Source organism: Phoenix dactylifera, chromosome 4 (assembly GCF_009389715.1).
Source record: "Phoenix dactylifera cultivar Barhee BC4 chromosome 4, palm_55x_up_171113_PBpolish2nd_filt_p, whole genome shotgun sequence".
Classification (NCBI taxonomy): Eukaryota; Viridiplantae; Streptophyta; class Magnoliopsida; order Arecales; family Arecaceae; genus Phoenix; species Phoenix dactylifera.
In genome coordinates this window covers 31,131,482-31,251,139 of record NC_052395.1, presented here as the reverse complement: position 1 = coordinate 31,251,139, position 119,658 = coordinate 31,131,482, and the positions used below count along the sequence as shown (strand labels likewise).

The window sequence follows — 119,658 nt, the reverse complement described above, 5'->3', positions numbered from 1 at the left end:
AAAGAAGATTGGTGCGATGGAACCATCGGCCCACCTAACTGCTTGAAAAAGAAGATTTCATCCTATTTGTCATCAGCAGCTCTAGCAGAAAAATCTGTTAAAAAGATGCCAACGATTTGGTCCAATATGAGGTCAGAATTACTCCCCTGTTAGCAGAGCAGGTAGATTTTTGACCCTTGTCCAGATTCCACCAAAAACCCGCAATGAATTGGAGTTTTGTACTATGCTGCCCTACCTAACAACTACTAGTCCAGGTAGGCTACTAAGCACAAGCTTGGCTGTAGTAACTGCAACAATGATTGGGAAATGGTTATGGATGTCCATCATGTGAATGTTCTCTAGTCTTTAATTTTTACTGTCGATGTCTCATTTACATTTGAGTTCTGATCTTATCTAATTGCAAGTCTGCATGGCCCTTGGGTTAGTTAAGAATTCTCTACCATTGCGTTCGGAACGTTTCATCTTTTTTTTTCCCCCACCTATCTGAGAGGATTGCACCGCTATTGGATTAACCACAAAGAAATGTACATGAGCAAATCAAAATCAAAAAGCATGCATTCAAAACATCCGACGAGCTTGTACAAAGTATCCTCATGAGTGTGCATACAAAACCAAGGTTAGGAGAAAGAACAGAAGAGCACACAGAAGGGTGTGACAGAATCGGATAAGCAGCAAAACACCATCTACACCATGCAGCAGACCTAGAAGCTGGCGAGTGAGACGCACGCAGCGAGAAAGAGGATGGAGATCATCACAGAACGGCCTGACTTCTTGGAACTTCCGCCTGAGGATGCACCCGCAGTCGAGGGGATGGTCTTGGAACCACTTTCTACATCAATCAAGAAGACAAGCTTGTGATGTGTTGGGAGGTTTGCCTTCTTTTTTTTTTTTTTTTTAAAGGAGATCAAAAGAACCTGTTATGTGTTGTAGATGAAAAAGATCAAGTTTTGAGATGTCAGAAATTTTATATGTCAATATCTTGTGAGCGGGTTTTCTGAGAGAGAGATTGTTTAGGAGCTCGAGGATGATACGATGGTTCCATACTTCAAAGTTTGAGGCTAGTGCATTAATTTCGAGGATGAAATTATTTTAAGAGGGGAGAATGTAAAACCCGACCCTTAAAGTGAATTGGGCCTGGTCCATTCGATCGGCCTAGTCAAATTTGGCCGAAGACACAAAAAAACAAAAATAAAAAAAGATTTTCTTTTGGGCTCGTTGGCCGACCCAAACCTGACCCATGCTCCGCACGTGGGGGAAACGGGGAAGACCTCGGCTGCAAATCTTTTTCCTTTCTGATTCCGGCGGAGAAGAAAGTTTTTCGAGGGCAGTCCAAGTTTGAATCGAACTCGGAAATCTTGTATATATAATTCTCCTTCCCCTTCTTTGATTTTCTCTACCCAAACTGTCGAGAATCGTCGTGATTCAAGCTATTCTTCTTCGAGCTTCCTTGAATCTTTGTAAGAAACCTCGCCGGAAGCTTCACCAGAACAAGGTGAGAGCTCTTCGCCTCCTCCTTATTTTTGTAGATTTATAACTGTTCTTGCTTAGGTTTGAGCCGATTACCGAGATTCAATCTGAAATAGGGGTGCCCTATTTCGACATCTCTTCCTCCCGCATTCACCACCATCGGCTGCCAGTTCGGGCCAAACTTTAATACTTCCTAGGATAGTTAAGGCTGTGTGGCCGTCGGTCTAGAAAATCGGCCTTGAACCATGCCCAGCTGATCACCCCTTGCTTTTTTTTATTTTTCTTCCTTCTCTCTTGTGCTGACCGGCTACCATCGCCGGCGAGGTAGAGGCCAACAGGTCGCCCGTGACTACCGTCGTGGGGCTAGCCACCATGGCTGTCGTCCCTCTGATTTGATGAGGAAAGGGAGAGACAACTCTCTCCCTATTTTGGAGAAGAAGAGAGCCCTCTCTCTTCTTTTTCTCTTCTCGTTCTCTCTCCTCTCTCTTGTTTCTTAGTTTCTCTCTGTACTGGACTTTGTCTCCCTATGAAATTTTTTCTCTCCATTGGACTTTCTCTCTCTATAGGACTTTATTTTCTATCTAAATTGTTTCTCTCTCTAGCTTGATCCGAAAAAAATTTGGTTAATGGGGCTCAAAGGGCAGTCCTATATTTTTATATAATGGTGGACCCTTGAGTAGTCAATAGAGGGTTGGATAATTTTTTATGTTGATTTGGTTATGTAAGAGAACGATCTTTTAGGGAAGAGGACATTGAGCAGGGTTCTCTGCACATCGGTTCGTAGATCGTGGTACTCTATCTGGGTTGTCAGCAAAAAGATAAGAATCTATTTTCACCGACTTGTATGATATAGATATTTTTGTACCTATATGTATGATATGTTAATGATCCATCCATATAAGTAAGAAGCATGAATGGTTTTATGATGGTTTTGGTATTAATTCATATTTTGATTATGTTTGCTTCTGATGGATATTATGATGGGTGCATGTATGAGTATAACTTGCACTTATATAATCAGACTAATGGATGTAGTGTTCTAGACTAACCATGTTATATTGATTGCCCCATCATAGTTGAGAAATGTGAAACTACTGGTTGCTTCGTCACATGTCAAAAATGTGAAAACTACTGGTTGCCCCGTCACAGGCTAGAAACATGACTGGAATTTAGCCCAAAGTTGAAAAGATAATTGATCTGGATCAAGTTTAAAAAAAATGGAATGAAAAGAATTAAAAACACTAATAAAGATTTATGAGATATCATATGCTATATCACCCTCAAATGGTTGGATTTCTACTAATATATGGCGTATATATTTATACTGATTATTTGAGCATTATTGATAGTTGATTTGTGATTTCATGATGTGTGCAACGATTTCCTATAATTTTTAAATTTATATTATTATTGCGTTGGTATAGAGGTGTAGGGATTCTTACTAGGCTGTAAAGCTTACAACCCTTTTCTCTTTCTCTTTTCATAGTGCAGGTTGCATAATACATGGCTATGGTTGAGATTACAAGTGGAGGGGATGATTAGATAGAGCATCACTGGTACTGGTTGGATGATCAAATTTGGTAATTGGATCAACTTTGTTGTCGGGTATAAATTAAGATTATTATTGATTACAAATATTGGGGTTGTGATATATTTTTAGGCCTTGCATATTCTCTAGGGCTCTGCTTTAGGGAGTATGCGGCTGTGTCACATGCCGGACCCGGACGTTTGGCTCGGGGCGTGACAAACTTGATCAGTTTCCTAACAATAGGAAGCCCGAACGCAGGGACATGGAACATCTGAAAGAAGATTGGTGCGATGGAACCATCGGCCCACCTAACTGCTTGAAAAAGAAGATTTCATCCTATTTGTCATCAGCAGCTCTAGCAGAAAAATCTGTTAAAAAGATGCCAACGATTTGGTCCAATATGAGGTCAGAATTACTCCCCTGTTAGCAGAGCAGGTAGATTTTTGACCCTTGTCCAGATTCCACCAAAAACCCGCAATGAATTGGAGTTTTGTACTATGCTGCCTAACAACTACTAGTCCAGGTAGGCTACTAGGCACAAGCTTGGCTGTAGTAACTGCAACAATGATTGGGAAATGGTTATGGATGTCCATCATGTGAATGTTCTCTAGTCTTTAATTTTTACTGTCGATGTCTCATTTACATTTGAGTTCTGATCTTATCTAATTGCAAGTCTGCATGGCCCTTGGGTTAGTTAAGAATTCTCTACCATTGCGTTCGGAACGTTTCATCTTTTTTTTTCCCCCACCTATCTGAGAGGATTGCACCGCTATTGGATTAACCACAAAGAAATGTACATGAGCAAATCAAAATCAAAAAGCATGCATTCAAAACATCCGACGAGCTTGTACAAAGTATCCTCATGAGTGTGCATACAAAACCAAGGTTAGGAGAAAGAACAGAAGAGCACACAGAAGGGTGTGACAGAATCGGATAAGCAGCAAAACACCATCTACACCATGCAGCAGACCTAGAAGCTGGCAAGTGAGACGCACGCAGCGAGAAAGAGGATGGAGATCATCACAGAACGGCCTGACTTCTTGGAACTTCCGCCTGAGGATGCACCCGCAGTCGAGGGGATGGTCTTGGAACCACTTTCTACATCAATCAAGAAGACAAGCTTGTGATGTGTTGGGAGGTTTGCCTTTTTTTTTTTTTTTTTTTTTTTTTTTTTTTTTTTTTTTTTTTTTTTTTTTTAAAGGAGATCAAAAGAACCTGTTATGTGTTGTAGATGAAAAAGATCAAGTTTTGAGATGTCAGAAATTTTATATGTCAATATCTTGTGAGCGGGTTTTCTGAGAGAGAGATTGTTTAGGAGCTCGAGGATGATACGATGGTTCCATACTTCAAAGTTTGAGGCTAGTGCATTAATTTCGAGGATGAAATTATTTTAAGAGGGGAGAATGTAAAACCCGACCCTTAAAGTGAATTGGGCCTGGTCCATTCGATCGGCCTAGTCAAATTTGGCCGAAGACACAAAAAAACAAAAATAAAAAAAGATTTTCTTTTGGGCTCGTTGGCCGACCCAAACCTGACCCATGCTCCGCACGTGGGGGAAACGGGGAAGACCTCGGCTGCAAATCTTTTTCCTTTCTGATTCCGGCGGAGAAGAAAGTTTTTCGAGGGCAGTCCAAGTTTGAATCGAACTCGGAAATCTTGTATATATAATTCTCCTTCCCCTTCTTTGATTTTCTCTACCCAAACTGTCGAGAATCATCGTGATTCAAGCTATTCTTCTTCGAGCTTCCTTGAATCTTTGTAAGAAACCTCGCCGGAAGCTTCACCAGAACAAGGTGAGAGCTCTTCGCCTCCTCCTTATTTTTGTAGATTTATAACTGTTCTTGCTTAGGTTTGAGCCGATTACCGAGATTCAATCTGAAATAGGGGTGCCCTATTTCGACATCTCTTCCTCCCGCATTCACCACCATCGGCTGCCAGTTCGGGCCAAACTTTAATACTTCCTAGGATAGTTAAGGCTGTGTGGCCGTCGGTCTAGAAAATCGGCCTTGAACCATGCCGAGCTGATCACCCCTTGCTTTTTTTATTTTTCTTCCTTCTCTCTTGTGCTGACCGGCCACCATCGCCGGCGAGGTAGAGGCCAACAGGTCGCCCGTGACTACCGTCGTGGGGCTAGCCACCATGGCTGTCGTCCCTCTGATTTGATGAGGAAAGGGAGAGACAACTCTCTCCCTATTTTGGAGAAGAAGAGAGCCCTCTCTCTTCTTTTTCTCTTCTCGTTCTCTCTCCTCTCTCTTGTTTCTTAGTTTCTCTCTGTACTGGACTTTGTCTCCCTATGAAATTTTTTCTCTCCATTGGACTTTCTCTCTCTATAGGACTTTATTTTCTATCTAAATTGTTTCTCTCTCTAGCTTGATCCGAAAAAAATTTGGTTAATGGGGCTCAAAGGGCAGTCCTATATTTTTATATAATGGTGGACCCTTGAGTAGTCAATAGAGGGTTGGATAATTTTTTATGTTGATTTGGTTATGTAAGAGAACGATCTTTTAGGGAAGAGGACATTGAGCAGGGTTCTCTGCACATCGGTTCGTAGATCGTGGTACTCTATCTGGGTTGTCAGCAAAAAGATAAGAATCTATTTTCACCGACTTGTATGATATAGATATTTTTGTACCTATATGTATGATATGTTAATGATCCATCCATATAAGTAAGAAGCATGAATGGTTTTATGATGGTTTTGGTATTAATTCATATTTTGATTATGTTTGCTTCTGATGGATATTATGATGGGTGCATGTATGAGTATAACTTGCACTTATATAATCAGACTAATGGATGTAGTGTTCTAGACTAACCATGTTATATTGATTGCCCCATCATAGTTGAGAAATGTGAAACTACTGGTTGCTTCGTCACATGTCAAAAATGTGAAAACTACTGGTTGCCCCGTCACAGGCTAGAAACATGACTGGAATTTAGCCCAAAGTTGAAAAGATAATTGATCTGGATCAAGTTTAAAAAAAATGGAATAAAAAGCATTAAAAACACTAATAAAGATTTATGAGATATCATATGCTATATCACCCTCAAATGGTTGGATTTCTACTAATATATGGCGTATATATTTATACTGATTATTTGAGCATTATTGATAGTTGATTTGTGATTTCATGATGTGTGCAACGATTTCTTATAATTTTTAAATTTATATTATTATTGCGTTGGTATAGAGGTGTAGGGATTCTTACTAGGCTGTAAAGCTTACAACCCTTTTCTCTTTCTCTTTTCATAGTGCAGGTTGCATAATACATGGCTATGGTTGAGATTACAAGTGGAGGGGATGATTAGATAGAGCATCACTGGTACTGGTTGGATGATCAAATTTGGTAATTGGATCAACTTTGTTGTCGGGTATAAATTAAGATTATTATTGATTACAAATATTGGGGTTGTGATATATTTTTAGGCCTTGCATATTCTCTAGGGCTCTGCTTTAGGGAGTATGCGGCTGTGTCACATGCCGGACCCGGACGTTTGGCTCGGGGCGTGACAAACTTGATCAGTTTCCTAACAATAGGAAGCCCGAACGCAGGGACATGGAACATCTGAAAGAAGATTGGTGCGATGGAACCATCGGCCCACCTAACTGCTTGAAAAAGAAGATTTCATCCTATTTGTCATCAGCAGCTCTAGCAGAAAAATCTGTTAAAAAGATGCCAACGATTTGGTCCAATATGAGGTCAGAATTACTCCCCTGTTAGCAGAGCAGGTAGATTTTTGACCCTTGTCCAGATTCCACCAAAAACCCGCAATGAATTGGAGTTTTGTACTATGCTGCCCTACCTAACAACTACTAGTCCAGGTAGGCTACTAAGCACAAGCTTGGCTGTAGTAACTGCAACAATGATTGGGAAATGGTTATGGATGTCCATCATGTGAATGTTCTCTAGTCTTTAATTTTTACTGTCGATGTCTCATTTACATTTGAGTTCTGATCTTATCTAATTGCAAGTCTGCATGGCCCTTGGGTTAGTTAAGAATTCTCTACCATTGCGTTCGGAACGTTTCATCCTTTTTTTTCCCCCACCTATCTGAGAGGATTGCACCGCTATTGGATTAACCACAAAGAAATGTACATGAGCAAATCAAAATCAAAAAGCATGCGTTCAAAACATCCGACGAGCTTGTACAAAGTATCCCGAGTGTGCATACAGAACCAAGGTCAGGAGAAAGAACAGAAGAGCACACAGAAGGCTGCGACAGAATCGGATAAGCAGCAAAACACCATCTACACCATGCCGCAGACCTAGAAGCTGGCGAGTGAGACGCATGCAGCAAGAAAGAGGATGGAGATCATCACAGAACGGCCTGACTTCTTGGAACTTCTGCCCGAGGATGCACCAGCAGTCGCGGGGACGGTCTTGGAACCACTTTCTGCATCAATCAAGAAGACAAGCTTGTTAGCAAGCAGAAAGCCTTCATAACTAAATGATATTCATCAATCCTGTCGATATCTGATCCTAGTTTTAGCCTTTTTTTGTTTAAACTCGTAGAAACCATACTACGTTTGCTTATTTCTTTTCGGTCGCTCGAATAACTGGGATCGATATATTTAAGGGCTACCTGAAGGACCGCTTGGAACCGACGGCGTCGATGGGGTCTCCGGAGAAGGGTTTGCTGGGGTCGATGGTGTGGATGGAGTCGCCGGAGTGCTTGGAGCTTTAGGAGATTCCGCTGGTCCACTGCCCACAGCTGCCAAAGCCCACAACCATCAGTGCTGCAGCCAATGTCTCTAAAGAACATAAGCTGGAGAGTCCAGAATGATGAAGTGTAAAGGAAGTTTTAGGGATAAGCCTACCATTGCACTGGCTGACGGGTGGTGTTTGGACCTTGCAGGCTCCAGGGAGGGCCAAGGCCCGGGTCTGGTTTATGGTGATCCCGAGCGATGCGCCGCCATTGAGTACCGTGCAGAGGCACCGAGGCTGCGACTTTACAACGTTTGCTAGCTGAGAGCAGCATGAGGAGGATGGGGTCGAAGAATTGCCGGTAATGTAGCTCAGGCAAGGCGCGAGGCTCACGATCGCCGTCGTGCAGCCGGATTGGGCAGAGGCATGGGCCAAGAGCATCGACATGAAAGCCAGGGCTAGGGCAGTGTCCATTACTCTTGGAGCCATTTAAGCTGTCGAGAGGTGGTGGTGATGGGTGATCGCCGGCGATATTTGAAAGCTGAGAGAGAGGTGGTGGGAGTGTGTTCGGCCTGTTGGTGTGGCGGTGGAGGGGAGGAAAACGCTGGCATTTTATAGGGAGGTCTCATAAGGAGGGAGATGGTGCGATTGGGTCTTAAATTTGGTGGCCTAACTCGCGCTGCTAAGGGTTCCTTGTGGGACCATCGAATAGTCAGCAAGAATGCCTAGGAGTTATTCAAAGAAAGAAATGGCGGCTGACAGATTGAAATCTAAACATTCAGCCACTTAGATGGAGGTGGCTGATGAAAATGAGGGTTGGCCACCACCTCACTCCTGTTTCTGCCACCACATGAACGCATGGGCCAGGGTAAACCCTTTTTCAGAACCAAAAAAAAGAAGACTTCGAAGTTAATTGCTAGGTCAGGGCAAGTCCTTCCTAATTTTGGGTCTCACACTAAATGCTGTCGAGAAGTCTCCAAACACCTAATTTTGCAAGATCACATACATACACCTGGAAGTTACTCGAAAGGAGGAAATGATGAGTGTCATGTTTAAAAATGAAGCATCCATCTACTTAGGTATCTAATGTCAAGATTAAGGTTGGCCATCGTCTCACTCTTGATTCTGCCACCAAAGTCATGGATGGGCCTGGATTGTTTGAGGACCTAAGGTAGACTTCGAAGTTGATTTCTAAATTGGAGTTGAAAAGGTCTAGAATCTATCTTGATCTTTTCTATTGATCATGCAATCGTGGTTATGATCAATGGAACATGTTATATTAGCACTAACACCCTCGGATCTTTGGAAAATGGTACTTTCCATCATGTGATTTTATTGATGGATGATGGTGTTTTTAGATTATTTTCTTGCCCACAAAAATATGTGATCTCTTACTTGGTTAATAAGGGGCTCACTCAATTACTGAGAACATGCTGATGTGGTAGCCTATTGTATCCATCACTTAAATCGAAAGATTTTACAATCACATAAACATGGGAAGTCCAAATTTTAATGTTGCATAATATCAATCAATCAACCTAGATGGGAGCCAGCTTCAGTCTATTGCTAGTTAATGAAGAAGGATAGGGTTGATTGAGCGGTAAATGCCAGTAGAGAGAGAAAATCCTAAAGAGAGAAAATTCTATAGAGAGAGAAAGTCTTAAAGAGAGAGAAAGCTCTGTAGAGAGAGAAAAGAGAGCAGAAGATAAGAGAAACAATCTAGATAGAGAGAGAAACTAAGAAACAAGAGAGTTAATATAGAGAGAGGAGAGAGAAATAGAGAGGGAGAGGAGTGAGAAAGATAGAGAGGAGAGAGCTCTCTTTTTCTCCAAAATAGGGGAGAGTCTGTCTCTCCCTTCCCTCTTCTTATTCTAGGGGTGGTGCAGCCAAAGGTGGTCAAGCTCCGATGGCGGCGGCCAAGGCAGCCATTTGCTATTGCACCACCAACGATGCTGGTCGGCCGACAGTAGAGAAAAGAAGAGAAGGCAGACACTAGGTCAACGCAAAATAGGAAGAGCTGGGTATTGCGGCTCACCAGCCGACAATCAAAGCTCGGCTTGACCAAAGCTTCGGCAAGAACCTTGGCTTATTCCAGCAGCCGACAACAGCACACACGGGAGAAAGAGTCACCGAAACAGGTTACCCCTATTTCAGATGGATGCCAGTGACTTGCCAGTTTAATTCAAAGGAAAACATGGCTAAAGGACTAGAAGAAGAAGAGAGAAGGAGTGAATTGGGTCTTACCTCAGTCTGGCGAAGATCCGACGTGGTTTCTGGCGAGGAATCAAGGAGGAGACACGGAGAGGAAGAGCTTGGGAATCGGCAGCGATACCTCGGATTTTGTTGATGAAACACAAAGGGGAGGGAAGGAGGATTAAATAGGAAAGTATCAGAGTTCTAGACGAACTCGATTTGCTCCCATGGAGCCTCCGACTCTACCAAGATCGAAGGAGAAAGAAGACTTCCATCGGAGTCTTCTTCTTTGCCTATGCGTCGGGTTGGGCTCGGGGGTCGGGCTGGGCTTGGCCACTTCGGGCCGGCCCACGAGCCCCAAGAATTTCTTTTTGTTTTGTGTGTACCTTGGGCCAAATTTAATTGGGCCGGTCAAATGAACCAGTCGGGTCTTACATTCTTCCTTCCTTAAAATAATATCATCTTCAAAATTAACTTACTTGAGGCTCAAACTTTGATAGTATGCAACCATCGAATCATCTTCGAGCTCCTAAATAATCTCCCTCTCAAAATGCAAGCTCATAAGATTTTGACAAAATCATGGCATCTCAAAAACTTAATCCTTCCATCTATGATACATATATAGCAGGTTCTTTTGATCTCTTTTAAAAGAAGATTAACATCCCAACCTTGGATAAAAATGCTATAATTCTTTTCTCAAGAAATTAATTGCTCTTGATTAATTTCACATAGAAATCATAATCGGCTAAACATAAATAGGAGAAAGTATTAGCATCCACTGCTCTTCATAATCTATAATCCACTTTCTTCTCTTAACTTTGCCCATCATTTAATGATCAACCTTTGTCTTAGAAAAAACTCAAGCCCTTTCAAATAGATAGATTAACAATGCCAGAGCTAGAAATAGAAGATTCATGCTAAAACATTCCAGGTCTAAGCTCAACCAAGGAACCATCAATCCATTAATGCTAAATTTAAGATGCCTAAGATTCTCCCAAGAATTGTCAATAATAGAAGAACCCACTGGTGAAAATTATATAGCTACCTTCAGATTATCCATAGAATCAACAACATTCTCCTCTACTAGGAAACTAACTCAAGTCTTCTAATAATTCTACTTATCAATTCAACTTCATCATTAGATCTTATTAGAAAAATAAGGTCCAATACATCCAGATTTGATTCTTTTGGTAGATGATCTAAATCAAAGAAATTTCTTATAAATGAAAATGAATGTCTTAATTCTAAATAAGAACATCAAGTTTTTTTGTCAAAATATCAACTACTCTTAATTAACCGATCTATCATAAGATTAGATCATAAACAACTCTAATCCACCCCTAGTAGAATATTCATCAAAGTCGATTGATAACCTCAATTTCTTTCAATCAGATAGAGAGTTGATAGTAATTAAGAAGTTCAAGCTTCAGATTTAGGAGAAAAGTGGTCTGTACCAAAATATTTTAGATCAAGATCAAATTCGATGATCCATTAATTTTAGTCTTAAGATGTTAAAAACACTACCAGAAAACACGCGTATAGTGACGGAGATTCCCGTCACTATACCGTGTTTCCGGTTACTAATATGGAATTTGTGACCGGAGCTCCCGTCACTGACTTGGTTACAAAAACACGCGTCACTAAATTAGCAGTGACGGCGGCGATTCCCGTCACTAACCTCCGTGATAGAACCGCCGTCACTAAGCCGTTACAAATTCAAGAATTAAATATTTAAGAAATTATGTATTTCCCGTCACTATCCAGTTGCGGAGTTAGTGACGAAGGTAGTTTGGTCACTAATCTGTCACGACCTTTAGTGACAGATTTAGTCGTCACAGACATGGTCACACATTTTGTCACTACATTTGTCATTAATCCCGTCACTGACCTAGTGATAAGTTTACGGTCACTAATTGGTTACAAACGCGCTGAGCAAAATCAATTTTTATTGACCAAAATCCTGTCACTAAGTTTATGACTGCTCGTCACAATACTTGGTAAACAATTTAGTAACTAAAATTTGGTCACCGGATCACAATCTAATAACCTGGTACATTTGGTACATTGATTGGCACATAATAATAATAATAGTAATATCATTAATAGCAAAGGCATTCAACATTACGCAAAAGTCATTTTAAATGTCATTCAAAATTGGCATCAACATGTCCTGAATCCATCAAAATCAAAGTCTAAAAATATATCATAAAGATCAACAGAGATTTCATTCCTCCTAGGAATGCAAAGACCTATCATCTAAGGCAAAAACAATTATAATGAAGCATGATTAGCAGAACTAGAATCACCATTACTCCCCCGATCTGCATGCCTTGGTCCAAAGCCAATCTCTTCTCTCATCTTTTGAAGAACCTCCTCTTGCCATTTTTTCTTTTCCTGCTCAAGAATACGTAGAAGGTCTTCATGAGTGTACAGCTCTGGAGCTTGACCTGTAGAGGTGGAAGCAGATGATGATTGCCCAATAATTCCAGTGAGATCCTCTAGGGGACTAAAGCCATAGACATGGCCATGAGTTGGGACACCAGTTGCCTCAAACCACAAGTCATAATCACGTGGAGGAGCATCTGAGGTGGAGGCATCACCATATTTTTTGGAGTATTCAGCTGAATACTTTGCCTGCAAGTTGATTTAAAGAAGAGAAAAAACATTATGGTGGATCAAACAAGAGATAAACATGAGCAAGCTCAATAATATTTATGAATCATAAAAAAATTATACTTACCATGACAACTTCACTTCTCTTATCTATATATCCTCCCATGCCTTGCTTTGTTTTATGCGTCCGATTAAAAGATTCAACTATTGTTGGCTCCCTACCTAACTTTAATTTCTACAAAAGAGAAAAGAAAAAATTCATTAACATATAATGGGCTAATTTAAGATGATTGAACAATAATATAAAAATTATTATAGAAATCTAATTGAATAAATATATGTACCCAATCGTTCGTCATGATTGACAAATGTGATTGATCCTCCACAGTTTATAGAAAATGGGTTTAAGATTTTTTAAACAGAGCTTATTTTAGACAAGTCTCTCCACTCAAGCAAGTTGGACTGCAAATGGACAACAAGGAGAACATAAATCAAAGTAGCAATTAAAATTTTGAAATTCTAATTCTATCAGCAGAGTAACAAATAGATGCATTTACTAACCAGAAGAACACCTACATACATACATACCAAAACCAAAAAGAGAAGGGAAAATCCCTCCTCTCGGGAAACATATGTTTAATCAACATACAAATGGCAGTGGTATCATTATTGCAGAAAGTGCGCTAAGGAAATCAGTGAATAAAAATTGCAAAATTACAACATCTAGTCAGAACGTTATAGTTGCAGACTGCACTCATCCAAATATATTTAAAAGTCTTTTGAGGCTGGTGGTGGTGGCTTTCTGGTAACTGCTACTATACATGAGCTGCAAAAATGACTATTGAACCAAATTTTTAGGACCACCGATGAAAGGCTGGTAAAAGGACTAGTATAAATCATCAAAATAAGAGTTGAAAAGCTGTAAAAATCCATCCAAGTGGCGGTTTCAACTTTTAATAGATCATAGCAAAACAATAATCAGTGAAGCATTCTAAATATATGCAAACCATTGGTAGGACTAACAAATGTGTCAGAATAAAAATGCATAATATTAAGGAGCTCCTCAAGTACAACATTATTTTTGTCTATTTTAGCAACAATAAATTCGACACAGTGCCGGTATCATGATTTACCCAACCAAGTGATGTGTCCAAGTATCATAATAAAAGCAGCTACTCAGATATATCAAGTTTCTTTCGTCTATTTTAGCAAAAAAAAAAAAAAAAAAATCCCTCCTCTCTTTCTCTGTCTCCCGTCTCCACACCAAAACAAACCACTGTCCCCACTCCCCACTCTCCCACTGTTCCGAGCTCTCTCGCTGCCCCACCACCTCTCTCTCTCTCTCTCTCTTTCTCTCTCCGGGCTTGGGCAAAATCTACCGGGGATCGAGCTTGAAGAGGAGGAGGAGGAGGAGAAAACTCTTACCGGTGACTGTGAGTCGGTGACCGGAGCCGCGGAGGTTTGCCGTCCGGGGGAGAAGGACGCGAAGAGCCGCCGGCCGGTCGTTGAAGAGGCGACGACACCGAGAGGAGGCGGCTATCAGGCTCTCAGCGAGGGAAAAGGGGGGGCGGGGGCGGCGGCGGCGGCGGCTCTCAGCGAGGGAGGGGGGCCGGCGGCGGCGGCTCTCAGCGAGGGAGGGGAGGCAGCGGCGGCTCTCAGCGAGGGAGGGGGGGTGCCGGCGGCGGCTCTCAGCGAGGGAGGGCGGCGGCGGCTCTCAGCGAGGGAGGGCGGCGACGGCTCTCAGCGAGGGAGGGGGGGGGCGGCGGCGGCTCTCAGCGAGGGAGGGGAAGGGAAGGGAAGGGAAGGACCCAAAGGTTAGGGTTTTTGTTAAGTCGGTTTGCAAGCCAAATTGTATATCTAAGGCTGATTTGGGCTAAATCGGTTTGCAAGCCAAATTTCATATCAAATTATTTTTTATTTATAAGGCTGATTGGACGGGACTTGCAAGGCAAAAATATTTTTGAACTATAAAGCATGGTAAAAAATTCTATAAAGCAGAAAAACTTGCAATAGGGGTGCAAATGGGTCATGGCCGACACCATGAGATTTTAAAATGAGAAGAAGAAATTTGAGTTTTATAGAGAGCGATTGGAATTTGGATTATCGAAGAAAATTTGGGCGGAACGGCGGGCACACTTAGTTTCATTTTGGATATTCCTCCTTTTATCTTTTCTTTTAATTTAGGTTTACTCAAAAATAATATTTTTAATATTTTTGGAATTAAAAAATTAAATTTGGTGACAGAAATTTTTGTCAATAATCTGTTACTGTCAAAAATAATCTTTTAAAAATTTATAAATACTAGGGTTACTATATTTGTGACGGCTGCATTTGTCACTGTCTGGTTGCAATTTTGGTTATCATATTGCTGACAGATACCCCGTCACTATGATGGTCACTAAGGTTTGGCGCCCATCCTACCCGCGCATTCTGTGACCGGTCTGTCGCTAAACGGTCACTAAGTTTACACCACGGTGACCAAATTTCTGTCGGTCACTAATCCGTCACAAATAGTAACTGATAACGGTCCGTCACTAATTTTCCGTCACTATACGCGTGTTTTCTGGTAGTGAAATTTTCCTAGCATGACATAAATTTAGAGAACCTAAAATAGTGCAGCCGGCATCCAAAAATTAAAATATTTTTCTTTCATTTATCAAGAAAATCTTACTACACAAGAAATCAAATCAAGTCTTTTGTTATTAAAACTTGCCGAATCAAAGAGATAATATTTCTGACAAGCTAGAAAAATAATTTAGAGTCCTACGTTTTTGCTATGTACTCTGATTCAAACCATCAAAATCATTTAGATTCACTAATAACTTTTGATCAAAGTGCTACTTTATATTATGAACTAAAGAGATCTAAATTTTAATTTTTAGGCAAAGCCCAAAAAAGAATCTTTGATTCTCATCACTTAATTTACCTCGAGCACATCCATCTAGATTAACACTCAAGTCAATTGATGCATTCCAAACCATCATATAGGCTAACTATTATAATTTTCAAATGAATTAAATATTAATTATCTTATCAATTTAACTAGATGATTCATGTCATACTCCTACAAGTAAAAATAGCTACAAGAATTTTCTTAATGCTTCACCAAATTAAGAGGCTTTAAATCAACATAAATGAGTAAAATTGACTCAATCATCTCTCCTAGAGTTTTCTTCATCGAGATCTTTAACATTTATCAAAAATTTTCCATCATAACTATGTAAGCCTTTAAAATTCAAAATTCTTCATGCAAATCTAGATTTCATCAACAACCTCAACAATATTGACAAAAGACCATACATCAACTTATAAATCTAAATTTTGAATTTAAGTTTCATATACATTACATAGTCTTCGATAGATATAAATGAGATCTATTATTTGGATCCAAAGATGATAATTAAAATTATTAAGGATTCCACCAAGATGAATACTTTACAGTCTCTAATAAAATCAATTATTCAATAAGAAAATAGACCTATTTGTAATATCTCCAAGCATATTTTTTTCTACATAAGAGTTTCATCCATAATCGATATACATGTTCAAACCTCAAAGCATATTCTAGTTAGGTATCATAAAATTCTTTCATAGCTCAAATTTTAAACAACGTTTTATAAATGGACTTTAACTTGCCACTACAATAATTAACTTCAATTTAGAAGTAGTATCACAGTACCCAATATCAAGTTGAACTTCCAAATTAATTAATAAACAAATAATTATATTGCACGATAATATAATATATATATATATCTCTTTTTGAAATATACTATTATTTTTATAAACTAATACCAGAAATCCAATAATACGCTATGCCCACGTAATTCGGTGGCATGGGTCATAATGCACAATGTGCCAAAAACTACTATCATTAACTACCGGTGGCATAGTGTCTAAATTTCACTGCTCTAATCACCGGTGGTGCGGTATCGAAACCAATTTCTCATAGATTACAAGTTAACAGGGATAACGAATAATCTCCATTGGCAGGCCAGATTAAATCATAGCTGTGCTGAGAATGCATACTTATAAAATAGATTTTTTTTTCTCAGTCGCATTTTTCAAATTTCATAACATAGCACATAACATATTTCAAAATAATCATAACATTAACATACCTAACCCATTTAACAAAGTATAAAAATAGATATCAATATTAATTTAATCAAGTAATTATCATTTTACATTTGAAGCATTAGGTTACTTACTTCTTATCACTTCAAAATTCCACTTCAATTAGACAGATCAGGTGCACCTGCTTTAATATCATTAAAACATCATAAATTTTATTATCATTTTAAAAATCAAGCAAAGTCAAAAATTAAACATTACTAGAAAATGACCTCATATCCTCAAATCAAGTTGGTCAAATGACAATGCTCGACTGTCCCAGTCGGTCCTGAGCAAGAAGAATTTAATTGGTCAATTGAAGATCAAAAGTGCCTAAATTTTAAAAGATTTAGCTGGAGCTAAAGTAATGGGCCGATCTACCGCACAGATAACTACAATGGAATCAATTAGGACCCAAACAAAGATATACAAAGCTTCATGCTCGATATGAATGAAGAAGGATAGGGTTGATTGAGTGGTAAGTGCCCATAGAGAGAGAAATTCCCGATGAGAGAAAGTCCCAAAGAAACAAAATTTTGAAGAGAGAGAAAGTCCCAAAGAGAGAGAAAGTCCCAAAGAGAGAGAAAGTCTCAAAGAGAAAGAAAGTCCCATAGAGAGAGAAAAGAGAGCATAAGATAAGAGAGAGATAATCCAAGTACAGAGAGAAACTATGAAACAAGAGAGAGAATATAGAGAGAGGAGAGAGTATGAGAGAGAGAGGAGAGAGAAAGAAGAGAGAGAGAGCTTTCTCTTCTTGTCCAAAATGGGGGAGAGTCCGTTTCTCCCTTCCCTCTTCTCAGATTAGGGGTGGCGCAGCTAAGGGTGGTCGGCTCCAGTGGCGGCGACCAAGGCAGCTATTAGCCGTAGTACCATCTACGATAGTAGTTGGTCGACGGTAGAGAAAAAGAAGAGAAGGTAGATGCTAAGGTGGCCCAAAATAGGAAGAGCCAGGTATTGCAGTTCACCGGCCAATGATCAAGGCTCGACTAAGGTAGTAGAGCTTGACTGAAGCTCCGACAAAAAACTTGCCGACTTAATTCAAAGAAAAAACATGGCTAGAGGACCGGAAGAAGAAAAGAGGAGGAGTGGCTTGGGTCTTATCTTGGTCCGTCGAAAATCTGGCGAGGAAACAAGGAGGAGACATAGATAGGAAGAGCTTGGGAATCGGTGGTGATACCTCAGGTTTCCGTCGATAAAACACAAAGGGAAGGGAAGGAGGATTAAATAGGAAAGTATCAGAGTTCCAAACGAACTCGATTAGCTCTTGAAGGGTCTCCGACTCCGCTGAGATCGGAGGAGAAAGAAGACACCCATCAGAGTCTTCTTCTCTGCCTGTCCATCGGGTTGGGCCTGGCCACTCCGAGCCAGCCCACAAGCCCCAAGATTTTTTTGTGCCTTGGGCCAAATTCAATTGGGCTGGTCAAATGGACCAGACCCAATTTGCTTAAAGGGTCGGGTCTTATATTCCTAGTCTACATAGGTCGTGGCCGAATCCACATAGAAATCCATGACATCTTATGGGCAGGTTTTGCTTCAGATTGGTTTCAAAAGCCATGTCCCACAGACCACGGTGCCGTTTCTGGAGCCCAATGTGTAGGACAATCAGATGGGCAAATGAACATCCGTCCCCCTCTTGAAGGGTGGCCAAGGCAGCAATTCCTCGTCCATCCAAGTTGTAGAAATTTTTAACAGTGTGACAAGCTAATAAAAGTTGAATGCAGGACTTAGTTTCACCAAGCTAATAGAAGTTTGCCTCCAATCCTCATCCATTAAAGTTCACCTGCAAGAAAACAGGAAGAGTGTCAAACATCACTACAAGCCGCAAGTCGCACGCCAACCGCACCTAATCCAACGATCTATAAACATTCTACGTCATCAATTCGTCATCGTAATAGCAAAGCTAGTATGACCCAGTCAGCAAGTGCCGCGTCATGAATCCAATTCGAGAATCTGCATAGCTGAGACACATGTAAGCCTGTGATTTGATGTGCATGTATATAGGCTGTTCTGCAGTTATATATATAACTTTAAAGCGTTAATTCCCTCAAACAAGGACATTCCTGGTAACTATAGTTAGCTGAGGTTGGTAACCTCCATGACCAACTTCGAATCTACCCTCGGTCCCCTAACGAGCTCTCTCTCTCCATATATATACGTATCTCTCACTACACTTTCTAACCATACCAATTTCCACAGTTCTCCACACATCCAAACTCCAATATTCCACACTTATAAAGGAGAGAGGGAGAAAATGAAGTGCATTAGCGTCGTAATCTCCCTATTAGCTGCCATTTTGAGTGCAGGCATGACTCCGGTCTCCACCCAGACCCCAACGGCATGCACAAGTTCCCTGATTAGCAGCTTCACTCCTTGCCTAAATTACCTCTTGGGAAGCACCAATGGTGGCGGCACCCCGACCGCCGAGTGCTGCAAGTCTCTCGCCTCGCTCGTCAACAGCAGCACCGACTGCGCGTGCCTCATACTGACAGGGAATGTTCCCTTCAGCCTCCCCATCAGCCGGACGCTCGCCATCTCGCTTCCTCGCATGTGTAGATCGACGACGTCCTCCGTGCCCCTGGAATGCAGAGGTCTGATCATTTCCTCCACTCATGTTTTATTCCGTGGGAATTAGATTTTATCCATAAAAAGGAATTAATACAAATCCATCGTTGTTTCTTAAGGCACTTCTTTAAAAAATATCATGACTTATTAAGATCCACTCTCGTAACCGGATCTCTTCTTTGTAAACAAAAGAGTTATAAAAACACAGCTCTTTGAGTTCATGCATGATATCTATCCTGATACAGTGGATTTTGCTTTATTTCGCAGGCACAGCGATGCCACTTCCTGGTCCAGGTACAACGCAACCATCTCCATTCTTAATTTACGCTAATAATAATTTTTGTGAAGAAAAATGAAGCTAGAAACGCTGATGTAGTCTTAAATAACCTGTTGCTGAATGTTAATTTGCAGGCCCTGTCGCATTTGCGCCTTCTCTTCCCCCTCTTCGTAAGAATATCCAACCCCCCTCTCTCCCCATGCTCTTTGCGTTGCTTAACTTGGAGATGGTTCCAGTTTTTATGGCTTTGATTGCACTAACAGCTCTCCTTTCTTCTATTTTTCTTTATGTAATCTTGGCAGCTCCGATGCAATCTGAGCCACCAACATCACCATTGGAGCCGACATCTCTGTCGCCATCATCACCATTGGAGCCGACATCTCTATCACCATCATCGCCATTGCAGCCAGCATCTCCTCCGGCGGAGATCGGGGATGCTAACCAGGGGCAACGTCCATTAGTGCTACCTAGCTCTGCCATGAAGCCTTCTCATATCTTCTCAACAACCATCTTACCACTGCTTGTAATTGGAATCATGTTGTTCGATAAGTTCTAAGGGGCGTATGCGTGTGATCATCTGATTCTTTTTTATTTATTATGTTAGAGAAGATTTAAAAGGTGAAGGATTGAAAGGTCATAAACTTATTTGTTTAATTGGGTTTTGCTCTTCCAATTTATTGAAATAATGTTATTTGTTTATCTGGTGAGAGATTATATCTTCTTGTGGTTAAGATTTTCTTCCCTTCTTAATATCATTGTAATATTAGCACTAGTAGCGGAAGAAGAACAATATTTATCAGGTCGTTGAAATGCATGCCCTCCACGCTTTGGAAAGAAAAGAACCAGCAAACGAAGTACGTTTCCAAGAAAGGGAAGAAAAACCATGCTTCTACGTCGGCCTAGGTTGTCTATTTGGGCTTTTGCAACTGCAACGGCTCCAGTGTACTATTCGGCCTTTTAAACAATGGTCTGGCTCGCTCTGGCAGCCCTAACTGTTGGCCAGAAAAAGAAGAGACTTGCGCCTTTTCGTGGGTTGGGTTTGTTGGAGATAACCCTGACGAGTGTGTTTGCACGAATCACGCGGAGGTGAGGCAGCGCCCACCGGCTTCACGGTGAGCTGACGTGTTGTCAATTTAAATCTGCATGGTTTTGTTACGAGCGTTGGGACGACACGTTCGTTTGAATGTTTTGTTACGTGCGTTGGGCACGAGGTATATTTTAAATGTTAGTTGCATGGATTAAGGGACGACGTTGTTTTCGTCGTTTTGTTTTTATTTGTTAAACAGTTTTCGAAGTAGTAGGACAGGGAGTTGTAATCATCGCTGGTTTGTTATATATATAAAACGAGCGGACGCTGTGAGCGACTAAGTCTCGTTTTTTCTTCCCGTCTTTTCTTCCCATCATTTCACTTCCTGCGTCGGAGCGTGAAATTATGTGCCAGCCATTAAACGCTTCGAGAGTACGAAGCGAGTTTATCCTCTACACCAGACTGGGAGGCGAGCTTTGTTCTCTTCACCTGGTATCAGAGCCTCGGTTGCAGGCTGAAAGCATCCTCGTCTGAAGTAATGGCCATTGTCCCTCAAGCTGCGACGACGAAGGGCGGAGGCGGAGTATCGTTCAGTTATCCGCAACTGACGGCGACGAACTACACCACCTGGGCGATCAAGGTGGAGGCGCTGATGCAGGCCCAAATGCCTGGGAGGCAGTAGAGGAAGCGGACGGTGCGGACGTGGACGCGAGGAAGGACAAGACGGCGAGGGCGCTTCTTCTCCAAACGCTCCCGGAAGACATCCTGTTGCAGGTGGCGAAGAAGAAGACTGCAAAGGAGGTCTGGGACAGCCTCAAAACGAGGTTCGTCGGGGCAGACCGTGTCAAAACTGCTCGGTTGCAGACGTTGAAGAATGACTTCGACGTCATGCAAATGAAGGAGGGGGAGACGCTGGATGACTATGCTGGCAGACTCAGCGGGATGTCCGTGAGGTATGCAAGTCTGGGAGAGACGCTCGACGATGCGACGCTAGTAAGGAAGCTCCTCAACACAGTACCTGATAGGTACTACCAGGTGATTGCCGGGATCGAACAGTTCTACGACCTCGACACCATGCCATTCGAGGAAGCAGTCGGGAGGTTGACGGCCTACGGGGAGCGCGCACGCCTGCGCAACCCCAGCGGGAGCAATGACGGCCAGCTTATGCTCACCCAAGCCGAGTGGCAGGCGCGGCAGGATAGAGTCGGGAGGGACTCATTCTCGAGCAACAGGGGCAAGAGCTGTGTCCTTGCAGAAGGCGGCAACCGTAGCCGGGGTGGTCGCGGTCGCGGCAGGGGCCGAGGCAGAGGCTTGCGCAGCGGATCGCCGCGCAAGGATGGCTCAGGCGGCCCTGGTGGCAGTAGACGCGACAAAAGTCACATTAAATGCTTTAACTGTCAAAAAATGAGCCATTATGCATCTGAATGCAGGAGCAAACCATGCAGATTTAAATTGACAACACGTCAGCTCACCGTAAAGCCGGTGGGCGCTGCCTCACCTCCGCGTGATTCGTGCAAACACACTTGTCAGGGTTATCTCCAACATACTCCCCCTTAATCCTGACGTGGCTCAAGATCTCGGACGCCCAGCAAATGCTTCATCGTTGCGAGCTTCACTCCTGACAACGCTTTCGTGAGAGCATCGGCTCGTTGCTCCTCCGTGCGAACAAACCTTACCATGATCTGTCCTCCTTCAACACAGCCACGGATGAAATGAAACCTCGTGTCGATATGTTTGCTTCGGCCATGAAATACAGGATTCTTTATCAGGGCAATAGCAGACTTGTTATCAATGAACAGCTTCACCTGTTTAGGTTCTTGCTTTGTCAGCTCCCCCAACAAGCTTCTCAGCCATAATGCCTGGCTTGCCGCTACCGTTGCTGCCATGTACTCGGCCTCACACGATGACAACGCCACCGTCTTCTGTTTCTGTGAATTCCATGACACAAGACTATCGTTAACATAGAATGCCATGCCCCCGGTGCTTTTTCGATCATCAACATCACCAGCCAAATCACTGTCGCTGTAGCCGATGATCTCCTCTTCTCCCTTCTTCTTCTCATATATGAGTCCACAGTGAACTGTACCTTTTAGGTACCTTAGGATTTGTTTTACTGCCTTGTGATGCATCACCGTGGGCTTCTCCATAAATCGGCTAGCTACTCCAACAGCATAAGAAAGATCAGGTCTTGTGTGGAGTAAATACCTCAGGCAACCGATCATGCGCCGGTACTCCATCGCGTCTATCGGTTCTCCCTCTGGATCCTTGTGTAGTCTCGTCTTCTGCTCCATGGGTGACTTAGTTGCATTGCATTCAGACATACCAAACTGAGCTAGCACTTTCTTGGCGTAAGCTGACTGTTTTAGTGTCACCCTATCTTCAGTTTGCACAACTTCGATGCCGAGGTAGAAGGTGAGTAGCCCAAGATCACTCATCTCGAACTCGGTCATCATCTGTTGTTTGAAAGCTGCAATCTCCTCCAGTTTTTCTCCAGTAATGATTAAATCATCGACATAAACACCAACGATGACACCTGCTTGTCCTTCTCCTTGTGTGTACACTGCTTGCTCTTGTGTACACTTGGTGAACCCGAGATGCTTCAAACTCTTGTCAAGTCGGGTGTTCCACGCTCGGGGAGCTTGTCGGAGCCCATACAACGCCTTGCTTAGCTTGTATACACAGTGCTCCTTGTTCTTCACAACAAAACCCTCCGGCTGAGTTACATACACCTCCTCCTCGAGTTCGCCATTCAAGAATGCCGACTTCACATCAAGGTGATGGATCTCCCAGCTGCGGTTGGCTGCAATTGCAAGGATGACACGCACCGTGTCAAGTCTAGCCACCGGAGCAAATGCTTCTTCGTAGTCGACACCTTGCCGCTGAACATATCCCTTTGCAACCAGCCTCGCCTTGTGCTTGATCACATCTCCAGTTGCATTCTTCTTCAGTTTGTATACCCATTTCAGACCTACGGGTTTTTGTCCTGGAGGAAGCTCAGTGAGTCTCCAAGTTGCATTCTTCTCAATGCACTCGATCTCCTGCTGCATTGCTTCTTCCCAAGCGTTCTCTCCAGCAGCTTCTCGGTAGCAAGATGGCTCCTCCATCTCAACCAGCAGCGCTTTATCTTCGAGCTCTTCCCGTTGAAGATCCACTCTCACGGCATCCCGCATGATGTCATCGATATGCCTGTAACGAACCAATCCATCGTTGGTGCTGTCGCTGCTGTTGCTTGAAGTCGGAGTGGCCATGACAGGTGTAGCCGGTGCACCCGTCAATGAATTTGCTGTGGGAGACGGTGGGGCCGAAGCAATATCCTCCATGGGTGGTGATGTAGTTTCTGTGGCAGACAAATCTCCAGTGGGTTGGGCCAAAGCAACTTTGGGATCATTCGGAGTTGTCTCGGGAGAGTAGGTCTCCATCACAACCACGTCTGAAGCACCACTGATGTCTCCACCTGCATCCCAACTCCATTCCAAGTGCTCTTCAAACCTCACGTCCCTACTTACATGGAGTTTTCCGCGCCGAGGGTCGTAGAGACGGTGTGCCTTGCTGCCGTGCTCGACGCCAAGATATACCATTGCCTGACTTCGATCGACGAGCTTCTTCTGGTGCGGCAACACTATCTTCGCATGGGCAGTGCAGCCGAACACCCTCAAATGGCCGAGGTGTGGCTTCCTCCCAGTCCAAGCTTCGAATGGTGTGCGCTTTCCTAGCGCTTTCGTTGGCAAACGATTCAGCAAATGCACCGCATGCCTTACGGCCTCCCCCCAGAACATGCTGGGAACGTGCATGCTCTTGAGGAGTGATCTCGCCATCGACATCACCGTCCGGTTTCTTCGTTCCACCACGCCGTTCTGTTGCGAAGTGAAGGGTGCAGTTAGATGCCTCACAATGCCCGCTTCTTCACACAGCTTGTTGAAATCAGTGGAAAGGAACTCGCCACCCCGGTCCGTCCTCAAGGTCTTCACTCGGTGTCCGGTGGCATTCTCCACCTGTTGCTTAAAATTTTTGAACACCGAGTAGGCTTCACCCTTCGTCTTGATCACATACACCCACATCCATCGAGTGTAGTCATCGACGATCAACATGAAGTAGCTGTTGCCGGCGAGAGTTGAGGGGGTGATCGGTCCGCAGAGATCGGCGTGCAACAACTCGAGTGGCTCCTCCGCTCGATAGGTGGCTGCCTCTGGGAAAGGATGTCTTGCATGCTTTGCAACTACACACCCTTGGCACAGCTTATCGGGGTGTTTGATAAGCGGCACACCTGCCGCCATCTTCTTCTCTGCCAGCATCTTCAACGATTGGAAATTGACATACCCAAGCTGGGCGTGCCAAAGCCAAGCTTTGTCAGATGTGTTGATGAGCAAGCACACCGGATCATTAGTTTCCATTTTGGCCTTGTATAGGTGATTTGAGGAACTTCGGATTCTAATGAGCAACCTGCCACTTGGATCATACATCCATAGAAGATCTCCCATCATGACGATCTTGTTTCCCTTCTTGGCCAACTGCCCACAGCTGATGATGTTGGTTCGCAAGGTCGGGATGTAATAAACCTCGGTGAGGAGTCGCTGTTCCCCGCCTTTGAATTGGAAGAGCACCGAGCCCTTTCCCTTGATCTGCACAGTGGAGCCATCACCGAACCTTACGTGCCCCTGGACTGACTCGTCCAGCTTGTGGAACTTTTTCTTTTCACCCGACATATGATTGCTTGCACCATTGTCAAAATACCAGGTGCTGGAGACATCCTCACTTCCGGCTCGAAGCTGTGGTTCCACCGTCTCCTCATTCAACAGAACAAGGTCGCGTGTCTCAACGCTCGCAGACAGCAGTAACGCCGGTTTCTTCGTTCCACCACGCCGTTCCGTTGTCAGGAGTGAAGCTCGCAGCGATGAAGCATTTGTTGGGCGTCCGAGATCTTGAGCCACGTTAGGATTAAGGGGAGGTATGTTGGAGATAACCCTGACGAGTGTGTTTGCACGAATCACGCGGAGGTGAGGCAGCGCCCAATCGATCCATGACCTGGCCTTAAAAAACCGGGCTTGAGCTCAGATTCTAGGGCTACAGGCCAGGTTCGGGCGTGAAAATTGAAGCTCGAGCATGCTGCAAGGGGGATGCAATTGCTTTAAGATATTCACCATCTTTTAGATGAATGCGCCGTCTTTCGGACTACTCATGTATATAGAGAGGTCAACAATGCTGCGGATTAGATGGCATCCTATGCAACTTATCATTCTGGAGATGTTATTTGGGAGAACTATGACCCTGTTCCGTCTCCCTTGCAATTTTTGCTAATTTCTAATTCTATAGGCTATACTCACACCCATTGTGTGTGAGTCGTCGATGTACCAATGAAAAAAAAAAAATGAAGCCTAAGCCCATTCCGAGCCCGAATTAGTGCAAAAGTAGACTTGAGTCGAGTTGGTTTCGGACCTAATATTCTGGGTCGGGGCCAAGGCCGAGGCCTGGACAGATTCAGTCCTGCCTTTTGGTGGTGTCGGGCTCAGGGCCAACATCTTGACTCGGGCTATCGACACCCATACGAAGAAAGTGTGACAGCTGGAGCTACTAATTTAATCATTCAGCTGAAGTACGTGAAGATCAAAATCCTTCTTCGCAGGCTCTAAGCTGGGCTCTAAATTTTCAAGATACAATGCCATTTTGCCTGGCTGGTAGTCCAATGGCTACATTAGTTAATTATGGTGACTTTTGTTAATTATCTGTAGTGATGTCTTCCGTGAGTTTTTAAGTCCGCAAGTTTGCATTCATTAAATGCACTCAAGTTCATGGTTCAACCAAGGGTCATAAAACAAAGGGTTATCTTTATTTTATACTTTTGGGTTAGCATTTTACAGTATATTTTCAAGATCCTCTAAAGCACAAACTACATCTAGTTTGTGGTGGGTTTTGATCTTCTGTCATGTGAATAAATAAACGCAGATGCAAAGAGAACTCTTGGGAAATTTCATATTTAATTAAATGTAGTCATAATACTTGTGCAAACGTAGGTGACTAGTGAATATTTTAGATAGAGAATAAAATATTTTGATTAGATACACATATATAACAACTCACGGCCTTACCCAAAATGGTTAGCTAGAAGGTTTCTTTTTTGGATTCTTAGTCTTGTATAAATACCCAAAATCTCTTTGGCGAATAACTGATCTGGGACTAAACACACGCCCGCACGGGTCCTTACCTGCTCCTCTCATTCAAGCCTTAACATCCTCGTTAGATTAAGAGTTCAAATCTATTCAAATTTAATCACAAGCACCGCGATAGGCCCGTGGTTAGCCTCTATCAATCCGTGTTGCAGTGTCCCCTAGTCACATAGGCTATAGGCCGAGTTCGCTCCGATACTATTTGTGACAAACTAGGACCTTACCCAAAATGCCTAGTCAGAAGGTATTTTTTGAGTTTCTTAATTCTGTATAAGTATCCAAGATCTCTTCGGCAAATAATTGATGTAGAACTAAACATACGCTCGCACGGATCCTCACATAAGAGTTACATTACTTATCTTACGAATGCAATCCAATTAATAGATCCAATTAATACCGAAACTTCTTCTCAGAGCCTAATATTCCAAAATTATACCTTTCATTAGAATTTCATCATAATTATTCTAAAAATAAAAATTCTAAATTCCAATACCCTCGCAGGGCTGATCAAGCGAGAGTGTCCGATACTTCAGTTGGTCTGGTCAAAGTGAAATTCGTCAAATCATGTTCGGATTAGGGCACAGATGGTTCAATAAAGATTGGAGAGATCAAATCTAACAGTATTTGGCAGGGACTAGGTTGGGGGCTGACATGTCGTCTGACAATCCTAGATCAGAATCCTTCACTAAGGTTGACCTAGAATCATAAAGAGAAGTATCTTACTGGTCTATCATCTCTAGAGAGAGAATAGAAAGAGAAAATCTAGATAGAGAGAAAAACTTTATAGAGAGAGAAAGGAATGAGAAGAGAGAGAATCTCAGTCCGGGTTCAATCAGGGATGGGTTTGGTTGTCAATGGTATGGGTCAACCTAAATCAATCAACATGTCTGGCCATGAATCAAGAGAGAGAAACTTTGTAGAAAGAAATAAGATAGAGAAAGGGAGGAAAGAGAAAGAGAGAGGAGAGAGAAAGAAAAGAAAGACTTTCTTCTTCTTTTCCAAAATAGGGGAGAGTCTTCTCTCCTCTTCGGTCAGATCTAGGGGGTAGCCGATGGTAGCTCAGCCCCAAGCAAAGGTGGCCATGACAGCTTTCAGTTACAGACATCGCCAGCAACGGTGGCCGGCACCGGTGGAACTCGAAAGGAAAGGGGCAGAAATAGTGCACCCTGTTTCGGATGCCCAAATCATGGTGGTTCACGCCCGAAAGACTAGGAGAGAGAGAGAGAGAGAAAAAAAAAATAAAAAGAAGCCTACCTTAGTCCAACGAGGTGGTCCGACGACTCATTTCGATAACAAATCAAAGAAGACGATAGGAGAAAAAGCTCAGAATTAGTGGCTCAAACTCGGGTGAACTCGAAGGAGAAGGAAGGGGAACTTTAAATACATAATTCCGACCTTATCCGGCCAGTCTTTGGGTGGCGATGGGGCTCCGATCACCATCACGATCAGAAGGAAGAAGATTTCTAGGCAGAGTCTTTCTCTTGATCCTCACGTGCGTTGCATATGAGGATGGCCCAAATGTGGCTGGGATAGTCAAGTGGACCGAGCTCAATCCATAGGTTTCACAAAATATATCTTTTTTCATGAAATTGATTGAGGTTGTTTAGTTATATTATATTTTGATCTAAATAAAACTTAAGTCTTAATATGATTAATAAAGCACTATGAATTCAATATTTTGAAAGAGACTCTATTGTGCACCGAATCATGGATATCCTAATTGAAGGATAATTTCCACCTTGAACTCCTTAAAAACCAACAAAATATCTTTTCCATAGCAATTCAGCATAGTTTATTTATTTATTTATTTATGAAATTTCATACATATCAAACACATTTATATTAAATTTAAGCATATATCATTTTTATGTCCCTCATTAAGGTCATGGGACTTCTCTAGAGATTCATGAATTGCGTCAATAACTGTGCGTGGACTAGGGACCTTCTCTTTAACTTGAGGAAAAATATTCTCCGAAGAAGAAATTTTTCTCCGTTGGTGGGAAAATACCACAAGCGAGAAAACTTGTGAAACTGCTACACTGCCCCCGGCAGTTTACAGTCTCCCACAAGAAAACAATGAGTGTCAAGCGTTACAGAAGAAATCGCATGTGACACAGCAGCAAAGCTAATGCAATCCACTCTGCAGCTGACACTTCTACAATCTAATTTTTGTTTATAAAGCTAAGACATGCGCCAGCCCGTAATCCGATTTGTATGTATATCTGCTGTTACGCGCTTTTAGCTAAAATTTAAATCATTAATTCGATCCCACAAGTAAACACAATCCTAATAACTAAGCCAAGCTTGCCAACCACCATAACCAACCTCAAATCCCCTAATCAATCTCTTACTATAAATACATCCTCTCCTCCCTCCAACTCCACGCCAAGCTCTGATATCACCCATTTCTCTATTTGTCCGCACCTACAAACTCCATTCTCCACGCTTAGAAAGCGGACATGGAGAAAATCAAGTGCTTTAGCATCGCAATGTCGATACTAGCTGCCATTTTGACGGCACCGGCGACTCCGGTCGCCGGCCAGATCTCGAAGGCGTGCACAGGCTCGATCAGTAGCTTCACCCCATGCCTAAAATACCTTATGGCCACCGCCATCGCCGGCGGTTCTCCGACCAAGGAGTGTTGCTCAGCTCTCACGGGGCTCATCGGTCTCCGCATGGACTGCACTTGCCTCATACTCACAGGCAATGTCCCATTCAACGTCCCCTTCAATCAAACACTTGCTATGTCACTTCCCAGCATGTGCGGATTGATGTCGATCCCCCTCCAATGCAAAGGTTTGGTCATTTCCTAAACTCATAGTGCATGGTTTTGTTTAGTTTCGACGCATGCAAAGTAATTAGGATAAATCCATCGTAACTTCTTTAAGTCGTTTTATCTCTTCTTTTTCCACATATATTAAACTCGTTATAACTCATAGGAGTTCTAAATTCATGCATCACATATATTTGTCATAATTCAGTGCATTTTTTTTTCCCTCACAGGTACAGCGATGACACTTCCGGGTCCAGGTACATACTTCCACTCCTCCTATCTCTAACCTGTGCTAATAAGTTTGATGAAGTCTAACTCCTGTTGCTAATTGGTCGTTGGCAGGCCCTGTCGCGTCTACGCCGGCCCTTCTTCCGCTACGTAAGATGCTCTTCATGATCACCTTTGTTTTGATTTTCTCAGTAGTCTTGTGGTTCCTCCTAAAATGATTGCAATTCGATCGTAGTTGCTCGAACTTATAGATTGACCCAAAGACAATGCTCTGATTTCACTAACGGCTCTGTTTTCTTTCGTTCTTTTTATGTGCACTCTTTGCAGCTCCACTTCGATCGGAGCCATCGCCACCTTTGCCATCTCCATCATCACCTTTGGTGCCAGCATCTCCACCGAAGCGATCAGGGGTACTGCCTCCGAGAGGTTTTCTCAGGGGAGACATCCCCTTGTGCTGCTAAGTTCCATCGTATCTTCTCAAAATTAATCCATCTTCCCACTGCTTGCGCTTGTAATTGTGGTGTTTATTAAGGTCTAGAAGGCAATGTATGGGTGTCATCTGATGCATTCATTCTTTTAGTTTTTCTATAAAGAGTTAATATTTTAAAAAAAAAACAGAGAGATGGTCAAGGGTTGAAAGGTCATAATTTGTATCTCCCTACAACAATAGTAATATCTTTATCTGCAGATACTCCCTGCGACATGATAATTTTCTTTATTTTCTCAATCTCATTCTCCTTGTGGTTGTCATCATATACATTATCAACTTTAGCAGCAGCAGTATGGAGAAATTTTAGCTTTCTTGGCACTAAAATTGAGGTTTTAATGTACAGCCGGTGCATGAGCTATCAACTCAATTAGAAGTTTAATAAATGGTTATGAGGGAAAGCAGAAAGACGTTCCCAGGAAAAGGAATCCTGGTATTGGTCCAGTAACAATTCTTTCCTGGCTTGCGTATGGATATTTTATTTACTTTTACCCTTATTAGATTATTTATGGGTTTGATAGAATGCAAGATTTCTTCGTATAGCTATTAAAGTTTATTAAATTGGTAAGAGGATGAGTCTTGGTACAGCACTAGAACTATTTTTTTGTGACTTAAAAGTCATAAGTTTAAAACACAAAAGCAACCTCAACATAACTATTATATTTAACCCTTTTGAGATCTCGCAATGATTAGAGCCTCGTGAACAAAACTGCTTTTGTTCTCTGCTACAAGATAACTCTACTCCATTGCTAATTTAGTTTGTTGCTTGATCACCATGGTTATTTGTCTATATTTTGGTAATATGAGCTATTTGTTTATAATTGGTAATATGCTTTGAGTAGTTTTTAGCTTGATTCTTCATGTTTTCTAAATGGATCGGACTCCATAGCCGAATATATTTGATGGATGGAAGGGCAGTATAGGAACTTATGGTGTCCCACACGAATGCACCAGATTTTGTACAACCCAAAATACTACTGATACGTGGCAACTTTCAGTAGGCTAAAGATATCTCAAAATCAAAATCTCTATTTGCTTAAAAAGGGAAAATCAAAATTTCTCTTTTTTTTATTTTATATCACCCATTTTTGCCACCGTATGTTAAGGATAATTAATCTTTAATTCATCAATAATTTGGAGACTCAAAAAGAGTTTTTTTTCTAAAAAAATCCCACCATAAAGAAGGATAATTAATCTTTCATTTTATACCATCTATGAATACCAGAAAGAGCTCATAGAACTCTTTCATTTATTCGTCTGCACATATCTTAAAGCAGTTATTGCACTATCCAATGATAGATTCGCATGGATGAAGACTAATCCTTCATTCATCTTAGGTTATATTCAGTCCCTCGAGGCTACCTGGTAGTTGGGATCCACTAAAATAAACTATGGGCGAAAAATCCCACTTGGAATGAAAACCAAGTAAGGGTTACCTGTTGCTTTGAGTTTCGTGCAAGCGAACTTGATTAGGGCAATGCGGTTATGCAAGCGAGGGTGTTGGTTAGAAATTCAACCATAGAAGGTGCATGGGCCGTGGCCGATAGCGACAACAATAGAGGTCCAAACCTTAGACTTTGGGAAGGTGCTGGGAAAATGTTGACCGATTCGTGAGCCGGTACCTTGAGCGACTCGTTGCTAACTCGGACTATCGACCGGCCAACCGAGTTGATGGACCAGGCAATTGATGGAGTCAACATGAACCGGCGCGACAATGTTGAGCCCAATCAAAAGCTGGGTTAAAATCCACTTAGGGCCATTAGTTGTTGTTGATAAGCCAGTGGTACAGATAGACACGGGTGGTAATCAAATCGTGGTGGGGAGGCTTTTGTTGTGGGCTCTAAGCTGGGCCGTGGAAAAGAGACTGTGGATAAAACTAAGATAGCCCAGGTACGGCCAGCTTCAAATATCGTCCGCTTCTTTTTTCAGCCGCATGCACAAAATCTGTTGGGGCGTCCACTTCTCTTAATCATGGGAAGGACAAACGGTTGTCCCAACGGCCTATGGTGGGGGAAGGGACCTCCAATAATATGCAGAAAATTGTCGAGTTTTCCCTCGTGAGGAACATAAAAAGGTTCTTTCTTTGATGAAGGGTGCATTATTGACGATTCCCATGTCAGACGCGACAGATGGAGGACAGAATTGTCCCCAAACTAAAGGATCTGGTAAAGATAATGAATTAGAAAATTTTGCTCCAAATCATACCAAATGAGAATTCTATTTTGGAATTGTGGAGGGGCTGGTAAACCCACTTTCATAACTGCTGGTAGTAGATTGATCTATTTACATAACCCGTATGTTTGTGTTTTCTTTGAGACCGGATTGTTATCGAGGGCGCGACAACACCTTCCATCTAGTTCTTGAGACCGGTATCATTGCAATTTGGCAATAGGCTAATATGAAGATTGATACTTTTAATAATAGTCCACAGCAAATTATTTTTCTTATTATAGAGCCAAGGAAACACCCGTGGATTTTATTAGCTGTATATGCCAACCTGCATTGTCAACATAGGCGTTTTCTAAGGATAGAAGCTACTGCTATTGTTAATCTATGATAGAAGATATTAATTCTAGAAAATTTTAATTGTATTGATAGGCCTTTCCATAAGATAGGTGGGAACGCGTTCCACTTAGAGACTTTTGCCTTTTCTTCCCCTCAAATAGTCATTCTGATTTGAGTTATTTGGGTATCCATTTTACCTGGTATAATAATCGGAACGGACAGACAAGGATATAGAAGAGAATTGATAGAGCCTAATCTATTAGAGGCTGGATTCAGAGATTTTTTGATTATCAAGTGCACCATCCACCCCGTATAGCTTCTGATCGTTGCCTTTTTTTTATTGTGACTAGAAATTACGTGTAAACCTCCTTTTAGATTTGAAAAGTTTTGGTTGTATTTACCCTCAGTCATCAGACATCGTGCGTAATGTCCAGAATATTCCTGTTAGATGAGATGCTATGTATCATGCGACTAGAAGGTTGGAGCTTAAGAAAAGAAGGTAGCGATCATGAAATAAAACTTTTGTGGCAAATATTTTTAGAAGGTTAGAGAAAGTTAAAAAGGACGATAATGAAGCTGGAGGAGATAGAGTGTATTGGGGGAGGTCTTTTAGATGGAGATCTGTATAATCTTCAATCAAGCCTTGCTCAACATCACTCTCTTTTGTGTCAACAAGAACTATGTGGAGACTAAAATCAAGAATTAAATGGTTTTTGGAGGGTGAAGGAAAAAAATGGTATTTATTTTTTAAAGGATAGTATGGAAATAATTTAGAGGATGCATATACAATTTGGAATAAACTGTTCAGCTTCTTGAGCACCAGATGGAGAACTGGGAAGAAGAAATAGACCCAGTTATGGTTCCACCCCCGGATATTATTTTATCTGAGTCCAAGAGGGAGATACTACTTAGATTGGTTTCAGATGCCGAGATTGAAGCCATATCATGATCTATGTTAGGTGACAAAATCTATGGTCCTTATCATTTTCCACCATACTTTTTCAAGCACTATTAGCTGATCATCCATATAGATGTTGTTTGGCAGTGAAATAATTTTTTAATTCATGTTCTATGCCTACATCATGGAAGCACACTTTTATCACTCCAATTCCCAGGAGGTTAGATGTATCACTTCCGTCTCATTATCGCCCTATAAATTTATGCACTATTTTATATAAAATCATTGCTAAATTGATGGCTAATAGAATGCAAAATACGTAACATCCACTTATAAATCCAGAGCAAGGTGCATTATTTAAAGGTAGAAATATTTTTGATAATGTTCTAATGGCTCAAGAGATTATGTATAATTTATAGCAAGCCCCGATTAGATGTAGCTACATGGAAATTAAATTAGATACGGACCAAGATTGTGATAAAGTTTAGTGGATTTTTTTGTTATTTTCTCTTCATCAGCTGGGTTTTTTGGATCCCTAGATTAATCAGATTTGGGGTTGTATTATGCCGCCATCCTAAGAAATTACACGACTTCTGCTTTTTTTTTATTTCACTATTAGTGTTTGACAATGTTGTCCTTAATTACCCTATTTGTTTATTATTTATGCAAATGCACTATCAAGGATGTTAAAGGTTGCAATGGAGACAATTCTTTATCTATATATAGGCCAGATAGATCGAAGGTCATAGTCTCTCATCCTCTATTTGCGGATGATTGCATTTTGTTTCCTAGGGCTACTTTATCTAATGCAAGGGCTTTATCTACTATTCTAAATAATTATTGTACATTTTCTTAACAAAAGAATTTTGAAAAATTTATGATGAAATTTAACCCAAAATGTTAATACCCTTACTAGGCAGTGCATAAAGAATCACTTAAATATTGGGGAATATGATGGCATATGGCAGTATTTTGGAAATCCTATCTCTGGAAAGCGACTCTCCTCGTCTAATTACAGGCGCATGATACAACATTGTTTTCAGCCGATTAAAGGGATGGAAGTAGAGAGCTCTCTCTATGATGGGTAGAGTTACTCTTATAAAGTTGGTACTTTCTACTTCTCTCATTAATTTAATGTCAAATACTATTATTCCTAAAGGAGTTATTCTGAAGTTGGAGAATATTATTAGGAAATTTCTATGGGACTAAGATGATAGTTCAAAAAGGGCATATTTAATTTCTTGGGATTATGTATGTCAACTTGTTTGGAATGGTAGATTGGGTATTCTCTCTTTGATTACAAAAAGTGAACCTCTTATGGCCAAACATGTGGCGAGATATCTTTTGATGTAGGATGGTTTTTGAAGCTAATTTTATGAGGGTGAAATATGGCTCATGGTCGTTGGTATCTTACCGATGTGTACACAAAGTGCCTCTCCAATTTGGAAGAACATTTATTGCTATACTCCATTTATTTATTTTAATATTAAATAGTGTGTAGGAGATGATGCATCTATTAATATGCTCCAAGATCCATGGTTGTCATCTCTACCTTTGGTACGATGGCCGACTTTTATTGATACTTACGCACTGCAGGACATTATGGTTAAAGTTATCATAATCTTTGATGAAAGAAAGTAGAATTAGCTGTTTATTTCTCAACACTTCTTAGAAGAGTTAGTGAATCCACTACAAAACAAAAGTTTTTTCTGATGCTTTCTAAAGCGTCGCAAAAGTGTCGGGTCGGTAGGAGTGCAAACTTTTTTTGCCGACGCTTTTGTAAAGCGTTAGTAAAAATCGAAGTTTTACCGACGCTTTTAAGCATTGGGCTACCTCGGGCCTTTGCCGATGCTTATAAGTCTCGAGCCTTTACCGACACTTATAAGCATCATTATAAATATTTTTTTTAAAAAAATATTTAAAAATTCTAACTCTTGGATTGAAAGTGTCTTTATGCTTCATTCGATAAATTTCTTCTCATTAAAATACGGACTAGAGATCTATACAAGAGCTCGAGGATTGGAAGGGCCACACCGCTCCTCCATCCGCTTGAAAGAACAACCAAAAAGATTACAGAAATCAAAAAAAAAGGGAAGCCAAAGATTTAAGAAAGAAAAATAAGCCAGAAATACTAAGATGCTCCACCGCCCAATCTTCGCTTTCTCTTTTTTCTCTTATTTTCTCTCTTCAACCCTAGCTTCAGATTCTTAGTTTTCTTCACCTCCATCACTATTCCTAATCACTGTCCATGCTCTCCATTCCCTTCAACCCTCTCCGCTTCTGCAACCAAAACCAGCAAAAAATTAGAGTTGCGGGAGAAGGGGTTGGGGGACTCACCGTAGATGGCCTTGGGGGAGAAGGGGTTGGAGGGGCTCATCAACCATCAAACACTTGGTGTGCATTCAGAGGAGGAGGTTAAGAGGCCTCGCTTTGATAGCATAGGATGCAGCATAGCCGTTGATGAGGAGGTCGACAAGGCCGCAGAGGAGGCAGAGGTGGAAGGTGCAGTAGGCGACAAAGAAGGCGGCGGGCATGAGGCAGTCCCTGATCGTCCGGAGGCGAGGAAAAGGAAGAGGAAGAGGCGAGGAAGAGGGCCTCGCCACGGGAGCATCTAATTTAACCACCCAAAGATAGATTCTAAAACTTAGGAGGGAAAAGAAAAAAAAAAATAGAAACAAAGAAAAGAAAGAAGATAGAAGAAAAACCAGAGAGAAACCTGGGTCCTCTCAGAAACAGCGATGGTGGAACCTCTCGAAGAGCCGCCGGAGGGTTGCCTCGCTGCTGACGACTTACTCCTCCTCGACTTCCCCTCCGATCTCGACCTCAATCCTCCACCCCACCGTTGGAATTGGTACCCCCCGCTCCCCGCGCCGCCGGAGGGCTCCTGGACCAATCCCTCCTTGATATCCTCGACTCCACAGTCATCCCTGCCATGAGGTGGGGCAGGGGGAGGGGGGAGGGGGGGGGGGGGTTGCGCGGGTTGAGGGGCGGTTGCAGGGTTTAGGGATCGAGAGAGGGGGATTAGAATTTATCTTTTCTTGTTTTGGTGTTGGAACCGGGCTGGGGGGGAGGGAATGACCACCGACGATGCTTCGTTTTTTGAAGCGTCATCTACTCGTTGTATCTACGACGCTTCTTTGAAGCATCAGCAAATTTTTACCCCTGAGCCAAAATTGCCGACATTTATACCTAGCGTCGCAACAAAAAGTCGGAAAAACCTTCTTTTCCTGTAGTGATCGAATTATGTCGATTCCAGTTCTAGTGGGTGACTATGGTGATAGATTGGGTTGGGGTCCATCTTTTGGTCTGACTATCAAAGTAATAGGATTTTATCAACTTTTTCTATTTAAACTCCAACCAATTGGGAACATTGGTTGGGTTTGGAAGCTAGAAGTTCTATCCTAGGATAGCTTTGTTTATGTGGAAGTTAGTGTGGCTTCGACTACCATATAGACCTATATTATATCAGCATGGTTATCATATCCCAAGACAACGTGATATATGCCCAGATATTGATGAGTCGTTATCTCATGTAATCCTTAATGCAGAGATGCAGCTCAGCTCAGGTATGGAGGCAAGCTCCACTACAAAATTCAATTACTTTTTCATCTTTGTATAAGGAGGAGTTTCTTCTGGAGAGATTTTTCAATAATGCTCGTAAGGACGAAGCAATTTGGCTTGTTATATTACTTTGGCAAAGAATAATTGCATCTTCCAAGGTATACAGCAGAGTGCTTGGGTAATTCTTTAGAAAGCATCCACCTAGGCTCATGAATATCTTCAGGCAGCTTCGTAGAAAGATCTTTGACAACAAAAGCAAAATATGTGGCTATTCTTTTGCAATCTGTATGCCTCTCTAAATAATATATTCTTCTTGGAAGCCCCCTGCTTCCTCAAGATCAATTTTGATGGCAATATATTGGAGAGAGGAGACCTTAGGTGAAGTTGATTTTATCATTCGGAAAGATAGTACTGTTTTTATAACAGCGGGTGGTGTTAGAATATTTGATACCATGGTTTCAATAGTTGAGTTGCAGGCAGCATGGAAGGGTCTGAAGTATGTTGTTTACGCACTATGGGCTTCAGATTTATTTAGAGGTTGACTCTATGTTGGTTATCAGAAGACTTACTGATTTCTCTTCAATTGAGGATAGGATTCATCACTACTATCTATTGAAGTTTTGCATATTTATAGAAAAATTAATATTGATGCTGATTAGATGACATTATGTGGCAAATCATGGAGAATCTACTCTATAATATTACTTGATGGATCTTTCTTTTCTATTTTCTAATATTTTATTTTTAGACTCCCACGGATATATATTTTTTGTTTAATTTAATTCATCAAATTTAACAAAAAAAGGAATAAATTGACCTTTTGCATTCTAAAACGACCAGTTAATAGGTAAACAGCAAAATAGAGATGAATCGTATGACATACATGACAAACAAAATAAAAATAAAACTAAATACACAAGAATACATATTTATATTTACGTGTATGCAGTAGGCTACTTTGCCCTGGAAATAAATGAATCTTTATCTAGGCCGAAGAACAATAGTAGAACCTAATAAAAACTGATAACTAGTTTGTCTTGATGGAGATGACCGGGTACAATATAAAAATATGAGTGACAGCATAACGCTCTAGAGGAAAAGACAAACCACTAAACTAGACAACCATATCCTCGAAATGGTATCGTACTTTCCTTCGAGCGGAGGCAGTAGGGATAGCTAGTGGGAGGGCATGCGCACTGCCGCCTTGTATGCAAGGTAGAACTATTCATGAGGTGCTTGGAAGGAGATCAGTATGGAATATATAGTGGATCTTATGAATAAGGTCGGGACAAATTGATGCGCAACCCTACTACGTGCATGACATCCAGAACTATCTCAAGCATTTGAGCGAACCAAAATATCAAGGGGAAGGTAGATATCCTGCGCTTTCACTTTGGATATCCTCCACACTTTTGATGAGGATTGTTGGATAATAAACTTGATTCCTAAGGTGATGTAGCATCCAACTAGCATCCTAGTTGGAGAGCCAAATCAAGTCAAGGTCAAGAAGGTAAAAAGCCAAGAGTCACAAGAGTCATCATAAGTTATAGAAGGTTAAGAGTCATAAGTTGTTAGAATGTGAAGAGTCATGACTTATATGAGATTTAAGAGTCATGGGTCATGCGTATATCAAGAGTCATGAGTTAGGAATATTAAGAGTTAAGAGTTATGAGTTACATGTAGAAATTTCTAGAGTCACATGAAGTCTATATAAGGACAAGAAGGCTCTTTTCTTGATTTATCAAGGGTTGGATGAAGCCACCTTTGAGATTCTTGCAGCTGCTACAACATCAAGATAAGCTTGGAAATTTCTGCAAAAAGCATACAAGGGTATTGATAAGGTAAAGAAGATTCGTCTTCAAAGTCTTAGAAGTGATTTTGAGTCTTTACAAATGAAAGATTCAGAATCTATTGCTGATTATTTTACAAGAGTTATAGTGATTGTTAATCAATTGAGGAAGAATGGTGAAACTCTAACCAATATTCGAGTGGTGGAAAAGGTGTTGCAGTCTTTGGACCCAAAATTTGATTTTTTTTCATTGCATCCATAGACGAATCCAAGAATTTGGAGAAAGTGACAATTGAAGAAATCATAGGCTCTTTGCAAGTTCATGAAAAAAAGCTTAACTAAAGAAAGAAAGAAAAGGCGTTGGAGCAAGTTCCACAAATGAAGCTTGCTATAAAAGAAGATCATGGGAGAACTCAAAAAAGAGCCCGAGGACGAGGTTGAGGCCATGGCCGAGGATGAGGAAGAGGAAGAATTGAATGTGGCTCATCAAGCAATGAAGAGAAGGAGCAATGTTCAAATTCTATAACATCTCGTTTGGTTCGCGGGAAGTATTTTTCCTCCTAGGAATATGATTCCTGGAAATCAGATTCCTAGGAAGAGGATACCTAGGAAAGTACTTTTGGCATGTTTGGTTAACCATGGGAAAGTGACAAATTTTCAAAGTGCTTATGTTTGGTTGACTATTCACTTTCCTAGGAAAGTTAAGTATAATTCCTATTATGCCCTTAATAAAAATTAGGTCTTTAATGCCTCTTTAATGCTTCTTTAATGCTGAAGGGTCTTTTTGGGAAAAAATAAAAAAGGAGTGATTCTCACCTCATGGGAAAGTAACTTTCCCATGTTTCTCATGGGAAAGACTTTTTCATGAAATGTGGGAATCATATTCCCATGGAAATACAACTTTTCCATCTCTCTCCTTTGAAAACTCCAACCAAACAAGAGGCATTTCATTACTTTTCCATTGACCACATTTTCCCCCCTCCTTTTCCTGCGAACCAAACGAGCCCTAAGAGGAATAGGATGTAGTAGAGGAAAGCCATATGAAAGGAGGTATGATAGATCTAATATTCCATATTATAATTGCAAACAGTTTGGGCACTACTTTTGAATTGTCGGAGCAGCTAATCAAGTTGATGAGAAGATTAATTATGGTGAAAAGAGAAATGAAAAAGAAGAACCATTTCTATTATTAGCATATAAAGAAGAACAAGGCAATAAAAAGGAAACATAGTATCTTGATACTGGAGCAAGCAATCACATGTGTGTCAAAAGGAGTATATTTGCAGAGCTTGATGAATCGGTCAGTGGTCAAGTTACTTTTAAAAATTCTTCTAAAATTTCGATAAAGGGAAAAGGCACTATTTTGATTCGTTTGAAAATTGACACTTATACATTTATTTCCAATGTTTACTATATGCCAAATATGTAGAATAACATATTGAGCTTAGGGCAAGTTTTGGAGAAAGTTTATAATATTCAAATGCAAAATCATACTTTTGCTATAAGAGATTCAAGAAATAAATTGATTGCAAATGTTGAAATGACAAAGAATAGAATGTTTCTTCTAAACATTCAAAGTGAAGTTACTATGAGTTTGGAGGCTTGTTTTAAAGATTCATCTTGGCTTTGGCTTTTGAAATATGGTCATCTTAACTTTGGTGCTTTAAAGTTATTATCCAAGCATGATTTGATAAAGTGATTGTCATTCATGAAAAATCGAGAGCAGCTTTGTGAAGGTTGTCTTCTCGGCAAACATCAAAGAAGGAGCTTTCTAAATAAAGCAATATATCGAGCACGGAAGCCACTAGAACTTGTGCACACAGATGTTTGTAGGCCAATTGTTTCTACCTCTTTCAGTAAGCACAGATATTTTCTTATTTTTACTGATGATTTCAGTAGAAAGATATAGATTTATTTCTTAAAAAATAAATCCGAAGTTTTTAGTGCTCTCAAAAGATTCAAGATATATGTTGAGAAAGAAAGTGGTTATACTATTAAATCTTTGAGATCTGATAGAGGTGGAGAATTTACTTCTAAAGAATTTGAAGTTTATTGCAAAGAATGAAATTCGTAGGCCTTTGATGGTTCCATACTCTCCACAACAAAAAGGATTCTTAATATGGTAAGATGCATGTTGAAAAGCAAAGGTATGCCAAAGTAATTTTGGGCCGAAACAGTAGATTGTCTCGTCTACATCTTGAATAGATACCCCACAAAAAGCTTGTGGAATGTAACACTACAAGAAGCATGATCCCGTAAGAAGTCTATTGTTTCTCATTTAAGAGTTTTTTGAAGTATTGCTTATGCTCATTTACCGGAAGAAAAGAGAACTAAACTTGATGATAAAAGTACTAAATATATTTTCATTGGTTATAATGCTCGCTCAAAGGGGTATAAATTATGTATTGGAAAAGTTGTTGTTAGTAGAGACATTGAATTTGATGAAGAAGGCACATAGAATTGGAGTTCTCAAGAAGAGAAAAGGCAATCCAACACATTTATTGAAGAAGAGCAACCAAGGATCATCTTCATCTTCATTCTCAGCAGAACCAAGTTCAAGGCCAAAAAAAAAAAGAAGACTAAGTGAAATATATGTGGTAATAGAGAATCAAAATAATCTAACTCTTGTTTGTCTTCTTGCTAATTGTGAGCCTATAGATTTTGAAGAAGCCATTAAAGATCACAAATGGAAGAAGGCAATGGATAAAGAAATCAAGGCTATTGAGAAAAATGACACATAGAAGTTAGCTAATTTACCGGACGGGCACAAGGCAATTGGAGTAAAATGACAAATGGGTATACAAGATGAAAAAAAATGCACAAGGTGATGTAAAAAAGTACAAAGCAAGGTTAGTGGCCAAAGGATATAGTCAAAGGTATGGTATTGATTTTGAAAAGGTATTTGCTCACATTGCTTGTATGAAAATAATTAGATTGATAATTTCTTTGGCGACTCAGTTTAAATGGCAAATATTCTAAATGGATGTAAAATCGTCATTTTTGAATGGCTTTCTTGATGAAGAAATATATGTTGAACAACCACCAAGTTATATCAAAAAAGGAGAAGAGGAGAAAGTTCTCAAGCTCCAAGGGCATGGAACCAAAGAATTGATTCTTGCTTTCTTGAAAATAATTTTATGAAGTGTCCTTATGAGAATGCTCTCTATAGTAAGGTGAATGAAAGTGAATATATATTTCTTGTTTGCTTGTTTGTCGATGACTTGATCTTCACAGGAAGCAACCAAGTATGTTTATGCAATTTAAGAAATCTATAATTCGGAAGTTTGAAATAACAGACATTGGCCTTATGTACTATTTTTGGGCATAGAAGTGAAGCCAACTGAAAAGGGCAGTTTCAGTTCACAAGAAGGATATGCAAAGGCAATATTAAAGAAATTTAAGATGGAAGATTGTAATCCAACAAACACCTCCATATACTGAAAAGATTGATCCTATTATGTTTAAGAGCATAGTTGGAAGTCTTCGATACTTGGCATGCACAAGGCCAGATATATTGTATGGAGTTAGACTTGTGAGTCGTTATATAGAGAAACCAAAATCATATCACTTGAAGGCCACTAAAAGAATTCTTCGCTACATCAAAGGTACTATTAGACAAGGCTAATTTTATTTTTCTTTCAAAGATTTTTGTCTTGTAGGTTACTCACATAGAAAAAGCACTTCCTACAATGTCTTTTACTTGGGAGACATCACATGGTATTCGAAGAAGCAACCAATTGTTACTCTTTCTACATGTGAAGCTGAATATGTAGCTGCCTCCTTTGGTATTTGTCATGCAATTTGGCTAAGGAAGCTACTAAAGGAGATACACTTTCTACAAAAGCAACCTACAAGATTGTTTATTGATATCAAATCCATCATATCATTAGCCAAGAACCACATCTATCATAAAAGAAGCAAACACATTGATACTCGATATCATTTTATAAGAGAGCATGTAAAGGACAAGAAGATCGAGCTCATACATGTCAAATCTCAAGATCAAGTGGCGGAGATATTCACCAAGCCTCTCAAAGTTGACACCTTTCAGAGATTAAAATTCAAGCTTGGAATAATTGATGGAGGAGAAGAATCAAGTTAAAGGGGGGTGTTGGATAATAAACTTGATTCTTAAAGTAATGTGGCATCCAACTAGCATCCTAGTTGGAGAATCAAAGTCAAGTCAAGGTCAAGAAGGTGAAAGGCTAAGGGTCATAAGAGTCATCATGAGTTATAGAAGGTTAGGAATCATAAGTTGTAGAATATGAAGTGTCATGAGTTATATTAGATTTAGGAGTCATGGGTCATGCATATATCAAGAGTCATGAGTTAGGAATATTAAGGGTCAAGAGTTATGAGTTATATGTAGGAGTTTCTAGAGTCACATGACGTCTATATAAAGAGTGATGAGAGCACAAAAGTGCGATCTAAGTACCAATTAACTTAGCCTAATGTTAGCAAAATAATGATGAATAATAAGTGTTAACATTTGCATGTAGCACTTATTATAATTTTTATCATTATTTTTATATAAATTCATCTCTTTCCAGCTGCAGAACAGAGCCCATATTCAACCGTCCGCGATGCATCCCGTGAGCATCTCCGCGTGTGATCAGCTCCCAGCGTCTGAGCTTCCCGCATCCCAGCGTCCAATGCCCTGCGGTCGTTCCTTGCGTAGCATCCAAGAGTCCCAGCCTCCTCAGATCCCGTCTCATCCCATGCATCCATTTGAAGCAGCCCGCGTGCAGCCCATCCGCACATCTTCCGAATTCGGGACCCCAGGAACCGCGTCCGTCTTCTCCGCGTGCGAATCTTCCACGCATCCCAGTTCACAACGCATCCCAGCTCCAATGCTTAAGCTCAGCCATCCACCTCTTCTCAGCGGTTTGCCCATGAAGCTTCTCCCAGCATGCCACGTCCGATCCCCCTCGCATCCATCTGCTTCTCCCGAGTTCCAGCCACATCAGCTCCCAGCGTCCGCGTGCAGCTCATCATCCCGCGATTTCCGCATCTATGATCAGCTAGCATCCGGGCATCTTCCAGATCCGCGTCTCAGCTACCAGCAAAGGTCACACACGTCATCCGAATCCCAAACGCCAGCAGTCCGTCTTCTCCGCGTGCAGTCATCATCCCGCGAAGATCCCGCATCCACAGCCTCATCCAGCCGTCTGAGTCCAATTCTCCCACAAGCTCATGCATCCCAGCATCCCACAATCTTCAGCCTTCCTCAGATTTGTGCATCCAAATCTCATCCTGCGGCCAGCAGCCCATTCCGCGTCCAAGCTCCAATCTCGTCCGCGATCGGCCTTCTCGCATCCGGGATACTCAGCATCTCCACGTATCCCGTGGGATCAGGAATCCATCTCAGCCGACGGGTATCCACCGCGTGCGAAATCGGGGGATCAAAGGAAAAGAGGATATTACCTTTCGGCTGGGAGAGGGGGGAGTTCATTCGAAGAAATAGAGAGCCTCAGCCGGCTATTCAAAGAAGAAAAAAAAAAGGGAAACAGAGCATGCTCTGTTTCCAAAAAGAATAGAAAAAAGAAAAGAAAAGAGGGGAGTTTTCTTTTATGTTAATGGAGGGCTGATTTCTTAGGTGAAGGGTGATGGAGGAACCTTTGATGTATTGCTCTTTGAAGTAAACTCTAAACTTTTGCCTTGAATGAATTATATTTACTGGTATGTTTTTGATCCATGCATAGTTATTTCGTAGATAGCTCTTTAATGGATTATGATTATTGATATATGGATTGCTTTAGTATTTGATTCGTCGTAGACGTAGAAAGCACGACGAATGCTTAGAAATTGAGTTCATATGTTCATGAAATATATACCATGATTAGATCTATCCTACCATTCATTTTTAATCAAGAACCATAGAGTTTATTTCTTGGATGCAATATCATCAAGGGGGATTCCAGATCCCTACCATCTTTATTTCGTTGAACTTTGTTTATTGCTATATTGTTCTCTGATTTTAATTTCTGAAAATCAATCCAAAATTACATCTAAAAATTACGCTAATAATCCATAGAACGTTCCCTGAGGATTCGACCTCGGACTCCCGAGATTTTACTACTTATACGATTCTCCTATACTTGGGAGATTAGTTTCGCGAAAACATTTTTGCGAGCGCGTCAAGTTTTTGGCGCCGTTGCCGGGGAGCGGCTGATTTATTAGTATAATTTTATATTTAATTAGTACTTTAGTAGTTAGTCTTTTTCTTTCGAAAAACAAAAAAAAAATTCTTTAATGCAGTTTTTTTTATTCCCTGCACAGTCTACATCAAACTCTGATATCAAAGTAATTAACCGTTTGATTGAACTCAAATTTGGTCGTCAGGTGCAGGACCTTGTTTCTTTCATCTGAACGGTCTGATTGACATTCTGAAACTTTTAAGACCATTAGATTAATACGAAACCTTGCTGCTTTCTGTTTTTAATTTTCTGCATTTAATTGTTTTAGAATCAGAATTTTATTATTATCATATCTCATTAACCCTTGTTGCTAATTGAAAATTTAAGAAAAAAACTTTAAGAAAAGATCAAGGGTGATTATTCAAAAATTAAAAAAAGAAAAAAAACCTAAAATTTCAAATTTCAAATTTCAGAATTCAAATTTCAAACTTCAACTCATAAAATTTAAAAAAAAATAAATAATTTGCTTGATCACTTATTCAATAAAATTTAATGTCATGTCATAAAACATTAGAAAAAAAAAACTTTTGATTGTTGCATATAGTATAAGGCATCAGCATAAAATATTCTAAGGGCTGAACCCATTTAAAAAGATAAGGTCGGGATTTCATCACTCGTCCTTAGCCCAAAAATCACCCTATTGCACAAATATCCTAAGCTTAACTAAAATCAACTAGACGTTGGCCCCTAAGGACATTCGAGCTCAATAGGACCAAGACCACCGAAAGTTGTACCAATTTCGCTTTGTGGCTTAGTTGATGTCTAGGCAAGCTTTGTCCCTATAAGGAAGACAGTTCATCTGTTCGAGGCAAGTGGGTTTTAAGTGGGACCTTTGCGAACGCATCGTGACCCCTCGACTTACCTGGGAGTTTTACTGGTCAACTCGGTTCATTAGACCGGATTGGAGGCTTAGGTGCCCTCTTCAAACCAGTTAGGAGCTGTCTAGAAATTTAAGAAAAACATTAGAAATTGAGATGTAATGTTTAGTTGCATGTTTGATTGTGAATAGATTTTTGTTTTAGGGTGTCGTTTTAGGATATCTTTAGTTGGTACTTATATTTATATTTATTTTAAAAAAAAACATAAAAAAAATTTAAATTTTTTATGCTAGGTTGGAATAGGGACGACACTGGTCGATTAAGTCGTACAACTTTAGATCATCCCTTAGGACACATCCTTGAAATTCCTTCGCAGTATCTCACACCTTGTGAGATGGCAAATTTTCCTGATGATGTAGGAAGTCACCATGGTGATGAAGGTAGACCCCCAGTTATGACACTTCGACAATACTTACATCCCACTAGAACTAGTCAACCTTCATGCATGATTATTCCTGAAAATGTAGGACACTTTGAAATCAAACCAGGAGTAATTCAATTGCTGCCCAAGTATCATGGAATGGAATCCGAGAACCCTTATCTTCACCTTAAAGATTTTGAGGAAATTAGCATCACATTTAGAGTGCCAAATGTATCGGAAGATGTCCTTAAATTGACCTTGTTTCCTTTTTCCTTAAAGGATAAAGCCAAAACATGGCTGAACTCCTTGAGACCTAAATCGCTAGGAACATGGCATGATATGCAAAGAGAATTCATGAAAAAATTCTTTCCCGCACAAAGGACTAACTTTTTGAAAAGGCACATTAGCAATTTCCAACAAAAAGATCATGAAACATTTTATGAATGCTGGGAGAGATTTAAAGATTTGCTTCTCTCTTGTCCTCATCATGGGTTTGAAACATGGAGAACCATTAGTTTCTTTTACGAAGGGTTGTCTCCACAGTTAAAACAATTTATAGAGACTATGTGCAATGGTCTATTTTTGGAAAAGCAACCCGATGAGGCATGGGACTATTTAGATTCTTTCGCAGAGACTGCACAATTATGGGATACAGGGGATAGAGTGAATAAACCTTTACCTAAGCCTACTAGCGTTGGACACAGGGGCCTTTACAATCTTAGTACTCAGGATGATATTCAGGCTAAAATGGCAGCCCTTACTAGGAAGGTTGAGGAAATTGAACTTAGAAGGATTGAACCCGTCAAGACCGTAGAACATAACAGCGAGTGTTGTAGGATTTGCGAGATGCCTGGCCATCTCACCACTGATTGCCCCACAATACCCGCATTCAAGGAAGTCTTGCACGATCAGGCCAATGTTATGAATACCTATCAAAAATCTTTCAATAATCCTTTTTCGGGTACTTACAATCCTGGATGGAAGAACCATCCAAATTTCAGGTGGAGGAATGACCAACCTCAACAAGTATATAACCCAACTCCTCCACCTCCGCAACCTCATTATGCACACGCACCCCCTCAAAAATCCAGTCTCGAAGAAACTTTGCAATCTTTCATGCAAGGTCAAGCTAACATCAATAATGAATTAAGAAATCAACTGACAATGCTGACCACTGCTTTAAATGCTCAAGAGAAGGGTAAGCTACCAGCTCAACCACAACCTAACCCTCAAGTCTACGGCGGTAGCAATGCATCATCTTCAACTTCGCATAAAGAACAAGCAAAGAGTATAATAACTTTGCGAAGTGGAAAGATTATTGACCGACCAGTTCTAGAACAAACACAAGTCATACCTGATTCTGACCCTCCCAAGACAAAAGAAAAGGATAATGAAGAAACTGAAGCACCAACATCTACTGAAAAAATCAAATGTTCTTTTTCTGCACCGTTTCCACAAAAATTAAAGCCCTTACAAAAGCCTGAACCAAACTCTGAAATTCTTGAGCTTTTTAAGCAAGTAAAAATTAATGTACCTCTTCTTGATGCAATCAAACAAGTGCCTTCCTATGCAAAATTTTTAAAAGATTTGTGCACTGTCAAGCGTCGTTTAAATGTCAAGAAGAAGGCATTTCTGGCTGAAATTGTGAGTGCAATTTTACAGCATGACATTCTTCCTAAATATAAGGATCCAGGTTGCCCAACTATCTCGTGCATCATTGGCAATTTTAGGATTGAGCGAGCATTGCTAGATTTAGGAGCGAGTGTGAACTTGTTGCCATATACGGTATATGAGCAACTCGGTTTGGGTGAGTTGAAGCCAACAACTGTGACCTTACAATTAGCTGACAGGTCAGTAAAGGTTCCTAGAGGGATTATCGAAGATGTGTTGGTCCAAGTAGACAAGTTCTATTTTCCTGTTGACTTTATCGTACTGGACACACATCCGGCTTCCAATTCACCATCTCAGATTCCGGTCATCTTAGGACGTCCGTTCCTTGCAACTTCTAATGCATTGATCAATTGTAGGAATGGTGTCATGAAGCTTTCTTTTGACAATATGACCTTGAAACTGAATGTCTTTAGTATAGGCAAACAACCCAGTGATCATGAAGAAAGTAAGGAAGTTGAATGGGTTGAAACCATTGCGGAAGAATATCTGTTAAAAGAAACATTTACTGAATTGGCCGACAATGGTTTGATAGATTGGTGTTCTGAAGGTACTGCTGATGATGTGGTCCCACCTAGTTTAGATAATTCGGATGTTATGATGGTCAATGGGTGGAGACCGAGAATAGAGGAATTTGAACGGTTGCCACCTCGAGAAATAAAGATAGTACCATCCCATGAACAAACACCTAAGCTCGAGTTGAAATCTTTACCGAAGGAACTCAAGTATGCCTTTCTTGGATCCGAGGACACTTTTCCTATAATCATCTCATCTGACCTTGATCATGCCCAAGAAAGAAAATTACTCGGTGTTCTAAAGAATCATAAGGGAGCTTTAGGGTGGTCTATTGCCGACTTGAAGGGGATTAGCCCTTCAATTTGCATGCACCGGATATATTTGGAGGACAATGCCACAACCACAAGGCAAATGCAACGCAGGTTGAATCCTACGATGAGAGATGTGGTTAAGGCAGAAGTCCTCAAGTTGCTTGACGTGGGTATTATTTACCCAATTTCCGACAGCAAGTGGGTAAGTCCTACTCAAGTCGTTCCTAAGAAGTCAGGTCTGACGGTAGTCAAAAATGAGCAGGGTGAGTTAGTTCTGACTCGCGTTCCGACGAGTTGGCGCATGTGTGTTGACTACCGAAAATTGAATTTGGTCACTAGGAAAGATCACTTTCCCCTACCCTTCCTAGACCAAGTTTTGGAAAGAGTTGCAGGACACAAATTCTATTGTTTTCTCGATGGCTATTCCGCGTACTACCAAATCGAAATTTCACCAGGATCAAGAGAAGACTACCTTCACTTGTCCTTTTGGCACATTCGCTTTCCGTCGGATGCCATTCGGGTTGTGTAATGCACCTGCAACATTCCAAAGGTGTATGCTCAGCATTTTTGAAGAAATGACCGAGAAATTTTTAGAAGTGTTTATGGATGATTTCTCTATTTTTGGCAATTCTTTTGATGATTGCCTGTCACACTTACAAGCAGTCTTAGCTCGATTCATGGAAAAGAATCTGATACTGAATTGGGAGAAATGCCACTTTATGGTGCCAAAGGGAATTATCCTAGGACATATTGTTTCATCGAAGGGCATGAAAGTTGATAGAGCTAAGATTGACTTAATCGCCAAGCTACCTGCACCCAAGACGGTTAGAGATGTTAGATCATTTTTGGGTCACGCAGGATTTTATAGGAGGTTCATCAAGGACTTTAGTGTCATAGCTCGACCATTATGTAACCTCCTATCCCTTGATACACCGTTCAATTGGACTGAAACATGTCAAGAGGCATTCGAAAAATTGAAGGCTATGCTTAGCACTGCACCCATCGTGTGACCACCTGATTGGTCATTACCTTTTGAGATCATGTGTGATGCTAGCGACTATACGATAGGAGCTGTCCTAGAACAACGCAAGGATAATAAGCCATATGTCATCTACTATGCAAGCAAAACCTTAAATGATGCTCAAATGAATTACACCACCACCGAGAAGGAATTGCTTATAGTAGTATTTGCATTAGACAAATTTCGCTCTTATATCCTTGGTGCTCCTATTGTTATCTTTACGGATCATGCAGCACTAAAATATTTACTGGATAAGAAAGAGGCCAAACCACGCTTAATACGATGGATACTTCTACTCCAAGAATTTGACATCACTATCAAAGATAAAAAGGGAGTAGAGAATGTGGTTGCTGACCATTTATCACGGCTAGTTTTTAATAATTCGGTGCCACAGTTTTCCATCAAGGACTCATTTCCCGAAGAGCAGCTGTTTGCACTTTCTACTATGCCATGGTATGCTGATATTGTAAACTTTCTTGTCACGAACCGGATGCCGGAGCATTGGGGATCGAATGATAAGAATAATTTCTTGCGTGAAGTAAGAAATTATTATTATGATACTCCTTATTTGTTCAAGTATTGCAATGATCAAATCTTTAGAAGATGCATTCCGAAGCATGAGATGCAAAGTGTACTCTCTTTTTGTCATGCCAGTGCTTGTGGAGGACACTTTGCATCTAAGAAAACGGCAGCTAAGGTGTTGCAATGTGGTTTTTATTGGCCTACACTATTTAAAGATGCCCACGAGTTCTGTAGGACATGTGACCAATGTCAACGTGTAGGAAGTCTAACTCGTAGGCAAATGATGCCTCTTCAGCCCATTACTGCTATTGAAATTTTTGACATGTGGGGCATCGATTTTATGGGCCCATTTCTACCGTCTTTTGGATATGAGTATATTTTAGTTGGTGTTGAGTATGTGTCAAAATGGGTAGAAGCTGTTGCCTGTAGAACTAATGATCACAAACCTGTTTTGAAATTTCTTAAAGAAAATATTTTTTCACGATTTGGGATGCCCAACATTATCATTAGTGATGGTGGAAAACATTTTTGTAATAAGCCTTTTGAGATCCTATTACGAAAGTACGGTATCACCCATAGAATTGCAACTCCTTATCACCCGCAGACTAGTGGCCAAGTAGAGTTAGCCAATCGGGAGATTAAACGAATTTTAGAGAAAACGGTGAATCCATCACGCAAAGACTGATCTTTAAAACTTTCTGACGCATTGTGGGCTTACCGTACTGCTTATAAAACTATTCTTGGTATGTCCCCGTATCGGCTAGTTTATGGAAAAGCATGTCATCTACCTATTGAAATAGAGCATAAATCGTATTGGGCCATTAGAAAATTAAACTTTGAATTGTCAGATGCTGGTTTAGCTAGAAAATTACAATTAAGTGAGTTGAATGAAATTCGTCGGGATGCGTATGACAATGCTAGACTTTGTAAAGAATGAATGAAAATTAAGCATGATAAATCAATTCTAAGAAAATCTTTTGAACCTGCACAAAAAGTTCTTTGTTATGATTCTCGCTTACATCTGTTTCCTGAAAAGTTACGATCAAGATGGACAAGTCCTTTCATTGTAAAAACTGTTTTTCCACATGGGGCAGTTGAAATTGAGAATCCACAGGATAGCACAATTTTTAAGGTAAATGGACACAGATTAAAACCTTTTCTTGAGAATTTGGCAGATGAAGAGGACTTCTTTTCCTTGGGGGAGCCTTCTTATGACTGAGCTTGACGACAAAGGTATGTGTATATTAGTTAGAATTATATTTTTCTTTTATTTTTAGTCTTCTTCTTATTTTGTAGGTCTTCTTTTTTGGTTATCAACAGCTCAAGGTATTACTCTTCTCTCCAATATTATTTTCTCTATTGTCTTTCATATATCGTTTCTTGTATCTTTTACATTGAGGACAATGCAATGTTTAAGTTGGGGGGCGGAAAATATTTTGACCAAAAAAAAAAACTTGTTTTTGCATTTAATTTATTCTATTACTTTCTTTTCTGAGCAAATGCACATGTATTTTCATAGTGAGTTTGTGCAACTATTAAGGCAAGGAACACATGCATACTATGATTGATCAGAGACCTAATATTAGATCCCCACACATGTACTTAATGACAATAGGAAGGCCTCAGGAGTTCATATTTGTTAACTGTATTTTTGTGAGCCTTATCCGTAAAAGAAGTACAAGTATCCTTGTTCGTACCATAAGGTTCATGATTTGGTTTTCACATAAAGATAGAGGTTGAATATCCCAGTTAGATTACTTAGGTGCCTTATGATCCGACCTTGGTTGACCTATAGTCACGATGCAGTCACATATATAATAAAATATATATATATGGTTCAATCTATCTTCTCTTTTCTTGCATAATTATGAAAAAAAATTCTTATGATGACAAGTCTGGCCTCGTGGCGTAGTCTGGTTCGAGTAATTAAGTCCGAGGGGTGTTTCACCTAATGTCTTGAGCCAACTGGATCGGGGGTCATTGGCTGAAAGCTCGCTACATGGACCTTACTAGAGCCTAATGGGGTTGGATAGCTGTAGTCGTCATGGGTATTGAAAAAAAAAAATGAATGAAATAACAATAAGCATGAATGAGTTGGTCAGGCTGAACCTAGTGAAATGTGGTAATGGCTGGTTTGACTCCATTATATTGGACTTCTGTGTACCCGGGTTGTTTAGTTGGGATTGATAGCTCTTTCTTTACATGCGAACCATTCTTGACAAATTTAAACAACATGTGATATTCTGAAAATTTGATGGATTAGGTTCTAATAAATTGTAGAAAACATTTGTGGACTTGAGTAGTGCACCTAAAACTCAGGCGGTGCCTATTGTGGTGGAGGTATTAGTACTCTGAGAAAGTCATGCAATTTAATGCACATTACACTTTTATATTTCCTTGTTTTGATAGTTGCCATGCTTAAAAATATATATCAATTAATTACATTTGTATTAGCTTAAAATTTATTTCATATTTTTATTAGAATCTCATGTCATATAATTCATGATGTTTGTGGGTAACATCCCTGAAAATTCTCACGAGACAACACTCGTCCACTAGGGTAACCTAGGGTTTTAATGGCTTGTTGCACGTGCTAAGTGCAATCGTGATTCCTACGAAAGTGAGTGCTTATCTTAATTTTATGCAATTAGTTCTAATAAAACATCAAAGGATCAACCAATACTTTTTGTACTCTCATGTTATTGTTTACTCTGAATTGCTAGAGACTAGCAATAAGCTAGTTGGGGGGTATGATGAGAGCACAAAAGTGCGATCTAAGTACCAATTAACTTAGCCTAATGTTAGCAAAATAATGATAAATAATAGGTGTTAACATTTGCGTGATTAAATATTTTATCCTTAGCACTTATTATAATTTTTATCATTATTTTTATATAAATTCATCTCTTTCCAGCTGCAGAATAGAGCCCATATTCAACCGTCCGCGATGCATCCCGTGAGCATCTCCGCGTGTGATTAGCTCCCAGCGTCCGAGCTTTCCGCATCCCAGCGTCCAATGCCCTGTGGTCGTTTCTTGCGTAGCATCCAAGAGTCCCAGCCTCCTCAGATCCCATCTCATCCCATGCATCCATTTGAAGCAGCCCGCGTGCAGCCCATCCGCACATCTTCCGGATTCGAGACCCCAGGAACCGCGTCCGTCTTCTCCGCGTGTGAATCTCCCACGCGTCTCAGTTCACAACGCGTCCCAGCTCCAATGCTTAAGCTCAGCCGTCCACCTCTTCTCAGCGGTTTGCCCATGAAGCTTCTCCCAGAATGCCACGTCCGATCCTCCTTGCATCCATCTGCTTCTCCCGAGTTCCAGCCACATCAGCTCCCAGCATCCGCGTGCAGCTCATCATCCCGCGATTTCCGCATCTGCGATCAGCTAGCATCCGGGTGTCTTCCAGATCCGCGTCTCAGCTACCAGCAAAGGTCACACACGTCATCCGAATCCCAAATGCCAGCAGTCCATCTTCTCCTCGTGTAGTCATCATCCCGCGAAGATCCCGCATCCACAGCCTCATCCAGCCGTCCGAGTCCAATTCTCCCGCAAGCTCATGCATCCCAGCATCCCACGATCTTCAGCCTTCCTCAGATTTGTGCATCCAAATCTCATCCTGCGGCCAGCAGCCCATTCCGCGTCCAAGCTCCAATCTCGTCCGTGATCGGCCTTCTCGCATCCGGGATACTCAGCATCTCCACGTATCTCGTGGGATCAGGAATCCATCTCAGCCGACAGGTATCCACCGCGTGCGAAATCGGGGGATCAAAGGAAAAGAGGATATTACCTCTCAGCTGGGAGAGGGGGGAGTTCATTCGAAGAAACAGAGAGCCTCAGCCGGCTATTCAATGAAGAAAAAAAAAAGGGAAACAGAGCAAGCTCTATTTCCAAAAAGAATAGAAAAAAGAAAAGAAAAGAGGGGAGTTTTCTTTTATGTTAATGGAGGGTTGATTTCTTAGGTGAAGGGTGATGGAGGAACCTTTGATGTATTGCTCTTTGAAGTAAACTCTAAACTTTTGCCTTGAATGAATTATATTTACTGATATGTTTTTGATCCATGCATAGTTATTTCGTAGATAGCTATTTAATGGATTATGATTATTGATATATGGATTGCTTTAGTATTTGATTCGTCGTAGATGTAGAAAGCACGATGAATGCTTAGAAATTGAGTTCATATGTTTATGAAACATATACCATGATTAGATCTATCCTACCATTCATTTTTAATCAAGAACCATAGAGTTTATTTCTTGGATGCAATATCATCAAGGGGGATTCCAGATCCCTACCATCTTTATTTCATTGAACTTTGTTTATTGCTATATTGTTCTCTGATTTTAATTTCTGAAAATCAATCCAAAATTACATCTAAAAATTACGCTAATAATCCATAGAACGTTCCCTGAGGATTCGACCTCGGACTTCCGAGATTTTACTACTTATACGATTCTCCTATACTTGGGAGATTAGTTTCACGAAAATATTTTTGCGAGCGCGTCAAAGAGTTGTAAGCATCCATTTGTAAGTTGTGAGTTGAATGAAAATTATCATTCTCTAAATTTTGTTCTTGATAGTTTCTACCACCTTCTTCTTGAGTGTTCTTCCTCATTTTCTAACAAGGACGTGTATATTTCGAATTTGAATTGCTTGACCGATGGGTATACGTCATGATTTCAAAGGTGTTTACGATAGTGAAAGTGAAGCCACTGGTTTGGGTAGGACTGATGGTGAATATACCTATGTGTTGTCAGCTTTCTTGTAGACCTGAGGATGACATAAAAAGGGTGTCGTTGTCAAGATCTTAACCAACAAACAAATATTTTTATATTTACTCTTACCATCCTCTATTCGATGAATAGTGGTTGTAGGAGGTAGGAAAGAAAGAAAACTTTTGAAATTAAAACAAGAATTCTAGAATGCATAAAATAAATTGCAGAATATTAAATTAAAACTTAGATGCGGATTGCATAAAAGAAAAATTAATAGATTGCATAAATTAAACTGAACCTAGAACATGGATTGCATGAAAGAAAATTGATTACAAAAGTAGAAATGAAGATTGGTAGCCTGATGCTGCCTTTCTTCTGCAAATAAAATAAAATAAAATAAAGGGAAAAAAATCAAACACGGAACTTCTCCCTCTCGGTGGAACCCATGCCCTTTTTCTTTCTTTTTTTTCTTTCTTTCAAAAACAGAGCATGGCTTTGTTCTTTTTTCCCGATGTGAGCTCTCCTTTGGCCCAACTGAGAACCTCCTTCCCTGCACAGCTGAGCGTCTCCCCTTTTTATAGATCGCCCAAGACCTTGAAGCCAGCGATGGATCCCGAAAGAGGAGGAGGACGCGGATTGCGGTCATTGATCGCGTTGGAGCGTTCACGGAGGCTGGATTCTAGGCCGTGAATCATGGACGGCTGAAATAGCATGATGACGAGGATGGCCGCGTGATGCAGGAAGATTTGCTTGCAGAGGAGACATGGTGCTTCGTGGAAGGATCGGAGAGTGGAGGATGGGGTCGTCCGGGATGCTGGCGCTTATCCGGAAAGGAGGATGTCGCGGGATCGGCTGGGCGGATCGTGGAGGCTTCATCAACTTCCTTCTTTGGACCACGCTGGGATCACGGCTTTGGAACGAACGCGGGATCGCTGGGAGGAGGCGATCGTCCGGGTTGCTGGAATCACGGCAAATATTGGCTGCGGCTGGAACGGCTCGTTGAACGCAGACGGAAGAAGAGGCGGAAGAAGCTGGGAGGAGGAATCTTAGGATGCATCACAGGCTGTTGGGTGCTTCCTTCATGGATGGATGGCTGATCCAGGATGCGGAGGAATGCGAGGATCGCTGGGGTGCAACGTGGGAGGCTGGATTGTGTGCGGAAGAAGAGGAGTTCTGGAATGGACGCGGGATCAATGGGATGCTGTGACTTGATACTTGGGCTCACGTGTGATCTCACGGGATGAAATATGCGGAGACTGATTTGGAAGGATGTGGACGGTTGGTGGGACTCCACTGTTAGCTCCCCTACTCTATGTCTTCAAACTAGGCTCGATTCTGTGATCCTTGGATGGTTGGTGGGAATCCATCATATATGACAAATTAGGGACGCGGGAGACAGGCTGATATGCGTGGGCTGGATGGAAAGTCGTTCGGAGGCAAATATGCTTGACCAGGTCATGGTAGAATTGGGCCTGCGCCATCTGTACCAAATGCGTATTTAAACTTTAATTTATAATAACCTGTACCAAACGAAAATATAATATTAAACTAGTAAATTTATCATTATATGTTAACAATAATATTAATTTAAGTAGCGTCGCACTTTTGTGCTCTCATCACACCCTCCAACTAGCTTATTGCTAGTCTCTAGCAATTAACAAGCTAACGATAAAATGAGAGTACAAAAGATGTAATCTACTTATGACTTTTTATTGAAGCTAAGTACACAAAACTGAGATACGTACCCATTTTCATAGGAAATCATGATTGCACTTAGCACGTGCAACAAGCCTTTAAACCCCTAGGTTACCCTAGTGGACAAGTGTTGTCTCGTGAGGGTTTGCAGTGAAGTTACCTACAAACTTCATCAGTCAGGAATTTCCAATGTTTAACTCAAAATTTGAACAAGTATTACTGTATGAACCTAAAATTGCAAGGATAATAGAGACTTATTGTTATCATATTTAAGCAGACTCTAACTCATGTTCCATTACACCCCATCTATCTACTAACAAGTCAAGAATGTAGTGAGGTGCAAGATAGTATCATATAAATGAGTGGCTTTCACTTACTTCCAACATGATCACTCTAATTTTCAAGACTTTCTAGAGTTAAATGGTAATGAATACCCGAGATTTAACTTTTAATCAGACTGAATGCTAAGAAGAATGACTTATGTAATATCTAGCCTTATTAAGCTTTCTATCTGACCCGTGTAGCGAGTGTTAGGCCAATGACTTCGAATCTAGATGGCTCAGGGTACTAGATGTAAAGACACCCTAACAGGCTTAATAACTCAAGTCAACTAGGCTCCAAGGCTGAATTAGTCACTCAGAGTTTAATGTCAGTCATCCTCACCTTTTTACGTGAACACTCACTGCTTGCCAGGCAAGAGACCCGGTTACTCAATGAGAAGACTCATTATTATTATTATTATTATTATTTAAAAAAAAATTGGCATAGGGTGTTCATCACACATATAACTTTAAATTATCCAGAAGATTAAAAGTATTCATATTAGTTGTAAGTTTACATACCCCACAATTTATATGCTTATGTGTAGATGCTAAATCATCTTCTATCATGTTAGCAGGAGACAGGTGGGATGAAAACTCAAGTTAGAACTGCTATTATATTCCTTAACTTAAAGTTATTGTCAAAGCAATTCCTAGTTTTTACCGCCAAAAAGATTAGAATTTGAGTTAAAAATTTGAAATCCTTTTTTTTTTAGGCACAAAAATTCTTTTAGACAGAAAAATCAAAAATATTCTCACCCGCATACCTAAATTCAGCATTGTCTTCAATGTTGAGAAAATTAAAACAGAATAGGACAGAGGAGACATTACTTCATATTGGACCTTTATATGGCTGAATAACTTGAAGACCGGGGAAAATACCCCCAAACTTGCATGTTAGTAATTTTACATGTTGGGTTTCCTCCCAAGAGCGCTAAGTTTTATATCTTCAGCCAGACAATTCTAATTCATTCATGATAGACAGGATCGATCAGAAGTGTCTCCTTGACTTCTGGACTTAGATACTCAAGGTATGGTTTTAAACGATGTCCATTGACTTGAAGGGACCTACCATCCTTGGTATTGCATATTACTACTGCACCATGTGGATGCACTTTCTCTACCGTGTATGGGCCAGTCCTGCGAGATTTAAGTTTCCTAGAGAACAGATGTAATCGAAAATCATATAGAAGAACCTTTTGTCCTTGGTGAAATTCCTTACGAGTGATCATTTTATCATGCATGACCTTCATGTGATCCTTCTACTTCTTAACACACTCGTAAGCATCGTTCCTAATTTCTTCAAGCTCATCGAGTTGAAGTTTTCTATGTTCTCCCGCCTTGTCGAGATCGAAATTTAGATGTTTGATTACCTAATAGGCCTTATGTTCTAACTCGACAGGTAAATGACAAGCCTTGCCATAAACAATCCTATATGGGGGCATTCCAATTGGTGTTTTGTAGGCTGTACGATATACCCATATGCATCCGTTAACCTAAGGGACCAATCCTTTCGAGATGGATTGACAGTTTTTTCAAGGATAGTCTTAATTTTTCTGTTGGAAATCTCAACTTGTCCACTCGTTTGTGGATGATACGGTGTACCAACCTTGTTGGTGATGTTGTACTTCCTAGCAAGAGCTTTAAAAATTCTATTGCAAGTGTTTTCCCCCATCACTAATGATAGCATGAGGGGTGCCAAAGCGAGCGAAGATAGACTCCTTAAGAAACTTGATCATCACTTTGTGATCATTGGTCTTACACGCGATAGCCTCAATCCACTTGGACACATAGTCAACAGCAAGGAGTATATACTGGTGCCCAAATGACATAGAAAAAGGACCTATAAAATCAATACCCCAAACATCAAAGATTTTTACAATTAAGATCGGGTTCAGGGGCATCTCATTTCTTCTTGAAATTTTTTCTAGTCTTTGACATCGGTCACATGTTTTACAATACTCGTGTGAGTCATGAAATAGTGTGGTTTAATAGAATCTGCACTGTAAAACCATTGCGGCTGTCTTTTTACCACTGAAATGACCACCACAAGCATGGTCATGACAAAAGGAAAGGACTTTTCTTTGTTCGTATTTAGGGATACACCGTCGGATGATCTGATCGGGGCAGTATTTGAATAAGTATGGTTCATCCCAAAAATACCACTTCACACGAGCTAGGAAGCGAAATTGCCCTGCTTCGTCCAAGAGCTGGGCATTTGTTCAGTAACAAGGTAGTGACTATGTCAGCATACCATGAAATATTGGTATAGAAAATCGTCATTAGTTGTTCATCCAGAAAAGTTTCAGATATATGTAAGGATTCTGCAGATGACTCAACAATTAGTCTGGACAAGTGGTCAGCCACTACATTTTCAGATCCCTTTTTATCTCGAATTTCGAGATCAAATTTCTGGAGCAGTAAGATCCAACGAATGAGCCTTGCCTTGGCATCCTTCTTTGTGTGAAGGTACTTAAGGGCGGCATGATCAGAATAAACAAGAACCTTAGATCCTATCAGGTATGGAAAAAAATTATCTAGAGCAAAAACAACCACCAACAATTCTTTTTCAGTGGTGGAATAGTTGAGTTGGGCGTCATTCAGGTTTTGCTCGCATAATGAATAACATGAGGAAGCTTCCCCACTCGCTGACCTAAGACGGCACCTATGGCATAATCAGATGCATCACACATGATTTCAAAAGGATGACTCCAACCAAGAGACCTTATGATGGTTGCTGAAGTCAATTCAGACTTCAGTCTTTCGAAAGCAGCTACACAAGTTGGCAAAAAATTGAAAATAGCATCTTTGGCCAACAAATCACATAAGGATTTCGATATTTTGCTAAAATCCTTGATAAAACGGCGGTAAAAATCCGCATGCCCTAAAAATGATCGAATTTTTCTAACAGTCTTGGGAGGTGGCAATTTAGCAATTAATTCTGCTTTGGCCTTATCCACCTCAATTTCTCTTTGTGACACAATGTGTCCTAAAACAATGCCTGATTCTACGATAAAATGATACTTTTTCCAGTTAAGAACTAGATTTTTCTCTTTACAGCGTTCTACAACAAGTGTTAAGTGGTGCAGACATTCATCGACATTTGATCCAAATACAGAAAAGTCATCCATAAAAATTTCTAAAAATTTCTCCACCATGTTGGAGAAAATACTCATCATACACTGCTGGAATGTAGCCAATGCATTGCATAGCCCAAAAGGCATGCGATGGTAGGCAAAAGTGCTATAAGGATAGGTGAACGTGATTTTCTCTTGATCCTCATGTGCGATAGGGACTTGGTTATATCCAGAATAACCATCGAGAAAACAGTAATGAGAGTGGCCAGCTAGACATTCTAGCATTCGATCCATGAAGGATAGAGAAAAGTGGTCTTTTCTAGTCATGGCGTTAAGCTTCTTGTAGTCGATGCACACTCGCCACCCATTTGGATTCGAGTAGGAACTAACTTATTATGATCATTTTTTACTACAGTGATGCCGGACTTCTTGGGTACGACTTGAACTGGGCTTATCCACTGACTATCAGAAATAGGATATATAATCCCTGCATCTAAAAGCTTGATGACCTCGGCTCGAACTACATCCTTCATGACTGGATTAAGTGGCTTTTGTGGTTCTCTAAAGATTTTTGCATCCTCTTCTAGATGGATCTTATGTTGGACCACAGAATGACTAATTCCCTTGATATCAGCTATAGACCAACCGATAGCTTCCTGATTCTTCCGAAGGATACTTAACAACTTCTCTTCCTGTTCTTTAGTCAGATTCGATGCAATTATAACATGTAAGGTCTTGTTATCTCCAAGAAATGCATACTTCAAGTTTTCAAGAAAGTCTTTAAGTTCTAGCTGGGGAGGTTTGACATTAGATGGCACTAGCTGAGATTCTGAAATAGGCAATGATTCAAATTTGGTGGCCCATCTGCTAGTATCCATCATAAGAATGAAATCTAATAGTGCATTCACCTCTTGAATTGATTCACAATTTTGACCGAAATTAGCCAAACATCTTTCTAATGGATTAGAATAACTTAACTCTTCAAAAGAACTGCTAATTATGTTCTCGATCACATGAATTTCTTCCAAATTATCCATCTCAGTTGACTGACTACTACTGTGAAAAACATTGAGCTAGACAGTCATGTTTCCAAAGGCTAGAGTCATTATTCTATTTCGGCAACTAATCACAGCATTTGAAGTGGCCAAAAATAGTCTACCTAGGATCACCAGGATGTGACTTTCTGGATTTTTTACTGGTTCAGTTTCAAGGACTACAAAATCCACAGGGCAGTAGAACTCATTAACTTTTACAATCACATCCTCCACAATTTCTTTGGGGTACTTTATAGTTCTAACTGCTAACGAAAGAGTGATGTTTGTGGGTTTTAATTTTCTTAAACCTAACTATGTGTACACAGAATAGGATAACAAGTTTACACTAGCTCCTAAATCTAGGAGGGCTCTTCGAATGATGGTTTCTCCTATTTTAATTTCAACAGTGGGGCAACTAAGAACCTTGTATTTTGGGGCAATCTATTGTTGAATGAGAGAAGATGCTTGTGCCGCTATCACAGCTTGCTTAGAAATACTGGTTTTTCTTTTCACCGTAGTGAGGTCTTTTAAAAATTTTGCATAGAAGGGGATCTGGCTGATGACATTTAGGAAGGATAAATTTATTTAGACATTTTTAAAATCTCCATGATTTCATCATACTAAGATTTTTTCTTGGAATCTTGTAGTCTACTAGGAAAGGGAGCCATGGGTGTGTATGTCTCTTTTGATTTTTTCTCTATTCCTTGTGTTTCTTATTCTTGTCCTTTTTTCTGAGTGGGGTTCGGTTCATGCTTTTCTTCTTTTTCTTGTACAGGAAGTTGGATCTTGTTGTCCACTTGCTTGACAGACTGTAAAGTGGTAATTGCCTGGACTTCATGGGTTGAATTTTCATTTGAGTCAATCTAAAACTGGCCTCTCGGCCCTTGATTTTGTTGCCTACTAGGGTTAGGCACTGGCTGTCTGGGTAATTCACCTCTCTTCCTATCCCCTAGAGAGTTAGCTATTTGGCTTAGACTAACCTCAAGTTTTGCAATTGTTTGTGCATGGAATTGGTTAGTCTGGGTTTGAGCCATATTAGTTTATTGTTGTTGTTGGATGAAGTCTTGTTGTTGCTTCATCATGTTAGCCATCATGGCTTTCCAACGATGTAGATTGCTGAGGGATAAGGGCACTATAAGGAGGGATAGGTGGAGCTAATGATTGGTTCATCTGTGGTGGACCTATCCTAGGAAAGTTCTTCTGAAAATCTGGTGGACCACCTTGATGCTAAATAGGTTCAGTCTGCCTGTATGAGAAGTTCAGGTGAAACCTATTATCAGGGTGATAAATTGGGCTGAATGAGTTGGGAGTGGGTTTCTTAAAGACATTATATGAATTTAGAGCATTTGCCTGCTCGGCCTTAATGTTGGGTAAACTAGGACAATACTCCACTAGATGCTCAGAACTGTTACACAAGATACATAAGCCTTGTGGCTCGTGTTCCACTTTCATGATAGGATTTGACTCTTTGTGTGAGTTCGAGTTAGTGGAAATCGTGAAAGCATTCAACTTTTTGCCTAGATTATTCACCTCATTCACCATATTGGACATGACATTTTTGAGTTCTGGGTCTATTTTTATTCCGTAGGTACTTGGTTCTCTAGATCCATAATCATCTCTATCTATCTCCTGACCGTAGCTACTCCAATTTTGGGCATTTTCAGCTAAGTCCACAAGGAACTCATAGGCTTGATCAGGGGTTTGGTTTATGAACCTACCCTTATGCATCGATTCAATCATGTTCCTGTGTGCTGGTGGTAGTCCTTTGTAAAAGAAATGTACTAAATCAGCCTTGTCAAGCCCATGGTGCGGGCACTTGACCAAAAGATCGTGGAATCTTTTCCAAAGTTGGAAAAATTCCTCCTCAGATTTTGCTCTAAAAGTTCTGATGGCATCCTTAATTTTTTCAGTCTTTACCATGGGATAGAACTTAGCCATGAACTTCCTAGATAGTTGTTCCCATGATGTGATGGAATTTGAAGCAAGAGAATATAGTCATGCCGCAGCACGATCCTCTAAAGTCATGGAAAACAACCTTAATTTAATACCCTCTTCATCTAAGTTTTGATTTCTAAACGTTTGACAAATTGTCAAAAAAAAATTTAGATGAATATACGGTTGTTCACTCTCAAACCCATGAAATTTGGGTAACATGTTTATTGTTGCAGCTCGAATCTCGAACTGGGCTGCATTATTAATTGGTAACACTATGCAAGTAGGGGGACTAGCGGATGCGGGTGCGAACAACTCATTCAAAGTTTTAATATGTTCACCTATTGTAGAGATTGACGGTTGGCATATAGATCGCTGGTTGTGATGAAAATTTCTATCAATCTCAGGATCAAATGGTGTTAACTTACCCCTTAATGACCTTCTACCATGCATACACTATCAATAATTCATTAGATTTGACTCCTAAAATGAACGAGATCCTAAGAGAAAAGAAGGGCTAGACACAGATGACAACAACCAACACCACACAACAATTTGACTTTATTAGTCTTAGAATCAAGTGAGGTTTAGTAGCTTCTTAAATCTAATTGCGTGGAGAATTATTAGGTAAGAATTTCTAAAATTCTCTCCTAGATTAGACAACTCCTAATCTCCCTTCCAGATTAAACTTAAGCTTACAAGTTAAGAAAATCTAGTGACTAGTGACCAGGTAAGTTACAGGGTGTGTGGTGGTAGACTAGGCTCACTTAAGTACCACAATTTTCGTAATAGTTTTCACTGTTATAAAACTTGCCTAGACATTACCAATTACTAAAGTTCTCACTGGAGTGGCCTTCAGTCGCTTCTTTCCAAGAGCCTATTGAGCTCAAAAATCCTAATGCCAATGTCTAATTATTTTTAATATGATTAGGCTTAGGATATTTATGCACTGTGATGATTTTTTTGGGCTAAGGACGAGTGATGAAATTCCGACCTTATCTTTTTAGTGGGTTTTTCCCTTAGATTTTTTTATGCAAATACTTTACACTACATGCAACAATCGTAAAATTTTTTTAGAAGTTTTATGGCATGACATTAAATTCCTTTAATTAAATGATCAAGCAATTTTTTTATTTATATATTTATTTTTTTTTAATTTTTTAATTTTATATTTTTTTTGTTTATTTAAATTTTTATATAGGAATAACTTGAATGTAAACTAAAAACTAATCTTTATGCGTCAGTCAATCTCCGAATGCCCGTTGAATAAGCTTTGGAGATTACTCCGTGAGGAGCCCCAATAGAGGTATGATAACCTCGGAGGATTGCACCCTATCAATTACTAGCAAATTTTTTTTTAATCTAATTAATTTTTAAATTTTTTTTGACTTTAATCTAGGAAGAATTAAATAAGGAAAGATTAAAATAATCTAAGAAAATAAATCAAGGCTAGAAGTAAAAATTTCACACCTGATCTTAGTGGCGTTCGTTGAATCTTCCTTGTGACTCGCCTTGCCTCCCCGTTAATGGCGCCAAAATTTGTTGTTGGCTTTCTTGTAGACCTGAGGATGACTTAAAAAGGGTGTCGTTGTCAAGATCTTAACCAACAAACAAATATTTTTATATTTACTCTTACCATCCTCTATTCGATGAATAGTGGTTGTACGAGGTCAATCCACAGGAAGGCAATTGGAGTACACAAATAGAGAATAGAAACTCCATTAAGGTTTATTTTTTTAAAAAAAAACAATTCATTGAGGATATTCGATTAATCTCTAACCAAGCAGAGCTATTTTTCTAAAAAAAATAAACAAAGGGAAGAAAGAAAACTTTTGCAATTAAAACAAGAATTCCAGAATGTATAAAATAAATTATAGAATATTAAATTAAAACTTAGATGCAGATTGCATAAAATAAAAAATAATAGATTGCATAAATTAAACTGAACCTAGAACATGGATTGCATGAAAGAAATTTGATAGATTTCATAAAAAGAAAATTGATTACAAAAGTAGAAATGAAGATTGGTAGCCTGATGCTGCCTTTCTTCTGCAAATAAAATAAAATAAAATAAAGGAAAAAAAATCAAACACGGAACTTCTCCCTCTCGGTGGAACCCATGCCCTTTTTCTTTCTTTTTTTTTCTTTCTTTCAAAAACAGAGCATGGCTCTATTCTTTTTTCCCGATGTGAGTTCTTTTTTCCCGATGTGAGCATGGACAGCCGCGTGATGCAGGGAGATTTGCTTGCAGAGGAGACATGGTGCTTCGTGGAAGGCTGGGAGAGCGGAGTATGGGGTTGTCCGGGATGCTGGTGCTGATTTGGAAAGGAGGATGTCGCGGGATCGGCTGGGCGGATCGTGGAGGCTTCATCGACTTCCTTCTTTGGACCACGCTGGGATCACGGCTTTGGAACGAACGCGGGATCGCTGGGAGGAGGCGATCGTCCGGGTTGCTGGGATCACGGGAAATATTGGCTGTGGCTGGAACGGCTCGTTGAACGCAAACGGAAGAAGAGGCGGAAGAAGCTGGGAGGAGGAATCTTGGGATGCATCACAGGCTGCTGGATGCTTCCTTCACGGATGGCTGGCTGATCCGAGATGCGGAGGAATGCGAAAATCGCTGGGGTGCACAGTGGGAGGCTGGATTGCGTGCGGAAGAAGAGGAGTTCTAGAATGGACGCAGGATCCATGGGTTGCTGTGACTTGATGCTTGGGCTCACGCGTGATCTCACGGGATGAAATACGCGGAGACTGATTTGGAAGGATGTGGACGGTTGGTGGGACTTCACTGTTAGCTCCCCTACTCTATGTCTTCAAACCAGGCTCGATTCTGTGATCCTTGGATGGTTGGTGGGAATCCATCAGATATGACAAGTTGGGGAGACGGGCTGATATGCATGGGCTGGATGGAAAGTCGTTCAGGGGCAAATGTGCTTGACCAAGTCATGGTAGGATTAGGCCTGCGCCATCTATACCAAATGCGCATTTAAACTTTAATTTATAATAACCTATACCAAAAAAATATAATATTAAACTAGTGAATTTATCATTATATGTTAATAATAATATTAATTTAAGCAGCGTGTAGATCGCACTTTTGTGCTCTCATCACTATGTTCAATCTACGACAGCAATGGCTGGGTTTGGGGATCACTGTGTGTTCCTCGGTGAAGGGATTGTAGAAATAGCAGACATATTGTAGCTTTCCATTGATATCTGCTTGATGCAGAATAGCTAGCCGTTATCGAGGCGATGATCATGATATCATCGTCTCCTCCAGGTAGCCTCAGGTGAAGATCTGGGGCTGACGCAGAATGGAGGTGGGTGCTGCTGAATTTTTGGTGGATGATGGCTGAAATTGGTTGGACCTAAAGCTAATTTGGGCTAAGACGTGGGAGGAAGAGATTAGGCCTGCGATTTAGATCTGAAACTTAATGGACTTTGTGGTGATTAGGGCGTCAAAGGATTAGGGCTATTGCGTGAAGAAGGTGGGCAGATGAAAGAAGAAACAATGGAAGGTGGTGCGGTTTTGATGGTAACAAGATAACTATGGGCTGAATAGAAAGTCTCACCTCTATCATAAATCCAAGGATTTTCCAGCATCTCACTAAGGAAGGAAGGAACCTGTGAAGTCTCACCAATAGAGAAAGAAGAAGCCTCTCGCCTCTAGATCACAAGAGCAATTGAAAACTAAATTAATTCTCTAATTTTATTCTTCAACCTCTCCTTTATATAGAGTAAGACGTTGGAAAAATATGGACTCTTACAATCAGAATTTTAGGACTCCAACAATATATGGACTCTTTTAAATCAAATTAATCATTTAACGAAATTAACTGATGAAATCAACTGATGAAATCAACTGACGAAATCTACTAAACCAACTAAGACTCCTAAATAACTAGGACTCTTTAAAGACACATAGACTAAGAGTCCAAATTAGCTAGGCCTCTTTCAAACGACACATGAACTCAATAAATAAAACTCCAAATAATCTAGGACTCCTCATGATGCATGGAAGAGAGTCCAAATCAACTAGGACTCTTCTCCAAACGCCACATGGACCAAAAACAACTCCTAACACTTGACACTAGAGAGAATCTAGGACTTCTAGGACAACTCGACTTTGGCCAAGTCAAAGTCTCCACATCATGCTTTGATCTTCATGTCATCTAATTGCCACTTGGCATTCAATTATATGGACTCAATCATCAAACACAAATCAGCATATTACAAACCCAAATTAACTAGACTCCTAGTCACACAAGGACTCATACCCACATAAGGACTTCTTATGGCGCAAGGACTCCTAAACACACAAGGACTCCTTGAATCCATGCGCCATGCTCCTGCATCAGGGGCACTTGCACTCGTTTGATCTAGAGCTTGAGCCGTATGGTTGACGACTAAGAACGGTGCGAACGATGAGACTAGGGGATGAGGCGCGGCGAGAGAACTACTCCTCTGATGCCAACCTAAAGCCATTTGTTTGGAGGCACAACTAAAGCGATGGAGAGAACGCTGCGGGTAGCATGATATCATCGGAGGGGATATCCATCGCCGTCATCGAAAAATCATAAAGAAGAAGACGACGATAACCTTCTGTTATAAACAGGAGGGTGACAAATATGCTTCTAGTCCAAATCGGAAACAGTTCCGAAAACGTTTAGCAAATCCGAGTGGATGGTAAACAGCTATTTTCGTACAAATGTGCTTCAATTGTCTTGCCTATGACAGGCCCAAAAATGAAAGAAAAACATAGTTGAATCATTTTTCGTCCTCACCGGTCTGGATCTAAGCAGATCTTAGACTAAGCAAATCCTCTATCAAATGGCTCATATCATTATAAGAAGAACCCCCCACCTCCACAGCCCTCCTAGCCATCACTCCAAGCTCTTTTGCTCTCTCCCTTCTCCCATCCGCTTCCTCCCCATTTCCCATCAACTCATCCACCACCTTCTTTATCCCCTCCCCCATCACCATCTCTCTTTCCTCCTCGTTACCACTACACACCTTCACCCCGATTGCTATCCCAATTCTCAGCACGTCCACAATAAGCCTCTCGCTAAAGAACTGCTCAGCGAAGAGTGGCCACGTTATCATTGGCAAACCAGCGACGGTCCCTTCCAAACATGAGTTCCACCCGCAATGCGTCATAAATCCCCCGACCGCTGGATGGTTCAATATGAGCAACTGCGGTGCCCACCCGCTAATGATTACACCCCTCCCTTCACTTATCACCCTATTCTCAAACCCCTCTGGTAGCCATGCCGACAATTCGTCATTGTATCTCACCACCCAAATGAATGGGTGCTCGGAAGCCTCGAGCCCTAATGCAATCTCTTGAAGCTGAGCATGAGTGAATCGTCCTAAGCTTCCGAAACATATGTAAAGAACCGACCTCGGCTTCTTAGTGTCCAACCAACTCAAGCAATGGTTGCAGTCTATTGAGGCCTTGTCACCTCTTGCCATTTCATCATTAACATCTTGATTAAATAAGGACACCGGGCCAACATGCCACACTTTCATGCTCAACATCTTCTTAAGTAGATTGGCGTAGTCGGATTCCAACTCGTTGAAGCTATTCATTACCATGCCATAGGTCATGTCATGAGCATCATCTGTCTCTTTGAAGAAGCCGGTTCTAGCTTCTGTGACAAACTCCGGGAGCTGTGATCGTGTCATCTCGATCCTATGGGGAAGCCCCTGCACGACGAATGGCTGCCTGTCGCTATTGACGCCCTCATAGGGCTTGAGATCTTTGATGACACACATGACGGCATAAGTAAACATGCCTGAACCATGGAAGACAAGCCTCGGTATTCTGAGCTCATGGGCGATGCTGCTCGTCCAGGGGTAGAAGATATCAGAGATGATGCAGTCAGGGCGGTGGTCTTTGGCGAGCTGCATGAAGGGGGCCTCGAGAAGGTTGATGGCAGTGATGAACTCTGGGCTGATACCGGGATCGGAAAAGTTGATGAGGTTCTCGTGGCCTTTGGGGACACCGGACTCAGAGTAGGGGAAGTGGAGGGGAATGAGTTGGATATGGTGGCGAGAGGAGTGGCAAGAGTTGTTGGCAAGATCGATGGTGGGTTGGATGCGAGGTATGTTTCCAGTTGTAGTTACGATGCTGACCTTGACGCCGCGGTCAGCAAATATCTTGGCAAGGTCGATCATAGGAATCATGTGACCTGGGGCGAGGAAAGGCAAGAAGAAAATGTGGAGATCCATGGAGATCTTACTGGAGATGAGCTGGTTACGATCGGTCAAGGAGAAAGGCGCATGGAAGAGAGGGGACACTATGGGAATTAAATAGTTTTGCCAATACCTAATAAGATTACATGGAATGCCTTTATTATATACCAAAATTATGCCGCCATAAAATCATTTTGGAGAAGATTTAGACCATATCCAGAGTAAATCTCAAAATAATTTGTCAGATATGCTCGGAAATTCAAAAATGGTAGGCCCTATCTATGGAGATCTTAGTATAGATGAGCTGGTTACGATCGGCCAAGAAGGAAGGTGCATCGAGAGAGGGGGCACTATGTAAGTTAAATAGTCTTGCCAATATCTAATAAGATTACATGAAATACATTTATATATACTAAAATTATGCCCCCATAAAACTATTTAAGACAAGATTTAGACTATATCTAGAGTATATCTTAAAATATTTTGTCAGATATGCTTAGGAATTCAAAAATGGTAGGCCCTATCTATGGAGATCTTACTAGAGATGAGCTAGTTACGATCGGCCAAGAAGGAAGGTGCATCGAGGAGAGGCGGCACTATGGGAGTTAAATAGTCTTGTCAATATCTAATAAGATATATATACTAAAATTATGCCCCCATAAAACCATTTAAGACAAGATTTAGACCTTATCCAGGGTATATCTCAAAATATTTTGTTAGATGTACTCAGGAATTCAAAAATGGTAGGCCCTATTTATGGAGATCGATCTTACTAGAGATGAGCTTGTTACAATCAACCAAGAAGAAAGGTGCATGGAGGAGAGAGGGCACGATGAGGGTTAAATAGTCTTGCCAATATCTAATAATATTACATGAAATATATTTATTATATACCAAAATTATGCCCCCTAAAACCATTTAGGACAAGATTTAGACCATATCCAGAGTATACCTCAAAATATTTTGTTAGATATGCTCAGAAATTCAAAAATGGTAGGCCCTATCCATGGAGATCTTATTAGAAATATTGCCTAGAAATTGCTATATCTTTATTTTATGGAAGTATTATAATTGAATTATCTACTAGAATAAAATCAGAAGATTAAAAAGTGCTTGTCTGGATCGATGTGTGTAATATACACCATCCTAAGAACGTGATTCGCCCCTTATGTGTAGGTTTGCGGTAATCTCATCCCTAAGATACAATAATCAGCTCAGCTCGATCCTTTTCTAACGAGCACACTCGTTGTGGAGACTTGATCCGACCGACTCCTTCAAATGCCCAAAAAAAAAAGGATAGAAAGTTAATAGTTGAAAAGTGAAAAAACTTTCTGTCTATGGAAGAAACTCTTGAAAGAGTATGAGTGAGAGAGAGAGAGATTAAATTGTTGTTTTATAAATTTCGGAGGAGACTATTTATAGACTCTATCTGAAAGACCAAAGAGAAGATGGTTCCAAAGATATGTAATGTTTCAACAATATCGTATCTTCTCGAAAACCAACATTCTCTTTCGAAGAGTCATAACTCTTCTAAAAGAGGCATCTCACAAAAAGGTATTTTAAAGGTCTTGCACTTAGTACCATGATTTTTTATGAAAATTTTTAAGGGTTAGCCGAAACCTCTAGTCATGGTCTATATAACAATTCTCATATAGGTAAGTCCTTCAAGGGTATTTGTGACCTAATATTCTACAGTTTTTCTATCTTTGACTCAATAAAAGCATAACTCAACCTTTTTAGTATATATTTTTATCACTGATAAGAGCACTCATCATAGGAATGGGAGGAGATATACTCTGAAAAATATGCTCTAACACGATCACTCAAATAGTTTCCTTTCTACCATACTAAACCTCCTTCATGGAATGTTCAATCACAGAGGTTGGGTATCCACTGTCGGTGACTAAATAGTGGGTTTAAGCTAGCCCCATCCCCACCGATAATTCCAAGACTCAACTCCTAGACAAATCCTTGTTTAATTCATCTACCAAGTTTTTCTCATACTTGACAAATTCCAAGACAATAGCATTCCTTTTTTGAGTTATCTTACAAATTTATGACGAATCTGGATAACTCGATTCATCTTTTTGTTAGTACTCTTTTATTCGTAAAGTTTTGAGTTAAATTCTAGATTTGAAATAAATGCAATAAAGAATAATAATATCAATAAAATTAAATAACCACACTAGGAAGTATAACAGATAATTTTAACTTTATGATTTTTAGACATTTTTTAAAGCAGCAGTATGTATTTTGAGAACAACTAATAATATGCACAGTTTTTAAAGCAACAATAATTTCTCTACAGCTTTTAAAAAGGCGTTTTTTGCATAAATTTTAAAGATGTAAAACATTTTGCATAGTAATTAAAGATTTCAAAAAATAGATTACACAGAATTTAATGTCGTAGAAAATCTGCATGGCTTTTAAAGCTGCAGTAATTTTCTACACAAATTTTTAATCTACAAAAAAATTCTACAAAGATTTTAAAGTTCCAAAAAAATTCTGTAAATATTTTAAATTTGTAGCAAATTTCTGTATAGTTTTTAAAGTTGCAAAATGTCTGTTTACACAATTTTTCAAAGCAATATGACTTTCTAAAAAGACTTATTTTTATAAAAAAAATATAGCTTTCTAATTCTATATAATTAAAACCAAATTTAGTCCTATGCAAATGAGCTAAATTTGATAAACGATCAAATAGCAATTTTTGGTGTAATCAAGATCATGTTCTTAGACTGTTGGAAATATTGCCTAAAAATTACTATATCTTTATTTTATAGAAGTATTATAAAAAAATAATCTACTAAAATAAAATCAGAAGATGAAAAGGGTTTGCCCGAATCCAAGCATGTGATATACATTATCCTAAAAATATGATTCATCCCTTATGTACATGTTTGCAACGATCTCGTCTCTAAGGTACAATAATCCAGCTCAGCCCTATCCTCCTCTAACAAGCACAATCGCTATGAAGACTTGATCCGACTGACTCCTTTAGGTGCCCAGAAAAGAAGAAAAGATAGAAAGCATAAAGTTAAAGAGTGAAAGAACTCTCTATTTGTGGGAAAAAAAAATTCAAAAGACAGAGTACCAATGTGTGTGTGTGAGAGAGAGAGATTGGATTATTTTTTTATTAATTCCTAAGCAGTTTGTTTATAAACTCTATCTGGAAGATCAAAGAGATATGGTGGTTCTGAAGATACGTAATGTTTCGGAAACACCGTATCTTTTCGAAAACCAACGTTCTTTTTTGAAAAGTCAACTCTTCTGAAAGAGGCATCTTACAAAAGAATATTTTAAAGCATTTAAAACAACTAAAGATTAGAAGATAAGAAAATTTAATTTTTTTTAAGATTAAAACTCCAATAGATCTTACTAGAGATGAGCTGGTTACGATTCGCCAAGGAGGAAGGTGCATGGAGGAGAGGGGGCATTATGGGAGTTAAATAGTCTAGCCAATATGTAATAAGATTACATGAAATACATTTATTATATACCAAAATTATGCCCCCATAAAACCATTTAGGACAAGATTTAGACTATATCCAGAGTATATCTCAAAATATTTTGTCAGATATATTTAGGATTTCAAAAATGGTAGGTCCTATCCATGGAGCTCCCCATATTTAAGAATCAAATGCCCAGACTTCTCTAGTCTTTTGTGAACAAGATGTACAATGTTCTAGTTTGTTGAGAATAACATATCACATATTATGTATAAACTCCTGTTTAAAGGTCTACAATGATTATTTTTGAAAGTGCACTAACATGAAATTACAACCCCATTATTTTGTTGGGCTAGATTGTATCTGGGCCAATAGAGTGGGGGCACATTGGGAGTTAAATAGTCTTGCCTTATTTAATATGATGACATGAAATATGCTGGTATGCTAGAATTTGCCCCATACAACCATTTAGAGCAAAAGTTATACCATATGTAGAGTATCTTTCACAATATTTTGTTAGATACGCTTAGGAGTTCAGATATGGTGGCTGCCCCCACTCCCCCAACCAACCTGCCCTTTCCTTTCTCTTAGGATTTCAGATAAATGAAGGGCAGAGGAGCTTTTCATTGATTTGTTGAGGTGCCCTTCTCCTCTTCCCCGTCTCTTGAACTCTTTTTCCTAAAGGAATGGCTCTAGCAATTGCTGTTGGAGGTCATCCGAGCTACCTCGCCATCGATCCATTAGGATGAGAATCAAAAAAATAGGGATCAAAGCTTAGGGTTTTCCCAACCCGAGAAATCCAAAAACATAGGGTTTGTTTGGATGATTAGGTTTAAAATTCTATTAAATTCATGGATTAAGCCGATTCGATGAGCATGATCATAAAATTATAGGATGAGCTAAGCCTATATTCATTAGTATTCAGAAATAGCTTTTGAGTAGATTGGCCCAAATTTTATAGGGAGAAAAAAAGAGATCTCAATAAATCTTTTTTATATTTCAGATTTATATTTTATTGAAAATATTCCAAAGGACGAGAATAATTATCTACCATGCTATGGTAATCACAATTTACTAAATGTAGGTTACTAGAAGGGCATTTTAAAAGTTTAAGGTTCATCGAGCTTTCTTTCAACGGAGACTTGTTTATATTTCTTTGGGTGGAGGGACTAATTACAGCCACACTATCAAGCTATATATTATCCAATAAACTCCAACAAATTGCAACAGCATCTCATTTAGCACGAAAGTAAAGGTACGTGCTATGACAAGAACCCTTAGTTGTCTCATATAGTCCATATGGTTATATTAAATGTTTGTAGTTTCATGAAAACCCTTAGTTGACACATCTTAGTCATCATGGTTATACTAAATATTTGTAGTTTCACAAAAACCTACAGAACAAATCATATCAGTTTGATAAATTTGTTTATAATAATTTTTGGAGCTAGGAGAGTTGATACGGGCATGGTGCTGCAACTTGGAATACATTCCTGCAATCTAATTAAGCTGCTACTCGCTATGGAGATTATCCAGTAACATGGTTTTGCACTCACTCAAATAAACTTGTGCAGTAACATACCGAATAATCGAACTCCATTTGATCGGTAGACCTCATTCGACCCAACTCTAAGGGCCATCAGTGCGTGAGTCCCGCATGGACGGTCCAGATTGACGCGATGGTAACTAATCTTAATTCCACCACTGTCACCTCTAAATAGGAGAAAGACTCCATCTCAGAGCTCATACCACTCGTCCTTTTTCTCAAGTCCAGGGGCATTACGGTCAGATCAAGAAGGCCCCCGTCGCGAACGAAGAATGAATCCCTTCCCCGCCGTCGCTCTCGCCCTCCATGTCGCCGCAGCGATTGCCTCCGCCGCCCCGGCACCGTCCCCGCCACCGATTGGGTGCGCGGTGGAGCTGGTGGCGATGTCAACGTGCCTGCCGCATGTGGCGGCGCCACCCAACAACCCGACTCCGGCCCCCTCAGCCGCGTGCTGCGCGACCTTCTTCTCCGCCCTCGACGGCGCCGGAGGCGGCGCCACCTGCCTCTGCCACCTCGTCCGGGAGCCCTCCCTCCTCGGATTCCCCCTCAACGCCTCCCGTATCGTCTCCCTCTTCTCCACCTGCGCTGCCTCCGACGCCGGCGCCGCCTCTTCCTTTGCCGAGATCTGCCAAGGTTCCTTTCCCGCTCTCGACCTTTCTTCGAATTTCTCTAATTACCTTTATTTCTCTATCTTGGTTTTTATTTCTTTTTATTTTGTTCTTTTCTCGTTCTTTTGCCAGCGAAAAAACTAGGCTATGTTTTCTCAAATTTCTTTATTTTAATTATATTTATTGCCTATTTTTTATTTTTTTATCCTTCGCGCAAATCCACCGTTGGATCATACACGGCTCGCTTTGAGATCTCTGCGTTGGGTGATCCAACGGTGGATTATGGCCGTAAGTTTCCAAACCCGGATCGCCGTTGTTTCTTTCATGAAAAAAAAAAAGGCAACTTTTGTGATTTTTTTCCCGCCATTTGTCATCCAAGCACGCTATCGTGCGCTGAGGGTAACCATGTGTCACCGTTGTGGTCTAAATAATGGGTCACCACTCACGACGCACTCTACTTTTCATGGGGACCAGTTCACCCAATTAAGTTGTGACTGGGGCAAGTTATAACGAAGGGTGCGCCTGTGGGTTAATTTCTTCTCGTGCAGATTCCCCAACACTGCCGCCACTTCGCGACGCCACGCCTCCGGACCCCGTGAACCAACAGCCAGGTAAAAGTACATATGTGCCCTCGAGTTCCCAGTTTAATTTAGTTTATATCCCTTCATTTATTCGGTCATCTCCTCTCTCCTCGTAGACGTTGCCGGTGCGCCGCCCCCTGCCCCTGCGGATCCGGACCACAAACCCGACTCCGATATGAGTAAGCTTAATCATCGCCTAATTAAAGAGTAATGATCCTTTTAGACTTTCTGTGCGGCCTAATACCGACCCGCTTCTCCTCCTGTATCTCTGGGTATACAGTGCTTGTACCGAGATACCATACAGGACCGGAGCTGGTGATATCGGGCGCGGCGTCAACCCGGGCGCTGGTTCGGAGCAGCGAAGGCCTGCTCTTAGCTTGGCCTGTCGTTCTTTTCCGTCTCCCTGTTTTCATCCTCTGTTTGCTTGGGGTCCTCTGAGACGTTGTGTAATTTTTGTGGATTGACGACTCCCTATAGACGCTTTCAGCTTGCTTTTACGTGCTTGTATTTTCATGTGAGCAATTTTTCATGTTGGAATCTAACTCCAACACTATTACACCAAGACTTGTATCCTGTAAAAAGTTTCTGATATTCTGATGTATCATATGGCATCTCCCTACACATGACTAATAATCTGTAGATTTAGGGTTGAGTTCTAGATCTATTTTGAGGACAAAGTTTAATGTTGCACGAAAGTTGACAACTTTAGTAAAAAAAAGAAAAAAAGTGGAAATGGCTTCCAATGCTATAGAACTATAGTATGGGAAACCAACAAAGCTTACTTGAGCCACTCTTTCCCAATTTCATATGGCCTCTACAAAAACAATGGCTTTTTATGCGTAAAGAAATTGCATATATACATTCAAAGTTTTTATATTTATCTGTATAGCCTTTATAATTATTTTCTGATTTTGTATACATACTTTTATAATATCCAAAATGATATGTATATCTTTGTAAATATAGTATTGTCATGTATATTTTTAAAGATAACTTACCGATTGGGTACGAATTAGACGTTGCTTTATGATTCAAACTTGTTAATAATATGCAACTGACTCACCCTGAAGTTCTGGACTTTGTTTTGACATACGTCCGACCCTTCGCTCATGGCAGTATTTTCACACTTAAAATAATATTATATGATGATCTCCCAACGACCAACTATCCTCAAATTTAATCACCTATAAATTCTTTGTGGCTGTTATCTTATGCCCAAGCTTTTAATCACCTACTTCAATTATGATGCTAAAAAGCGAACCTAATCCGACCCATCAAAGTATATATATATATATATATATATATATATAATATATATATATATAATATATATTATATATATATATATATATATATATATATAATATATATATATATATAGTTGAAGCATGGTTGCTCAAAAGATTAGCAAGAATTATGCCATCATCTCATTTGCGCAAGAGTACAGATGCATTCGATTATATGAAACACTCAATTGCCCCATCAAAGTCGTTATGGTTTAGAACAAATATCTGTGTAGTTTCGGGCGACACTGATAAAAGTCACATTATTAACTTTTGGGCTTCCCTGCAGTAACGAATTGTGATTCTATTAAAGTTTGGACCTAGGAAAGTAAGTAGAGGCATGGTACTGCAATTAGGAACGCGTGCCTGCAATCTTATCTGATGACTCAAATACAATGGTAATGCTTCACACTTACAGCGATTGTAGCCCTGGCCGATAGGCAGCCTACTGTGCCGTACATACCCATCAACTGGACGGTCAAGATCAAACCCAGCACCACTCCATTTACTTGAGCCTCTCGCGCCGGCGCCTATAAATACGAGAACCGACTTCCCCGGCGCTCGTATCAACCGTCGTTTCTCTGGAAGCCAGACCAAGAAACCTCAGCGTTCCAAAACGAGATGAAACCCACCCTAGCCCGCCCCCCCTCTCTCCTCCTCCCCCTCCTCCTCGCCGCCCTCCTCCTTCCGGCTGTAGCGGCCGACGCTGGATCCGCCGGGCAAGTGCTTTCCCAGCTGCCTGTCCAGTGCACGGAGAGACTGAAGGCGATGTCCTCGTGCCTCCATCACGTTGGCAACGCTGCCTGAGAACGCCTCTGCGACGCCTTCCGCCGCCTGCTGCCAAGCCTACTCCGCTGTCCTCGACGGTGCCGGAGGTGGCGCCGCCTGCCTCTGCCACCTGGTCCGGGAGCCTTCCCTCTTCGGATCTCCAGTCAACGCTTCTCGGATCTCCTCCCTGTTCTCCTCCTGCGGGAAATCCGACGGCGTCGCGTCCTCTACTTTCGCGGAGATATGCCAAGGTCGGATTTCTCTCCGTCTCCAATCTCCCTTCGTTATGATTCGAATTTTTGGTCCTTCGTTATTCTTGATTTTTTTCTTGGGAGTTGCTGTGGCTCTCTTTTTCCGGCACCCTCCCGCTCCCTCCCCCCGTTGTGCTTCTATTCTTGGTGGTTTTTCTTTTCCTTCTTGATCTCGGGAATTTGTGCGGCTATCGTGCGCCTTCATATAGTCCTGTTGTTCACTGATCGGTGCGATCCTTCTTGTACGCATTTTTCGTTTATTTTGTTTCGTTAGGACATGATTTCTTTCTTTTCTTGATTTCTATTACTTTCTCCGTCGATGCGAGGTTTCATACTGGATATCATACCGTTCGATCGGATTCTTGCATCGGTAGTACTATTCCTTCTTTATATCTCTTCTTCTAACCTAAATTTGCCTCGGCTCCATCTTTGAGGCAACTCTCTATATCTTCGACTGATAAACTTCATCTATAACTTTAAAGGTTTCTTAGACATTTCGCCCTCTAATAAAGTTCGTTTTCTTGGGATTTCTATATCTTCTTATCCGATCTTTTTTAGTTTTTAACTGTTTCATTGGCGAAGAACATTTCACCTGTCTTTCTTTAAAAGAATTTCGTGGAAGTAACTGTTACTAACCTTAACTGAGTGAAGTGCTCGTATTTTTTTTTCTTTGTTTTTGGTGCCTGCCGTGCTCTTTCTCCTTGTCTTTACTCGAATCAGATTTTCTTACAGTGCGCCTCTCCTTGCCGTTCGAAATTCAGTTACAAGCAGTTTTTCTGTTACTTACCTATTTATTTCTCGCCATTCGCTTTTCTAATTTTAAAATCAATTTATTTCAAATTCAAAACTTACATTGTGATCATTCGGGAGTTACTATTGTAATTTGGACGGCGTAGATCATAAACATGACGCAATTAACTTTTTTTAAATTTTCTAATTATTATTTATTGATATCTGATTTATGTTTCAATTTTTTAATTCTATTAAAGATTCCGTCAGAGAGGTCGAGGTGAAGTTCCCGCCACGCCGCGCCTCCACTCGAAGCTGGCGATCTAACTGAAGGTACGAACCGTTCCGTGAAAATGACCGATATGTCCTCGTTGACCATAAGGCATCCCTTTTCTGAAATTTTTCAATTCGATCCTCGCAGAGCCAGGCAGGGAAACGGAGCCCGGCCGCCGGTGGCCAAGCCACCACCGAGCCCCCGCGATAGTGCCGACCATACCGGACGACAGCGGCAGTAGCCGATCGATTGGAGCTGCTGTTCATGGGGTCCTCCTCTTCCTCCTTTCCTCCTCACGCTTAATTTGCTAGTTTAACCGGAGCTCGTCTAGGCGAAGGAAAGATGAACTGCTGCACCAATGATAGCTGTTGGTATCGGTTTTCATTTTCCCTCTGAAATGGTTGTTGACGATTACTGTTCTCTGTTGGAACTTAGGCTATATAGTAGTCCTCCATGCTCTTCGTTGCAGGCATACACACTAATAGGGCACTCATCGAAGCCTTGACCTTGAGGCAGGACGTGCTTTACTGTCAGATCATCGTTGTTACATACATATTACTACCCTAGATGAATGCAGCAGCTCCCACAAATTACTTTGTTTTCTACCACTTTCTCTGGGAATCATAAGAAATGTTCCATGGTTTGTCTTTTTCATCTCAGTGGAGGTGAGGAAATTAGCATCCATGCAAAGTTCTACTAAAGTGGATACAACTATGTCTGTAAAAGTGGATAAATAACTTGCTGCAGATGCTTTCAGCTTGCTATTACGTGATTTTCTTACAATTAGAACCCTTTCTGATCCTCAGCATCTTTGTATCACATAAGCAATATCTAAATTGGTTTTAATGGCCTTCCACAAATTTTCATGTGATGAGCTTGGACACCAAACCGGAAACAGTGATGAAAAGCTTCTTGAGATTTTTTTTAATAATTGATGTTTCATCAGGATGGCATAATCATCATGGAGTAAGGTTTGAGTTCTAGAACTAATAGTGGAGATGAAGTTAGATGGCAGCGAAAAATTTACCACCTTGGTCAAATCCTAGCAAAATAAATGCAAAAACGACTTCCAATCCTCTCCAGCTCTAGACTTTTCAATTGAAATTTTACATGCACCTAGGCACATGATCCTTCAAAGTAAGCTGTTTGTACGCCAGAATCTTACCTGAAAAAGACCCTCTTCATCTCTTTATTCACAGCTGGAGTCAATGCGTTGTGTGGTTCAAAATATAAATTGTTTTTGGATTGGATATGAATGACATTGGTTTCGATTCAAACCAATTACTAATACAAGCCCCAACTGGCCTTTATTGACTTAATTTATTTTGCCTATCTTCCTTGGTGCATGAACTAGATTTAAACCCCTAATTGAAACAACATTTATTCCCCTAGAACCAATTGTCCTCGAATTTATAAAAGCCAATGTACTACCAGCCAGGATTGGGTTATATGTAGGTAAGCAATGTACACGCACCCATGCATGTTTGAGACACAATTTCACAAACACAACCCAGTCTAAGAGAAACAAGCTTCAGTTCAAAGCTTTTACCGGATTCAATATAATGTTATCACTGATATAAAAACCTAATCTAATCTGATATGTGCATCCTCATTTGTCGTGGTGAATTTTTATACGTGTAGCACCTTTAGCGACACCAATTACTGCATATCCATTTACACCATATCACATGCGCTCAAATGAGAGGAATAGTAATGTAAAAACCAATAATCATGGTTGCCAAAGAAAGGTTCATAGAAAACAAGTGAGAGAAAATGATGTTCATTAAGAATTTCCAGTGGAGGTTTGCCAACAAATATGCATTGCAAGGGTGATCAAACTAACCGGGCCATGGTTTAGTTTGCAAGTTATTGTGAACCCACAGATATCCTCATGATCGGGTTGTATAACCTACTTAATAACCTCCCAAAACCTGTGAAATAAATCACGCTAGACCAATAAATGCGCTTCCATCAACTCAGGAGTCAGGATTCCAGCGCGATGCTGAGGTTGCGTCCCATCAACCACCGAGTCACCGTGCGGTCCACCGGTAATCAGGAAGGCGATGCCCAGCTACGGGACGGTCAAGATCTATCCCAGCGCCCTCTGGAGTCTGACCTCGCTTCAACTCTGGCGCCGGCGCTTATAAATACTAGAACCGACTCCATTCAGTGGCATTACGGTCAAATCACGAAGCCTCCGTTCCAGGGCGAGATGAAGCCCGCCTCCCCCTCCCTGTCTCCCTCGCCCTCCTCCTCCTCCACCTCGCCGCTCTATCCGCCTCCGAGGCACCTTCCCCGCTGCCTGTTCAGTGCGCGGCGAACCTGGCGGCGATGTCCTCCTGCCTCCCTCACTTGGCGGCGCTACCAGAAAACGCCACATCGACTCCTTCCGCCGCCTGCTGCCAGGCCTTCGCCGCCGCCATCGACGGTGCCGGAGGTGGTGCCAGCTGCCTCTGCGACCTGGTACGGAGGCCTTTCCTTCTCGGCTCCCCGGCTCGAAAACTCCCGCCTTGACGCCCTCCCCTCCTCCTGCGGGAACTCCGTTGGCGTCGAAGCTTCTTCTTTCGCCGAGATCTGCCAAGGTCCGATCTCTCTCTCTCTCTCTCTCTCTCTCTCTCTCTCTCTCTCTCTCTCTCTCTCTCTCTCTGTGTGTGTGCGCGCGCCCTCTCGTTCTTCTGTCGTTATGACTCAAATTCTTGGCTCTTTCTTCTCGATCTTTTCTTGGTTTCTGTTGCGCCCTCTCGTCCTACTGTTCACTGAGCGAACTAAGCGAGCTTCTGGTCTTTCTCGTACGCCCTGCTCTTTCTATTTCGCTTCTCTATGGCTTCATTCTTTTGTTTCTTGATTTCTCTTACTTTCTTTATTATTTTCTCGTCGATTTTATGATGTACGTTGATGTCAGAACCTCAGATCGCATTCTTGCATCAGCAACCGACTGTGTTATCATCTTTTTATATCTCATTTCTAATGTGAATTTGCCTTTGCCTCTGTCTTTCAACTACTGTATTATACTTGAACTCTTTGTTCTCTTCTAAGTGAAGGACTCTATATTTTGTTTCCCTTTGATTCTCGTCTTTATGAAGTTCGTCTTTATGGCATTTCTTTGTTGATCTTGATCAAAATATTCTCGAGGGAATTCTTGCTGCTAACCTGCGCCATTTGTGACCGTGAGTGCGTGAAGCTTTTCGATTTTTTTTCTTGTTATTTTTTTTTTTCAAAAAAAATCATGTGGTTTTCGCTTTCTTAGCGATTTCTTCTTGAATTTTCTTGCATTTCTTTTTTTTTGGTAATTACAGTTCTATCTTCTTCCGAGGAAGTTCTCAGCGTTCGATTTTATAATCTTCTGACCTACGCAAATGCTACTATCGCGATCTTTCTTCTTGCACTTTGTATTCTTTAATTCTTACTTTTCTCAAATAAAATTCTTGATTTTCTTAATGTGCGCCGGAGTGTCTACTCCTGGCGCCTTGGATTCCGTTGAGAATAGTACAAGAATCGCAACCGTTTTCCGTTAGTTCGCTCTTTTTCGAGTGTCTGCATTTCTTTTTATTGCGAAATTGAACGTTACGATGTCGATCTACGCGATGCAAAATATTTGGGCGGTCCAGATTATTTCATAACGTGATTAGCTCATGTCTGATTTACGTTTCTTCCTTTATTCTCTGTTTTAAAGATTCCGGGCAAAGCCGGAGAGGAAGGTAGGTACGGACGTTATGGAAAATGACCGGTCTACCATTGACTGTATTTTTTGTTTTTTTGGCTGCATGACATATGTTTTTATTTTTAATAAATTTAATACGATTCCAGCTGCCTTCCCTTCCGCGGACGATTCGAAGATGACTCAGGCTCGGTGGATCCCGATCGCCGTGGCCGCGGCGGTAAGCTCTTTCGAGTGACAAGTTTACATTTACTTTTTTTTTACTGAGAGAGGTTTTTTCATAATTTTTTTGGATGATTAGGTTGAAAACTTATAAAATCTGTGTTGGATCAGTATAAAATATATATGAATTACAAATGACTAAATCATATTTATAAATAAATAATTAAGATAACTTTGAAAAGAGCCGATCTGAATTTTTTAGAATTTTGAGTTTATCCAACATTCTAAACTTTATCTAATTGGATTAAATTTATTATGCTTCGGATTATTGGGGACATGTATGTCTCTTTTGGTGTGCGGCGCCCGCAGAGGGCCCCGGCACGCCTCCCCACCCGGCGGATCCTACGCCAAGCTCTCGGGTAGAGCCTGAACAATCCCTCACGAGTGTCCGCTGCTCCTGGGTTGATGGCCGCCGCGCCGCTTCAGGAGCGGCAAAGGCACCGCCAAACCCGGCGCAGGGCCACCGCCAAGCCATCCAGGTACAGCGCCGATGTAGACGGGAAAGCTCTTCCCGGAGGCGTGCTCTTCTCTTCTCCTCTTTTCGCGCTTTGTAGTCCTTCAGAAATCTGGGTGAATGAAGAAAAAGATCAACTGTCGCGTACTAGCTGTCGTACACTTGCTCGATATCAGAGTGAGTCTCTGGATGTGAAGTGTTGATGGTACCTCTTTTTTTTTTTTCTTTTTTTTGCTAGTGATACTCTTTCTCTCGGAGCATGGCTGAATATAGTAGTTCTCAGTCTCTGTAAGCCTACAGGACTAGGTATACTGGCAGGATTCATCAAGCGTTGCCCTTTAGGCAGGGTTGTACTTGCTTCATCGCGTTACTCTGTCAATTCCTTTCACGAGTACATAATAATTGGCAGCAGTTTCACGCAGTATAACTTGCTTTCTACACTTCGCCGAGGAATCGTATCAACGTTCCATCCATGATGGTTTGTCTTCTAGATGTCAATGAGTGCGATTTTGGCATCTTGAGATTACGCTTCAGTGAGTCTCGGTGCTCACACCAAATGTGCAAGGTTTCCATTTCTCATCTAACCAGGCAATGATGATGGTGGGACAGGATCAGGCTTGCTTGCTCAATATTTTAGGTCGAGAGCTTTAATTATGATAATGAAGCGAATACATCTTTTAGGCATTGTTGTCTTGATACCAGATCAGTCTTGCTGCTTAATACCTCGATCTCTCACTAACGGCATGCTTAATCAGTGCCACAATAGAGGCGGATAGGGTTCTATCTTCAGAAATTTCTGACAGCAACCCAACTACGTTGGCATGAAAAAATCCAGGATTGGTTCAGGTCATTTTTGTTATCTGATTGGTGCTGGTTGGCCTTCAACCCATCCAATTCCCCATTTGCACAATCTAGAATGGGAGAGCAAAATCTCATTATTAATACTGTCTTCCAATAGAGAATAAAAATCTGTATAAGCTGAACCTTTATACCGAAACTTACAGCATATTAACCATGGTGCACGAGTATATTTTTTCTTCTATATGTTGTTTTTAAAAATTAAAAAACTTAATAACCAAATTTCTGTTGCAATTAAGAATTAAATTTTAATGATGATTGGAAGACCAATTCATTAATATCTATCACATATTAGTAATTAATTTTAATGATAGCCGCATTGCCACGCCTCGACTCGAGATGGCGAGCCAGGAGTCGCGACAACCACGCATACTTATAGAAACTTCACTACGAGTTTGCGGACACTCATCATGTATCTATTCAAGACAGCAGAAATAATTAAATGAAACGTTCAAATTCTAATTAAATAACAAAAAGTCATACAACTAATAATATCCCAAATCTTACAGCTACTTTAAATAAAATCTAGTCAAATAAAGATGTTAAAACTGTCTTAATTTCTCTTCATAATAAATCTCCAATCGAGCTAAAAAAAATCTTTCATAGTCTCAAATCTTAAATACTTCTTATAATAAATCCTACCTTGCCACTAAAAATTAATTTCAAAATTAAGCAACATCAGAATATATATACCTTCATATTGATTTTTGAGTTTCCAAGTTTATTTAAATAACAATAATCACATGCATGACAATATTCCATGGTTAATCCTTTTGCACTTAATTTAGATCCAAATTAAACTAATTATAACTTGATTCTAGATTGCCCACCTTCCATCATGTATCAAACCTTATAAATAATTTTATCATAATTCCTTGGTAACCTTTTCATACATAATAACAAAAGCTTAATAAAAATCCTTTACAGTAGCTTATAATGCTATCAACATGATTCACCTCTAATACCCTAGTGTCTACCTGCCTACACTTATCCTATGTCAGATTTTTTATCTTAGAATTTATCTATTCATGCATGCTCTGATATTATTTTAATTGTCATGCTCCCAACCTAAGATCATGAACCGCAGGTCGTGGCAACCACCACAAACTCATAGAAAACTTTTTCCACAACTATGCAAGGCATCTCATCATGATATCATAATCAGGCAACGAAAATAATTTAAATAATAATGTTCATATTCTAATTAAATAACAAAATTAAAAGTCTTACAAAATCAATAATTTTTCAAAACCTTGCATCAACTCTAAACAAATTTTAGTTTAAATAAAGATGTCAAAATATTGTCTCTAATCGCTCTTCCATGATAAATCCCCAAGAAGAGCTAAGTCCTTGGATCTATAAAAATAGTAAAAAATCGTATAATGCGTTAAACAGCTTAGTAAGCAACAACATTTTAGCTAGATAAATCAAGCAATATAATAATCATAATATACTGAATTTAGCATGCAAAATATATCAATTTAAACCAAACAATACGCTATCTAGTCACTTCAAATTTTAAATCTTGTTTCACAAGTCAATTATCTTTCAAATTATCAAATTCATCTCGACAGCCATGAGCTATGACCACATTTATATCCTGTGGCTGGGCCAGAAGAAGAACTCATCAAAGTGCTAATGTATAACCCCCACTGACAGAGTATTGATATGCCAGCGTATAATTCTTATTGGCAAGGTGTCAATATGGCAATGTATAACTCCTACTAGCAGGATGTCGATATACCAATGTATAACTCTTACCGGCAAAATGTCGATATACCAGCGAATAAACTCTACTAGCAGGGTATCAATATACCAGTGAATAACCCTCCACTAGCAGGGTATCAATATACCAACGAATAACCTCTACTAGTAGGGTATCGATATAGTCTGGCTGTGAGTTCAAATCTATTTCGAAGTAATAACTCGTTTACTCATATTTAGTATTCTAAATCATAAGATACATGAATTCACACGACATTGAAATTAATCGAGCACAATCCATATCAAAATCAATACGTTCAATTAAGAATCATACAATATTCTACAAAGAGGCATATATAATAATAAAATACTATGCATTAACTTCATAATCAAGTATGATTCGTTTAAGCAAATATCTATAATTTGCCAATAGATCTAGAAAAAAGAGTTACATTACTTATCTTGCAAAGGTAATCCAACTAATAGATCCAATTAATCTCGAAAATCAGAGCCTAATAGTCCAAAATTTTACTTGTCATTAGAATTTCTTCATAATTATTTAAAAAGTAAAAACTCTAAATTCCGACACCCTCACAAGACCGACCAAGTAGGAGTGCCTGACATCTCGGTCGGTCCGATCAAGGTGATTTCATCAAATTATGCTCATACTAAAGCACAGATTGTTCAACAGAGATCGAGGGTGATCAAATCCAACAGTATTTGGCAAGAACAAGGATGGGGGCTGACACGCCGCCTGATGATCCCTAAATCATGACCCTTCACTTAGGTCGATCTAAAAATCGGGTGGGGAAGAGAGAGAAAAGAAGAGAGAAAAAAGAGAACAAGCTTCTCTCTTTAACCAAGAAAGAGGGTGGCTACAGGTGGTGCCCGAGTTCAAGGACCCATGGTCGGCCAAAAAGTGGCCGGTGGCGATTGGCGGCCGGCAGCACCAAATCCACTCAAAACAGAGGTTCCGACCCCTTTAATCACGGAAATTAACCATCCTAACAGCCGGAGTTCTAGCCATAGTCTCATGCCACTGCAGGGGATTGGAGGAAGAGTCTGACAGCAAGCACCAGTGGCCGAAATAGCCAAATTCAAGAAAGACATGTGTTGATCTACCAAAATAGAGGAAAACAGTTTGTTGCCCTTCTCAGCCAAATTTCGGCGATCATTGGTTGGAATCAAAGACCAAACAGTCCAAAAGAAGGAGATGAGTAAATCGAAGATGGCCAAGCCCTTACCTAGTTTCCAGCGGCATTTAGATGCGGCGGCAGTGCGAACGACAATCTATGTTTGAAGAGTAAAGATGATGAAAACTCCGACAAAGAGCTCTAATCGAGGTTGGACCAATGGGGGATAAAGAGGATGGGGAGGAACTTATATAGAGTGGAGACTAGAATTTTTTAATCTTCGGTAGAGTCCGAGGAGGAGGAGGACTCATCCTCTTCTGCCGTGCTCAACCAAGGCTTTGCCCTGATTCTAGTTCGGACGGGCCTTATTCAGATGCTAGCCGGGCCAACAGGTCGGCCCAATGAGGCTGGGCCTCCCATGCATGATGAATAAAAACTATGCACCAACTAACCTTCTATTATATATATATATATATTATATTTGTTCCCATGGTTGGCTCTGCTGACAATCCAAATTGCTGGACAAAAGCCGCAACATTTCCGGAGACAGGGCATTCAACTACTAATTAAAGGGGCGCAAACTCGTAGTTAGTTGGAGCTAACGAGTTCTCGTCTATAATAGTTAAATGGAGCCAGTAAGCCAGAATTGAACATAAAGGGAACCTCGATATTCACCATTGCTACCGAGAAAAAGAAAATTAAAACTAGAACTTCCTGCCATCTATAAATTAATTTGGACAAATCAGCGTCTATGTTCTAAACAAATCAGTTAGGTGGAAACATACGTTTCTTTCTTTCCTCGTTACGGCCTTGAAGCATATTTGAAAACGATTAGGTAGGCCTGTTACCCAAGATACCTAATAAGATTTGAATATTTAGAGCTTCCGTTGAATCACTGTAGCCGTCAAATAGTTCGTTGGAAAGTAGGAGAAACCGTTCACCCACAAAACTCCCACGCCCAGTTGTCTCCTCCTCTGCATCTCCTATATAAACCCATCCCCCTTTCTTTCTCCCTTCAACTCCAAACATAAGAACTCTCTGCCTTAAAACTCCTCACCATCTCCCTCACCTCCCACATATCAAATGGCGACAGGTAGGTTCTGCGTCAGCTTTGCAGCCATCCTCATGGCCATGCTATGGATGGGCGCCTCGGCTCAATCGAGCAGCTGCACGTCCGCCCTCGTTAACTTGTCTCCCTGCCTGAACTACATAACCGGCAATGAGTCAACGCCATCAAGCTCCTGCTGCTCGCAGCTTGCCTCCGTAGTCCAGTCGGAACCACAGTGCCTGTGCACGGTCCTCAATGGGGGAGCCTCGTCGCTTGGGATCGCCATCAACCAGACGCAGGCTCTAGCCCTTCCTGGTGCCTGCAACGTTCAAACTCCACCAGTTAGCCGGTGCAATGGTGAGCATCGCCAAACCTAGTCCTCCACCATACGCATGAATGCATCAAGACTCCTACTAATTGTTTTCATGTCGAAACATTGTGATGGCAGCTATTGGCGGACCGGCTGGCTCCCCAACTTCACCGTCGGTGCCAACCGTTCCTTCAGGTAATGAGCTCAAGAATGTCCAAAGTTGGGATCAAAGATGCAGACGTTTCATGGTTAAACTAATAGGAGTATTTTAAACCTTCTCTGAAGTAGAACTGGCAACAATTACTGGTTGTTTATACTGAAGTACTTCCATTACCAAGCTAGCCATTCTGTGGTTCTGAGTCTGATTGGAGTGTTTTAAATGGATGCAGGTGGTGGATCCAAGGATGTTCCAGCAACAGGCACTGATTTTTCAGATGGGGCTGCTGTCAAAATACCAGTGTCTAGCATGCTCTCGCTTCTCTTCGCTGCGGCATACCTTTCCGCATCTTAATTCTTACACCAATTTCTAAGACGTTCTGTTAGTCTCTAGAATAGGGAGCTCTGTTTTTCCAATAGATTATAAGCATGGATGGTACATGATGTATGGTTGATACTCTATTCTTTGGTTCTGTTTTTGTGATTGATGTGTACCCTATTTGAGAATATTTGAGTTTGCACTGCATAATAAAAAGAGATATCTTTGTATTTATTTATTTTTTTTAACCGAGATCCTCTATCTCGGTAATGAACCCATACCGATGCCACACCAGCACCGTATCGAAATGATATAGTACAAAATCTTTTTGGCGTATCAAATATTAATATGCTATCTATACCGGATATCGATATTGAACCAGTATAATACACCATGGATGGTATATGATGCATACTTGATATTCTATTCTTTGGTTCTGTTTTTGTGATTGGTATGTACCCTATTTAAGAATATTTAAGTTTGCACTACATAATAAAAAGCGATATGTCAGTATTCTTTCCTGTTTTAACCAAGATTCATTGTCTCTATAATAGACCCATATCGATGCCACACTAGCACTATATCGAAACGGTATGGTACGAAGTCTTTTCAGCATACCGAATATCGATACGCCATCTATACTAAATACCGATATCAAATCAGTACAGTATGGAGTATAGCAATTGGTATAATATAGACAAGGAAAAGTGCAGAGTTGGAGCATTTAACAGAAACAGCATAATGTAACACAAACAGATGAATAGTTTTGACTTCTAATGGTTTAACTACCATTAGTGGAAAGATGACTGTCAAGGAGCCTAAAAATAAAACAAAAGGAAAAAAATGAATGATATTTTTGACATCTAGAAGAGATGGTTACTTGGCATACATTCATGTTCCCTTCAGATTTTGTCTGCAATGGACTATGGCAATAATCTTAGGCTCTTAGCCAATAAGCCTGTCTTCTTATTAAGATAGGTTTCAGCTGCTATCCCCATTGATTTCCCAAAACGTTTAGTCTCGGACTCTGTTGCTATAGAGGTCCCCGCCTTCTTCTTGATCCTAAAAATGTAAATGTAAATTCCTCCTCTCAAAAAGCTTCTTTGGATCTTCCTCGCACTTGCTCAAGATATTTCTGAAGTATTCCATCATTTTGTTTTTTAAGTTGATCATAGGAATTTTATGTGCTCGATCTCTATCATCCAGCATAATGAACCTTAGAACATTGCAGGTCCTGTTATGGACCTACAAATACATTAAAAAAAAAAAAGCATGCACGGATCCCAACACGTCAAGACCATATTTCACCATTTACTTTAGTTCAAATTCTTTACAAAACTTCATCAACCTGAAGAAAATCCTCATTAACTGATTCCATGCATTTTTAGTTCGGTATGGCCTGTAATCTAGGTTAGCCTCTCTTCTAATTAGTTCGGTGAAGCATCGTCTGAAGACTCGTGTTGCCAAAGTATTCAAACACATACATGTTAACCATGGTCGCCATATATGACTAAAGTGAAGTGCAATAGTTCTGTCAGCTATCTTTTGCTCATCTTGCAAGTAAGGTTCACTTTGGATATGCCTTTTAACTCCTGATTTAAAAGTAAAACATAAATGTAAACCAATGAAGGATGAGAAACAAAGATCCAGTTGACAAGGCACCAATTAACCAGCAAGAATTTGTTAAAACTAGTCAGATAATTTGGCTTTAGATGGAAAATAGTGAGTTAGGATTGACTGTTGAAACCAACATCAGTACACGGCACAAAGCCACACTAGTGCTTGGTGCAGGCACTAATGCAAGACTGACCTGAAACGTAACAGAAACTTGTGGCTGCCACAATGAATAAAACAGTTTACTTTTCAAAGTAACAAGGTTTACACAAATAATTTATGATTTCTATACATTCATCTTAACTTTTGTAGGATAACCAACCATAGCCGTTAACTTAAATTCAAGACCTCAGGGACTATAACATGTTACTTCATATTTTATGGAGTTCATATCTAGCTCAGCTTAACTAGTGGACTCTAAAGGTATTCCTTTATTTTGTCAAAAGCTTTCTGGCGGGCTTCATCCCATTTTCCTGGGTCATTTTTCTTTAGAAGCTTGTGTATAGGCTCGCAAGTGGAGGTTAATTGAAGCTAAAAGCGATAATGGTTCAACATCAGGGCAACTCTGGAAACAGAACCTGAAGATGCTTCAATGCCAAATATCTTTGATCAAGACAAACATGTTGCAAAATCAGGAAAATTTGTTTGACAAAGGAAATTCAGTAAAGAAAAGTGAAAGATCACTAGTGAAGGAACATATTGTCATAATAAAGTGCATCTAAATCATATTCCAACCACAGTTCATCACAGAATCAATCCAAGAGGCTCAGTTCATCACAGAATCAATCCATGAGGCTCTTTCGAGAGGAAAAAGAAACATACAACTTTAAGCTGCAGCAACTCCAGCATCTTTAATAGATTCACGCCACCCATACTCCCTTGCTCCATCCTTGTCAACAATCTTGATCACAAAGTTTGGTGGGGCAACAACCAGTCTAGATCGGATTTCCATTATGCACTTGTCTACCAAATCAATTGCTTCTTCTAATGACATCCCGCTGCGATAGTGTCGGTCCATCATTGATAAGGAAAAGTAGGATCCATAACCAAATGCACCCTTTTCAATTTTGTGCAGAGTTGCAATGTAGTCGATGTAGTAAAGAGATGGACCAATATCCTTGTCATAACCAGCCAGTAGAATGCTCACAAAATATGGATTCTGGGAAACCAAAAATGCAAAAGGTTTACCACATTGGCATGCTCATATAATAGCTTAAAAATAAAAGTTACTTTATATCAACCAATTTAGGCATACAGGATCTTTTTTTTGCTTCACTCAAACAGAACTTTGTTAGACCACGTTAATGGTCCTGGGCTGTCACCCCGTTAGTGGTCAGCTACTCCCAGGGTTCCTGATTGGGTATTGAGAGACTTGTGCAGACTGGACAACCAGGCCTTCAGCTGTCATATATCAAAACAAAGATACCAGCAACTGCATGCCTAATGTGATCTGGGCTGTAGCATTTGTCCTGTTACCAACTCTTGCCCTTTTTCTATCAAATAGGTGGATCGAATTCATGTTGGTTAACATTTATAAAATGCCATAAACAACTGATACTGATACCATGATTTACACCAGTGGTGACAAAATATTATGACAAAGTTTCATACTAAGAATGGTATTATAATACTGATACCAGACCAAACAGGAGAAAAAGATGACGTTTCTAATAAACAAGTACAAATATCGGTACCAATATCATACTTTTAGTATGTTGAATTGTTGATGCTAATGTAAGTGGCATAACTAGTGCTAATGGTGATGCTTTATCACAACTAAAGCTAACAAATATGATAACACATTGAAACTAATCTGATGCCGATAAAAAATAACAATAATGGCACCGACAATGGAAAAGTTACTAATTTCCCATGTTACCTCATATCAAGCAACTATGCCATAGAAACCACACCATACTAAATCCAAGTAGTGGTAACACAAATAATAACACTAAGCTGAATGCCTTTGCAGAAAAGGCTTTGATAGTGAGTAGTGAGTATAAACTCAAACTGCTAATCTATAAGAGAAGAAAAGTCTTTGAAGGGTTCCATGGTGTCACAAATACCTAGAAGTTGTGAAACCATTAGCATATGACAACAGGTAGGGTACCATCATGAGAGAGATCAAAGCTCCAAGGATAAATGCAAGGTAGTTCAGATCTGCATAAATTACCATCGATAGTTTTCTTACATAAATTTCATTTTTATTAAAAACCTATTTGTTGCTACATTCAGCATACCTATGTTATCCGATCTACCCATGCCAACCAAGAAGCATTGACGCAGTGGTTGGAAAGTGAAAAGACACCCAACTTTGCATACAATGAAACAATATAAAAGGCAAGCTACTTCAGCAAAAGGACAGAAGAAAAACATCCTGATCATGATGCATGCACCATCAAGATGTGTATAATAACACAAATGTCGTAAGTTACCTCACAACTCATACTCTAGAAACTCATGACTCATGACTTTGAACAAAACTGTATTTTTAAACCAAATCAATACAAGTCACTTGGCTGGATCTTCTAATGGATCCAGACAAACATAAAGTTTTGTAGATAGACACAGGATCCGCCATTTAAACAGCAACTCAAACATATCATCTTTCATCCACGTTATTAAATCAGTCAGGACTTCATTTTTATTTTTGTGCAATGCCATAGAAGCACATAAGCTATGTGAGCAACAGATTCAGAGACCATGCATGAATTTCTTTGTATCTTAAAGATACCATGGTCCATCTCATAGGAACTTTCAAATTCTTCGGTGTCAAATGTCACCTTGAGTTTTATATGTACCCATTATTGATAAGATACCATTGAACTTATGCCCTTTTTTTCTCAGAATGCTTTTACTCCTTGACCAAGACAACTGAGACAAGGTTTGACAGTCATGGGTTGTACTTATATCTTTAGAATGCTTTTACTCGCATTAACTTTTCAAACTATATATCTATATATAATAGTCAAAGCAAACAAACACTAGCACCAAAACTACTGGACATACGAAGGCTGATTCCTTAATACCAACAAAGAACTCATTCTTCTTTTCAGCAAATTATTTACAGCACATGACATGATGCTCAGACTTAAGAATTATGCCAACAAATCTTCTGTTGTCATATTTCTAATAAAAGAAATGTTAGGTTATTTTCTCTGCTCTTCTCTTAATTACAGATTTATAATCAGGAATCATGCTCAGGGCAAATGCTTAGACCCAACTCTGCAGAATAAATACTCATCTTTAGGAGCATAGCCTCACATGAAACAAGTTTTCCAACCAGGAAAATCTGGACAAGAATGAACGCAAGTTCAATAGAACTGAAAAATGAAAACGAGATGCCAACACAATCGTTGAACTCATGATATATTTGGTATTTTAGCTTTCATGCTATATTCTGACTTTAGACACACAGAGCGAAGATTCATGGCATTGCAGCATTGGAGATGAAAGATGATAGATGCATCCTTCCATCACAGTACAGTCACCTGTTTTAGGGGATATTCTTTGGCAGACATCACATGTATGTGACAGGCATATCATAAAACATCTGGAAGGCTTCATTCCTACTACCAATATCTACTGATTCCATGAACTCTCACATGTGCAAAGTATTGTAAGCCTCTCATGCAGTGCGCATGTAAGTATATGAGTGAGGAAAGAGCATGGAACAATTTTATGTGTCACAAATCTCATTCCATCGGTATCAACCAACACAACCGATATGGAGACTTCCTTATATGAAGACTGAACTGGTTGGACACATATTATGAACTTAATATTATCCAAATCAAATTTACTACATGTAAAACAGTTAATGGTTCAGTAACAAGATACTCACAGTTTATGCCACTGGGGTAATAAAAATTAAAAACTAATCGCAACTATAGATAAGACCCTAACCAGACCCCTTTTTCCTATAAAATGATACAAGGCATGTGCTGATATTAGTTCATAGCCACAAATGTTGTCATGCATCTTTTGTGTTAAGTCAAACAAAAATGTACAAGCATAACTAAAAAAAGAAGTATGTTGTGCACAAAAAAGAAAAGAAAAGAAAAGAGAGAAGAAAGAAAGGACTTAAAATGGATTAGATGGAAGTACAGGAAGTAACTTACAACAGCTTGCGCTCACGCAGTGAGCAGCTAATTGAGAGTATTTTTGGTTCTTAAACAGCATCAAGTGCCGTCAAAAACATAACTTTTTTTTTTCATGATCTTTATGTACTAAGGAGAGAGAGTCTTGTTTGGTAATCGTATTACACGATGAGGATGATAGGCTCAGCCACAAAAATATGTATGAGAAATAGAAGAATTTATGAAAATTAGTTATAACCATAATACTTCATGACACATGGTCTGAAAGGACTTTCTCTTAATACAAAGAGATGCAAGCCTTAATCGGCCATGGCTTAAGCTACACGGATTTTCCATTTCATATAAGAGAAGCAAATTCACAAAGAAGGTGATGCAACTAATGCAGCAAAGCTTCATCTACTTTATCATCTGTGGTATCTAGAATGGCATCATTTGCATATGGGGGATGGCAAGAATGCATATGGAGCAGAAAGAGATGACTTTACACCCATGGCCAAATTCAACGGCAAAGGTCATGATATAAAAATTTAGACCATTGGATACAATCTACAAGGCCTAAGGTGCCTATAAACAAAAAATTATATGTATTGAAGGCTCCTTGCCTATGCATCAAGTCAACCAAATCAATAGTGTTTAAAGGAACAATCTAATGTTTTGATTATGGAATGACTTGATGCATAGACAAGGGTCTCCCAAGACACAGGCAAGGAATCTATAACCCATCCAGTCAATGTCTCTACTACATCGAGGTCAAAGGGAATGCATGCAAGAAAAGAAAACTAAACACCCTTCCAAGGTCTTAGCAAGTTCCACTAACTTTGAATATAATATTTATATCAAAATTATAATGGTAGTACTAGGTTGAAAGCGAATCAGTTTTATGTTAGTTGTAATGGTTTCATGATGAACTTGAAAATTATTTTCAATGAAATTGTTCAGTTGCATTATTTGAACATGCAGTATCCACAAGTGATCCTTCAATCAAACATTCTGGATTGTTGTTTTAATTAATAGCGGGCTTAGTAAGAAAAACAAAAGGAGTTTATCAGGAATTCCAACTTTAAAGGCCACATTTTTACTAATGAATAGTTTGAACTGATTGGAAAAATCTACAATTCTATTTTGAGATATTAGTGTTTAAATGAAATTGCAAGTGAATCATGCATGCTGACTCTTATTTTTGTGATATAAACTTTGACGACCAGACTTGCATTCACAGTAAATTTAAGTAACTAGAGAACTACCACAACAAGGATTTGCATCATATTCTTCTTATTGAACTCTCACAATCCATCTAAAGGAATATCATTCATATCAGTCAATTAAATTAAGTTCACAGGCAAAAATTAAATTTCCCTTTGGATTTTTTTGCAAAAGATCTCAGTTATAGTCGAGGGATAAAAAAATGGGAAAATTTATATTCATCTGTAGTAAGCAAGCAACTCTAGAAACTACATCTTCTTAAATGCCAGCTTGCATTTACCGCATTGGACATCAATGCTGTGATACGCCCCGTGCGATTCGACATTCGCAGCAGAATTCGCACGGGACGTCGTTCATCGCATGAACGCACCTCAGATCGTAGAATACAAAAATTTTTCTGGATCCAAATCCAGAAAATCTTTGAACTCATTAGGGAGGAAAGATTAGGATCCGAAGAGGGTTGATTAAGATTTATAAAACTGAAACAAAAATCAGAAGTTATAGATTTGAAGATCTTATCTTCAAAAATTCTGCAGGTGTAGAACACCACAGCGTGATGATCTTTCTAGGTTTCTGGTTAAGCCGCACATGTGTCCGGCCTCTATAGGTATCCACACGAGGATCTAATCATCTGAGATAGGATCTTACCGGAGTGCTAGCTCCTTGCAAAGACCTCTCATGACTATTCATAATATTGGAAGATAAAAATCTGCTGCATACCTCTTTGAAGAAGAACGCTTTCTTCTTCAACCTTGCTCGCAATTAAGGGAGAGATGGAGGTAGCTTTAATCGTGGATCTTCCTTGATTTGATGCCGTGGAAGAAGAGGATGCAGAGGACCCTCTTACTGTCGTGGGAAGAAGGAAGAAGGGGGCTTGGCGTGAGGAAGAACTCCTTCTTCCTTGCTGCCGTGTGGAGTGCTCTTCCCTTGCTTCTTCTTCTTTTCTTTCCAACGCCTTGGAGGAAGAAAAAGGGCCTTCACCTTGCTGCCATGAGAGAGGAGAAGGTCTCCTCTTGCTGCCGTGGAGGAGAGGAAGAGGGTGGAGGTGTGGGGAGGAATTTCATAAAGAAGGCTCTCACACGCCTCCTATTTATAGATGAGGGCCCTAGGATTTTCCAATTTCTAATCACATTAGGACTTGATTAATCTCCAATTCTTAATCACATTAGGACTTGATTAATCCCCAATTCCTAATCACATTAGGACTTAAGCTAACTCCTAATCACATTAGGAGAATTAATTGGGGTGCCATGCATCCTACGACGCCATATGGACTTTAAAATCCGCATAGTGTGAACACGACTTAAATCATATTCATCCTACGTTGACATGTGGACTTTAAAATCCGCATATGACTTATGGCATTTAATTTAATCCTTGATCTAATCAAGGTTGACCCCAATCATGAATCCAAATCAATTTGGATCGAAACCCAATTTGATTTGGCTCATTAAATCAACCCACTTACAATCCAATTGCAATCAATTTTACTTAATTCTTCTTCCATTAACTCACTAACACTTAATGGGTTAATTCAATCACTAATCATATTGATGATTGACTTCTATTGTGATTCCAAATCACAATTATGATAGTCTGACTAATTAAATCCTCTATGTGTGTGATCCTGTAGGTTCTATTCTGACTGGTAGTGAGACATATTGAGATCTCCATCTCAATATCACTGAAACTCCTTTCAGTGGACTAAAACAATTTCAGTTCTACTCTTAGGGTTCACTGATCACCAAGTGAATGCCTTCGAGTCTCACAATCCACTAGTGACACCTAGCAGTATGTGATGGCAACCAAGTAGAATGGAATATCTAAACCTCTCGGTGCAGTTAGCGTATGATACAGTCCCTCTATCATGGATTCCGACATAACGAAGGTTATGGATAACTCGTCAAACCCCATCGTCTGTCTTATGTCTAATTTATTCGACTTCCGGTTCGAGATATGAAAAACTTTTTTTCAAAATACTTGGCCAGAAATTTATCAAACTCAGTCTCATAAATCACATAAGATCACTCCTAATCTATCAAGGTCGATAGATCCCATCTAGATGCAACCCTATTCCAAAATGAACCTACTGCAGCCAATCCGCACTACAAGGATCCGGAATGGCTAGGGCCTAAGTTCACATGCTCGTCAAACTACAGCAACCCCACAGTGAATAGCTGAGGCATCGCAGGTCAAAGGACCAGTCATACAACTACAACATAAGTAGTCACTGACGAGTGGATAGACATCCATGTGACTATTTTCTTTGGTTACATTCAATATCTTGTTCTCTAATAAGTACTTGCATAATCACTCCAGTGTCTCTACACTATGGACTCAAGACTCATCCATCTGACTAAGTGATCTGTGCATTAATCTCATCGGATCGATCATCGTCCCTCGTGATGGATCCATTGATCAGAAGCATTTGAAAATTAATATCTAATGACACATACCTCAAATTCTCAACTTCTTGAGCATATGTGTTATCATCTATCAATTTCTTGGATGATTTATGAACACATACAAACATGAATCAAAAATAAATTGCCCAATCTTATTTATTAATAAGTGTCAAATTACAAATTTATGCCCCCAGATTACAAATATGCGTCAGCAACATTGGCTTCTAGGACATACTTCTAACAATCAACATCCAAGAAAACAACATAATAACTCCACTACTTCCTTGTCAAGAATCTTTTGTTTCCATATCATCCAATAAATAATATTTTCTCCATTGCTTAAGGAGAAGCAGCAATAACTTCTTCCCCCTGTCATAATCTAACACCACCTTGTTTTCACACAAGAAGAGAGAGAGAGAAAATCTCAACCCAATTGGAACAGGATTCTTCCGAATCTAAAGAATAGTTTTTCTAAAATAAAGGAAAAGCCATTCTAAACTCTCCCTCCCCTGTTCATTTGTCTCTTCCATCTCCCTTTCCCAATGCTCCTCTTCCTTAGCTTCTCCTCATCACCGTCATCACGACCTTGATCCCACCCACTTGGGTTGTGTCCTTGCATTCCAACCACCTCCCCTGCTTCTATGTTTTCTTCATCTACCCCCACCTAGAACCCCTTTTCTTCATCCTTTTCTTCCTCATCAGCATCTCCTCAGCCTTTCTTTGTGCAAAGGAAGTGCTCCAAAGGAAGAAAAAGAAAAACCAGAACCGCAAGGTTGTTTTCATTTTGAGATTTGTGGTGCCATCTACATTGAGTCTAGACTCCTAACCTCCTTGTCTAGGATTATGTCCTTGAAGTTAACTGCTATCTGATGCATTGAATCTGAATTCACTAATTTGAGGCACTTGAATAAACAAGGAATAGGCTGTTGACTACACCAAACTGCTCTTCTGGTTATGATCTCCCAGTGATGTTACAAGAGCCTTCATTCTATTGATTTCTTATAAGCTTTTCTTAATTTATGTTTTGGGACTTCATAGATCTTGTATTTAGCCGCTTTCAACTTCCTACTAGGTGAATTTGAGACTTTACATGATTTTTGTTTTTGGCTCTTTTTCAAGGTCAACGAAAACAAAGAATAGTGAAGAGAAGATTAGAAAAATGAACTGTAGCACTAAGAGGATTAAGATATGGTCCTTCGCAGGTTTAGAAATCTCATCTCGATTGGACCATGAAGCTGATTTTCATTTTTTCCCAATCTGAAAGCTGCACAAGTGTTGCTTTATGTGCGGAGGACATGGTTATCACAATCGCAATATATTGCAACCTAAATGGCTTCCTTGCTTAGGAAGCGAATATGACAAACAAGTGATGCTACCATTTTCATTGAGCAATGGTCTGGTTGTTTACATTACTGCTACTACTAGACTTGATGAGTAAGTGCTGGAGTGAAAGTAATTAGTGTGATAACCATTGAAGGAAAATGAGTTCAAGCAGTTTACAAATATTACATTCATGTAATTAGGGGAACAAGCGGTCTCTAGTAAGAATAGGAAGGTGTTGGAGGTACAAGATAAGCATAAAGGAGAGAGGTGACTGGAATCCATTTTTCCCAAATATAAGGGTGTGAGCATTTCTACAAGTGTACAAGAATGTTACCACCAATGAGGAAAACAATCAAAAGAGTTCAATACAATGTAACATAGACCTATATAAAATAATTTTGGCTAAAAATATTAAAGCATTTAGAAAAGATTAGATCAATGAAAATTATCAAAGATTATAAAATAAGATGCAGCTCAGCCATTAGATCTATGATCTAATGGTTTTAAAGTTATTCACTAGTCAACGTTATAGCCCTTGAAAGCAGGATTAATGGGATAGTGTGGGGTGGGACAGAAGAAAGGTAAGAAACCTGGAGCTGCCAATCCTCTGTCTGTCATGTTTCTCATTCTCCATTTCTCTGCTACCTAAGAATGTTCAAGGACAAGAAACGATGGTGCTCAAGAGAAAGCTCGAGCCCATAGCCCCTATACTCATGACCTTCTCCAGTAGTCTAAATCTATCTCCATGTATGGCCTCTCAGATTCAATATGAGATTCGATGATATAGCTTCTTTGTTCTGTTTGAAAGTCATCTACTGCTCATTTTTATTTCTCAAATTTTGATAAGCAAAAGTCTTCAATGGCTCTTGTTGCACTCAGTCACAATCCCCTTAAAGAGCTTATGATAAGCAGCATGGCTCTCTCTTGAAGATGAGAATGGAAGCACCCCATTTTCTATTCTCTACTCTATCCTTATCTCCTTTTCTCGAATGCTTACTCCATCTTGACCCTATTCGACCTGTTTTTCATCCATCCAGTTCTCCTTCCTCCTCTTTGGAACCCCAAGGAAATAGAATCTCATGATGAAACTTTTCTGAACAAAGCTTATAACTGAGCCTAATTAAGCGAAGCACAAGTCAGATCAAAATTAAATGCACTGAGACTGAGCCTGGCCTTGTCAACTCAAGATCAAGAAAAGCTTGAGCTAAACATATATATTTTGGAGCTAAGCTCAAACTAGCTTCAGCTTGCTTGTGTTTGACTTATTCACACACCTATATATAATGTTACGTCTGAAAACTTATTGAAGAACAATTTTAAAACCCAACCCCAGAAAGAAACAAAAACTAGAGAGCTTGACCATCTCAAGTGCATATTATCATTCCATCCATGTCTATAACATCAAAACTCTCCATAATTAAGGAGCCCAAAATCGCTCCCAAACCATCAACTCAACAAATTGAATACCACCATCAAAAGGACTACCTAAAAAATGAGTGGGAGGGGGCTCCAAAATCCCAAATCTATTAGGGCTCGTTTGGTTCGCGGAAAAAGAAGGGGGGAAAATGTGGTCAACGGAAAAGTAATAAAATGCCTCTTGTTTGGTTGGAGTTTTCAAAGGAGAGAGATGGAAAAGTTCTTTTCCCGGGGGAATGTATTTCCCACGTTTTATGGGAAAGTCTAATTCCCACGTTTTATGGGAAAGTCTAATTCCCACGTTTTATGGGAAAGTCTTTCCCATGAGGAACATGGGAAAGCTACTTTCCCATGAGGCAAGAATCAAAATATTTTTTTTTCTCCAAAAAGCCCCTAAGCTATGACCGACCATCGCGATCCCTCTCCTCAAACCCTCCTCCATCGTAAAAGCCTGCTCATCTTCCTCTTTCCCACTTCGCTCTCTCGATCTCGTGGGTGTTAGCTCCGACGAAAACCTTCGGAAGAATTCGAGTTCTACCAGTCTCCTCTCGAATCCAAAGAGGTAAGCATAATTTCCTTTCAACTTTTTTTTCATGCAATCTATTTTTCATGATAGTTGGGTTTCATCTCTCCGATTCGATGTTTTCCTCCCGATTTCGGAGTATTCTACAGATTTATGGTCGTAGGTTGATAAAGATTTCCCCTCTTTTTTGTTTTGTGGAATTCCTGGTTTATGGTCGTAGGGATTTTCTTTCTCGTTTTGGAAGGTTCTGGGAGGGTTTCTTGCTTTGTTTTTTGTCTAACCGTGACCAAAAGGAAGCAAAGGCCGGGAGGATTTCTTGCCCTGTTTTTTGTCTAACTGTGACCAAAATGAAGCAAAGGCTGGGAGGGTTTCTTGCCCTGCCTTGTTTTTTGTCTAACCGTGACAAAAGGAAGCAAAGGCCGGGAGGGTTTCTTGCCCTGTTTTTTGTCTAACCATGACCAAAAGGAAGCAAAGGCCCCATATAAAAAGGGAACGGGAGCTGGATACGAGTCTTCCCTCTTGATGGAAGGGACGTGGAGAGTTTCCTGGCCTTATTAGAGTCCTTGGGAAGTTGGGGACAGTAGTTCTGTTTAGGGTGGAGAGAAAGAGAGAGGAGTCCTTTGGTTGGCTTGATACATGTCTGAAGCCACTCTTATCTTTCATCCCTTCTCTTTTTTGGTTCTGGTCTTGGTTTTCCTTCCCTCACCTTACTCCTGATCCAGCTGGGCCATCAGGAAGAAAGATAGGGGGATTGGAGATGGACTTCTTGGAGGGTGGAGATTCTTTTAATTTTCTCCTCTCGGTCTCTTCTCCCCTCCTGGCTGGTAGAGAGAGAAAAGGAGGGAGTTTGGAGATTGAATGGCTGCTGTGCTGTGATGTTGCAGTTGCCGCTTGGGTACTCACTTGAAGGGGATGGTGGGATGGGACAAATTCTTTTTATTATAGAGAGGTCCCTTTCTGAACAAATTCTTTCCTTTACCTTGGCCATAAAGTGCCATGGGATTACCTTTTCCTATTCTGCTCTTGCTTGACATTGTAAACAGTACTACCAAGCACTATCTCAGTTATTTAATCAGTATCATTGGCCCTTCCTTTAGCGTAAAGGAAACTTTTTTGGTCTATGCATTCCTTTATTTTGATCGGTCAAAACCAACATATTTATAGATGATTTAATTATTTGTTGTAATACTTTTTGCTTGCTTATGGCAGTTATGGCTCGTTTATTTGTTTCTAAAAAGAAGAAGATGGCAAGTACCATTTTGGTAATATACACAGAGATGATGTTGATGATGATGTCAATGATGGCCAAGATTCTTGAAACTTTAGCACGAGTAAATGTTAGGATTCCTAGGGAAATGGTGTATGTTTTTGATAGAACACTTGATGAGAGGGTGATGAATAGAATAGCTAATCTTAGGCTTATGATAATGGAGAGTGATCAAATTTGTATTGATCAACTTAGAATGGATAGGAGGGCATTTTGGAAGCTTTGTGAAATGCTTAAATCGATTAGCAAATTGGAGGGGAATAGAAATGTTCAAGTGGAAGAGATGGTTGCAATATTCCTTCACACCCTAGGCCATTACTCAAAAAATAAAGTTATGCAATTGTACTTTCGTAGATCGGGTGAGACAGTAAGTAGGCATTTTAATGTTGTCTTGAATGCTATCTTGAGGCTACATAGACACTTGCTAAAGAATCCTGAGCCTGTCACAGAAAGATCAATAGATGAGAAATGGATGTGGTTTCCGGTGAGTTAATATTACATTTCACATTTTTAAAGACCATATTTTGGCCTATTAAATTGTTAAAAGTACTGATTATTATATTCATACTTGCATTGTAGAATTGTCTAGTGCATTGGATGGTACCCATATTAAAGTGCCGGTCTCGGAGAAGGACAAACCTAGATATCAGTCGAGAAAGAATGAGATTTCTACAAATGTACTTGGCGTTTGCTCACAAGATATGCAGTTTATTTACGTGCTACCTGGATGGGAGGGGTCAGCACATGATAATAGAGTCCTTAGGGATGCCATTTCTCGTAGAAATTGATTAAAAGTTCCGCAATGTAATTTTAAGTCTAATATTACAGCTATTTTTTACTTACATGAGTAGGATAGCTATTTTTTTTCTGATTTCACTTTTTTTGTATGTTTTTGAATGAGTAGGCTATTACTACCTATGCGATGCTGGGTACACAAATTCTGAAGGTTTCTTAACTCCATTTAGAGGTCAAAGATATCACCTCAATGAGTGGAGACATGGTCATCAACCCACTACACCAGAGGAGCTCTATAACATGAGGCACTCAAAAGCTAGGAATATAATTGAGAGATGTTTTGGCCTATTAAAGATGCGATGGGCAATCCTTAGGAGCAATACTTGGTACCCTATTAAGACAATGTGTAGGATCATTTATGTATGTTGTTTGCTGCACAACTACATTAGAAAAGAGATGTCTGTAGATCCTATTGAGGCTTTGTACAATGAGGAGTGCTCTCATGGCAATTTTCCACAGGAGCAGGGTGGTTATATTGAGTATATTGAGTCATCTGCATCTTGGAATGCATTCAGGGCTAATCTTGCTGCCGAAATGTTTGAAGAGTGGCAGCATAATAGAATTTGAGAAAAAATTGTGATCTTTGTTGTGTTTAATATTTGGGGCTCTTAACATTTGTATGAACATTATGTGTTATGCTGTAATCCTTGTTTAATATTTTCCTTGCTATGTTATAATCTTGTGTTATGTCAAATTCTTACTTAACAGTTCCCTTGTATCCATTCATTTAGATAATGCAAATGTAAGATCATATCGTGAGATTGTGAATGTATAACTATTATACATTGTAGATTGTGAATGTATATCTTTAATATATGAGATTGTGAATGTAGATATGAGCACCTCAATAGCTAGAGAAGCATCAACAGGAAACAAGAGAACAAAGTGCAACAGAAAATGGAGTTATGTGGAGGATGCAAAGCTTGTTGAGGCATTGGTTGAGTTGGTAACCCGAGGAGGTTGGAGGGGCGATAATGGGACTTTTAGGAGTGGGTATTTGCAGCAATTGGTTGTGGACTAATAGAAGAGAAGCTTCCTGGGTGTGGACTGAAAGCAACACCACATATCGAGTCTCAGGTCAAGCTCTTGAAGAAACAACACAATGCTATTGCAGAGATGTTGGAACCTAACTGCAGTGGATTTGGGTGGGATGACATCAACAAGTGTGTGACCTGTGAGAAGGATACTTTCAAGGAATGGGTTAAGGTAAATTGGCATTATAAATTTGTTTATTTTTTCTATGAATACCTTTCATACATGTTGTGTTACTTTTTTTCGTTTTTTTTTAATGCAGAGTTACCCAAATGCTTAAGGTATGAGGAACAAGCCTTTTCCTCATTTTGACGACTTGACTAATATCTTTGGAAGGGATCGTGCTACCGGAATGGGAGCTGAAGCACCTGTAGATGCTGTTGAAGAAATAGAGATGGAGGAGCAACAGTATCCGTACACATCACCAGCTATCAATGAGAGCCAAGAAGCAAATAGCAATTTTGTTGGTCAGAATGTCAATATGAATACTCCCTAGACAGCTACTAATACTGAAGTTGCAGGTCCAAGTAGGCCAACCAGAGCTAAGAAAGCTAGGCATGAGGCCCTTGAGGTTGTGAGAGATCTTACATCTGAGATGACTAAGGTAGTAGGCATGATGGCAGCTGCTGGAGATCATATTGAGAAATTGGCTCAATGTTTTAAGCACGAGTCTGAGATTGCAGATAGAAAAATGACAGTGGTCTCTGAGGTGATGAAGGTGCAGGGTCTTTCTCAATCTGAGATTCTTAAGGTGGGCAGAAAAATTGCAATGGACCCACTGGAGACTGATTACTTTTTCAGTCTTCCAGATGACTATAGAAGGGCATATGTTTTAACTCTTTGCTCAGAGTTTCAAAGTGGGATGTAGCTAAGTTGGGTAGGGTTTGTGTATCTTTTAGGGATATTATGTATTGGGTAGCTTTTTGGTATAGGCCTTATTGATAACAATGGATGCAAACACTGCTTTTGGATCAACTACAAGTTTATGTTTTGCACTTTCTGTATGTTGTTTCTTGTTTCGTATATTGCTAGGTGCTTACTTGTATGAATTTGGATGGTTAGTTTAATGGATAACAATGGTTATTAATATCCTTCTCTTCATGAATTATTATTGATCACTATCATCATGATTTGGGTAGGTCAATGGACGTTTTGGGGAGAATATATGTGCTTGCAGCCAGCAACATATTTGACTTATAATGACTTGCTACCTTCAATGATGCAGCGAACCATAGTTGACATTCTTAACACATTAAGAATGGCTGTCAGGCCAAAGATTTAACTATGGTGGCTTCTAACATGAAGTGTGAAGATGCTTCATCCAGCATATGAGTATTCATGTGACCATGTTGAGATGACCAGAACCTCAGTTTTCAGAAATCATTCAACAGACTAGTATGTAATAAAGGATAAGTTATACTTTGTTCACAGAAATATCAACAAATGGTGAGGATAGCATATAGTTCTTCCTTTTCCTTCAAGAGAAAGAGAACGGCGAGATGCATCGCATTTTAAACTTCATTGGTAGCAAATAGTTTTCGCTAGAGTGAGACTTGAGGATTTCAGGTAGGCAATTTTGTTGTAATTACCAATCATAACTCGTGCTAGATCCAAATTTGATGTTGGCAAAGCTACTTGTCAAGGGACTAGAGTATCGCATTTTTATTTTTTCCTAAAAAAGTCCTTCAGCATTAAAGAGGCATTAAAGACCTAATTTTTATTAAGGGTATAATAGGAATTACACATAACTTTCCCAAGAAAGTGGATGGTCAACCAAATATAAGCGCTCTGGAAATCTGTCACTTTCCCATTGTCAACCAAACATGCCAAAAGTACTTTTCCAGGCATCCTCTTTCCAAGAATCTACTTTTCAGGAATCATATTCTTAGGAAAAAATACTTTCCGCAAACCAAACGAGCCCTTAGTCATAGCAAAACCTCATCACTTGTGACTATGAACAAAATAATTATGCCAAAATGATTAACCTTTTCTATATTTCACAATATCATGCCTTGAAAAATGATCAAAGTTTTTCTATTAGCCATAAAGATATTGTGAAGAAATAGAAGTTACTTTCCAATCCAATTGTTAAGCTGCGATACATGAACCATGATGTTTTCTATATGTCATCTCATTGCATCACCACTACACGGTGCACAGTCACAAGGAAATAAGAACATGCACAAGCTAAGAAACATTTGATGAATCAAAACCAAAAATCTCCACAATATGGCCCAGAAACCATGATTAAAAAAATAGAGAGTCTAGATCACAACTTTTCTCTAGCAAACTCTTTCTAACTATCCGATTCCATCAACAGGAGTTAGACAGGCATCCATTCAATTTTCATTATCTCACTTCATCCCATTAACAAGTCACCAGAGTTTGTCTTTAGTATTTTCAGTCTGCTAGTAAACACTTACTTTCAGAAAAAAAAACCCAACTATGTATCTCAAAAGTTGAGATCCTAAATGCACATCAACAGCAAAACCAAGCATTTTGATATCTAACAACATCAATTTCTCCTTTTCAATCATAAAATACATGAAATTAACCACGCTAATGTTCAATTAATTATGCGTCAGATAATTGCTTCCCAAAATATAATCATTTTTGTTTAACAACAAGTAGACTGCACAAAAGAGAAGCAAGCTTAAATTCATAACTTTGTCAGATATTCCTCCCAAATAATTTAAGTAATAACACTACCACGTCTACCGAAATCAAACCCTAGAATTCGAGCTTAACTACATACGACTACACTAAAGTCCCAGATAACCGACTCCCATCAAGAGAAGGACCCAAAACCCCAAATGTTCGACAGATTACAAAAGAAAGAAACCCTATAGAAAGGGGAAAGAGAGCGAGTGGCCTACCTTCCGGAGGGCGATGGCGAGCTCGCCACGGGTGAAGTTGGCGGTGGCGGCGGTCGTGAGTGGGATGCCGTTCCGGAACTGGTAGAGGTGGACGTTCTTCTGGATGTACTCCGTGAACTGCACCCTGCCATCCACCATCAGAGCCATCGATTGAGGAATGAACGGACAAGATCAAGTCAAACATGTCAGGGGAGGAAGGAAGGAAGGAACGAACGAACGAACCGGTCGCCGCCCTCGCCGGAGGCGCCGAGGAGCTTGTGGGAGTCGAGGATCATGACCTTGTCCTCGTTGGATTTGTGGACCAGGATCGAGTGGACGGCGGATGTGTCCGCCGCGATCAAGGCGAAGCCGTCGCCGACGAGCCCGAACACGCACTCCATCGCCGCAAGCCGAGCGGTGTGCGGAGAGATTTGCAGGGAAGAAAGACGAGGGCACCCAGGGACCCTTCGAATCCACTTGAGGAACGAGAACAAGCGAATCCAGCGGCCCGGCGGCCCAACCTAACGAGACGCATACCATGTGGGCCTTGGTGGGCCCCCTTGGGTTGCTACCGTTATTTGCTGCCGATTCCATGATTTTTTTTTTCATCAACTTATTTACACTAAGAAATACGCGCATGTGGATTCATCTAAATACTGATTATAATACAAGACGATCAAAATAGATAAAGCATATCTAATACATTTTTTTATAATATGCATATTCATAATATTATTTATTTTAAACATTTTAATTGATTTTCACCTAATAGTAAATATTGACCCAGCTATATTTTAGAGTTGTTCTTTTAATGAAGAAGTTCCATGAAAATTTTGTAAATATTTTGGTAATTTATTATCAAAGTTTGTATCTGGTTATTTGATATTTGGCCGCATCAATCTTTGGATCTGATGTTAGATCCTAGATATTGAGATCACGTTGGAGAGCAAAACCAGAGTTGTCTTCACTTGCATTAATCCTATTATTAGCTACCTATTTTTTGTTTTGGATCCTAAAAGAAGTCCTCATCTTTTTATTCAAGTTTAAGCTGTCCCATGTATCACGGCCACTAGGGCTGAAATTAAATTGAATACGGATCAAATATCACTATGTCAATATATCTATATATGTATTTATTTTATTTGGCGAATACAAATATAGATATAAATATTAGTTAGAAACAAAAAATTATACTTATATATTTGTTTAAAATGGATACATATGCAAATCAAATACCAGAAATATGGTTACAAATATAGATATAAGTCAAATAATTAAAATTTATAACCATAAAATCAAAGAAATTACTAAGTGCATGGTAAATCAAATTAATATAATTATTTATTTTTCAAAATTTTATAATTGTTATAAAATTAAATAGAATTAAATATTCGGATTTGGATGGAATATTTGTCTATTCATATCTATATCTATTTTTTATGAATATATATATATATATATGGATATTAATTGGACGTTCAAATTTTTATTTATATTATTATAAATTAGGATATGAAAATAAACTTAGATAAATATTATCTGTTCTATTTTTATCCCTACCAGCCATATCATATGAGAACGGATCGCCTAGATTCTTTTTTTTTTTTTGGTAAAAGCGGCAATTTATATAGCTCTAACGTAAGTACATCCTGCTAAATCATGAAAAAGTAAAGAGTAAAAGGAAGAGGGAATGTCTCCTGTAGATGTCTAGAGAAAATCTCCGAAATACTGGGCGATGAAGAAGGCGACCTAGTCTGTTGTCCTGTTCGCCTTTCGAAACACATGTACTGCTTGCAAGCCGCCCATCTTCTGAACCAGCCTTCGGATCTCTCTAATGAGAGGATAGCCATCACCATACCTATCCACACCTCAGATCCAGTCAATCACCATAGAATAATCCCCCTCGAGATACACTCACTCAGCTCCAAGGAACCTCCTCGCATATGACAATTCCTCCCATACAGCCCGAAGCTCTGCCCGTACAACAGTGAGCCCAGGCATGTGCCGACCCCCGGTTGCTACCAGCCTGCCAAAAGAATCTCTGATCACAAATCCGACACCTTCAGATACACCATCTACCGACATACTACTATCGAAGTTCACTTTGAGATGACCAAGAGGTGGGGGCACCCAAAAAATAAGGGCGAACCTAGGCACAACGACAGCAGAAAGAGTGCCTCAGATGTCTTTGGCCATCTCAGTAGAGAACAACACGGTAGCTGCGGTAACCTTCCCTGCCTGTAATATAGCTCTATCCACTACCAGCCTCGGAGACGACCTCCTATCCCTCAAATATGCCGGCATTTCTGATCAGCCAAATATGATAAGCCAAGTATGCTCTAAAGATCCCACCCTTCCAGAATCTGAAACTCCACATAGAAACTCTCAGCAAATGGATCAAATCCTATGCCGACTCCATTGTCTGGGGCAAGGGTGCAAGTGATCTACTCCATATTAATTTCTCTCATCTTGGGCATTGCAAAAAAACATGATCAATAGTCTCCTCAATCTCCGCACACACATCACAAAACTGGATGACCTACGCTTCTCGTTGAGCTAGCAAACTTCTAGTTGGTAGGCACCCACATGCCACCTTCCAGATGACGAGTGTCACACGCGGGTGAACCCGCATCCTCCAAATCCATCCTCCCTCAATCTGCCGAACTGACTTTCTACTGTACAAAGCATGAATATCCCTAGCTCATACCCGCCTCCAGCCTGATGGTATCCATACTAACCTGTCAGACTCCTCTCGGGCTTGTACCGGTAGAGCCAAAACCAACCCTAGATTCTTTCGTATCTACCCTCCGGCTCACCAGGTTTCTTTCTTAAAGATACTATCTTCCATATCTACGCCTGATTCCATTGATTGTGTTTACCCCTCCATTTGCTTTCGGCTAGATTTTGCAGCTATTTACCCTGTTCCCCTATCCAATCTGCCCATCTCAATGCTGGCTCTCTTCTCTCTCCCCCCTCCCTTCCCACCATCTTCTCCCTCATGCCATCTTCTCCTCTCTCTCTCTCTCTCCCTCTCTCTCCCTCCATCTTTTGCAGAAATTTTTGGTCCCAACTGTAACTACAAATTAAGGTTCAAAGAGACTGTTGAAATCTAGGAAAGATTTAGAGTACAGGATATTTTTCACTTTTCTAATCTGAAGCCAATGGAGCATTGGGAAGTTCAACTGCTGATCATGTCTATGCTTTAGAAAATCATGCACAAGATTATGCTGAAAATTGAGGAAAGAACAATGAATAAATTGTTTGCGTAAAAACCTAGACCAGGAAGGCAGGTCTGCAACAGAACAATTTAATAGAGAGAGAAAAAAATCAAACCTTCTATAATTCTCTACAAGGTAATGGGTGGAACTTTTGTTAGACTTACTTTCCAATATGATCTAAATTATCATAACTAGGATCTTCATAGAACTTTGTTTTTTTTTTTTAAAAAAAAAGGTTTTCCAATCATGATAAGACATTATTCCTAGTTACATATGCAAGGAGATGGAATAGTGTTAGTACTTAGATTATAATGGGAGGTCCAGTAACATATGGAGGTACAGGACCCCGGTCCGTCTCTATTCATGAAAAGTAGACACTAAATGGATGCTCATCAATCTCCTTATTCAAGTCCAAGAGTGAAAGAGAGAACACCTATACATCGATCACACGGTCTCTGGTAGGCCATGCTTCAGCTTCAACTCTGGTACAAGAGTGGGACAGCACAAATTAAGAAGAATTAGCCGGCGTCGGATCCATGATACAAGGTACATTCTCTTATCTATAACTTGTGATTTTGCATGGTTATTAGATCATCGATCCTGTGTATGTGAGTGATTACCCCTACTAATAGCAATTTTATCCTGAACTTTTTGTCAGTTTATTGGAAATTATTGATCAAACATTTTAATTGTTCTTACACACCAATCTCATGGTTTCATATCTCATAGTTCAATCTCTCCCAAGAAAAGAAAAATCTTCTTAGAAAAAAATGGCTGACATGCAAGGTCTTTTGAAATTTAACTCATCTCCGTCACAAGCATAAATATCGAAGTTGGTTTTCAACGGTAGCATAAATGCTTCTGCAATACTTTAGAAAGTATTCAGCAATACTTGATTTTTCTGTAGCGTCTCGTTGCCCTCCTCAGTGCCCATTACCTGATTATCCGCCAAAAGAAATGGCTGACTGAAGTCAAAGAGCTACATGACCGATAGAGTGGAAAGCATTAGAAAGGGCCATCTTCCCGTGGTTATAAAGCCTCTAGATAACCAAAAAAGCTTCACATGTGAAGTCTCAAGGTGGGTGCAATTGAGGCCCCATCTTCTCCAATGCATTAGTTGCATGGCTCTGTCCCATCAAAGCTTCGATTCGGAGAGCTGAGGCCTCTTGCCCCAAAAGGAGTTTCTGCAGCCTATGGGAAGTAATTGTTATTAGTTGACCATCGATCATGTTCTTGCGCTTGTGCTCCTTGGAACATCACATGCATGATGAATTGCTAGTAACTTTAATGGCAAAGCAGTGCATTAATTAGCTACCAAATAGAAGTGGTTCTTAAGTTGAACGCCAAAATAAATGCTAAAAGGGAAGTCTTTTATTCCAGGGCACCTTAAAAGTGCTTATTCCGCAGGATTTACATCACTCCTACAGTCCTACTACGTACTACCCGTAGAACTCTCATACATGCATATATATTCCCTCACTCTGGTCTCTGGTCTCCACAACTCTTTTAACTTTCCCTTTGTTCCATCTCAGAAGCCGGCAAATTCCAGGATAGATTCCAGTGGACCATCGCGGCCTTCCCCTCCCTCGCTCTCCCGCTCGCGTTCCTGTGGGCCCGCCATGAAAACCTCCTCCCTTGGGGCATTCAAGACCTCGTCCACCTCCCTCGCCGGCTGATCGAAGGCTAGCTCCTTGGTCATCCTATCCATCTGCTTCAATATGTTGTTGCTCCCTGCAATCCACCATAAGAAATCATATAGAAGGCTAATTGCATATTTGCTCAAATAAACAAGAAAAACACTTAATTACAAGTTGTAATGGGCTAGCAACAAGCCATTTCAGTAGTTTAAGTTAAACTAAAAGTCTATGGAAGATACCTGCAAGCCAGGTCCTCCGGTTGTTCATGGCGTTGATTTCGAAGCACAGGACCTCAAGACGCTCGTTGCGCGAAGAGACGGCGACGGATGGGTGGCCCGCAGGAACGATGTAGGTCGTGCTACGTGATACCTCGGATTCGACTCTTTGGTAGCGCTGACGTCGCTGTCGTTGCTCCTCCTCCTCCTTGCCTTCCTGCTGACCTCGTCCTTCCTCTTCCTCGCGGCCTCGTCCTTCCTCTTCCTCGCGGCCTCGTCCTTCCTCCTGTTGTCCAGAAACACGTGGGCGCACTATCTGGACCTGGCCGTTGCCTCCTACCACAATGGAAATCGTGGTTGCCTCCGTGTTATAGTTAGGTGACATCATGGATCCCTGCCAAACAGACACCATTTAAATTTTATCTTGATAACCTCATAAGAACAAGAGATGGTGAGAAGAGGGAGGGAGAAGGAAAGCCTAAGTACTTTGTTGATACTAGCGTGGGAGACTTGGATGTTGAGGTCCCTGAGCTCCGGGTAGTCGTCGCCATCGGCCTCCCTTAGCTCTCCATGGCGGTTTGAGTGGGAAGGGCGCTTGTCAAGCAGATTGAACGGCCTCCTCGATTCACCGAAGGGCCGAGGCAGACCCTCGGAGCCAGCGCGGCGGCTCAGCTCCCTGATCTGCTCCTGGCTTGCCTCTATCATGGCTCCCTTCTTCTGCCTTCCGAAGAGCCTCTCCAGCTTGTCTACTCCTGTCTGATACATGGACCGAGAATGATTCACTCAGACGTTAAGAACATGGATAATTAAGCAGACGACTACATGTATAAGAACAGAATGAGAGAAAGGGAAACATTCTATTATACATTAAAGGCAGCTCTTAAGACTGGCTTGCTGAAGCTCCGGTAAAATGACTCGGGGTTTCGTCCACCGGCACCAACGAACGCCTGCACGGTCACAAAGGTCGATGGTCGGTAACAATAGAGAAATGAGTAAATTAGAAGACAAATGACTAAGAGGTGTGAGCTATAGGTGTATGCGAGGGACCTCAAGCATGCCAGGAGTCGCGACGGTTTGGAAGAGCATGACTATAACGAGCTTCTCGTTCCTGTCTTTGTTCACGAAAGACACGATTGTTCCTGCACGCACCCTTATGATATGTCCCCGGCGAAGCTCTTGCGTCTCCTTATTATCTTGACACTGGCGAGTTATAAGTCCATTTCCTACAGATCATCACATATAAATACATATCAGTAGCCTATTTCGAGTGGTGGGAGGAGAAAAAATAAAACAATAAACTTAAATAGATACAAGAGCGAATGCTAGACTGCTATACCCCTGGCAACGAAGAGAAGGGCCTCTGCGTCCCAGTGGCTGGGGAGAACAAATGTGTTTGGATTGGCCTCGAGGATGGCAACACGATAGTTGGCGACCCCGAGCAAAAGCTTGGATCTCTCCAAGAAGTTTCTGAGGACCCTAACATGGCCGTGCTCGGTCCTGACCTGATGCAGGAAGCTCTCCTCATCGAAGAAGAAAGGATCGCTCCCTCTCCTCTTCTCCCCCTTTTCTTCCTCCCTCTTTTCTTCCTCCTTGTTTTCTCCACGATGCTCCTTACACTCCTCCTCGCACCGCTTCTCGCACTCTCTCTGCTCCCTCCCCTCTGCTTGCTCCCGGCACTCCCTCCGGCATTCCTCTAGCCGCTTCTCGGGATCCTCTCCTTTACGTCCTTCTTTGCCTGTCTCCTCGCCTTGCTGCCTCTTCTCTTCTTGCTCCTCGCACTGGCGCACGCATTGTCTCTCTTGTTGCTCACCTTGTCGACTCTCCCGGCACTCCTGCTTGCACCGCTCAATCTGCCGCTCGGGATCCTCGGTAGTGGAGAGAGCCAAGGTGGCAGAGACGAGAAGGATGGAAAGAACAAGAAGAAAAGGAATGAAAACTCTTAGTTTGGTCGTCATGGCTGGCTATTCCTAGTTACTCACTCAGAGAGGGGAAAGCGTAATTGGGACGATGAGGAGTGGTGGAGCTGGGGGTCTCCATTTATAGAGAGAAAAGGTGGTGGGTCTTGAGGGAGTGGAGTAACGTGGCAGCTGGGCCACGCCTGCATGGCTACGTGGATGCAGGATCCGGTGGTGGACAAAACGGATCGCCACGTCCGGACGTTTGATCACGAGCTCATCGATGATTTGCTAAGCGAAGTCGGAGCAGGAGGCTTGTACGCGTGGAGCTCTCTTCTCCGACGAGCTGTACGCCGAGACGTCCACGTGTTACTGTAGCGGACGTAGGGTGGGTTGTGGCTTCGGTGGGCCGCATCAGTCCGTTACGTCCCAAACGATCCGTTTCACCGAGTCCAGCAAAAGGTCTCTACGTACACGTGTGACGTTGCATGGTGTCCTACGCCTACACGCGTGTGAGCTTTTGCCTTTAGCTTGTCGCACGTACGTTGCAGCACTATCTAGTTGCCACATCCCACCAAGGTAGGGAACTGATAGCAGGACAAGTGAAAGGACGTCGGAGGCAACGTTTCAGCCTGCATGGTTGCCGCGTAGCCACCTTTTCTCTCTCTACTATGGATGGGTGCGGCGAACCAACATCTCAGCCCCTTTCCATTAGCTACCCACCGTATGTACACCGTTTAAAAAATCCAAACGACGGAACCACAAACCCTCTAACTTATCCTCCTCTTCTGTCACTCCCTTCTCGATCTCCACCACCATTGTCCTTTCTTATGAGAAAAGAGACCCAGAGCTCGGGCTCTCCAAGCAGCAATGCCAGCGGCAGCAAAAATTTGACGAGAGGGAGACGATGAGAGAGTACCAGCGTACGTGCGAGGAGTATAAAAAAATTATGTTGAATATATGATTTGAATTGCTTTGTTTATAATACTGATGTACTTTATATATAAGTTGAGCCTCCAGATGTACTAGAATACAATAACAAAATTTCACGATTACGAGAAAAATACTAGAGATCAAATATAGTTTAATACAATAGTAAAATTCTATAATTCGATACAAATACTAATTTTGAATATCGATAATCATATTCTATGATTTTTGGAGATTGATCTGAGATATCATACCAAGATTATGCATTCAATATGGCAAGATGTCATATCAAAATTATGCATGTAATATGTGGCAGTTGTAGTATCCAATATCGTATATACTATAATAGGTAAGATCGTGCATAATTCTAAGTTGTAATACCCTCTCTCAAGTTAGTGTGTGTGGATCCGTAACACCCAACTTGCATAACAGATAAGAAAACTGACCACGAACCAAAGCCTTAGTAAAAATATCAGTATGTTGGTTGTTACATCGAAGGAACTTGGTTTGGATTGCGCCTGCCTGTAATTTTTTCCGAATGACACGACAATCTATTTTGATATGTTTTGTCTGCTCATAAAATACAAGGTTTGCAGCAATTTTAAGTGTTCACAATAGAGAGACGTAGGTTAAAGGTGGTAATTGTGACTAAGAAGATATTGACAACAAAGGTAATGTTTGGACGAGTGATTGTGAGGTAGATCAAACGATCTACCAAGTGTCTGTATAATCTAGGATCAAGCAAATGTTCGTCAACTTAGGTAATAACTTTAAATTTTGCTCTATCAGAGTGTGTGCTGGTTTAGCACCTAGAACAACTGCTTCTTCAAGAATATCTAAGATATAATTTTATTTAGAGAGAAAAATATTTTTACTGGAGCGTGCAACTTCAATGCCTAGGAAGTATTTAAGTTTGTCAAGATCTTTAATTTGAAATTGATCTTGGAGGAATGATTTAGTAGAAGCAATAGAAGAAGGTTCACTGCCATAATGAGTACATCATCAGCATAAACAAACACAATGGTGATGTTGCCCTTGGATTTGAGGGTAAAGAGTGAATAATTGGCAATTGATTGAGTGAAACTAGCCTGAAGTAGTGCAGTAGAGAATTTGGAAAATTAGTTACAAAAGGCTTATTTAAAACCATATAAGAATTTGTTGGGGCGACATACTAATTCTTCTTCTTTCTTTCCCTTTCGAAAAAAATCTGGTGGTAGTTGCATGTAAACCTCTTAATGTAAATCATCATAGAGCACTACACAAAAAAAGAAAATTACCGACTCTTATTTGTCGACGCTTATTCCAAGCATCGGCAAAAATTTTTCCCCGTCAACATTTGCCGACGCTTTTTAAAAGCGTCGGCTAATGACGATGCTTAAAAGCGTCGTCGAAGTTAATATGTAATTGACGACACTTTTAAGGACGCTTTTTAGCGTTGTTAAATAACGACGCTTAAAAGCGTCGTTAAAAGCGTCGTCGGAAGCCAAAAAATCACCTCATTTTAGTCCCACATCGGCCGATCTGAAAAAAAAAACTGTTTATATAGCCAAACCCAACCACTCCGCACGGATGGAATGAAGGTACCGATCGGGGAGGTTGTTTGTATTTCTGAATGGAGGAGAAGATGCAGGCCGCAAATGGTAATTTTCTTAGTAAATCGTAATTCACGACGCTTTAAAGCGTCGGAAAAGAGGAATTAGCGACGCTTTTAAAAGCGTCGGAAAATTTTTTTTCCACTGTAGCATAGGCGACGCTTTACCGACGCTTTGGAAAGCGTCGGGAGTGTTTCTACCGATGCTTAAAAGCATCGCTAAAAGCCAAAAAAAGCGTCGCTAATGTCCAAGTTTCTTGTAGTGGAGGAAGGCATTATTAACATCAAACCAGTACAGATGTCATTGTTTGGTGGCTGCAATTACAATAAGACAATGAACCAAGACCAATTTGGCGACAGGAGCGAATGTTTCATAGCAATTTAGGCCTTTAACTTGAGTGTAACCTTTAACAACAAGCCTTGCTTTATACTGTTCAATACTACCATCACTCTTATATTTGATCTTATATACCCATTTGCAACCGATAACATGTTTGCTTGGTAGAAGTAGCATCATGGTCCAAGTGTCATTAAACTCTAAGGCCTTAATTTCATTGGCCGTAGCATCACGCTAGTGAGCATTTTTCATTGCCGAGGAAAAGAACTTGAGCTCCAAAGAAGAGAAAATAAAAGCTAGAAAAGAATAGTGAGAGTTTGAGAATTTATCAAAGATAAGATAATTTTGGAGTGGATACTTAGTACCTACCACAAGATTGTTTTGGTATGGGCAAAAAAGGATGAAACCTAAGAGCACTAAAAATTTTAAAGTAATTGAGGAGGATGTCGGATCCTTGTAGAGCGCCTTGGAGGTAGATCGACAGATGTTTCAGAAAGATCAACTGGTTTGATGGAATTTTGATTAGAAGTGGAGAGAATGGGTTCATCACCATTATCAGTAATGTGAGGAAGAATTGGTGATTGGAAAGAAAGAAAAATGAGAGATGTGTTGGCAAATGAAAAAATTGATTCATGATAAACAACATCCCTACTAGTGAATATTTTTTTCTCAAGTAGATCATACATGTGGTAGCCTTTTTGGACATAGAGATATCCTAAAAATTAAAATGCACTTATGTACACGAGGTCCAAATTTATTTTTGGCTTGGATATGAGCAAACCAAAGACATCCGAAGGTACGTAAATGGTGATAAGAGAGTTTTTTTAATCAAAAAGTATTTCATGAGGAGAATTAACACCTAAAATAGGAGAAGGAAGTCGGTTAATAAGATAAGCAGCAGTTAAAATACACTCACCCCAAAATTGGATTAGCAGGTTGGTTTCAAAATGTAATGCTCAGGCTACTTCAAAGGGATGTCTATATTTGCGCTCTACTATACTATTTTATTGTGGCGTGCCAACATAAGATGTTTGATGAATAATTTCTAATGAATCAAGATAGGTTTGCAATTGATGATCCATAAATTCCATCCCATTATCACTTCTAACTATTTTAATTTTACAAAAAAATTGGTTGTCTTCAAGCGCAATAAATTTTTTAAGCAAATAAAATGTTTCATGTTTGAATCACATGAGAAAAGTTTATGTGCAACGTGAAAAGTCATCTATAATTGTTAAAAAATAACGTGCCCTAGTATGAGATAGAATAGAATAACCTCCCCGAATATCAATATGAATAAGTTCAAAAATGAAGCAAATAACAAAAGTATTTGTATAAAAAGAAATTCTAGTTTTTTTGGCTAGAGGACAAACAGTACAAAAATTTATTTTATTTTGAAAAATAGAAAGAGGAATAGAAATATCTTGGGCTAAAATCTTTAATCTTGGAGTCGACGGATGACCCAAATGATTATGCCTAAAACTTAACTGGGTACAATAAGCTATAGAAGTAGAAGAAACTGGACCCTTGTAGTAGTAAAGACCATCCTTTTCTTTATCCGAACCAATCGGCTTCCTCGTTGACAAGTTCTGAAGCACACAAAAGTTAGAAAAAAATTAGCAATACGATTATGTATTTTTAGTAAACTTTCTAATGGATAATAAATTTAAATTAAAAGTGGGTGGGCAAAGAAGTTTTTTTAACTTAAGAGAATGGGACATTTTAATGATTCCTTTTTGGGTTATTTGAACCGTATCTCCAGTAGATAGTTTAATGGATTGACGAGTTGGAAAAGGTTCAAGTGATAAAGAAAATTATTAGATTTGGTAACCTTAGAAGCATCTGTGTCAATTACCCATGTCACAGGTTGTGAGTTGGAAGGAATACCTATCATATTGATGGAAGTGGTAGTTTTGTCAATGTTTAATATGGATAGCAATTGTACATATTGCTCTAGCATGAGCTGGGGCACAATAGATAAGCCAAGAGGATTTTCACTATTAGCAATATGATTTGTAGCAGGAGTAGGAGTTTTGGTTCCTCCACGGTGGTTTGGGCAACCATGGAATTTGTAACAAATGTCACATGTGTGACTAAATAATTGCAGTAATTACAGCACGGTCGTCCTCGACTGCCATGACCTATACGACTACATCCTCCTTGTTGGTTACCCGAGTGACTATGTGGAGTGATTGATTATAACCCTATTTGATTTTGATGAGCTCAAAGCATTTGAGTATATCTTATGTTATACTAATGAATTCAATCTAATGTTTCAGTCAAATATTTGTGAATTTATGTTTAAGTGTCTCAAGCTTTGGTTCAATACACTTTGGATAAGTATGGAAATCAATTTGAATCAAAGTCTGAATCTCGAGTCGATTCCTGCACATTACGAGTCGACTCCGACTGAGAACAGACAGCCGGACAGAAAGATTCATCTCAGAACCTGTCAATGAGTCGACTCCTGAAGAATTCGAGTCGACTCCGATGCTTGCCGAGTCGACTCCAGCAAAGTACGAGTCGACTCCATGGAGTAACAGACAGAAAGACAGAGAAGCCATTTTGGACTCTGAGAGCCGAGTCGACTTCCGAAGAACTCGAGTCGACTCCGACGGTTAGCAGGTCGACTCCTAAGGAAGCAAGAGTCGACTCCCAGAGAAATGCAAGGCTAAAAGTCAGA

At 40.3% G+C, this 119,658-nt stretch overlaps 9 protein-coding genes, 1 long non-coding RNA gene and 1 pseudogene across 11 annotated transcripts; 4 read left to right on the top strand and 7 right to left on the bottom strand.

Annotated features, from left to right (window-relative positions):
• Nucleotides 1-7,067: 7,067 nt before the first annotated feature.
• LOC103696834 (non-specific lipid transfer protein GPI-anchored 19-like) lies at nucleotides 7,068-8,220 on the bottom strand. Its single transcript, XM_008778556.3, has 3 exons — nucleotides 7,815-8,220; nucleotides 7,580-7,708; nucleotides 7,068-7,390 (listed from the first exon to the last, which is right to left on the bottom strand). The coding sequence occupies exons 1-3, from the start codon at nucleotides 8,128-8,130 to the stop codon at nucleotides 7,263-7,265; spliced, it is 573 nt and encodes a 190-aa protein (XP_008776778.2). The 5' UTR covers nucleotides 8,131-8,220; the 3' UTR covers nucleotides 7,068-7,262.
• Nucleotides 8,221-11,955: 3,735 nt separating this feature from the next.
• On the bottom strand, nucleotides 11,956-12,848 carry LOC120110382. Its single transcript, XM_039125204.1, has 3 exons — nucleotides 12,793-12,848; nucleotides 12,575-12,682; nucleotides 11,956-12,468 (listed from the first exon to the last, which is right to left on the bottom strand). Exons 2-3 carry the CDS (start codon nucleotides 12,611-12,613, stop codon nucleotides 12,106-12,108), a joined length of 402 nt encoding a protein of 133 aa, XP_038981132.1. The 5' UTR covers nucleotides 12,614-12,682; nucleotides 12,793-12,848; the 3' UTR covers nucleotides 11,956-12,105.
• A 5,902-nt stretch (nucleotides 12,849-18,750) lies between these two features.
• LOC103696842 (non-specific lipid transfer protein GPI-anchored 23-like) lies at nucleotides 18,751-20,673 on the top strand. Its single transcript, XM_008778564.3, has 4 exons — nucleotides 18,751-19,148; nucleotides 19,390-19,416; nucleotides 19,534-19,569; nucleotides 19,702-20,673. Exons 1-4 carry the CDS (start codon nucleotides 18,812-18,814, stop codon nucleotides 19,953-19,955), a joined length of 654 nt encoding a protein of 217 aa, XP_008776786.1. The 5' UTR covers nucleotides 18,751-18,811; the 3' UTR covers nucleotides 19,956-20,673.
• An 8,310-nt stretch (nucleotides 20,674-28,983) lies between these two features.
• Nucleotides 28,984-30,306, top strand: LOC103696838 (non-specific lipid transfer protein GPI-anchored 19-like). The gene is made up of 4 exons (XM_008778561.3): nucleotides 28,984-29,383; nucleotides 29,591-29,617; nucleotides 29,703-29,738; nucleotides 29,916-30,306. The coding sequence occupies exons 1-4, from the start codon at nucleotides 29,047-29,049 to the stop codon at nucleotides 30,047-30,049; spliced, it is 534 nt and encodes a 177-aa protein (XP_008776783.2). The 5' UTR covers nucleotides 28,984-29,046; the 3' UTR covers nucleotides 30,050-30,306.
• Nucleotides 30,307-35,643: 5,337 nt separating this feature from the next.
• LOC113461249 lies at nucleotides 35,644-36,736 on the bottom strand. Of its 2 annotated transcripts, none has more exons than XR_003383389.2 (2): nucleotides 36,184-36,736; nucleotides 35,644-36,089 (listed from the first exon to the last, which is right to left on the bottom strand). It is a non-coding gene; the product is annotated as an uncharacterized LOC113461249 (long non-coding RNA). The 2 variants fall into 2 exon arrangements; XR_003383388.2 differs by having other exon boundaries at nucleotides 36,195-36,643.
• Nucleotides 36,737-46,660: 9,924 nt separating this feature from the next.
• LOC120110709 lies at nucleotides 46,661-46,758 on the bottom strand (annotated as a pseudogene).
• A 21,007-nt stretch (nucleotides 46,759-67,765) lies between these two features.
• LOC103695534 (scopoletin glucosyltransferase-like) lies at nucleotides 67,766-69,366 on the bottom strand. The gene has a single exon (XM_008776893.4). It carries the CDS (start codon nucleotides 69,302-69,304, stop codon nucleotides 67,868-67,870), a length of 1,437 nt encoding a protein of 478 aa, XP_008775115.4. The 5' UTR covers nucleotides 69,305-69,366; the 3' UTR covers nucleotides 67,766-67,867.
• A 4,926-nt stretch (nucleotides 69,367-74,292) lies between these two features.
• LOC103695532 (non-specific lipid transfer protein GPI-anchored 25) lies at nucleotides 74,293-75,613 on the top strand. The gene is made up of 2 exons (XM_039125203.1): nucleotides 74,293-74,896; nucleotides 75,420-75,613. Exons 1-2 carry the CDS (start codon nucleotides 74,536-74,538, stop codon nucleotides 75,566-75,568), a joined length of 510 nt encoding a protein of 169 aa, XP_038981131.1. The 5' UTR covers nucleotides 74,293-74,535; the 3' UTR covers nucleotides 75,569-75,613.
• Nucleotides 75,614-87,791: 12,178 nt separating this feature from the next.
• Nucleotides 87,792-88,853, top strand: LOC103695529 (non-specific lipid transfer protein GPI-anchored 19-like). The gene is made up of 3 exons (XM_008776889.4): nucleotides 87,792-88,191; nucleotides 88,283-88,339; nucleotides 88,534-88,853. The coding sequence occupies exons 1-3, from the start codon at nucleotides 87,870-87,872 to the stop codon at nucleotides 88,653-88,655; spliced, it is 501 nt and encodes a 166-aa protein (XP_008775111.2). The 5' UTR covers nucleotides 87,792-87,869; the 3' UTR covers nucleotides 88,656-88,853.
• Nucleotides 88,854-90,891: 2,038 nt separating this feature from the next.
• Nucleotides 90,892-107,675, bottom strand: LOC103695528 (proteasome subunit beta type-2-B). Its single transcript, XM_008776888.4, has 3 exons — nucleotides 107,396-107,675; nucleotides 107,174-107,297; nucleotides 90,892-91,392 (listed from the first exon to the last, which is right to left on the bottom strand). The coding sequence occupies exons 1-3, from the start codon at nucleotides 107,551-107,553 to the stop codon at nucleotides 91,060-91,062; spliced, it is 615 nt and encodes a 204-aa protein (XP_008775110.2). The 5' UTR covers nucleotides 107,554-107,675; the 3' UTR covers nucleotides 90,892-91,059.
• Nucleotides 107,676-111,719: 4,044 nt separating this feature from the next.
• On the bottom strand, nucleotides 111,720-114,216 carry LOC103700330 (vicilin Car i 2.0101-like). The gene is made up of 6 exons (XM_039126108.1): nucleotides 113,559-114,216; nucleotides 113,270-113,445; nucleotides 113,089-113,169; nucleotides 112,709-112,978; nucleotides 112,247-112,616; nucleotides 111,720-112,101 (listed from the first exon to the last, which is right to left on the bottom strand). Exons 1-6 carry the CDS (start codon nucleotides 114,175-114,177, stop codon nucleotides 111,899-111,901), a joined length of 1,719 nt encoding a protein of 572 aa, XP_038982036.1. The 5' UTR covers nucleotides 114,178-114,216; the 3' UTR covers nucleotides 111,720-111,898.
• Nucleotides 114,217-119,658: the final 5,442 nt, after the last annotated feature.

Coding starts and splice junctions, on each gene's coding strand:
- LOC103696834 (XM_008778556.3), bottom strand. CDS start 8,130: ATGGCTCCAAGAGTAATGGACACTGCCCTAGCCCTGGCTTTCATGTCG. Junction 7,709..7,814: donor ACCCGTCAGCCAGTGCAATG/GTAGGCTTATCC, acceptor GGGCTTTGGCAG/CTGTGGGCAGTGGACCAGCG. Junction 7,391..7,579: donor GGTTCCAAGCGGTCCTTCAG/GTAGCCCTTAAA, acceptor TGATTGATGCAG/AAAGTGGTTCCAAGACCGTC.
- LOC120110382 (XM_039125204.1), bottom strand. CDS start 12,613: ATGGGAGGATATATAGATAAGAGAAGTGAAGTTGTCATG. Junction 12,469..12,574: donor AGAGAAGTGAAGTTGTCATG/GTAAGTATAATT, acceptor ATCAACTTGCAG/GCAAAGTATTCAGCTGAATA.
- LOC103696842 (XM_008778564.3), top strand. CDS start 18,812: ATGAAGTGCATTAGCGTCGTAATCTCCCTATTAGCTGCCATTTTGAGT. Junction 19,149..19,389: donor CGTGCCCCTGGAATGCAGAG/GTCTGATCATTT, acceptor TTTATTTCGCAG/GCACAGCGATGCCACTTCCT. Junction 19,417..19,533: donor GATGCCACTTCCTGGTCCAG/GTACAACGCAAC, acceptor GTTAATTTGCAG/GCCCTGTCGCATTTGCGCCT.
- LOC103696838 (XM_008778561.3), top strand. CDS start 29,047: ATGGAGAAAATCAAGTGCTTTAGCATCGCAATGTCGATACTAGCTGCC. Junction 29,384..29,590: donor GATCCCCCTCCAATGCAAAG/GTTTGGTCATTT, acceptor TTTCCCTCACAG/GTACAGCGATGACACTTCCG. Junction 29,618..29,702: donor GATGACACTTCCGGGTCCAG/GTACATACTTCC, acceptor GGTCGTTGGCAG/GCCCTGTCGCGTCTACGCCG.
- LOC103695534 (XM_008776893.4), bottom strand. CDS start 69,304: ATGGATCTCCACATTTTCTTCTTGCCTTTCCTCGCCCCAGGTCACATG.
- LOC103695532 (XM_039125203.1), top strand. CDS start 74,536: ATGAATCCCTTCCCCGCCGTCGCTCTCGCCCTCCATGTCGCCGCAGCG. Junction 74,897..75,419: donor CTTTGCCGAGATCTGCCAAG/GTTCCTTTCCCG, acceptor CTTCTCGTGCAG/ATTCCCCAACACTGCCGCCA.
- LOC103695529 (XM_008776889.4), top strand. CDS start 87,870: ATGGCGACAGGTAGGTTCTGCGTCAGCTTTGCAGCCATCCTCATGGCC. Junction 88,192..88,282: donor ACCAGTTAGCCGGTGCAATG/GTGAGCATCGCC, acceptor TTGTGATGGCAG/CTATTGGCGGACCGGCTGGC. Junction 88,340..88,533: donor GGTGCCAACCGTTCCTTCAG/GTAATGAGCTCA, acceptor AAATGGATGCAG/GTGGTGGATCCAAGGATGTT.
- LOC103695528 (XM_008776888.4), bottom strand. CDS start 107,553: ATGGAGTGCGTGTTCGGGCTCGTCGGCGACGGCTTCGCCTTGATCGCG. Junction 107,298..107,395: donor TCCGGCGAGGGCGGCGACCG/GTTCGTTCGTTC, acceptor GGTGGATGGCAG/GGTGCAGTTCACGGAGTACA. Junction 91,393..107,173: donor TCGCCATCGCCCTCCGGAAG/GTAGGCCACTCG, acceptor TTGGTTTCCCAG/AATCCATATTTTGTGAGCAT.
- LOC103700330 (XM_039126108.1), bottom strand. CDS start 114,177: ATGACGACCAAACTAAGAGTTTTCATTCCTTTTCTTCTTGTTCTTTCC. Junction 113,446..113,558: donor CCTTCTCTTCGTTGCCAGGG/GTATAGCAGTCT, acceptor GATGATCTGTAG/GAAATGGACTTATAACTCGC. Junction 112,102..112,246: donor CCGGAGGACCTGGCTTGCAG/GTATCTTCCATA, acceptor GGTGGATTGCAG/GGAGCAACAACATATTGAAG.